Genomic DNA, 144,179 nt, shown 5'->3' with positions numbered 1-144,179 from the left:
TATTTTTCTATCTTTCAAGAATGTTTTACAGTTTTATTATTTTTGCATATTTCTTATTAGCTTGATGCCTAGGTGTTTAGATGTTTATTATTGTATACAGGGTCTTCTCTTTCATTATATCTTCAAATTGCTTATCATTTATATATGAAGGCTAATGATTCCAATGTGCTCATATTACATCATACTATTTTATTGTCGCATGCTTGTACTTTTCCATTGATTCCTTTGGTTTTTCCAGATATACAATTATATTACTAACACAGGGTTTGCCTCCTCCTTTCCAATTCTTAGGAGTCTGAGAATGTTTCAGCCTGTTTAATGGAAGTAATTAACATTCAAATGCAGTGTTAAATAATTGTAGAGGTAGTGGGCGTCCTTATCTTCTTCCTGACTTGAAGGAAATGCCTCCCTGAGCTGTCTGACATTGGACAATCATACGAGAAGCTGGCTTTTACACACACACACACGCACACACACAATTTTATTAGGCTAAAAAGTTTTTCTGTGCTATTTTTTCCATTATATGTTAGACATCTGTATTTGAAAAATTATTTGTAGGAATGTGGCCTAGGATGATATAAAGAAATTTTGTTGCTCCAGAGAAATTTTGTTGCTTATGCCATAACTTGGGGGCACTATTAACAATCGACACTAATTCTATTCTAATTTAGGTTTTAGATTTTCTAGATCTTTCAAATGACTTGAAAAAAAAACTGTGCTCCATATGGGGGCCCATTTAGTTCTAGTCCACTCTTACTTTTAGGGGGTGGCTCTTCATGGTTCTGATCCCAAAGTACAGGGCATGTCCCAGGGCCACCAAGCCTTGTGAAGCCCTGAACCCAGAGCTCTTTCTCTGTAGCCTCAAGAAGTTTTTAAAAGTGTAGCTCAGTATTTCAGTTCCCCCTTCAAGATATACAAATGTTCCCCAGACAAGAGTAGCTCCAATACTACTCACACTCTTGATTTCTGTCTTCTCCCGGATCCCGACCAGTAATTTCTCACTACCTTAATTCTTTGATGATTTTAAAACTGAATTTATATTTTATCTAACTTTATTTTAGTTTTATCTTTAGCAAGAGGGTTGGTTTGAATCATCTCGTCCTCTGTTACCAAAAGTAGCACTCCTAGTTGATGACAACAAATCAAAAATCAATTTTAAAATCAATTAAAGAGAAAAATGAAAGAAAGCAGACTTTTTGAAAATTACATTTTTCAATGTGTGGACGATTTCTAGGTGTCTGAACAATCATTTAGAAACAAGTACTTCTCTAGAAACAGATAACAGCATGAAATTCTTGTGACTAAAAAGTAATAAAACAATACAATTTGTTTCCACAAATATGCCCCCCAAAGTAGCATGACTTCATAGTCATACCTTACATTTTATCCAATTTACATATCATCTAAGCTCTGCTAAGCTTACGCTAAGGCACATGAGATGTTATGAAACATCTGTGCTCAGAAAAATGCTGAACTATTTCTTGATTCTTATCTGTTGCCTAAGCAAATTTTTCCAGGGAAATCACTCTCCTCACATACATAAGCAAAAAAATAAGCAAACAAAAAGAAACAACAACAACAATAAGCATAAGCCACTCCCAGCTCCTTGCTCCTTTACTGCTCCACCAAACACAATGTGACGTGAGATTCTTGACCGGACCACATACTTCAGTGGGCCTCTACCCCAGGTTCCTCGAGCTCATTTCTTTTAGTCACTCAGAAGCATAACTCATTGGTTTAACAACAGTACTTAAGAATTTGAACCAAATACTTTTGTAACAGTTTGAAAAGCAACTATGCAAAAGATTATGAGCCTCTTGGGCAAGTTGGCTAATATATCTGGAATAGGATCTGACATCTGATGAGAATTAGCAATGCTGAAACAGCACTTGAAAGCAGCCATGGTAGGGAACCTCAGGAGGGATGGAGAGTTAGACCCATTTTATGCAAGGCCCAGAGGTGCTATATATTTGGCTTCCAATGTTCAAAATATATATCCACGATTGGGGATCTCTTCTGGGAAAGGAAGAGACTAAGGTGATGCAGAAAGGCCTTCCCTTCTACTGCAAACACACAGAATAGTTGGATGTAAGAGTAGTTGTTTTTAATTGCGGTATTTCGTAAACCAGCTACAAAGACAGCATGGGAGATGACCAGGGGCCAGGAACAAAGAGAGAAATCAAAACTAGAGCAGTGAGAGGGAGCTGAGGCAGCGTGGGGGTATGGAGGGCCACCAAAGACAGGGTCCTGACAAAGGCCCTGGGGCCTGGAGTGTGAAGGTCCAACATGGACAATAGACTTGGCCTCCAAACTGCAGGGGGTGGAGGAACTGGACCCAAGCTCAGGCATGAATCACAAAGCCTCATTTATGAAAGGGGGACTAGAAGTTCTTGTGTACTGGCCCAGGAAGGAGACTAGAAATTTGGTCATTTGTGCATCTTGGGTAGGGGGAAAATATTATCCTTGGGGAATCAAAACCTCGGGGATCTGCCATATATGAGTATGAAAGAATATAAGCCCACAGCACTATCTTATACCGTATGAAAATAAGTTCAAAATCGATTTAAGACTTAAATATAAAAATAAAATTAAAATCCTGCAAGAGAATAATGCAACTATGCGTTCAGAGTAAGGATAGCAGAGACCTTCTTAACCAGGACTGGAAACCCACAAGTTACTTAATAAAGATTGATATATTTAGCTCTGTAATCTTTTAAAATGTTTTATGGCAAAAGATACAATAAACAAAACTAATAAAAAGAGACTCAGAAAAATTTTTGTCACAGATGACAAAAATTCAAATGGCCAACAAACATATGAAAAAACTGGGCAAACTTAGTAATGCTAAAGAAAATGCAAATTAAATTTATAGTGAGTTATTTACTCTACAGCCATCAGACTGGCAACATTTTTAAATTACTCATAATATCTATTTATTGTTGGGATTCAGGGAAAAGGGTAATTTCAGGTATTGGTGAGGGACATGTGAATTATTATAGCTTTTTTGGAAAGTAATCTGGTAATTACTATTATAAATTTAAAAAATATACATTATATCTCACTTCTGATCATCCATCCCTAGGACCAGCAAACTCTGGCTGGGGGACAAATCTAACCCACTACCAGGTTTTACAAATTAAGTTTTATTAGAACACAGCCACTCATTTGTCTGCATATTGTCTATGTCTGCTTCGGGACAAAGGCAGGGGTAAGAGAAGACTGCATGACCCACCGAGCCTAAAATATTTACTCTATGGCCTTTCTCGGGAAAAGTTTGCCAACCCTTGATCCATCCCATGGAAATAAAAGCACAAGTCTATAGCGCTATTTGTACAACAATGCGAATTGGAACACTGCTTATGAGAGCAAGCAAAATGAAAGTCCATTGTTGGAATGTGTTTCAATAAATTATAGTATGTCCACACCTTGGAATAGTAAGCAAGTCTTAAAACCAATGAATTAACATTCTACAGGTAGATTTGGAAGGATTTCCATGAGGTATCTTTGAGTAATATATCAAGAGGCAAGTGTATAATCTTATTTTTTAAAACAAGCAATAGCTATAAATATATGTTATATGTATTTGTATATAAAGGCTTAGTTTAAGATGATATGACCAAGGCAAATACACAGGAGACTATACACTGAGTTACTCACATGAGTTATATAGAGTAGGGGTGAAGGAAGTGGAGGACTAAGGGAAAGAGCCACATAAAAGAGAGAGAAAAAGTTTTTACACACACACACACACACACACGACAAGTTCACATTGATGGATTTATATAAAATATAATTCTGTGTATGCATATAAACAGACAATGAAATGAAAATTTAATTGGAACTCCATTGAAAGGTTAAACCAATTAGATGCGGGTGAAGAGAGAATTAACAAACTGAAAGGGAAGTATAAGGAAATCCAACAAAATGGAGCACACAGATAAAGACTTGAAAAATACGAAGCATCCAGCATTCATCTACTCAGAGGCCAAGGGGAGACTAGAGAGAATGGGGAAGAAATGATTTCAAGGCAATGAATGAGAATTTTCCAGAAATAAGACGGACCTAAGAAGCACCACAACTCCAAGCAACATGACTCAAACACATTGACCCCTAGAAACTTGGTGGTAAAACTGTAAGACAGAAAAGAAACTGGTGTGTGTTGGAGGAAGAGGGCGGATAGCATACAAAGGGATGATCATTTATAGCTTTCTTAATTTCTGCAAAAATACAGGCCAGAAGACAATGGAATCATAACCTCAAAATGCTGAGAAAAATACTTTCAATCTAAAATTCTATACTCAGCTCATGTCATGAGGGAAGGCAAGATAAAGACACATCCAGACCAAGACAGAGTGTGCACCACAAGAAGATCTTTACCAAGGCAATTCCTTTTCTTTCTTTTTTTTCTTTTAAGATTTTCTTTATTTGAGAGGTGAGAGAGAATGTTCGAGCATGCATTCGGTGGGGGGGAGGTTAGAGGGAGAGGGAGATAGAGAATCCCAAGCAGACTCCCCGCTGAGCGAGGAGCCCAATGCAGGGCTCGATCTCATGACCCTGAGATCATGATCTGAGCTGAAACCAAAAGACAGCCGCTTAACCAACTGAGCCACCCAGGCACCTGCCAGTGGAACTGCTGGAGGAGGTAAAGTCTTGGGTGAAAATAAACTAAAGCCAGAAAGAAGAATGGATTGCAAGAAACCAACAGTAAAGAAATCGGTAAATACGTTGACATAAGGAAAGAAACATAAACTCTTAAAAAAGCTATAATAATAACGATGATGAATGAGTGACTAATAACAATTCCTTACTTAAAATCAGGGCGGAACAAATGCTCTCAAGCACAAGGGCATGAAAGATGAGGAGGAGGGAACATTTACCAGCCCCCAGGGTCCTGCCTCGGAGGAGGCAACATTACTGTCCATCTTTAGATTTTGTGGAACACACATCCTTGTTTTTTAAAAAAAGAAAATGTCCACCCACGACAATCAGGTCTTTTAGCTGCTGCCAGTGTAAACCACCAGAAGCTGAGTGAAGCAGGAAAGCGATGGATTGAAAGAACGTCTCGGAGGTAGCTTGGGGGATCGCAAAGGGGCCCCACAGCTACCCTCTGGGCTGACCCAGAGCGAGGGCTCCTTGGGGCAGGGAAGGGGGGCACCTGCTGTGGGGCCCTGAGTTCCCACCCTAATGACCATGCTAGCACAGCAAAACTGCCCGAGCCGAGGGGATGGGGCACTTTTACAGGGTGAGCTCAGCCTCCCAAGGACACAGGCAGTAAGGGACATGCCCCAGGAGATCATCCACAGGGCCACTGCGGGACTTGACAGAATGCACTCTGACACGAAAATCATCTGAATAGGAAGCACAACTTCCTGTCGCGGGAAAGGGGAAACGAAGCCAGTTTAATCCAGACAATGGGAGGTAGGAAAGGGTGTTACTCATTTCCTAGGGCTGCCGTCACAAAGTACCACACACTGAAGGGCTTCATTTAACAAAACAGGAATGCATTCTTTCAAGGTTCTGGAAGCTGGAAGTCCGGAAAGCAAGACGCTGGCAGGCCTGATGCTTCTCTCGGGGGCTCTGAGGGATGCGGCATTCCACGCCTCTCTCCTAGGAGGCTTCTGGAGGTGGGGGGCAGTCCCTGGTGTTCCGCGGCTCCTAGATGCATTACCCTAGCCTCTGCCTCCGCCTTCCCGCAGTGTTGCCTCCGTGCCTTTGTGTCTGTGTGTGCATCCCCTGCCCAGCCCCCCTCCTACAAGGACACCAGTCCTTGAACTGGGGCCCATCTCCTATGACCTCATCTTGGCACGATTACATCTGCAAAGATCTCACTTCCAAAAAAGGTCTCATTTGCAGGCCCCACGCGAACACGAGTTTTGGAGGGACACTATTCGACCCAGTACAGAGCAGGGAGACTGGACAGGGCGCGCTTACAAAAAAAAAAAAAAAAAAAAAGGATAGTAATCACCTGGGGGAAAACCTGTTCAAAATGCAGACTCTTAGCGCCAACCTCCTCGAGATCCTGATTCAGTGGACTGAAATGAGGAAGGATCAAGACTCTGCATTTCACAAGCATCCCTGTGATTCTCCCTGTGGAAAACACTGGTGGTGCAGGACACACAGAGGGGAAGGGCTCTACTAGAGGAAACCAGACCGGCCCCAGGAGCACAGGGTCCAGGCAAGCCTTCATGGAACAGGTGGTTTTGATAGGGGGAATTAAAGGACCAAGAAGGTCTCCCAGGCAGTGATAGGCTTTGGCAGTAGCCCCGAGCACAGGGCTAAGAACCGATGGTTGGGCTAGAAACAAAGGCAAGAGAGGACAGTGGCTTGGGGTTCTTTCCGTGTTTCTTTTTTGGGTCTGAGGAGGACTGCTAAGAGCCCGTTGTTACATGTCATCATTAATGAGTTGAACTAACATGACAACACTCAGGGCAAGACTTGTTATGTGTTTTGTTTTGTATTGTTTTGTGTCTAAATCAAATGAACTTGAGTCTGAGTCTGTTCGCCAGGGCTGGTGAGACATTCGGTATTAGTCATTATTGGCAAACACATCTCCCTCCCTAAGAGCCCAAAGGTCCCTTCACAATCCAGAAAAGTCAGCAAAAGCCTTTATCCTTCAGTCCAACAGGGCTGCCTTCAAGAACGCTCAGCATGGGGCCCCTGTGAGAGCCACACACAGAATCACTATCTGGGCCATGGAAAACCTGGCTGTAGTTTTCGAAACCGGAGCTTAGAGCTCAGATCCCCTATCAGACACCTGCCACCTTCCAGGGATCTGTGAGAACGGGGAGCAAGTTCCTGTTTCCAATCCTTGGGAATCCAACTGCATTCCCCCACAGGTACCTGGGTCACCTTCCCTAAATGTCTTTTCCCTACCAACGCTTTGCAAGTTCTGCTCCCTGGTGGACAAGCCAGATTTAGAACCCTCGAGAGCCCACACTGGCGGTGAGGGGAAGCCAGCACTAGAGGACACAAAGGCCCAGGGTCCTAATGGAGGAGTGGGGAGGAAACGGAAGACAGGAGACACCAGGACTTTCTCAATCTATCCCGCCATCTCTGCTCCCATAAATTAGGGTTTCACCTTGTGTCTGCATTCAAGCACAGATTCATCTCCCTTTGTGCTAAACGACCTCAGGTGATTTGGTTTTGCTTGCTTCGTTTTTGTTTTATTTTGTGAAAACGCAGTTGTGCTTCCTTTCTCTGAGCAACAGGGCAGAAGCCCGGGGTTGGCACTCGCCACGTCCACGGCCAAGCTATCTTACCTCTCTGACCCTCAATTGCTCTTACCTGCGAGGTACTGCTAATATCTTCCCTGACTTCCTCACACCTCACAAAGCTGTGCGGTTCGCGGAAGGCAATATATTAAAAAAGTATGACTGGGGCGCCTGGGTGGCTCAGTGGGTTAAAGCCTCTGCCTTCAGCTCAGGTCATGATCCCAGGGTCCTGGGATCGAGCCCCGCATCGGGCTCTCTGCTCAGCGGGGAGCCTGCTTCCCCCTCTCTCTCTGCCTACTTGTGATCTCTGTCTGTCAAATAAATAAATAAAATCTTCAAAAAAAAAAAATGTATGATGGACATCAAAGATGCCGCTAATAACAGAGCCTCACTATCTCCAACAACATCTCACCCATCCATCACTCATTTTCTGAAACGGTCTCATTTCTGGGACCTGGCACTGGGAAGTGAAGTTCAAATCTGATGCGTGAGCGCTCCTTTTTCTCAGACTTCCAGCCCTAGTCAGTAGGAAGCGGGACTCTAAATACTGTCTCCTCGGCTTTAGATGGAGAGAAAAGATGTGTCTGTGTGGCCAGAAGGGCCCTGGTTTCTATCTGTTGTCTTGGCCCTGTGATGAATAACTTGCCCCCCTCCTCTTTGCTCTCAAAAGTGTTTCAGTTTGATCGATTTATACGCTCACCCCAGCTGCTTTAAGAAATGAGGATTAAGTAAAATACATGTGATCCAAAGCAGGATGCCTGGTAACTACCAGACCCATCAAGGCCCCGTCTAAAGGCACACACACCCCTGACAGGAATACAAAAGAACATTCCCCTAATACTGGAAATCTGTCGCCATCTTGTGGCCAAAAGCTGCTCTTCCAGCGGGATCTTTGGACCTTTTCATGAGGGACGGAGGAGTAACCCACCCAGAATACACACAATTGGGGGCTTGCAAAATAAGTATCTCATGAACAAACATTTCTTTTTTTGCTTGCTGATTAAAGATACCAGTAACTGTTTTCAGAAGATGTGGACGAGGTAGGAAATAGGCCTCTGATTTTAGACTGAGATTCCAACTAAATGATTGACTACACACAGCATGCCGGTTAGAACAGAATTTCCATAGAGGTTCTGCCGTATGTTGGAATACTGACCAATTCAACACAGTGGGGATGATGGTGTTTAATCAAACACAATCCACCAGCGAATGTTTCGTTCTTGGTGGGGCCACTGAAGGGGAGGAAGATGACCAGGTCACACAGAACAGCCCGGAAAGGGGAGGAGGCTGGTGTTCAGAGGAGGTTCCCTGAGAAAGCCACCTGAGAGGAGAAGCCTGGTGAACGACCAGGGGACAAGGGGAGGCGAGGCGGGTGCTCAAGTCAGGACAAAGAGCCAGAGCAAGGGTCCAGGGACAGCAGGAAGGGGCGGGGGTGCTGTGTCACTGAGGGGCAGCCCACAGCGCTATGGAGAGGGAGGGCCCGTGGTGTGAGCTGAGGTGGGTCAATGAGACCTTGGAGCAGGTCACTGGGCGTGTGAAGGACTTTTCACCCCTTTTCTAGGAGCAATGGGAAGCCATTCACAAGTCACAAGTGAGGAAACTACAGGGTCACATTTGAGTTTCAGAAAGATGATGCTGGTGAATATGGGGAAGAAAGAATTGAGAGGGTTGTCATGGATTTAAGACGACCACTATGGCAGTGATCCATGTATTACAACAGTAGGGATTACTCAGCATACACTGGGCCCTGTTTCTTTTTCTTTTTTTTAAAGTAGGCTCCACGCCTCGGCATGGAACTGACATGGGCCTTGAACTCCCAACCACGAGATCAAGACCCAAGCCAAGATGGAGAGTAGGACACTTAAAGGACAGCGCCCCCCCACTGGGTACTGTTCCTAAACACTGAGTGTATTCACTCATTTAATCCTTACAAAAACCCTATGAGCGGAGTACTATTACTACACCCATTTTACAGATGCAAAATGAGGCCCAGAGAAGTCTAATTGCAGAAACACCCCTCCTTGTGACCAATACACAATACAATGCCTACTGGTGGTAATAAGAAAATGAGAAAAACAGGTGGTTTCAGGACTATTTCAGAAGTAAAACCAAAACTGAAGTGCTAAAATACGGGGCGTCAAGGGTACGTAGGGTGGACTTCAGCGACTGTACAGGGACGCTGGAAGAACAGCAGGGTCGGAAGCAGCCGCGGATTTGACCTTGCAGGTGCCAAGCTGGACCAGTTTTAAGACACGCAGGGGAGATACTGAGAAGGCAGCTGGCTCAAGAGGCAAGAACGTGGTCCCAAGGGTGGAAGAGCTGGTAACTGACATGACAAGTGGGACTGCCTGAGGGGACAGCGCAGGGTAAGGAGGAGGGGGCTCCTGCTTGGGGGAGGGGGTGGCCCGAGGCCATCAAACTTGCAGGATAAGCTTGCAAATGAGATGCAGGGGGCAGGGCCAGACAGGCAGTACCGAAACCTGTCAAACCAGGAGAATTTAGCATCCGGAAAGCCCAAAGAATGTTTCAAGGGGTGAGCAAGGGCAGCGGGTGCTCTTGGGAGGTCAGGCCAAGTTCAGGGCTGGAGAATGCCCTTCAGATCTTGCATGTTGGGCGTCCCAGAGGCACCTACTCAGGGAAGGCTGGCCGCCGAGGGGAGGATGGTCCTTTCCTTCTTCCGAGATACAATATGCTTAATGCCCACTTTCAGAGGTGGGAGAGAACGATCCAGCTGACAAAGAGCCTGGATACGGAGGAGAAATAGTTTGCCCTTTGTACGACTCGGGTTTGTACTACATGGACTGTTCCCTTCCACAAGGATTTTTGTCAATACAAACAGCACCGTACTGTACATGCATTTTCTCTTCCTTATGATTAGCTTTTCTTTTCTCTAGATTATAAGAACACAGTATATATCATGAAACATATTTACGAAATATGTTAATCAATGGCTCATGCTACTGATAAGGCTTTCTATCAACAGTAGGCTATTAAGTTTTGGGGGAGTCCAAAGGTCTAAGCAGATCTTCGACTTCCTGACATATTGTTCAAGGGTCAACTAACTTACAAGGTCAATTTGCTGCAAAGGCAGAATAGGATCCAAAGCAGAAGAGGGATTATTCCAGGTAGGCAGTGGGGTTTGTCCTCTAAGGGACCAGGCAGGAAGGAAAGGGTGGGAATAGATACAGGTATGAAAACTCTAGAAGGGCGCCAGGCTCCTGGACTTCTGTTCTCACCAAATGACTTGTTTGATCAAAATGGTTCCCAAACCTGCTTATTTCAGTAGTCTCCAATATTATAATTCTGTGATTAAATACTACAATGAAATATGAGTGTAAAAAAGGTTGCTAGTTCTATGTAAACTTAGTTAAATGTTTTGTGAAAAGTTGATAAAGGCAAGATGCTAAAATCCTACCTAGGGACAAGTGAGGCAACTGTAAAAAATGGGAAAACATAGTAAAAATCTTTGCAAGGTTCTGTTCTTGTTCCAATTTGAAGAGAACGAAACCAGAAATTGCAGGATTCTAAGACTAAACGTTTACAAAGAAACCGAGATTGAAACTCTAATGGATCTCTGTTCAGTGAGAAAACAGCCTTGGTCTTAACTCAGATAGTGTAAGATGAATGTATGTTTTCTGGTCTCCCCATTTCAACAGACTTTTTCAATGGACTGACCAACTCCGAGACCAAGCTGGCTTTAAGAAGGCTTCTATGTTTACAAAGGTGAGTAAGAAGGAAAAAGAGAAGAGAAGGCTAAGTTATGGGTTGCCTACTCTAAGGAATACGCTTAACCAGGTTGGGTTTTTTCTGTTGTTGTTTTTTTAATGTACTCCTTAAAATAATCCTAGATGTTATCATTCCTATTTGGTAGCTCGGGAAACAGGTTGAGTAACTACCCTATGAAGATAACAGCATGTGGGTAGGAATTCAGTTCTCCTGACTTCATCCTATGTTTCAGATAGGCCATTTCCACTGGTCTTACCCGTACCTGGACTCTTCTCCAAACTATGTTCCACCCACTTCCTCCACCAACCACCCACCATGGGTTCATCCTTCTCCTTGACCTCCCATTGTCTATTCACCCACCAAACCCTGTGACCTCAATTCCCGTGGTATTTCTTCCATGTGTCCCCACTACCACCAGCCCTGCACAGACTCACATCATCTTCTGCCTGGACTATTGCAATAGTCTCCTATTGCTACAGTTCGTGGGCAGACGGGAGCAGTATCATTCTATGTCTGTGTAGCAGTGGAACATTCACTCTTCAGTTTGCTTCCAGCACATTACTTTCCTCCAGGTAGGTTCCTGGTTTTCTTCCCAGTCATTCTCACCATCCTAATGGTCTTTCACCAGGCCCTTCAATATTAATACTCTACTCGTTAGGGGCCATCTCTTGGTCTCTTCTCATTCTATCCTCCTCCCCCGTAGATCCCGTTTTTGCCTTCGGCTTCAGTGCATTCACATACTGATGATCGGACTGTATTTTCAACCCTGCCCCTCACCATTTTTACAACTGGTTAGTGTTTCTGTCCACCCAATGGCCCCTAAGCATATCCAACTCAAATATGTATGCCCGTAACTGGACTCTTGTCCCCATCTCCCTCCCTGTGCCAACCACAGACCTGCTTCTTCCACATGCATCCCCGTGTTACCAATCTCAAACTAAACCCAAAGGTTTAAATCATCCTTTACTTATCCCTTGTCCTTCACTTGGCTTCACAATCCAATCTCAGGTCCTGCTGATTCTTCATATTGTCCCCTTTCCCATGGTGGTCACTCTTTCCCACTAACTTTCTATTTTCTTAGACTACAGTTAAGGTATATCCGTCTCCACTGTGCCTCCAAAGCAATCCTCCCTGATCCAGTGAGCATGAGCTTCAGGGTCATGTGTACTCAGTCTGGGCGCCTGCAAGAGCCGTCACTCAATACACGTTAAACAAGTGAATCCACGCTCTCGCTCAACTCCAAGTGTTTCAATGTCTTCCAACACAATGCATGCGCTTCGAAGCCCTTGCCACTGCATACAAGGTCTCTTGTGACTTAGATCTTTCCTACTTCTCCATTTTCAAACCACTATGCCCTAGAACTACTCTCTATTCCAGAAATAACCATCTACCACCGTTCTCCAAACAAAGCATCTTCCCATAACTCTGACTTCGCACATGCTTTACTTCTGTCTGGAATCCTCTTCTCATCCTCTACCTGGAAAACGCCAACTCCTCCAAGACTTCTAGAGAAGCTTCTGCTTTCCTTCCCTCCACGCTCCTCCCCGAGCCAACATTCTCCACAAGCAGCAACATTTTTGTAACTGAAGTACTCACTTGCACATAAACAATCACATACTGGCCTGTAGAGCTGCCAGGGGGGCCAGAATGAAGAGAAAGCCTTCTCACAGCCATCCAAAATCATTCTTTCACTTTCAAGAATTCCTTTCCTCCTTTTAAGGACCATCTAACATTCCAGACCTCAAGATCAGTCTTCCAAGTGTCTGAACTGATCCCCAGTGCATGGTCCTCTTCTCCACCCCAACTCTAGCCATCACGCATTACTGATCATACCGATAGTCCGCATACACCCTAGAATGATCCCTAGTTCAGATTCCTTTTCTAGGACTATATATATTTAATGACTCTGCTCAGATAACTGCTTCACCTCTAAAAGTCTAAGCTCTCCCCCAAACTTCCTTCTATCCATTACACACAAATGTCACACTCATTTTATCTCCAATCTCTACCTCTTCCTATTCACCCATCTATCAGCGTCTTACGGATCAGACTTCTCTTACAGCCCAGCTTCCACAGCCAATTTCCAGCAATCTCTACCGGCCTTGCCCTTTAGATTGCTCTCCAGCAATCTTTAACAGCCTAGGTCTCTACCTTCCAATGCCTGACCCTGGCAAGATCCATACTTCCCTACTCTACATTCTTGGCAACTAAGCACTGCTAGACAAAAATGAAAAACTTGGCTCCTAGCCACTGCAATTAATGATTTCCCACCTCAAACTGGTTTTCAAAGCATTCCTCTATCTTTTCACTTGCCTTTGGTCATTGTCGTCACTTAGTCTTCCGGATGGTTAATACTAACAAAAATGTGAGACAGGACTAAGGTCAACAGAGTATCAAAACAATCTCAAGGATGTTGGTTAAAGTATGAGAAGAAAACCAAAGGCCACACATAGTCAAACCAATTTCGCTCCAATGCTGTATGTCCTTTGGGTTCTAAGTCAATTATTTTCACAGCACCAGGAATACTACTGCTGTCTTAATTCTTATAGATTCTTAGAGTTTGAAAAGTGGTGAAAGATGCACCACTGGTAAAAATGACTGCTTTTCAACTCCCCTCACGCCCCAGGTACCTTTACATACTTACTATAGGTCATCAATGACACATACCAAACTTCTGTTTTCATTTTAATTTATTCTGTGCAGTTTAAAGTGAAAGTTAAAACATCAAACAAACCACAGAAGCGTAGGTATAGTTCTGACCACTTCCGAAACAAAAACAAGTGAATGATCATTTACACACATTGCTTAACTCTGAATTTACATTTTGTTATATAAAGCTACTATTAACGCACACAATTCTAATTCCTTATAAACCTATTTGTCAAGCAGCAGGATGACAACGCATCATAGCACAGCACAGAATGTTTCCAGTGAGAAACCACAGCAGCAGTGTTTGGTGAATGGTTAAGTGCAGAATTAACTTGGGAGTGTAACATGAAACACCGTCGGAACAACTTGGAGTGTAACGTCAAACACCAGTCGTAAGATAGGCAGCACACATTAACAAATGGAAAATGTAACTTTTAGTAAGATAAAATGTCATTCTTTATGCTTTAAAAGCTACAGCGGATACTTTAAAAGCCAACCATACAAGTTGCTTTAATTCCAGACTCCATAACAAAATACTATTCCATTAGTTGCTTGAAAGCCTATAACCTTTTTCAAGTCGACTTCAAATATAAAAGCACTTGAAGTTTACTGGTCAAAAATCTAAAGTTACACTGGCTACATGTTACATTAAAACATACCTCGTAAGAAAGACAGACTTTAAAAAATACTGCACTGTTGCCCTAAAATAATGTCAAAATAGGTTGCTCCTAACAATAAAAATGCACTACTTTCAAATCTTTTGACACATTTTGGTTTAAAATAACATTTTGTGAAACCATTAGTATCCTTCACCCACCTCTCGGCAAATATATTCCCACCTTTCTGCAAAGTAACAGTTTTAAACCTAGTATCATCTAAAGAAATGGGTCAGCACATATAGCTATTCACCAAAACAACATATTTAATGTTTCCACCATGAAAACAACACTACAAAATCCATGGGATGAATTCTATTTTAGCTTAACCTATATATTAAAAACCTCACTGAACAGGGCCACATTAATATTTAGCGGGGTTTTTTTGGCGTTTAAATCAGAGCGATGCAAACCAGTATGCTTGATACAGGCAATTTTTACAAAAGTTTCAGAGGCAGAGATGCGGGAAATTGGTTAAGGACATGAAACAACCCTGCTGGAAGTCCTGGATTTTAGAATTTATCCTCAAAAGATGGCACAGATGATGGCCATCGCCATTTGTGAGCATTCCGACAAGACAAATACTTGTATGTGCTCTTAATGCTCAGCGCCTTTCCAAACTTCAAAATTAACCCCAGGCCAGTCTGTCTCTGAGAAACTGCGAAGGTACCTGGAAAGTCCTGGCTGAGAGCAGTTACAAAAGCACTAAACTAGGAAAAGGAACAAAACGCTATACCACACAGATAATTGTTACTATTCTCAGTGGCCACAGGAACATGTACTATGTTGAGTGTTACTGGGGGGGAGGCAGGGAGTCCAAGAGAACACCACACGTTTAAAACGAAGAAGTTCATTTATAGAATTTTCGTATTGGCACCAGTGATTTCTTCTGACTCTCCGAGAAGTTAAAACATGGTGGGGTGTTAGAGATTAACATGCTTTTGGATGTATTTTCCAAACAAGTTAAACAGGACATTTCCTTAAATTCTACTAAAAAAGATAACTTTGAAACATAAATGTTAATAAATAATACCAACACATACACGCCCCTGTGGATTCGTCTGTAGCATTGTGATGACCCTTGCAGGTTGTATGGGGTTAGAGAAACCATCATTCCTTAATACTGAAATAGTACAGAAGCTCACTTATTTAAGGTTTTTCGACCACTATTATCACCTAAATCCAAGGTATCCCCTATAAAGCAGAATCCACAGCTCCAAGTTTTTAGACTATGAAAGATCTAATTAAATATCCTCCTATACCAAGAAGACTTTAGGCATTAATTTTTCTGGGGAACATTTTAAATTTGATATTCAGGTGGTATGAAGCACTAAAATGCATGCTTGACACTTGGGTCACTGTTCTATAATTCCCTATAATCATAGAATAAGAGAAAAATGCATCCAGTAAGGAAATGACAGAAAGATTATGCCCCACTCTGGGCTGCTGGGGATCTTTCCCCAGCAAATGTTTAAAAGTAAGTGCATGCTCTATAAATTCCCTTTCAGTGTAAGACCAAAGGACTAGTGACAGCAGAGGCGTACCTCAGGAATGCAAGTGGTCTGGTGACCAAACCATCAGCATGGAGTATGAGGTATCATATACCGTCATAACATAGAGGTAATACCCTGTGATGGCTAGTTCTTGAGAAAAAAAAGGGTAAACACATACACAAAAAGGAACTTGGATTCATAAAAGAAATTGGCTTTGCGATCCACTCTTGAGCAGAGTGGTAACACTGAACGGGAAGGGTTGTTGAATCCATCTCGCTCTTCCCTGGTGAACATTCAGTCCAAAGTTTAGTGAAGACAAATATGGGTACCTGGCAAGTTCTTTTCCAGTGAAGTGGGCATTTGCACCCATTCTGTTTTATCCTCGGTACCCAGGACCTCTGAGGTCTCATCACTGAATTGTCTGTGAAGACGTACTTTCTCCACAACACATGCCTTGAGCATGAAGCCCTCCCATACAAAGGGAGAATCAAATCCTGCTCTCCTGAAGTAGAAGACCATTCTTAGGCCAAGTCACTACTCTAAAATCTTGAATATGTTGCAAAACAAAAAACAAAAAAACTATCTCATAGAGGATAACTATTTTAACAGCATTATAAGAGGCAGGATTAAGTGCCCCAATAAATAATTGCTACCTCACAAGGAAAAATAAATTTACAAACTATTTTTTATCTAAGATACCATCAACCGTAAGATGCACCATATGTATCACTAAGAAAAAACACAGGCAATGAAATTGACACAATGCTTTCATAGTGTATAGAATGTTTATATTTATTGAAACGGTTTTTTAGAGTTAAGCAGATTTTTAACACATCAATCTTGTGCATACCGAAAGAAAGTGTGAAGTGAGTGGTTAGGTTATAACGATAACCTCATATTCTGAGTCCAACTCTTCTGAATCACTTCTCAGACCACAACCATCGACGCCTGCATTCTTCCACAGAACAGCACCCCTGGTGTCACCGAGCACACTGGGGAGGCCCCATTTCTTGAATGAGTGCCCCACCCCCATCTTCTGTTTCGTGTCAGCAGAAAGTCTGGAGCAAAATGATGTTTGACGCCTTAAAGATAACCCTGCTCGGCGCATGAACCAATCGCACCAGCCTCTTGTCGCTTTGAACTTGGTTTCGTCTATCCCCAGGGTTCTAGCAATTTCTCCTGCCTTCAATCGCATTGCTTGGCGCGTGACAGGCAATCCTTTTGCACGCATCTCACTGACAAAACATAATACGGCTTCATCCACTTGTGGGTATCTTCCTTTCTTGGGTCCCGTAAAGCATTTTGTTGTTGCTTTACAAGAAAATATGGAATGGCGGTCATTCCTCCAGCGCCGGACGTTTGCTTCACTAATCCCGAACGTACGCCCCGTGGCTCTGTTTCCATGCTTTTCTGCGTACACAATCACTTTTCGTTTCAATGCTGAATCATAGTGCAATCTTTTTGAAGACATCTTTAAATGCCAATTAAACCTGACACATTTGGTACCAACAATACCGTGACGATGCTGGGACAAGCTGTTAGTAAGTTCACGCACGCACAGGCTGGGATAATCACTTCATGACCCTCTCCTGGTTCACAGTAATCATGAGATACATCCCAATTTCGGACAAGGTAAAATGTGAAAGCAAAAACAAAAACACAACATACATTACAGAATCAATAAAATACGGTTTTTCAAGCATGTAATGTTTACCAGATACACACCAGTGCAAGATAATAAGCCGGGAGCCAGAGAGTAAGTATGTAAGTAGAAAGCTAATAAAGCAAAAGATTACCTTTAAGATGAAATCTGCAATGGTCTGATTTGGTTTTAATTCCCTTTATTTTCATATGGCTTACACAGAAATCTTTTTTTCTTTTATAATTGGACTTAAAATCCAAGTAAAAATGTTCTTCCATCTTTTACCAAACCGCACAGCCCGGTCATTAAAGACAGAGGCTCCCCACTGCCTTTCATCCTTCACTGTTACAGGACTAGAGCGAGGGTCAGTGGCCTTCATCAGCGGGTGCCCTTCTCTGTCGCGCAGATCTGATCCTGTGAGAAGATGACGAAGTGTCTTCTTCCGTCTCAGAGCCCGACGGCTCATGATCTCCCTCCTGAGATCCTGTATCTCCCACGAGTTCCCGCAGAAACTTGAATTTCGATAAAAAAAGATGCCATACGAAATACCAACCTAAAAAGAAGACAGAAACATTAAGAAAAATTATTACACACAATATTACCAATGGAGGACATGCCAGTTAATGGTGTATGTGTCAGGGATATATTACAAAACAGTATAGATAGTATCAACATGTATGTGATTGTAAATATATTTTTTACTTTTTTTTTTTTTTAACTATGGACAAGGCACAAGAATAAACTCTGACATTATACAAGAATGGCAAAAACTTTCTGCCTTCATGGAATTTAGAATCCAAGCATGGTCCATCTACATTAAAATTATGATGACATTATGATATCTAGGTCCAAGTGTTTATTATATTAAAATCAAATCTCTGAGAGCACTTTATTGGGGGAAAAAAGAAGATACTTTGCATAACTGAGACAGTTATGTCTCAGTGCTAATACTTACTAAAAGAAAGTCTGATCTGACCGCAATGTGAAACCATTATGTGGCAGGGGTCAAATGCACTTCTCTGAGAAATTGTCAGAATCAAGCTATTCATAAGTTTCTAGAAGTAATACATTTTTCAAGGAAATTAATACATTTTCTTTAATTACATGATGAAAGAATAAAGCCAGAGCACCACTACCTGAAGTTCAAGATTTTTAAAAATACACTATATTTTCAAGTCAAAGTTATTAAAAAGTCTGAACTCTCCTTAAAAATAAAAATTACTGGGGCACCTGGGTGGCTCAGCGGGTTAAGCCTCTGACTTTGGCTCAGGTCATGATCTCAGGGTCCTGGGATTGAGCCCCACATCGGGCTCTCTGCTCAGCGGGGAGCCTGCTTCTCCCTCTCTCTCTACCTGCTGCCTACTTGTGATTCTATCTCTGTTAAATAAATAAAATAAAATCTTTAAAAAAAATTAAAAAATAAAAATTACTGGGGTGCCTGAGTGGCTCAGTGGGTTAAAGCCTCTGCCTTCAGCTCAGGTCGTGATCTCAGGGTCCTGGGATCGAGCCCCACATCGGGCTCTCTGCTCTGTGGGGAGCCTGCTTCCCCTCCTCTGTCTCTCTGCCTGCCTCTCTGCCTACTTGTGATCTCTGTCAAATAAATAAATAAAATCTTTTTTAAATAAATAAAAGAGCAAATTAAAAAAATTAAAAAAAAAATAAAAATTACTGACCATGTTTTGTTTTTTTGCAAGGAGTCTGAAGTTCACTACATTTCAGAAGCACATGAGTAAGGATCAATCAATAAAATGAGTAGACAGGATAAAACCTCTGAACCCATGACTAGTTGCTCTGAAACGTTAAGCGCCTATTAAAGCAAACAAAAGTAACCACTGTGACCAAGTTTTCCACGCTGGTGTTGCCTGCTACTTTCAACTCTCTGGTTTCATAGAAAAGCAATGGACCATAGCATGTTCTGAGGAGAGCATTTTCCGAAGACAAAATCCAAGCAGCTTTTCTACCCCTGTATTACACCAGGTCACCCTGAATGACCACTTAAGGACGTTCTAATTCTACTTGTTTCTTTCTCGCAGTCCCTGAAGAGAAAAAAGAAAAAGATCAACACAAGCTCCTTGGTATTAAAAGACTAAAACTTCAGGGGCTTAATGCGATTTCTCAAGGGTTTGCTTTCCCTGAAGCTTGAGCGCTGAATGCTAACTGAACCACACCATAAGTGAACTTTCGTCAACCATGTGAGTAATGCTTAACTTCATCAAGTAGTATTTTCATAATATTCCAAGTCAGCACGCTCTCTTCTTCACCCACAATTCTTTGTAAAAGTGGGCACAGCGATTTAGCAGAAAGAACTCTGGAAGCGTCAGGAGCCCCAGTTCTGAGAGAAGATCACAAAGCTACGGTGGTAATTAATGAATGGTATGGTCTAGACCATAGTTAATCTTTTTTTTTTTTAAGATTTTATTTATTTATTTGACAGAGAGAGATCACAAGTAGGCAGAGAGGCAGGCAGAGAGACAGGAGGGAAGCAGGCTCCTCACTGAGCAGGGAGCCCGATGCGGGGCTCGATCCCAGGACCCTGAGACCATGACCTGAGCCAAAGGCAGAGGCTTAATCCACTGAGCCACCCAGGCGCCCCGCTATGGTGGTAATTAAATGAGAGGGGACCTACAGGGTTGCAGCGTCTGGCACTGAGTAAGCATTAGTAAGCTGTGCGGGTCCCTGGGCAGTGGGATCTGACATGGCTTCTATTTTGTTAACTATCTTTTCTCTTAATTGAGATACAAGTCACATAGCAGAAAATTTCCTTTTATAGGTTACAATTCAGTGACTTTGAGTATATTCACAAGGCTGTGCAAGCATCATCACGATCAAAGCCCAGAATATTTTCATCAACCCCAAAAGAAATCCCACATTCATCAGCGGTCACTCCCTATTTCCTCGTCCCCCACCCCGGCAACCAGTAATGGAACTGTCTCTAGGGATTTGTCTATTCCGAGCATTTCCCATCACAGCATGTCTTTTGGGTCTGGCTCCATCTGCTTGACCTATACTTTCAAGGTTCATCCTCCATGTCACAGGTAGCACTTCATTCCTTTTTATCACAGAAAAATATCCCATTGCACGGACACATCACATGTGGTTTAACCATTCAGCAGTGAAGGGCCATTGGGGTAGCTTCTCCTTTGGGGCTGGTATAAAAGAAAACAGTTTCTGCTGTTTGGCTGCAATGGCCATTTGTGTACAAGTTTTTGAAGAGACAGATTTTCATTTCTCTTGGGTATATTCCTAGGAGGACAACTGCTGGATCACGTGGTAACTTGATGCTTAACCACTTGAGAAACTGCTAAACTTTTTTTCCAAAGCAGCTGCACCACTCCACATCCCCACATCTGGAGCTGCAGGAGGCTCCAGTTTCCCTCATCCTCACCAACTCTCTTCATTGTCCACCTTTCTGGTGACAGTCATCTGAATGGGTGTAGCACTGACTTTTATTTGCATTTCCCTCGTGACTAAAGATGGTGAGCATCTGTTCACATGCTGATTGTCTACTTATATATCCTCTTTGGAGAATTATCTATCCCAGGGGCGCCTGGGTGATTCAGGTCATGATCTCCGGTTCCTGGGATCGAGGCCCGCATCAGGCTCTCTGCTCAGTGGGGAGCCTGTTTCCCCCTCTCTTTCTGCCTACCTCTCTGCCTACTTGTGATCTGTCAAATAAATAAATAAAATCTTTAAAAAAAAAAAAAAAAAGAAGTATCTATCCCATTCCTTTGCCCATTTTTTATAGCAGGTTGTCTTTTTCTTATTGAGTTGTAAGAGCTCTTTATATATATATATTTTTTTAAGATTTTATCTATTTACTTGACAAACAGAGATCGCAAGTAGGCAGAGAGGCAGGCAGAGGGGGAGGGTGGGAAGCAGGCTCCTGCCGAGCAGAGAGCTCAATGCGGGGCTCGATCCCAGGACCCTGAGACCACGACCTGAGCCGAAGGCAGAGGCTCAACCCACCGAGCCACCCAGGTGCCCCGAGCTCTTTATATATTCTTGATACTAGACCTTTATTACATATATGATTTCCAAATATTTCCTTCCACTCTGGATTGTTTTTTCACTGTCTTGACAATATTATTTGAAGTACAAATGTTTTTTATTATGATGAAGCCTAATTTATCTTTTTTCTTTCTTTCATAAAACCCAACTAGTCAATTTTTTCTTTGGCTGCTTCTACTTTTCGTGTCATATCTAGGGACCCACTGACTAACCCAAGGTCATGAAGATTTACACCTATGTATTCTTCCAACAGTTTTACTTTTAGCTCTTATATTTAGGTCTGATCTATTTTAGCTAATTTTAGCATGAGAAGATTCAAATTCATTCTTCTGCATGCGGATATCAAGTTGTTCCAAAACCTTTTGTTGAAAGACTGCTCTTCTCTCCAATAAACTGTCTTGACACCTTTGTCAAAAATCAAATGACCTGGGCACCTGGGTGGCTCAGTCAGTTAAGCATCTACCTTTGGCTCAGGTCATGATCCTGAAGTCACGGGATGCAGTCCCACAGGGTCTCCCTGTTCAGCAGGGAGTCTGCTTCTCCCTCTGTCCTTTACGCTACTTGTGCTCTCAAATAAATAAAATATTTTAAAAAGTTTTAAAATTGAGAGTTAAAGTCTACCATCTTTGTTTTTTTCAAGACTGTTTTGGCTGTTCTGAGTCCCTTGCATTTTCATATAAATTTTAGAATTATACTGTGGATTTCTGCAAAAAAGGCTGTGAGAATTGATAGGGATTACAACTGAATCTGCAGATTAATGTGGGGACCCTGCACGGGTTGTTTTTTTTTTTTAATACTTCCCTGTACCTACAAGATTTTTCCACAATAGACAAACATGACTTTGATAAATGGAAAAACGAGTCAGAAACTAATAAGTAAGTCAGGAATACTCTATAAACTTACATTGTTTTGAATATGGCTATGCCATTAATTGGCCTAAATTACTAAAGCCAGCTGATTTCAACAAACAGAAATGAAAACCCTTAACTCAGGTGAGTTTTGACTCTCAAAGACGACAGTCTTGACCTCATAAAGAACAAAGACTCCAACTGTGGCTACAAGGTGTGAAATGACCATAAAGAAAAGTAGGGAGGGGCGCCTGGGTGGCTCAGTGGGTTAAAGCCTCTGCCTTTGGCTCAGGTCGTGATCCCAGGGTCCTGGGATTGAGCCCTGCATGGCGTCGGGCTCTCTGCTCGGCAGGGAGCCTGCTTCCCTTCCTCTCTCTCTGCCTGCCCCTCTGCCTACTTGTGATCTCTGTCAAATAAATAAATAAAATCTTTAAAAAAAAAAAGGTAGGGAAGTACTCTTTTGACTAAAGAGAGACTATGGTGAAGGGTTGGCATGACTGGAGTCCCACCATAAAATACTAGCGTGCCCCTGTGCTGACAGTTAAGAGAAAGCAAAGTCTCCTAGCACTGAAATCTACACAATAAGCAACTAATAAGGACACCTGTTGCAGTCCGTTTGGGACGGTACAAAAGCATTCAGCTAGATCACAAACTCACTCTTTCTCAATGTTGATGAAACAAACAAACAAAAAAAAATTTTTTTTAAATCACTGCCAACAACCTGTGCAAGGGATTCAATCCCAAATCCAAATTCGGAATGTGGTTGCCAATGGTATACTTGAGTTCAGAGTAATAGGTCAGTAAGTACTACTACCTCCATCCACACTCACACTGCCTCTCCCTACCCCCACACACAGCGCTAAACTACTCCTTTTCGCACCTCTCCTTTGTATCCCCCAACCTGGGATAAGAAAACTTTAAAGGCATGCTAATCCCTCCCCCCATTCTGATCTATCAGGTATTAGGATATGCAAGGGTTGGGAGTGGAAGGGGAGCATGTGGGCAGTCACATTGCTTCCCACAAAACATCGTGAAGCAGACAATTCCCCTGACTGAGATACAGAGTTCATCTGCTGGGCAGCCAAAAAGAACAAATATTCACCGTGCTTGTTTTTTATGGACTTACTGTAATGACAGGGTGGGAATGCAAAGCTAAAAGACAAATTGTAGTGTTGATAAGAACTGCAGTGGTATTTACCAAACTGAGGGAAGTTCAACAAGTTGTTCTCCAAGTAAAATGACTTAAGTTCTAACCGAGCTATAATTTTTCAGAGACAGATGGCAGAAGGAAGTGGGGGAAGGGAGTTCCCACATCACAGTACCTACATTAGTAAGATCTCATGCTTCTACAAAGAGTATTATTAGTCTGAACAAAAGATGATTCTAAACACTCCAGGCAGTTTGATTAAAAAAAAATTACACATATGCTCAATTATTTTAGAAAAAGAACCATTATTAAAAACCCAATGAGTATATACCCAAGGAAACCATGACAGCGCCAGATAAAGCTGCTAGTAAGGCAGTTACTACGATGATTATACATTTTTTAACTCTGGGACAAGTACTGAAAGGAAATGCTTTGCACTTATCATTTAATGGTCAAATTGTCATTCAGTTTAACGAAACTGTCCATTCACATACTTCTGGTAGCTGCACTGTTCATCTACAGTATTTAAGTTATACTGGTCTTATGATAAAAACAAAGTAGAAAGTCATATACATGGTTCGTAACAGAAACCTTGACTTATCTTCACCAAAGAGAGGGAATTTATTGTTTGCTTACAGGAGAGTAAGCTTTACAGACTACATGGGGTACGACTACAGGCTGCTACAACTAGGAGAAGGCTGTTGTGAACCGATGTCATTCTCACAGCATTATCTGTTTCTCTCTACACACTTGCTTCACTTTCTTCTCCTGCTTCCCCTGCACACAGCTGCTTCTTCCTTGTTCTATGAAAGACTTTTCAGTTCATAACCTCAAAAAAAAAAAAAAAAAAAAACCACCCAAAAACCCCACCCTGGACCTCCATCCCAACTTGGGTCTAGTGTCAGACCCAGGCCCAGCGTCAGGGGGCATCACCTGTGTTAGGGATCTCGAGCATGGCTGCAGGGCTTACGCCAGAGAGCTGGAATGCGATCTTAGAGACTGCAGGGGAGTGGACAGGAGGGCCTACAGAAAGAATCCAGGAAAGCGGTCTCCTCTACTTTTTTTTTTTTTTTAGCAATAGTCCTGGAGGATGGTCCCCACGAATGAGTCACTCAGAAACAAAACATCCCTGAGCTAGGCAGGCAACTCTTCTGTTGGATAAACTCTTCAATCTTCTTGCCTTGATTCCTTCAAAACCACAACACAGTGTAACCTTTAATGAATGTCCACACTGCAAGAGGTCCTCAACCTCCTGAACTAAGAACTACTTCCGGTGGGGGTGAGGTGAGATTAGAGGAGGCTGGGAGTCATAGTCTCCCTTTTAGGGAAAAGAACACAAGTAAATGTAAGGCCAGTTCAAAAGTATTTATTATCCAATGGAATGACCCTAAAGATATGTGATTACCACTTTACAGCGATTTACAACAAAATCACTCCAACTGGCTACTCATCATAGTCTGCTAGAGAGCTTTGAGGAGTACAGCTCTGACTTCCCATGTAACTAGACCAGCTCAATTTGGACTCTGGCCCCGAGTGACCAACTTCTACCAGGTATGTGTATGTATCTTTGTGGGGCAGTGGGATGAAAAGAATAATAATCACTAAAAAAGCTACCTTTTACTGAAAAGATCTTACCCCTGTACCCTGCATGCCTACGGCCGACAAGAACTGTTGGGAAGCAGAGCTCATACAGTTCCTCCCACTGAGACCAGATACAAGGACACCAGAAAGGGCTTACCTGACCTTCCTCTATAGGATGTGTGTCTCATACCTCGTCCTGGGATTTAGTAAGAAAGAAATGGGAAGGAGGAAGTGGGAGAAGTGGGGAGAGAACTGTCCACAATTAGATGTATTTTACAGAATCAGAAATTCACACTGACTGATGAAAGCAGCCCTGCAGTTTTCCACAGTTTAAAAGGCAAGTGAGTGTCTTGCTCCAATTTCACAGTGATAAGCACCGTATGTCAGAAACACGGGCTGGCAACAGAGGGTGTATATTCCGGGATAAGCGAAGGAGCATTCATTTGTGTGTGCCAATAACGAAGCATTAGTTCAAAGGATGAGTTTCATGAAACACACTGTACATTGTTTTTCTCTGCAAGATAAAGGCGCTGGCAGTGGAAGGGTAGTGATAGCAAGATGAACCCGAGAGATGAACCAACACCATCAACACAACCCAAACCCAAGGGACAGCTGTAATTATAGAGCTCTCTGTTTAAAAAGTGCTTTCCTATTCAACAGCTCCTGTAATCCTCCCAACTGCCCTCTGAATTAATGAGACAGGAATCATTATCACCAATTTCTAGATAAGAAAATAAAGGCTCAAAGTGACTCAGCCATTGAAGAAGGCCAGCTAGGCAAGAGAGCAACAAATTTTAAAAGTGTATCTAATTTCTCAGATCTTCACGGTGGAAGTATGGCTAAAAACCCAAAACACTAAGTAGACTGAGAATTTGACTTCACTCCCCAAGATCTTCTCGGGTCAAAAGCCCAGCTACAGTATAATCACAAAGGTCTGTCTTTGGGGCATCATTCCAATGGAGTTACATAATCCCACCTTCACAACGGCACCTAAGTGGTTAACTAATTGCCTCAATACCAATCTCAAGTTGTACAAAGCTCTTTTCCATTTTCAATCCTCTGATTTTTATTTTTCTCTGAAGGCAGCTAAGGCTCTCTTCCAAGATAATCTATCCAAGGCCACAGACAAGGCGAAGTAAAATTAGAGCCATGCTCCTCTTGCCACAATACTCCCTCTACTGTGCGCCCCTTTCATAATGACACACTGGGCAACACTGGATGATGAGCCCCTGGAGATACCATTACTGAATCAACATGCTGAACTGTAACACCTCCACATCCAAAACTCTCTGATCCAACAAACAGGACATTTTTTAAGTTGCCTTCTAAAACCTCTTCTCTATTTTCTTCTCTCTTTGGTGACCACAACACACCCACAGATCAAAATATTACCTCTGTAACAAATGATAACCACATTTTCCCTCCATACTGCCCACCTTTCTTGAACCCCAGATAGGAATCCTCTTGGCTGGCTTGAAGACACCTTTACAAAGATTACATATCCCGCAGCTCCTTCTTCGATTTTCAGATTTCTGTAATAGGTATTACATCCTCTCCCCAACTCTCTGGTGAGAAACAGTTCCTTTTCAGCACACTGCCCCCTCCTCTCCCTTAGTGCTACAGATTCTACCTCAATAAGCCCTCTCCCATCTGTTCCCAATGCCATTTCTCTAGCCTACACCAAATCCTTACTAGCTGTCAACTGGATTATCAGCATAATGGCTGACAGCTCACATGCATGCTGGAGCCACACTGCTTAGCCATGAATCCCAACTCAGCAACTTACCTGCAACTTGAGCCAATTAACCTCCATGTGCCTCAGTTTCCTCCTGCATTAAATGGAGATAATAGTACCCACTCTCAAAGGGTGACACTAAAGAGAATGCATGGCACGTAAGAAACACATATCAAATGTTACCCATTGTCACTGTCTCCTAGGTTCCAGTCCCTTCCTCTCACGGGCTCACTACAGACACAAGGCTACTACCACCGTTACTAAGAATTTTGAGCGTCATTTGTACATAACTTCTATACCTTTCTCCTGCACTCTCTTCAGTATAATGTTGTCTTCAGTGACTGCTTTAGCACTTCGCACTCACTTCCACCCTTCACTGCATTAATAACTAACTGTCTCCCATTCCCCCCAAGACACAAGTTTCTGAAGACAAGGAAATGTATGGTTTATCCATGTCTTCCACTTTGTTCCCTATGTCTTCAACAGTACCTGGCACAGAGGAGACACTTAAATCAACCAACCTCCATGGTCTCAGCCCCCCAACACGCAGACAAAACTACCCATGAACTTAAGGGTATAATGACTTTCACCAATTAACCCATTTCAGAGCCTGAAGATGCCTGCTACATAATATAGTTATAAATGAGAGAACTGCTTTAAGACACTGAGCAGCCTTATCAACCAAGTTGACCTGACACATACAATACATTCTATTCAATAACTACAGAAGAATCATTCTTTTCAAGTGTACATAGAACATTTACCCAAACATACCATTAATCAGTCTCATTAACTTTAAGGGTAAAGCTTCTTATTTTTTTATACAAAATATATTTTCTGACCATAACAAAATTAAACTAGAAATTAATGACAAAATAGTATTGGGGAAAAAATTCAAATATTCAAAGTTTAAACAACATACTCCTAAATAATCCATTCCAAAGAGAAATCACAAGTGCAACTAAAAAATAGCTTGAACGGAATCTTTTTTTTTTTTTTAATTTAAATTCAGGTTAGTCAAAATATAGGGTAGTAGTACTGATTTCAAGAACAGAATTTAGCGATTCATCACTTACATACAACACCTCGTGCTCATCACAACAAATGTCCTCCTTAATGCCCATCACCTACGTAGCCCATTCCCCCATCCAGGACTCCTCTCCCCCACCCCCCAGAAAATTTTTTTTTTTTAAGATCAAAAGCAATACCCGTGACTTCTGGCATAGCCATGGCAGCTAACGCTACCACTAACCCATTGCAATTGCTGCCTCCAGAGCTTGTGGACAAAAGTATAGGATGAAGAATTCACTGTGATGTAAAGTGACAAAGAAATGGTTGGCACTCTTGGGATTTGAGGACTTTGTCAATATGGTACTGGGGGATGTCACTGAGTTTGAAATCACAACAGAAGGAAGAAGGATCACTAAATTAGATCAAATTCTGCTAAATGGAAATAATACAACAATGCTGGTTCCTGGAGAAGGTCCTAAAGTATGAATGGATTTCCTGGACTTACTCTGTTTTGTCCTATAATAACAAAATAGAAAAAAATTTTTTAACCTTTTAATGTTTGGATTCTATAAAGCTAAGTTTCACGTTAAAGGGAAATATTTTGAAGATGCATTTGTAAATGCCCATTTTTGTAAATTAACCACTATTATCTTGGAAAAAGAAGAACAGTTTGTTCTTTGAAGACTAAAATAAAAATGTTTTGGGTTTAAAAACATAAAATAACAAAAGCAATACCCACAAAGAAATTTATTAACTATTAAAAAAAAAAAAGCCTAAAATCAATAGCCTAAGCTTCTACCATGAGAAACTAGAAAAGTACAAATTAAACTCAGAATAAGTAGAATAAAATAAAGAGAAAAGCATAAAGCAATTAAATAGAATATGGACGAATAATAAAGGGGGAAAAACACAAATCAAAGTTAATTCTTCAAAATGATCAGAAAAATGTATACACCTCCAACCAAACTGATCATGTGACAAAAAAAAAAAAAGACACACAAATAAGGAATGAAAGAGAAGACATCACCATAGATCCCACAGATACTAAAAGGATAATGACAATATTAGAAACTTTACTCTTAAAAATTACACAATTCAGATTAGAGTGTTTGAAAAGCACAAACTATGAAAACTCACAAAAGAAACAGATAACTAGAACAGCCCAGTACCCAGCAAAGAAATTCAATTTTTACTTAATACCTTCCCCAAAAGAAAAGTCCTGGCCCAGATTAATTCCACCGAACATTTAAGAAAGAAATCATACAAACTGTGGCAGATACAGCTTAGTAACCTCAATGAATCAAGCCATGTGTACCTCTTGTGTGACCTTTTCCGTGTGTGTGGACAGAACCTGTGATCTACTTCCAACCAAGAGAATACAGCAAGGGTGATGGGGCAGGTTATGTGATAAACGTAAAAGGATTTTGCAGATACAATTAAGGTCTCCATCAGCTGATTCTGAGTTACTGAAAAGAGAAATTATAGTGGGTAGACCCAACTTAATTAAGCATAAATCTTTAAAAGAGAGACTAAGACCTTCCTTGGTATCACAGAGATTGTCCTGTTGACTTAAAGCAAGCCACTGTAAGTGCTACAGTCAGTCACAAGGAACTGAATTCTGTCAGCAGTCCTAAGAGACAGGCTAACACTCTGAATGCACTTGTGAGATGGAGAACAAGGGACCCAGCCTAAGCCATATCCAGACTCTCAACCTGCAGAAACTGAGCTAATAATTATATGTTGTCGTAAGCTGTTAAGTTTGTGGTAATTTGTTATGCAGCAACAGAAAACTAACATCCTAATTCTGAGCAAACTCTTCCAAGAAACAGAAGAGGAACACTTCCCAACTCATTGACTAGGTCTTACACGACCTTTATGACAAAACCAGATAAAGGCATTTAAGAAAGCTACTAATACTCCTTATGAATGTAAATGGGAAAACCTTACATATTTAGTAAATCAAATATTGCAATATAAGTAAAGCATAACCCATCAATATATAAAAAGGGTTTATCTGAGGAATGTTTTAACATTCAAAATTCAATGTAATACACCATACAGACTTAGAGAAAAACGCCATGATCATTTCAATGCAGAAAAAACATGGAAAAGAAATCCAACATCTTCTGCTAATTTTTTAAAAAATTTCAAAGTAAGAAGGAAAGTTTCCTTTTCTGACCTGATAAAGAATATCTACAAACTACAGCTAACATTAAACTGAACAGTGAGAGACTGTTTCTCTACAAAAGATCAAGGAGAAAGATCTGCTCTCACCCATTTCTTTCAATGAGGCAAAAACTAAAAGACATAGACACCGAAAGGAATAGGTAAAACAATCCTCATTAGCAGTTGGTATAAACCTCTGGGTAGAAAATTCTATGGAATTTACAAAAAAATAAAGGTCATAAGTGAAATTTGCAGTTGTGTAGAATATACTGCCAATACACAAAAGTCATCTGTATTTCTATATATTTACAGCAAACACTAAATGAGCACCACGTACAACAGCATCAAAAATATGAATCCTTTGCAGTTAAATTTGACAAAATTAATGCAAGAACTGTATTATATACTGAAATACATAAAATGTTGCTGAGAAAAACTAAAGTCCTAAAAAAAAAAAAAACAAAATAAAAATAAAGAAATACAATATGGCCATGGATTGTAAGATTAACATGTCTATATTCTCCAACTTCAAAAGATCTATTTTAACAAGCTGATTCTAAAGCTCATAAGGAAATGCAAAGGATCTAAAGCAGCAAACATTTTGAAAACAATAACACTGCATAACCTACACAATTGGCATAAAGATACATATATGTCAGTGGAAAAGAATAGTCCAGAAATAAACCCATATAGAGATGATCAAGTGACTTCCAACAACTGCCTTTTCAATAAATGATGCTAAAACACCCTTATGTAAAAAGAACCCTGATCCTTAACCCATACCAAACACAAAAAATTACTTCAAAGAAAGTATCTACAAAACATGTATCTGATAGAAGACTGTACCCAAAATAAATAAGAATTGTTACAACTTGATAATAAAAAGACAATGCAATTTCTTAAGCGGGCAATGAATTTAAACAGACACTTGACAACACGGCTGTTGGCAATGGAAAATAGTTGGCAATTTCTTATAAATTTACCCAAGAGAAATGAGAACATATACCCCCACCAAGACGTGTAAATGAATGCTAACAATAGCAGTAATACTTGTAACAGCCCCAAACTGAATACCCTAACATCCACCAGTTAAGCAAGTGGATTAACAAACTGTGTATACCCATCCAATGGGATATTAACCATCAATTTAAAAAAATGAATCACTGATATATATAACAATACAGATGGATTTCAAGAGCATTATGCTAAATGAAATAACTCAAACACAAAAGACTTGCTGCATGATTCCATTTACATTAAATTCTAGAAGAGGCAAAATTATGGTTATGGAAAGCAGGGCCATTGTTGCAAGGGGCTTGAGCAAGGGGCTTGAGGACCGACTACAGAAGGACATGAGGGAATCTTCTGGAGTGCTCAAGATGTTCTGTATCTTGATTGTGGTGCTGGTCACACCACTGCATATACTTGCTTAAACTTATCAAATTTCCCAAATTTGTACTTTCTCTCCATACTTTTCTGTGATGAACACGTTTTACCATATTCTCTCGTTATCTTTGAAATGTTTAAGATCCATATTGAACTAAGGACAGTTTATATTTCTAAGATTTAATCTTTGAAGAACTATTTTTAATACTATTATTTTTCAAAGACTAAACTATTATTTAATCTTTGAAAAACGATTTTCCACACACCAGTTAATTCCTATTTCTTCACTTGTACCTGAATGTGAGCTACATAAGCAGAAAGAGATCAATCTTCAGTATTCCCAGATTCTATCATCTCCATTTGTCTGCGGGTTGAAATTAAGAGGCTGCTCAAGTCACACAGCTAGTAAGTGGCAGCGCCGGCAGTCTGTAAAGCGGTCTGTAAAGCTAGATCAGCCAGAATCCAGCTCTGGTCACTAACTCCCTGACCCTGTTTGGCACAGCAGGAACCCTACACCAGGCACTCAACAAGGCCTGCAAATCTCAGTCTGTCCACAGTGTGTTAAACCACGTTGAACCAGGGAGCACAGCCAAGCCAACCCCTGGAGGAGGGGAAATCTGCACACCAAGACAACTACTTCTCTCTCATGTAGGCCCACATAGATACTCTCCTGTGATTTAAAGACTTCAATCTCCTATGCTCTGTAGACACAGGGGCAGGCAGAGCAGACAAAAATGTCAGGCATTGTTGGGTCAGGCTACAGTCTGACCAACACCACTCCCAGCCCCTACACAGTTACCTTGTTTCAAACTCTGATCAACCTTAAGACCAACCTACCTGGTTTCCTTGCTTCTAGCCTCCCGCTCCTCACACTGTATGAAGGTGAGCGTACAAAATTCTAAGTTCCTGATTAAAAACTCTTAGTTCCCCGCTGCCTATCAGAAAGCATAAATTCTGCAGGAGATGCGTATAAAATGCTACAATTTATGTGCTTCCTGCCTCCATCTATAACCTCATTTTAGCCAATTCTTCAAGGACCGAAAATTCATTCATTTGAATATTCATGTTCGAAACACCATTCTCACTGAAACATATCTGCCCCTTAGGTTAGAATTCTAGGCAAAAATAAAGCATTGTAAGGGGAAAGGGGGCAGATATATGGGAGGCTTGTGTCTTATGGAGAGGTCAGGGAAGCCTCAAAGACACCTGGAATGGCCGTGACAAAGTTGCCATTTACGGAGATGGAAAAGGCTCCTAGATCAAGAATGTGGCTTTAGATACGTTTATTATATTCATTCTTCAAGAGTGTTTATAACCCCATCTCCAGACCCTCTCCCTCCCCGGAGGTCTGGCAGGTGGAGCTAAAACTTCTCATTCTTTAATCCCGTTTAGTGTTTTTAGTGACTAGCCCCTATCCTCAAACCACCTAGGGGCCCCACCCTGAGCCAGAGCCCGAGCATAAATCCAGGAGTGGTCGGAAGAGGCTTGCTATGAATAACAGAAGATGCTACTATCACTCAGTAAATTCTAAGGGTCTGGGGAACTTTTTGCCAGAGACCAGGGACAAAAACCAAATATCCCACTGAGATGAACTCAGTACTTGATGATTGCTCCTGAAGCCATGGGCAAAGAAAGTTTGTTTCTGTTTAAAAGAAAGGTAATTATATCGGGGCGCCTGGGTGACTCAGTAGGTTAAAGCCTCTGCCTTCGGCTCCGGTCATGATCCTAGGGTCCTGGGATGGAGCCCCGCATCGGGCTCTCTGCTCAGCAGGGAGCCTGCTTCCTCCACTCTCTCTCTCTGCCTGCCTCTCTGCCTACTTGTGATCTGCCTGTCAAATAAATAAAAAAAATCTTAAAAAAAAAACAAAAAACAAAAGAGAAGTAATTATATCATAAAGGCCATATGCAAAAAGTTCACAGCGAATTATCATTCTCAATGGGGAAAAACTGGGAGTTTTCCTCTAAGATCAGGAACACAACAGGGAGGCCCACTTTCACCACTGTTGTTCAACACAGTACTGGAAGTCCTAGCCTCAGCAATTAGACAACAAAATGAAATAAAAGGCATCCGAATCAGCAAAGAAGTCAAACAGATGACAGGATACTCTACCTGGAAAATCCAAAAGACTTCACCCCAAAATTGCTAGAACTCATACAGGAATTCAGCAAAGTGTCAGGATACATAATCAATGCATAGAAATCAGTTGCATTTATATACACAAACGAGAAAGAAGAAAAATTTAAGAGTTGATCCCATTTATAACTGCACCCAAAACCGTAAGATACCAATGAATAAACCTAACCAAAGAGGCAAAGAATCTGTACTCAGAAAACTATAGAACACTCATGAAAGGAACTGAGGAAGACAAAGAAATGGAAAAACATTTCATGCCCATGGATTGGAAGAATATTGTTAAAATATCTATGCGACCTAGAACAATCTACACATTTAAGCAATCCCTATCAAAATACTATCAACTTTTTTCACAGAGCTGGAACAAATAATCCTTAAATTTGTATGGAACCAGAAAGGACCCCAAATAGCCAAAGGAATGTTGAAAAAGAAAAAGCCAGTGGAATAACAATTCTAGACTTCAAGCTATATTACAAAGCTGTCATCATCAAGACAGCAAGGTAAATGGCACAAAAACAGACAAACAGATGAATGGAACAGAATAGAGAACCCAGAAATGGACCCTCAACTCTACGGTCAACTCATCTTCGACAAAGCAGGAAAGAGTATCCAATGGGAAAGACAGTCTCTTCAACAAATGATGTTGGTAAAACTGGACAGCCACATGCAGAAGAGTGAAACTGGACCATTTCTTTACACCATACACAAAAATAGACTCAAAATGGATGAAAGACCCAAATGTGAGAGATAGGAATCTATCAAAATCCTAGAGGAGAACACAGGCAGCAACCTGTGGGACTTTGGACACCAACTTCTTGCTAAACAGATCTCCAAAGCCAAGGGAAACAAAGGCAAAAATGAACTATTAGGACTTAATATAAAAAACATTTGTACAGCAAAGGAAACAGTCAACAAAACCAAAGACAATCAACAGAATGGGAGAAGATATCTGCAAATGTCTTATCAGATAAGGAACTAGTATCCAAAATCTATAAAAAAATTTATTGAACACCCAAAGAACAAATAATCCAATCAAGAAACTGGCAGAAGACATGAACAGACATTTCTCCAAAGACGTCCAAATGGCCAACACACACATGAAAAAGTGCTCAACATCACTCCTAAAACCACAATGAGATACTACCTCACACCAGTCAGAATGGCTAAAATTAACAAGACAGGAAACAAAAAAAGATGTTGGCGAAGATGCAGAGAAAGGAGAGCCCTCCTACGCTGTTGGTGGGAATGCAAGCTATGGAGGTTCCTCAAAAAGTTGAAAATAGAGCTACCCTACGACCCAGCAATTGCACTACAGGTTATTTACCCCAAAGATGCATAGCAGCAATGTCCACAACAGCCAAACTACAGAAAGAGTCCAGAGGCCCATGGACAGATAAATGGGTAAAGAAGATGTGATAGATATATACATACATATACATATATACATACATGTACGTATGCAACGGATTACTACTCAGCAATCAAAAAAATGAAATCTTGCCATTTGCAACAACGTGGATGGAACTAGAGGGTATTATGCTAAGTGAAATAAGTCAATCAGAGAAAGACAACTGTCATATGATCTCACTCATATGCAGAATTTAAGGAACGAAACAGGATCACAGAGGAAGAGAGGAAAAAATAAAATAAGACAAAATCAGAGAGGCAGACAAACCATAAGAGATCTTAATCACAGAAAACAAACTGAGGGTTGCTGGAGGAGGGTGGGGGGACAGGGTAACTGGGTGAGGGACATTAAGGAGGACACATGATGTAATGACACTGGGTACTATACGAGAGCGATGAATCACTGAACTATGCCTCTAAAACTAATAATACACTATACGTTAATTAACTGAATTTAAATAAAAAAATGATGGAAATTCATTAAAAAAAAGGAAGGTAATTACCAGGGAATGAATACACACACCTAACTTGATGAATTTCTCATAAAATACAGTATACCTATATTAGTAAGCTTTTCTTAGATTCTTATAAATTTGTTGCTGGAAGTAACAACTAAATTGTATCCCCTTCCAGGATTTGTGATTTAGTGGTAGAACCAGATTTTCCTTATCTTTGTATCTCAGAACCAAGCTTGTTAAGAGATGCTCAAATATTTGGGGGATGAATGGGTATATGATATACGGCCGGTAACTGGGAATGAATAAGGTAAAACAATGCCCAAGACTTCACGCATAACCTAAACACAAGGAGTTGTTTTAGGTAACGATTCTCAGCTTCTCTGTGAAACAAGAAAAAGGAGTAGAGTCGTGCACTTGAAACTGGAACTCAGAAGCCTAGGTTGTGCTGAAGTTCCCATGTATGTACCTTCCCTACTGGAGTATATAAGGTCCTCAAGAACATGAATTACTCTTGTTAATTTCTGGATACCCATGAGCCCTGCCACAGCATCTGATCATGAGTGCACTGAGTAATATAAAATTTATCCATTTTGAGATAAACTTGGTTTGTACCACACTTAAGACTTATTTGTAATTTGTAATGGGTATTGATTTGTACTGAGGAATCTTTCTTCGTTCTTCCTTCAAATATGAGGACCTACTACATGCCAGGCACTACTCTAAAATCCAAGGACAGAGCAGTGAATTAGCCAAACAGGGTCCCTGTCTTCATGGGGCCCATACTCTAATGGGGGCAAAAACACATAAACAGCTCATTTCAGAAAGGGCTGAGTGCTCAGAAAACCAAGGGTCAGTGAGATAAAGAGTAACCGGATGAGTCGCCCTAGGTGGACAGGGTGGTTGATGTGAAACCCGACTGAAGAAGGACGAGTCACATGAACAGCCAGAGGAAGACTGAGGGCAAAGGGCCTGGGGAGAGTACAAGGTTGGCCTGTTAGTGGAACAATGAGAGTAGTGGGGGGGCATGGAGAAAGCACGAAGGACTGTATCACTCAGATCCTTGTAGCCACAGTAAGGGATCTAGACTGTATTTCAAGGGAAATGGAGCCACTAGAGGATAGGTGTTAAGCAGGTTTTTAAAAGACTGGCAAATGATCTAGCAGACCAAAGGAAACAAGTCTGGATGGCAGGAGAAAAGGATAGCAACTGGAGCCAAAACCCAACCAAGAACTATGGGACAGATCAGGATTTCAGGAAAGCAGAAGGATTGAGAAAGGAAGAAAAAAGGACTGGCTGAAAGTCTATTTACAAAATTGTCATGCAGTCAGCCAAGCTTTAACACCCAAGCTTGTAATACCCGAAAATGAGAGGATTCTCCTCTGATAAGATGGAATAACATGGACATTTCCAGATAGAGGCCAACCTACTGCCAGAATTGACTGAGAATTTATGACCATCTTTCACTCCCTCATCCATAAATATGAATACAGAACAGAGCACTGGCCATTTGTAAAAATCTTCAATCACAAAGAGTCCAAAGCAAACAAACCATAAGAAAATACATGGAAGAAGCAAAGCCAATTGCGCAGGGAGAAGAAAAACACCTTATTAAAAACTACAGTGGACCCTTAAACAACACAGGTTTGAACTGTGTGGGCCCATTTACAGACAGAATTTCTTCAATAAATATAGTATAGTACTATAAACGTATTTTCTCTTCCTTATGACTTTCTTAATAACATTTTCTTTTCCACTTTATTGCAAGAACACATTATATAATAGATATACAAAATTTGTGTTAACTCTGTTCTCAATAAGGCTTCCAGTCAACAGAAGACTATTAGTAGTTAAGTTTTTAAGAAGTCAAAAGTTATCCATAGATTTTTCAACTGTGCAGGGGTGGGTGGGGGGATTGGCATGCCAACCCCCATGTTGTTGAAGGGTCAACTGTATAACTAATATGGTTATAGAGACAACATATTACATAATGCAAAACAGATGCTGGCAAAGCAATCAGAAAACAAGAAAGTTCTGAAATTAAAAACTGGATAAATAAAAAGGTAAGAGAAGCTAAAACCCAAAACATATGCCAGAAGGGAGAGGAGACATAATAGAAAATAGGAGATAAACAGGTAATACTAGAGAAATCAGCCCATGAGGTCCAACCTCCAACTAACGTAAGTTTTTTTTTTTTTTTTTAACTGAAAGGGCCCAGGAAAACAGAAGGAAGAGAAATATACGAAGACATATCAGTATGATATTTCAGAATAACAATGACAGAAAAAACTATCAGAAAGCATCTAGAAAGACAAATCAAGTTACTTATAAGGACACAGAAACAGAAGGCATTAGATTTCTTAAAATCAGGTCCAGGAAGCGAGATATCAGTGAAGTTATCATTTCTAAGTTATGAATGAAAATTATCTACCACTTGAAACGTATTCAAATTATCAATCATGTATAGAGGTAGATTTTTCTAGAAACTTTGACATCAGTAAAAGACATCTGACATCAATGAAAGACATTTTTAGGTAAGCATTAGCTCAAAAAATCTTTCATGCATTCTCCCTCAGAAAGCTAACAGAAAATGTGCTCCTGCAAAACAAGATTATAAACGAGCAAGATGACGAAATGAGATCCAGAAAACAGGGTCTGCAGCAGAGAAAGTGAAGGGCAGGCCGAGAAGGAAGGAGAGCTCTAAGACTGGGCCGGGGAATGGGGCCAGGGGATCAACAAGGGGCACATACAAAAAAGTAATACTATAGGTAAATTAAAAAGGCAACTGTTAACTTCAAGAGAAATGAAGAATCACGTAAGAAAAGTAAGTGTAGTCATGTTACACTATTTGACCAGCAGGGACTATTTACACAGTTAAAATATAAATCTTGGGGCACCTGGGTGGTGCAGTCGTTTAAGTGTCCTACTCTCAAGTTCATGATCTTAGGGTTGTGAGACAGTCTCACAAATGAGCTCCAAATGAGCATGGAGCCTGCTTAAGATTCTCTTTCCCTCTGCCCCTCCCCACCTCTAAAAAAAAAAAAAAGTTAAAATTTAAATCTTGACTCTCCAATGAATAAGTTGTCATTACTTACGGCATGCAGGTAAAGAAGCGGGGACTCCACCGTGGTTAATAAATACTGTCTAAAATTGCAAAATCAAGAACTAGCTGTGAATAAATTTACGAATATGGAAATAAATAGGTGGAGGAAACAGTGGAGTGGAGGGCTGAAGGGAAGTACTTTATGCCTTTGGTACTGTTAACTTTTGAAATTTTCTTGTTAAAAACATTTGAGAAAACCCAGTCTTAATACAAGAGTCCAACTAGTACGGAACATAGGTGAGGTTGGGTGGGGTGAGGTTCTGAGCCAAGGGCCAAGAAAGAATTCTTGGACATCTCTGATGCAAAAAGGTGGTTTTATTAAAACACAGACAGGACCTGAGGGCAGAGGGAGTTGCACTGGGATTGTGTGGAGCAATAGATGATATACTCTGGGTTGGGGGAGGTAAGGAAAAAAAGCAAGTTTTCAAAAGAACTTTCATATGCTAAAAAAGACCTATGAGATACCAGAGTCCTTGCCATTTTCAAGGTGAGCTTGTTTTCCCCTCTAGCAAGGTATTAACGTTAAGATAGCTGGGAGCTTCCTGGAAGAATGTCACACACATCCCATGGGGTGGGGGGGCGGCGTGAATTGCAGGGTGTCAGCTTCTGCTTTGTCTTCAGCTAGCCTTCTGCTCCCTCACCATAAAGAAAAGAGGGGGTCAAAGGACACTAGTTAAGAAACCAATGCAAGCCGAAGATGAGAATGGTAGTGGTGATCACAGACATGGAGAAGAGAACATATTTCACATTTCTTAAAGACATAAAACTGAAGACACTTCCAGATAGAGCTGGTATTTGTAAGGGAAATGGGATGGGACCAAAGGAAAGGGCAAAACCAGACACCCACATCCTTGGGTGCTGGTAACATCTGAGACAGGAAGGGGGCAAAGGGAAAAACAGGTGACAGAAATCAAGAGTTGTGTTTTAGGGGTATTAAGTTTGAGATGCTTTTTATATCTCCAAGCAGGGCTATCAAGAAAAAACAGTTGGTACATGAGCCTGAGGTACAGCAGAAAAGTGAGAGCTGGAGATGTTAAATTGAGTCATTAGTTACAGTTAATATTTAAATCTCTAGGGCTGGATAAGATACCATGGGGAGAGAACAGAAGGAAAGGGAATAGAAATATATATTTGTATTAAAATGTTACAGAAATATAATGGAAAATAACTACATCTCATGGAATAAGGGCAAGTACTAGTCCATACAATTTTTATTTCAGAGACAGAAAGATGATAGCTAGATTGATAGATGTATAAATAGATATATGTAATTTATATACTTAAGAATGCACTGGGAAAAATGTATTTCCTATCAAAGACTGTGGTCCAAAAACATTTAATAAAACATTCTAGTGAGGGGCACCTGAGTGGCTCATTCAGTTAAGCATCCGACCCTAGGTTTTGGCTCAGGTCTTGATCTCAGGGTCATGGGATCAAGCCCCATGTTGGGCTCCGTGCTCGGTGTTGTCTGCTTCTCTCCCTCCCCTCTCGCTTTCTCTCTCTCAAATAAATTTTTTTAAAATAAATAAATTCTAAGGGATGAGAAGCCAGGAAAAGATAAACAATTAAACACTATGGGACTAAGGTTTTATTAGACAGTAATAAATGACCTTTTCAAAAAACAAACGTAGCCCCCTCAAGGTCCTGGAAATCTTGCCTCCAAAATTCCTTAGAGACTTACCTAATCCTAACCCTTCCCAACTTCAAAGTATATAATGGAGCACTCTTCCTGACCCCAGTGCAGCTCTTTCTGCCCAAGAGGTCCTGTCCCCGTGCTTTAATAAAATCACCTTTTTGCACCAAAGACATCTCAAGAATTCTTTTTTAGCTGTTGGCTTCGAACCCTCATGTCTTTCCTACATCAGGAAGGTACTATGAAAACACAGTGTACAAAAGCCACGAGAAATCCTTCATAGAAAGAATGTTAACCTGTACAGATTGAGTATGAGAGGTTAAACACAATTAGGACTAAGTGACCACAGACTTGGTAATATCGAGGCCATTTGTTACTGACCTTGACAAGGGCCACTTCAGTGAATGGTGAAAGTGGAAAGCATTTTAGCATGGACGAGAGGCAAGAAAAGTACACACAACCAATACACACGAGAGAAAAAAAAACCTCCCGAGAAACCTGAAATTTGGAAGTCAGCACTGACAGTGTCAAAGAGCCAGTCAGTTCCACAATAAAGTAGGTAATGAGTTTCTCAGGGCAGGCCTGCATCACAGGTTTCTAATCTCCAACCTGACTGTATTTGGACAGGGCTTTTAGAGAGTTAACTAAGGTTAAAAGAATTCATAAGGGTGAGGCCCTAATCCCATATGACTGGCACTCTTTTTAGAAAAAAGATTAGGGCACAGGCACACAGAAGAAAGACTACATGAGGACACAAGGAGAAGACAGCCATCTTCAAGCCAAGGAGAGGCCTCAGTAGAAATCAACCCTGCTGACACCTTGCTTGATCTTGGACGTCTTGCCTACAGAACTGCGGGGACATACATTTCTGTTGTTTGTATTTTGTTACGGCATCCTCGCAAACTAATACAATGCCCGAGATTCTCCAGTCTCTAGTTGGACCCCTCCCTCCACTCCCCAAGCCTCAGGTGCAACCCAGTCAAAACATGAAACTACTCCATCATTAGCTCTCCCAACAAAACAGTGCTTGAATTACCTTCTTCATAAAGCTATCAGCTCTGGACCACTCCAATCAAAATAAAATGTGTTTTACTTACCACACCTCACCTCTCATTCCACAATATTTTCTGAAACCAAAGGCAAGGCATTTTTAGAAAAATGAGTAAAATCAAAGTTAACTAGCTATTGGGAGCTGAGAGAACAAATAAGATGTTAAGTAGCAACAGGGAATTTGGGTGCCCCCCAAGACAGATTCGGCAAATATTCCATACAAGGTTCTTTATGGTCTAAATGCCACACAGATCCCCACCTCCAAGCAGCTGGCATCCTCCTTCCTCACAGGCAAACAAATCACACAGATCTGGTTTTCCTTACTTCCAGCATCTTACGTATCTACAATTAGCCCCAAATCCTGCCGTCACAAGCAGGAAACCAAGAAAGGCGTTCAATTGTTTTATCATCAGACAAGAAAGTCTGTTAACTCTGGTTCCTTCCTATGGCAAGAAAATTAAAAATACACATACAAGTATGTAAACACAAATATATACAATAAAATGCAACTGTAAATACAAATACATATAAAACGCTTCTGCGTAAGTGCACACATCTTTTCCAAACACAGCTGATACTGAGCAGTTAGTACATTAACCATGAAATGAATAAGCCCTATAGTTTTTACTTTTATTTCTGACAAATTATTGCATCTAAAGCTGAACTAGCCTTCAATACATACTGGAATTATGAAAAATGAAACTCACTGACACTGGGTTCTCAATACTTCCCAAATTTTCACAATCCCCCAGTCACTCTGCTAAGGGACTTGTGCTTATCAGTTACTATATGTAAAGAAGTCAAGAAGATCTAAAATTGTGCTAATATTACCCTGAAAAAGTTTTACATCCTCCCATCCCGAGAAAGAAAGAAAAAACATCACAGCAAACAAAATAGCACCATTATTACCAAACAGACTTAGGTTACCTGACCCTGGAATTTTAATATAGCCGGTGTTTTTTAAATTCTGCCTTGCCTCGACATTTCTGCCTGAAATTCAGTTTGAGCCTGAACTCGAAGTAAACAATTTCCCGGGCGCTTCCAACCCAACTCTGTCCCTACCCCTGATAAAGTGAAGGAAGGGAAACGTCTCATTATCATCAGGGTCAGAACCTCTGAAAAAGGAAAAGGAGTAACCAATCACTTCACCTTCGAATACAGGCCAAGGTTAAAATCTGGGCAGCCAGTGTTCAGAATGGCAATCAGGGGCAGACGCTGCCCGTGAAGCAGTCTCTGGTTTAACCCCGAGTCAGGATGCCCAGCCATGGATCCCGCTCCTTCCCTCTCCGGGATGCCGGCGGGCCTCTCCCGGGGAAGGGACACGTCTCCCCCGGCTCAGTCCTTAGAGCTAGGTGGACAGCAGACGATTTTAAGACACTTGTCCGTCCACGCCATTAAAAACAAAAACAAGAAACAGAACAAGTGAGCACCCGAGTCGCGCTGGCGTGTGTACTAGCGTGTGGAAGTGCCCCGCGGCGGACGCCCCACTCACCGCACACCATCAGCAGCAGCACGATCACCAGCGTGGCCACGAACACCACCAGGGTCAGCCCGATGTTGTGCCACATCTTGGGGGGAGGACGGCGGTCGGCGCCGGGCTGCCGAGCGGCGGGCGCGGGCGGGCCGGTGGCGCGTGCTGGGCTTCAGCGGCGGGCGCCGGGGGCTGCTGGGCGGCTAGGGCGGCGGGCGCCCCCTCGGCAGCGCCCCCAGGGGGCGGGACGGGGGCGGTGCGGGGGTGGAGGGGGCCCTCCTTCGCTCCCCGACCCGCGGAGCGCCCGGCAAGGCGCGACGCAGGACGCCCCTACCCCCTCATCGCTCCGGGGAGCCGGGGACGCGTAGCCCGGAGACCCAGGCGACAGCCGGATGTGCTTCCATGGCGGACGCCGCGCGCCCGTAGACGGGAGAGGGGGCGAGCGCAGGGACGCGCAGCGGCCACACGGCCCTCGTCGCCGTCCGCCCGGGGCGGATGGGGATGGGAGGTGGGAGGCTCCTCAGCTCGCAGAGACAGCGGCTAACGTCTCCGGCGGCGGCCGCCGCAGTTTCTCGACCCCAGTCCCCTCCCCCAGCAGTAGCTCAGCACCGAGCACGCCCACCGCTCTCCGCCTCCGCGGCGCGGGGCCGGCTGGGAGATGAAGTGCAGAGCCCAGTAGAGACTATTGGAGGCTGCCCCGCGGGGACTACAACTCCCACAATGCATCGCCAAGTTGGACGCTTCGCTTCTCCCTCCCTGTGCCTTTGGTTTTTCTGGAGCCACCTCTGTCTACTGACTGCGGTTTGGTGTTCTCGGAACCCGCGTTAATTGGCTGACTGTGCTGCGCTGTGCGAAAGCGCCCTAGTGATTGCAACCATTAACCCACAGATGAAGTCGTTTTGTTCCACGATCCACGGAGCACCAGGAGGGAAGAAAAGGGGAGGCAGCTGCCTGGGAAACTGGTTGTATGTGAACCTAGCCTATTGCTGGGGGTGCATGCTGGATACTTGGGCTTTTGAGGGAATACTCACCTCCGTGCCAAAAAGGCGAGCCAGAGGCACGGAGTCTCCCTTTTCCTCCCGTAACAGATGTTGGTCTGTGTTTTCATGAGTAATATATTTCAGAAATGATCCGCGAGGCACTTAAGTACATCTGCTTAGCCCTTACTTCACCTGAGTTGTAAATTCAATTCAGGGACTTAATTGTTGAAACCAAGCTGCCCATGACCCAGAGCTGAGGATTCTGCCGCACTGGCTTGAACAAATCACTGTGAAACGAGACAATTTAAATACTCTCAAGTACTCTATCTCTACCTGCAATCAAAACTCTTCAATTCCGCCAGATTATATTCCTTCGTTAAAGATGTGCCCCAAGAAGAGAGGATAAATGTGTAGCAAGGTACGGTAATAGCTTTCCCGTTCTCCTACGTCTCCGTTGCTCCCTGAAGTACCTTTCTGTTCTGCAAATTCCTTTCATTTGTTCTCTGTCTCTAAAAACAAGCCAACAAAATCTGAGCAGGAATTTCTTGATTTCACAAATATATCTTGGCCCTAACCCAGCTGCCCCACTGTAAATTGTATTCCCTAAGCAGCAGTATTATGAATAAATACTGCGTATGAAAATACATTAAGGGATAATGACTGCAGAAGATTTAATACAGGGTTCCTATGAAGAGAATGAATCCAGTGCAGTTATGATATATTGATCAAAAAAGTCAATTCTGTTGCATAAATGAAACACATTTTATTAAAGCCCAATTGAATAGTTGAAAATCACACAGCAGCAGGAATAATTTATTTTAAAGCTTTTTATCTTCCCTTCCATTCCCATGTATTGAATATGTAATAGAGGCCCGTGTTCTAAATGCTAGGGATACAGCAGTGAATAAGACAAAGGTGTTTATACTCAAGATGCTTATATTGGAAGATTGGATAAGCATAACTAGGGAAATCTCTAACCGCTCATTCCTGTAAGGAAAACAAGTGGGAGGGGCCCCTGGGTGGCTCAGAGGGTTGGGCCTCTGCCTTCCACTCAGGTCATGATCTCAGGGTCCTGGGATTGAGCCCCACATCAGAGTGTCTGCTTGGCAGGTGGCCTGCTTCCCCCTCTTTCTCTGCCTGCCTACTTGTGATCTCTCTCTCTCTCTGTCAAATAAATAAAGAAAACCTTAAAAAAAAAAAAAACCCAGAAAGAAAGAAGACAAAACAAGCAGGAGAGCATGATTTTAAAAAGGGGGGAGTGTTATTTTATACTGGGGAGATCAGAGAAGGCCTATTTGAGTAAGTGACGTTTAATCTGAGACCTAAAGGGTCCAGCCATGGAAATACCTAGAGAAAGAGTGTACCAGATAACAGGAGAAGCTAGAGCGAAAGGCACAAGGAGCAAACAAACAGCCATTCCTCTAGGCCTTGGTAGTGTTTCTCAACATTTCAGAGCACCTAGGGAGATTTAAAAATTACAAATGGCCAGAGCAAATGACTCAGAATCTCCAGAGGTCAGTCCCAAGCACACACTTTTTTTTAAAAGCTCCCAAGTGGTTCTAATGTGCACCCATGGTTAACCACTGCTCTAAGTCATTGAGTGGTCTCTGGACCAGCAGCATTAGGATCCCCTGGGAACCTGCTGGAAATGCGAGTTCTCAGGACTTACCCAGACCTGTTGAATCCAAAACTCTGGGGTAATCTCAGGGAAGGAAAGAAGGAAGGAAGGGAGAAAAGAAAGAAAAGAAAAGATATGTTGGATTAGGGTAGTAATCAATGGAATAGTGTCAAGTGGAAAGATTTGAGGTATGTTCTGGAAGGAGAACCCTATCAGGATTAGCTGATAGACTAGGTGTGAAAACAGGTGCGGAAAAGAAATAAAAAATGACTCCCAGGTTTGTAGCCTGAGCTTCTGGGGGAATGGCTGTGCCCTATCTTGAAGTGGGAAAGACAATGCAATCATCTCCCTAGAATGCTTCATGACCTTCTCTCTTTACAAAGGATCCTTCGCTGTCCAGGTGAAGAATGTGATGACTGTGGTGAAGTCCCATAACCAAGAATGAAAAGTCTTTTAATTCTCAGAAGTCCAAGGGCTTTTCCACTAAACCCTGCTGCCATATGTCTCGTCATTTGCTATATGAGCACAAATCATGTTTCCAAGGATAAATTCTGTAAGGATTTTCAAGGGTAAGGTCTTGAAATTACTCTCAAGCTATGATTATTTCTTGAGTCTACTTACTGTTCTCATCCCTGTATAAAATGCCCCACCGCCCTTCTTTCTGACCTCAAGCCTACTAATCCTTCAATGTCTGTCCAGTTTCTCTCAGTAAGACCTGCCAGCCTCCTATTCATTTGTCTGTCCAGCTCCTCTAAGCCAGTGGCTCCTGGCCTTACCTGTACACCGGAAGCTTTAAAAGCAGATTCTCAGGTTTCATGCCAGGCATGTGAAAGGTGGGCAGGAGGATATAGAGAGTTTCTAACTGTTTAATACCCTCTAGGTTTTTAGAAGCACTAGTGCAAACTATATTCAGGAATTAATTAGGTACCTATCTTATGATATTCCTTGGATCATTTTGTTATTTTTATTTCATGCATACATATATATCATTTAATATATATATTCACATACACCCATATATATACACATTATATGTGTACACACACACACGTTCTGATTCTTAGAGGACAGCATTTACTCCTCCCCTGCTCTTTCCTTCCATAAGGGAGGAAACTCAATTGGTAATGTCTAGACTCTCTGTGCTCTTTTATTCCCTGTGTCCTTGGTCTGGGGAAGAGTAACTTATCTAATTAGTGCGTTTAGGAAAAATAAAGTGGGTTTGCTGAACTTGTCTCCTCCCACATTCCTCTTGGGTGTGAGCTGCCCTAAGCCTCTTGTCTGTGTAGACTTTCAGCGTAGGGAGGGCCCCACTAGTTCAGCATTGCCTCAACTTAGGGTTTAATTAGCAGGCCTGACTGGCTCTCACATTATTATATGTTCTCTGACCTAGTCTTTATTATTAATAAAGGTGACATTTGGCCTCCATGTGTCTTACTGTTTTGTTTTTTTTTTAATTTCTCAACTGGGCAACATTATTCATGGTTCCCTTTTAGCAATTCCAGATAATTAAGATAATTAAAGGAAGAAGCCTTGCATTCAGCATTTATGTAGTACCACATAGTAGGTACTAGTTGGATATTTAGTGGTCGAAATATTTGATCTCTAAAGCCTGGAAATAGCCCTGAATTTTAGTCATTTGATCTCTAAGTATTATGGGAAGAATTATGCTACATGTACTTACTGGTTACAAGGGAACTAAAAGATGAGATTCCTGCCTTCAAGGAAAACCCAGTCCTAAGGTAAGTTTTTAGCAAATACTACTTTGTACCAGGCACTGTGTTTGCCAGTAGCAATACAAAATAGATCAGATATGCTCTCTTACATAAAAGAACTCAAACTGGCTCAGCCTTTTTCAACATTGACCCTTCTGAGCTCCATAAAATCAGTTGAATAAGTCATGATCAGTACTTTAAAAAGTAGAATAGACAAAAAGATATCACTGTGTATTATAAATACTAGGGGCAAGCGCTTCTCATGAAATTTGTTTTAGTTATCTATCTATATGTGTGTGTGTGTGTGTGAATTACAATGCAAAATATATTCTCTATAGGTTTTAGTTTTACAAAGTTGAAGACCTACTGTCTAGCAGAGGAAGCCAGACATGCATATAAGTGACTATATTGAATATTATTGTAGTGGTAACAGGCATTTTACAGATGAGATCAAGGCTCAAGGAATCTAAAAAGTTGGGAGGAGGTAATGGGTAGAGCTGACATTCAAACCAAGATCAGTCTGATTTAAAAGAAAATTTTATTTCCATTGGACCACAAGACTGATGGTGACATCAGGCTAGTTCTTAGGAAAAGGGGGAGATATGGGAAGAAACATGAGCAAAGTCTTGAAGTCATTATAATATATTTTGTGAGTATATATAAGGGTGGGTCAGGGTCCTTAAGAGTCCATGGACAATATACAATCCCTTTCAGTTCTAATGAACTTGGAGTGGAGGTATAATATGGTGGTTGAGAACTCCTATTCTGTAATTAGACTTTGGATATAAAACCTGACTTGGTTGAATTAGTTCATCTCTCTAAAAGTTTAAACCACTACCACATTTGTAAACATTTATAAAATAGGCATAATAATAGTCGCTTCTTTGGAGAGGTGTTTTGAGAATTTAACGAGATGCTATAAAGAGTTTGCTTAGCATAGTACTCTGCCCTTAGGAGGTCTTCAACAAAAGTTAGGTATTAATTTTAATAACCCAGTGTATTCTAATATAATGGAAGGAACTGGATTACAGAATTGGTTTCATTCAGTTCATTTTTACTTACTTTGGAAAACAGTCTGTTAGAGTTTCACCAGAGAAGTAGAACCACCATGTCCAGTATGGAATAAGGGAATTACTCTAAGAATTAAGGGCAGTTGAGTAAGTGGTGGACCGTCTATGCAGACAGTTGCCTCCATGTCCAGTGTTGATCCTACAGTTGCTAGACTGGCAGATGAGAAGGAAAGTTGGATATGAAAGAGAGCAAAGGGCATCTAGGACCAACGAGCACAAGTGGTACCCAGAAAGACTAACTAGAACCCACGTCTGCCTCCCCTCGTCACCATCGACACCACAAGTGATGGTAGGAGAAGCTGGCACTCCTCATTATGGATCCGCACACGCTCTCAGTCCAGGACAGAAGAGGACATTGCTAGGAGCCGGAGTGTCTGGGTGTCCAGGGGCTGCCATGACAAAGTACCACAAACTGGGGGACTCAAAGCCTGGGAAATGTATTCTCTCACAGTTCTGGAGGCTGGAAGTCTGAAGCCAAGGTGCCGGCAGGGCCACAGTCCCTCCGAAGGCTCTAGGGAAGAATCCTTCCTCGCTTCCGGGGGTGGCTGGCCAGCCTGGGCTTTCCCCAGCTTGTAGCTACATCACTGGAATCTCTGCCCATCTTTCAGTGAGGCTTTCTTCCTACGTGTCTGTCTCTCCTGTGTCTTCAGGTGGCTTTCCTATAAGGACACTAGTTATTGAATATAGAGCGTCATCTAGAAGGGCTTCATCTGAATATACATTTGAATATACAATATGATTATCATCTGAATATACAAAATGATTACATTTGCAAAGACCCTATTTCCCAATAAGGTCACATTCTGAGATTCCAGGTGGACTTGAATTTGAGGAGGGGGAGGGGACGACACCATTCAGCTCAGCAGCCCAGGAACTGGGGTTGGATGTTTCTCCATGACAACACGTGGGGTAACAGCAGGTCAGACCCAGTGTGCCTGGCACCTCCCGCCAGCCATTAAAACAGTTTTTAAAAATTGGCAGCTGCTTCATTTCTGCCTCCCAAATAGCATCCAAAATGTCTCTGTTGGCCAACAGTGATCCAGAAACATACCGGAAAGGAAATTCTGGGGAATCCCAGCTTAGCTAAACTGACATAGTACAAAGTCACAACTCAGTAAGTCATTGAGGACTTTTTTTTTTTGAACAGGGAAATAATGGAAATGTTTTAAATACATTTATCTGGGACACCCGGGTGGCCCAGTCAGTTTAGTGTCTGCCTTTGGCTCAGGTCATGATCCCAGGGTCTTGGGATCAAGTTCAGGAATCAGGCTCCCAACTCAGCCGCGAGCCTGCTGCTCCCCCTACTTGTGCAAAATCTCTCTCTCTGACAAATAAAGAAATAAAATCTTAAAAAAAAAAAAAAAAAAAAAAAACAACTGATCTGGGGGTGCCTGGGCGGTTTAGTCGGTTAAGCGTTTGACTCTTGGTTGCGGGTCAGGTCATGATCTCTTGTCAGCTCCACACTCGGTTAAGAACTGGGTTTGAAGATTCTCTCCCTCCACCCCTTCCCCCACTTGTTCTCTTGCGTGTGCTCTCTCTCCCTATCTCAAATAAATAAATCTTATAAAAAAACAAACAAACAAAAAACCTTGATCTGGCAGCAGAGTGGAGGAGAGATTGGGGGTGAAGAGGATTGAAGATGTTAAGAGATCATGGGCATAACCTAGGTGTCGCTAAACAGTTTTTGATCGTGCTTTTGGTAATGGTATATGAGAGAAACAGGGCCAACGCTCTGGCAGAATACAACTTAAAAATCCGCATTGAGAAAAACTCTAAATGTCAAAAAAAAAAAAAAAAAACAACTGATAAGATAATGAAGAACGACCAGTCCAAGATCGGAGAAGAGACAGACTTGGAAATCCAGAATCGAGCACTAGCATTTAAGGGCTCCTTTACCCAGAGGGGCCTCTAGACAGGGCCTCTGGAGAGAATGACAGGTCCTGAAGAGAGTGCTGAGTGGTTGGGGCCACCACTCTGGGTGGGTGACGCTGGAGTCCCCGGCTCAGGGTGCTGGAAGCTTATCAGGCCCATGGAGCTGAGACACCAGAAAGTCACACCACAGGAGTAAGGGGGGGGAACCAAAAATAAACAGGCAGCCAGTCTGGGTCAGCTTTGCCTGACCTGGCTGACCCAGAAAAGTTCAAATCCTGAAATGGGATTAGGGAAATCCCCAAGGCCTGGCAGAAACAAATGAAGAAACTCAACATTCTTGGACTCGAATTATTTTTACAAATCACTTTTCAAACACAGCTTCCAGGGCGTACTCAAGCGATTTTCCCCCTTTTATGTCTTACCTTTTTGTTGTTGTTGTTTTTTAAGATTTTATTTATTTGACACAGAGAGACAGCAAGAGAGGGAACACAAGCAGGGGGAGAGGAAGAGGGAGAAGCAGGCTTCCCACCGAGCAGGGAGCCCGACGTGGAGTTCAATCCCAGGACACTGGGATCATGACCTGAGCCAAAGGCAGATGCTTAACCACTGAGCCACTCAGGCACCCCCCATTCTTAGTTAAAAAAAAAAAAAAAGCTCTTCTTTAATACATGTGTATTTGCTTCCAAAGAGAGACGAAATAAAATATGTAAGTGTTAAACAGTTTATGTCTAACGGCTAGAAAACATTTTAGTATTACTGTTTCATTTTCTAGGACCACCGTAACACAGTACCACAAACTGGGTAGCTTAAGATGTTAGAACTGCCTTTTCTCATAGTTCTGGAAGTCAGAAGTCCCAAATCAATGCATTGGCTGGGCCATGCCCCCTCCGAAGCCTCTAGAGGAGAATCCTTCCTTGCTTCTTCCAGCCCTGGGCACACATTAGCTTGAGGCAGCATAGATCTAATCTCTGCCAACTCATCACATGGCTGTTTTCCCTCTGTGCCTCTGCCTTCTCTTGTAAGGACTTGTCATTAATTTAACCGATGTTTATCTTCAACAACCTTTTTTTCCAAATAAAATCACTATGAGGGACTAGAGGTGAGGATTTCAAATGATGTATTTGTGGGACACAAATCACCCCCATTAAAGATCACCAAACAGTCCTCATTGCTACAAAAAATCTTTTGAAAACAGTTAATGCTTTGAGACTCAACAGCTCCATGATATAAGTTTACTGTATCTTATAATTAATTTCAAGTTTGCCATAATTGTAAAAGATGCCTCAAAAAAGATCCAAATGAAAGCAGAGCATTTCGGCCTGACTTTTTGAATTGTGATCCACATTTGTCAGTCCCATCCACTTGGCATACAAAGATTTTCATAAATATTCAGTTAGCATATTTCCATCTTTCCTGTGTTCGTTGTTCTTGAACCTTCATTGGAAGATGTTGCATTTTTATCATTTTTACAAGTAAGTAAAAAACCCATGAGGACTCTTTGCTTGGAAAATTTTAAGTGAAAAAATTCTGGTTTCAATTCTGTGTGTGACACAACTGTGTAGTTTTTGACAATTAAGCCATATAATGGTGGATGTGTTTTCAAAATGTCGTCTCCGTAGCGTGCATTTCTTTTAAAAGTAACTACTTTCTCCTTTATTAAGATACCCTCTTTATCTTGAGGTAATAGATTAAATGTGGTTATTTTTCCAAACCGTCAGCTACGTATTATGTTATAGAAAGCTAGTTTATCATTTTATTGCAGAAAAGACCAGCAAACTTGGTATAGTTGGCTTCTGGGATGGGCACCGATCTACCACCCCTGCTCACCCACCTCTCAGTGTCACACACTGTGGCTCCAGCTGTAGAGCTGGCGTGGCCACATCCAAGGACTGATCCACACAGGAACACAAAGATCTGGCCATCTGAGCACAAGTCAAGACAGCTCCAGAGCTCCCATGAGGTCAGCCGCAGGGTCACTGGCCTGCAGTGACTTCTCCCTCTGATGACTCCTGCCACTTTCTTTTCCTACCTTCTACTCTGGTTGAAACCAAGGGCACAGCCTTCATAATCATCCTACAGGCTGTGTCTCAAGGTTTCCTTCCCAGGAACCCAACCTGGACATCATCATTTAAAAGGAAAAAAAAAAAAATTGCATAATACTTCATGAAGGAAAAAACCAGAAAACTCCTGTGTGGTACAAAAGATTTGCTGGCCATTTTGGTGATGACATATTATTTTAAAGTCTTGCTTTTTACAAAAATTAAGCCTGTAGAAAACCACTCCTAGCAAGGAAACAGCAGTGCATAGAGATACACTGAGAGTGGGTCCCCTGATACACCCTCAGGATACTGGCTGTTACTCTATTTGTATTAGTTACTATTAGTATTAGTTGTTACTCTAGTATGTATATAGCATAAGGACAAGTGAGGCCCTCGAGGTCAATCCTTACAGTAAATACTACCTCTTTTTTGAAAATATTTACTTATTTGAGAGAGACAGAAAGAGAGAGAGAGTGAATCAGGGAGGGGCAAAGGGAGAAAGAGAGAGAAACTCAAGCAGACTCATTGCTCACTGTGGAGACTGATGTGGGGCTCAGTCTTATGACTGTGAGATCATGACCTGAGCTGAAACCAAGAATTGGGCACCCAGCCAACTGCGCCACCCAGGCACCATGCTTACTCTCTTTTTAAGATAAAAATATGTACCTTCTTGTATTTTCTTGTTATGTTGTCAGTGTATTGTTTCCCATCCTACTCATCTGAGCAAAAAGCCACAATAACTGAACGTAGGGCATAGCAAAGGCTGGGCAGAAGGGGCCCAACACTAGGGAGACAGGATCCATGAGTTGTCTATGCTCCTGAGGACACAGAAAGAGCCACTAGTAACTTCCAGATTGTTAGCCCAAGGGACTGAATGGAAGTCAGCATCCTGAACAGAAATCTCTGACTTGGGGAACAAGGGGAACATTTGCCATGCCGGCTTTGGAGCATGATGGTGGGACCTCTGGATAAAGATGTTCAGCCAGAAGATCTCCAGGGGTGTCTGGAGGTTGTTCATGAGAGTAGTCGGGCCTTGTTGAAAGCTAGAGGAGGCATGAAAGTCTGAGAAGAGAAGAAAAGGGGGCAGGGGAAGGAATCTTGAGAAAAAAAGAGAAAAGTTTTTTTTTGGGGGGGGGGGATTAGACCCAGCAGTGGCATTAAAGATATGGTGGAAAGACCTTAGATCCTGGGGCACCTGGGTGGCTCAGTGGGTTGGGGCCACTGCCTTCGGCTCAGGTCATGATCCCAGCGTCCTGGAATCGAGCCCTGCATCGGGCTCTCTGCTCAGCAAGGAGCCTGCTTCCTCTCTTCTCTCTCTGCCTGCCTCTCTCCCTACTTGTGATCTGTCTGTCAAATAAATAAATAAAATCTTTAAAAAAAAAAAAAAAAGACCTTAGGTCCTATAGGGCTTCCAAGCACGTTATCCCCAAATAGGCCACTTTGGCATATTGATATTTTGAATTAAAGGCACATGAAAAAAAGCATATACAGGGGAGGCACTCAGATCTTCCTTTTTCTTTATGAAAGCAGAAGAGAAAATTCCCATGTGAAAGAATGTCCTCCCTGTGCCATGAGGAAGGAAGCCATTCCTATCACCAGAGAAGAGAGTTGAGGTCAAGAGAAATCTGAACAAACAAACATGGTTCAACAAAGCCTGATCTTCTAGACACTTCTCCACTACCAACTCCCTGGCCCCAAACCCTTTGTCTTGTCACGTTTTTACAACTGACTGCTCTTCGTCCACACTGTAAGTTTGGACTCTAACTGCTTCTTGGGGTCTTCCTTTTTCTCACAAAGGCCCCCATGTACATGTAAAATTACTAAACAAGATTTGTAGGCTTTCCTCCTGTTAAACTGTTTTATGTCAGTTTAGTCCTTAGGCCTATCTGGAGACCCTAAGAGAGCAGAGGAGAAATTTCACCTCACCTACAAGCCTCCAGGTGACCTCAAGAAAGCTGCAGAGGTGTGACTGTGGGCTAATGAAGTCCAAGGCCAGGGCATGGGGAGGGCATGGGGGAGGAAAGGAGAGGATGGGTTCAAGAGATACCACTAAGAAGGGCGAACTGTGTGGGTAAGAGGAGTGAGGAACCCAAGAAAGGGAAAGAATTCAAATTTCCCTCTAGACATTACTTGGAAAAATATCTTCATTTCAGATACACTGTCCCCTACTCTTATCCTGACCTGCTGGAAATCCATGGAAGTGTGGTTGAATTTTTAGAAGTGGGTGAAGTTATAGTTAGGCACTGAACACACCCCAGCTTCTCTATGGCAACTAACACAGCTAACCATAGGAACAGATTTTTATCTATGCAGATAGAAGCAACTGTCACAAGAAAGAACGTGCCTCCGGCTGATGCTCATTTCCTTCCTTGGTCTAATCATGACAAATAGAATATTTGGCTTTATAGATTACCAGATTAAAACATTATATGGTGGGAGTCTGGGTGGCTCAGTGGGTTAAGCATCTGGCTTTGGCTCAGGTGATGATCCCAGGATTCTGGGATCGGGTCCCGCATCGGGGTCCCTGCTCTAATTCATCTCCCTATTCATTCCCACCTCCTCTCCCTTTCTCTACTTTCGACCTCTCTCAACCCGAGCAAAACATTAATCTTGCCCTTTCTGCTCTTAGGATTATGCGTCTAAATGTATTTTTGCGTATATGTATATCCCTCTTGGTGTGCATCTACAGTAGATTTAATAAAAATTTATTAAGGGGTCTAATGAAATGGATAATGAAGTTTCACTTTAAAAGGCATTTATCAGGGCGCCTCGGTGGCTCAGTGGGTTAAGCCTCTGCCTTCGGCTCAGGTCATGATCTCAGGGTCCTGGGACTGAGCCCCACATTGGGCTCTCTGCTCAGCGGGGAGCCTGCTTCCCCCTCTCTCTTTGCCTGCCTCTCTGCCTACTTGTGATCTCTCTCTCTCTCTCTGTCAAATAAATAAATAAAATATTTTTTTTTAAAGGCATTTATCAAGTTTAGCTGAATGATCCAATAAATAGGGGGAAGAAATCCAAAGATGAGGAGGATATCATTCCTATCATTTTTTTAGTTTCGTGGAGAGAGAAGTGTGAAATGTCTTGTGTAGAAACGCAGATCCTATGTTACGGAAGTAGAAGGAGAATTCCTTCTGAGGAACTCAGAGAAAAGTTCCCCCAAAGAGGTGGCTTTTCCCTGGTCTTTTAAGAATGATTGGCATTTCGGGGCGCCTGGGTGGCTCAGTCCGTAGAGCAGGTGGCTCTTGATCATGAGTTGGAGCCCGAAGTTGGGTGTAGAGATTACTTAAATAAACTTTTAAAAATTATTGGCCCGTCTATAGGTGGAGAAAGGAGAGGGGGAAAGAAGAATGTGTATTTCAAATGAGCATAGGGGGTCTTCTCGGGGAACAATAAATAAATAGAATCCATTGAAAGGTGTGATTGGAAAAACAGACAGTGCCTAGCATGGAGAACTCTCATGTCAGGCACCAGGTTCAATTCTAGAGTCTAAGGGAGATGACTCTTATTATACTCAGCGTTATTACCCAACAGGAATAATTTCATTTTGCAACACAGAGCTGATGGTGTCCTGCTGATAGCATCTACCCTACCCACCCCCAACCCCCATTCACCAGCCCCCAGCATTCTTAAGTCCAAGAGCAAAACTCCCTCCCATGACCCACAAGCCCTTGCTCTGACCCTGCCTCCCGTCCCTCGGCTCTCTCCCTTAATCTCTTTACTGGAACCTTATTGTCTTTCACTCCTACAACCAGTCAGGCTCCCTCTGAACACACCTGTTGCTTGCCGTTCCTGGAATGTTCTTCCACCTCCTGCCCACCCCGCCCTTGCCTGCGCATTGGCTTCTGTTCATCTCAGCTCAGTCACGGCTCTGTGACTCAGCGCATGTCCATTGGCTCTCCACGCTGCATAGTCACAGGGAACAATATCCTTTGAAATCACATGTGGCAGTCCGTAATTAAACACTCATCGATCTCTTCATTTGTTGGAAAGTCAGCTCCGCAGTAAGATTGCAAACTCTCAGAGGACAGATTTAACATCCCTTTCGCTGCAAATGGAACTCCTGTCCTTAGCGCTGTGCCTGTCCCCTAGTCTGTTGAGTGACTAACTGGGAATGGCATAATTTGTAGTGGGATTTGGCAAATAACCCAGAAGACATTATGGAGGGATTGGAAGCTCTTAAGCCCTATGTGAGCATGGGAGGCAAAGGGTGTTGCCGGGGAGACAGTATGGTATCACAAATGTCTAATTTTCACGGGGTGTACTTTTACATTGCGAATGTGTAAATTACACTCACGTTGATGACTGCATGTGGGTCTGCATTTCCTTTGCTCCACGATTTGCAGAAGACACCATTGATAGGTGGATAGTTTGTCAGAAGGGCAATTGTTTAAAGGAGAAACTTCTTTTAGTAGAGTGTAAATAATATATTCTCCAGAGCTTATGTTTGAAAAGCACAAGTCAGAAAGATCACAGAGGCAGGAATCACCATACCGATCAGAGGCGCACATAATTTCTTCAGCAGAGGGTGCTAAAATGTAACTTTGGCGCAGGGAAGCTTGCTTAGCAAAGGTTTGTTTAGTTGAGTAATACACTTGCCTGTTCTAACTCTCAAGGATAGCAAATATATCTGAAAAGCGCTAGTCTTGTAGAATATGGGCATAAGGGGTCTTAAGAACCAAAGTCTAAAAGTTTTCTCAATATCAAATATGAGGTTAATTTCTGCTGTGTTGTCTTGTCGCTCCATAACATTTTTAATGTTCCAGGGAAAAAAACTTATTATAGCTGCCATATTATATATGTTATATAACATATAACACAATATATATTATATGTGTGTCATACCTTATGCAAGTTACCAGAAGATTGGACAGTGAGCCTTTTTGGAAAGCTTGGCAAAATTCTCTTCAGTCCCTCAAATTTGTAGAGGGTGTTCTTTTTTTTTTTTTTTTTAATTTATTCATTTGACAGACAGAGATCACAAGTAAGGAGAGAGGCAGGCAGAGAGAGAGGAAGGGAAGCAGGCTCCCCGCTGAGCAGAGAGCCCCATGTGGGGCTCAATCCCAGGACCCTGAGATCATGACCTGAGCTGAAGGCAGAGGCTTTAACCCACTGAGCCACCCAGGAGCCCCAGTAGAGGGTGTTCTATCACACTCATCCACCCAAAAACTTTTTGAAGGTTATCCTGCAGGTTATCTGGAGGCTCATTCGTTTAATCCTCAGAAGCCTTTAAGAAACCCTATGTATCAGTCAAACAAGGCTGGCATAACGCTGGCACAACGATCCCGGGGTCAGAGACTTAGCACAGGTTTATTGCTAGCTCATGTTTGTGTCCATTGCGGTGTTGTCCTGGGGCTCCGCACAGTGTTGTCATTATAAGGGGAATCTGGTTGACAGAGTAGCCACGACCTTGAAAGTCACCAGCCACCGTAGCAGAGGGAAAGAAAACCTTGGGTGGTCATGCATTGGCTCTCAAAGCTTGTCTGGAGGTGGCATCCGTTATTTTTGCTCCCATTTTCTTTTTTGAAAGATTTTATTTATTTATGTGACCGAGAGAGAGCACACACACAACCAGGGAAGTGGCAAGCCGAGGGAGAGGGAGAAGCAGCTCCCCGCGGAGCAGGGAGTCCACCTGGGGTGCTAGATTCCAGAACCCTGGGATCATGACCTGAGCCGAAGGCAGATGCTTAACCTACTGAGCCACCCAGGGGCCCCATTTGCTCACATTTTCTTAACTAAAGCAAATCACATGCCATGTCATCTAATGTAGAGTTTCGGAAGTAGGATACATGCATAGGGGAGGAAAACCAGAAATTTGGATAGATAGCCTTAGTCACTACTACCTGCTACAAACGTTGTAATAATAAAAGTCACTGGAAATAATTTAGCAACAATGACTTTGAAGTTCTTTGATCTTCCAAGTACAGGATGGTAGGCAGTGTTGTTACTTTCCTCATTAATTGCAGGAACTGCTAGCACGGATAATTAAACTACTTTGCTTTTGGCTTTTAAATTCATCGCCCCATATGCTTTGGAGGGCAAGAGTGGATAGTAGATTTACTTCTCTACTTAGGGTTTGCTTTGATTAATATTAAAACCTATCTGTCTTTTCTGAGAACACAATCGCCACTGTAGCTGGGAGGAGATGGGAAGGGGGAACAACCAGTCTGGGGAAAAAGGGTCCAGCAGTTAGAGGCTAACCTTTTGCAGCCGATGGTGACAAAATAGAACGGAAAACTTGCTGCTCAGCTGTCCCTTCTCACTTAACCTTCTAAAGCCAGAGAAACAGGTTTCTCTAATAAAGATGTAAAATGAAGTAGCCCTTTCAAGAGCTGGAAAAAGGAGTTCTGTTTCCTAATGTAACAGACCTGAAGGAATTTCTGCCAGATCTGTCAGGAAGCAGAGGGTTTGACTGCCTCCCGCAGTGACAGCCGTCACTGCTCACCAGGAACAATCCAGGGTTGTAATCAGGTTGTAATCAGAGAGGCACAAAGCTAGTTATCCAGGGAACCCAGGCTCTCCTGCCAAGGTGGAGCTGGCAAGTTGCCTGACCTCAGCAAAAGCTGAAGGGTGCTTTAGGTCAAAAGCAGGCTGATAAGATAAACGGCAGCCCAGGCCACGAGGATCACAGCCACTCGTAATCCTGGGCTTTTTAAAACGGACCAGCAGGGACGCCTGGGTGGCTCAGCTGGTTAAGAGTCTGCTTTTTTTTTTTTTAATTTTTATTTATTTTTTAAATTTCTTTTCAGTGTTCCAGAATTCGTTGTTTATGCACCACACCCAGTGCTCCATGCAATACGTGCCCTCCTTAATACCCACCACCAGGCTCACCCAACCACCCACCCCCCCCGCCCCGCCCCTCCAAAACCCTCAGATTGTTTCTCAGAATCCACAGTCTCTGAGGGTTCATCTCCCCCTCCAATTACCCCCAACTCCCTTCTCCTCTCCATCTCCCCATGTGTCTGTGTTATTCCTTATGCTCCACAAATAAGCGAAACCATATGATAATTGACTCTCTCTGCTTGACTTATTTCACTTCTGCTCGGGTCCTGGGGTCCTGGGGTCCTGGGATGGAGCCCTGCAGTCAGGCTCCCTGCTGAGCTGGGAGTCTGCTTCTCCCTCTCCCTTTGCCCATCCCCCTGCTCCTGCGCATGCTCACTTTCTCTCTTATATGTGCACACTCTCGCGCAAATAAACAAAATTAAAAAAAAAAAGAGGGGGGATGAGCAAAGAGTTGATTAGCAGTTGACATGGATGATGGAAAGGGGGTGGAAGCAGGTGAGGGGTTAGCTCCCACCCACCTATGGTACAAGGTGCTGAGTTGCCGAGAAAGCTGCAAGCTGTTTTATACATGTCCCCAAAATCAACAGGGGGAAACAAAGGCCCCAAGAAAACGTCATTAGAATGCAGTATTATACTTTAAAGATTTCATTTATTTATTTGACAGACTGAGATCACAAGCAGGCAGAGAGGCAGAGAGAGAGGAAGGGACGCAGGCTCCCCGCCCAGCAGAGAGCCCGATGCGGGGCTCGATCCCAGCACGCCGGGATCACGACCTGAGCCGAAGGCAGAGGCTTTAACCCACTGAGCCACCCAGGCGCCCCAAGAATGCAGTATTATACTTTAATATTCACCATCTTTTCTCTCCAGCCACCTAAACTTTGTTGGCTAATATCCTTCTACTCATTCAGGGGCACTGAAGCTCCTATGTTCTCCAAAAGCTTTTTCGAATCTCCCAAATTAGAATTCTTTTCCCCTCTCTGTTCTGCATCACTTCTCACCAGCAGCTACGGGGTAACCCGCACTGTGGCCCACTTTTCATCGCAGCTGCTTGTGTCTGCCTCCTTTGTCCCCGCCTCCGGATTCTGAGCGTCTACAAGGCAGTGATCAAACAGGGTTTACCCGCTGATTCTGCCCAGCTCCTACCCAGTTCTGTGAACGCAGAAGGTACTCAATACAGGCCTGCTGCTTTAGATAGACCACATGGACCTCTTACGATGGCATTTCGTTTCTGTCTATAGCCTAAGAAATATTTTGAACATCCATGAAAGTGCCACGATCAGAATTAGAATTATGTGTTATTGGGCCTCAGCTGTTTCTTATTAACTGTGCGTTCCCAGGCAAATTATTTCATTGCTTGATCTCTCTGGGTTCTGTTTACAACATGGGGATGTGATGTTGGTACTTAACTTGTTGGCTTAGTATAAGGATTAAATGAAATAATATATGCGAAGCACTTGCCACGTGCCTGGTTCATAACAAGGCCTCAAAAGGCAGCATTAGGATCATATACAGTACCACAAGCGCTCGTGGCCCCAAGCACAGAAGCCATGAAAGTCAAAAAGTACACTGTTGGGGGGAATGCAAGCTGGTGCAGCCACTCTGAGAAACAGTATGGAGGGTCCTCAAAAAGTTGGAAATAGAGCTACCCTATGACCCAGCAATTACACTAATGGGTATTTACCCCAAAGATACAAATGTAGTGATCTGAAGGGGCACGTGCCCCCGAATGTTTATAGCAGCAATGTCCACAATAGCCAAACTATGGAAAGAGCCTAGATGTCCATCGACAGAAGAATGGATAAAGAAGATGTGGTATGAATCTACAGAGGAATATTATGCAGCTATCAAAAATGAAAACTTGCCATTTGCAACAACACAGGGAGGGAACTAGAGGGTATTATGCTAAGTGAAATAAGTCAATCAGAGAAAGGCAATTATCATATGATCTCCCTGATATGAGGAATTTGAGAAACAAGGCAGAAGATCATAGGGGAAGGAAGGAAAAAAATGAAACAAGAGGAACCCAGAGAGGAAGACGAACCATAAGAGACTTTTAAGCATAGGAAACAAAATGGGGGTTGCTGGAGGGGAAGGAGGTGGGGGAATGGGGTGGATTGGGTGATAGACATCGGGGAGGGTGTGTGTTGTGGTGAGCACTAGGTGTTGTTTAAGACTGATGAATCACAGACCTGAACACCTGAAACAAATATTACCCTGGGTGTGGAGTCTGCTTCAGATTCTCTCTCCCTCCCCTCTGACCCTCCCCTTGGTGTGCTCTTTTTCAAAAAAAAAAAAAAAAAAGCTAGGATGGGATTAGGGGAAGTCGGTGAGGGTTCAGATAAAATTTAATTGGTTATTGGTTGATAATTATTGAAAGTGGGAACTGGGTACTTGCTGCCCATTCATTTGAAATTTTGGAGTTTTCCACAAATATTCAGCAACTCCTTCCCATGGGTCAGTTTTCCTCTGGGAAGCAGTGTCTGGGGAGAAAATTCTCTGAGTCTGTGAGGTGGTGAAGGAAGGAGCACCAGGCAGTGGGAGGAGGATTCACTTGACCTCAGATAAATATTGGTCAGTTTTTATTCCATTTGAAGTACAATGCCTGCATTTTTTTATTCCATTTTTATTCCATTTTTTTGTTCCATTTGAACTACAGTGTCTGCATCTTTCATATCCTTAACAAAGATGACTTCAGGGGCGCCTGGGTGGCTCAGTGGTTTAAACCCTCTGCCTTCGGCTCAGGTCATGATCTCAGGGTCCTGGGATCGAGCCCCGCATCGGGCTCTCTGCTCGGCGGTGAGCCTGCTTCCTCCTCTCTCCCTCTCTGCCTGCCTCTCTGCCTACTTGTGGTCTCTGTCTGTCAAATAAATAAATAAAATCTTTTAAAAAAAATGACTTCATAGCAGGTGTTTTGTATGTCTTTCTGGAAGTCATTGTTCTCTTCATCACGGTGTCTACCAGTTACAGCTGGACGAAGACATTTCTGCCGTTCCATAGAACAAATGCAAGGAAGAGAGGCATGTGTGTTTCTATGCTGCTTCTTCTTTGGGTTGATGAGTAGCTTTCTCCTGAAATCTTCCTGGCAAGGGAGCCAGAGGAAGTCAAAAAAAGCACTGAAAACTCCTAGGTAGTCACATTAATTAACACATTTTCACAACCAGTTTTGTTTTTGACTAAGGCTGAATGGGCAGGCTTCTGATTTCATCTCACAAGGGAGTCTCCTCTCACCGAAGCCTTCTGTGTGCATAACCAGCTAAATGCCAGAGAGCAGGGACTTTATTTCTTTCTTTCTTTTTTAAAAGAATATTTTATTTATTTATTTGAGAGAGAGAAAGCGCATGAGAAAGGGAGAGAAAGAGAGAGCACAAGCCTGGGGAGGCGGAGAGGGAGAGCGAGAAGCAGACTTCTTGTAGAGCAGGGAGCCCGATGTGGGGCTCCATCCCAGGACCCTGGGATCATGACCTGAGCCAAAGGCAGAGGCTTCAAAGACTGAGCCACCCAGGTACCCAGGGACTCTGTTTCAGTGAAGGAGAAAGCTTAGTCCCTTCTCTCTTCTGCTACAGTATAAAGTTTGAATGGAGGGAAAAAATGCAAGTTTTCATTTTTTAAAGATTTTATTTATTTGTCAGAAAGAGAGAGGGAGCACAAAAGCAAGGAGAGCTGCAGGCAGAGGGAGAAGCATGCTCCCTTCTGAGCAAGAAGCCTGATGCGGGACTTGATCCCAGGACTCTGGGATCATGACCTGAACCGAAGGCAGACACTTAACCGACTGAGGCACCCAGGTGAACCTAGATTCACATTTTGAAATGCTTCCACAAATTTAAAAGAATTTAAAAGAACCACATGAAGTATATTTTCTAGCTGTAGCAGAAATAAACTATAAATCTATAACAAAGAGATAATCTGGAAAACCCCCAAATCTTTGGAAAAGAAAGATTACTAAATAGTACATGAGTAAAAGAGGAAATCACAGGGGAAGCAGAAAATATTTTGAATTGGGTAAAAATGAAGTCACAACATATCAAAATGTATGGGGGATATAGCTAAAGCAATGCTTAGAGGAAGTTATGCTATATATGCTAATATCAGAAAAGAAGAAAACTGTAAGTCAATAATCTAAGTTTCTACCTTAAGAAAGTGGGAAAGAAAAGTAAAAAGTAAAAAAAAAAGTAAATTAGTAAAAAAGTAAAAAGTAAATTAAATCAAAGCAAGAGAAGGAGGGAAATAATAAGGAAAGAACAGAAATCAATGAAATGGAAAACAGAAAAAACAATAAACAAAATAGTGAAGCCAAAAGCTGATCTTTGCCTGGTGGGTTTTTTTTTTTTCCTTTTTTCCTTTTTCATTTATTTATTTGTTGATATTATTTTTTATTTAAATTCAATTAATTAACAAGAGTGTATTATTAGTTTCAGAGGTAGAGTTCAGTGATGCATCAGTTGCATATAATACCCAGTGCTCATTACATCATGTGCCCTCCTTAATGCCCAACCCCCAGTTAGTCCATCCCCCACTCCTGCCCCTCCAGCAACTCTGTTTGTTTCCTATGATTAAGAGTCTCTTATGGTTTGTCTCCCTCTCTGATCTCATCATTTTATTTTTTCCTCTCTTCCCCTATGATCTTCTGCCTTGTTTCTTAAATTCCACATAGGAGTGAGATCGTATGATAATTGTCTTTCTCTGATTGACTTATTTCACTTAGCATAGTACCCTCTAGTTCCAACCACATTGTTGCAAATGGCAAAATTTCTTTGTTTTTTTTTTTTTTTTGATGGCTGAGTCATGTTCATATATATATATATATATATCATCTTCTTTATCCATTCATCTGTCAAAGGATATGTGGGCTCTTTCTATAGTTTGACTGTTGTGGGCATTGCTGCTATAAACATTCCGGTGCACGTGCCCCTTCTGATCACTACATTTTTATCTTTGGGTAAAAACCCAGTAGTGCAACTGTTTGGTTGTAGGCTAGCTCTATTTTTAACTTTTTGGGGAACCTCCATACTGTTTTCCAGGGTAGCTGCACCAGCTTGCATTCCCACCAACAGCATAAGAGGACTCACCCTTCTCCACATCCTTGCCAACATTTGTTGTTTCCTGACTTTTAAGTTTTCAAAAGATGGTTCTTTGACGAGATCAATAAAGCTGATAAACCTCTAGCCAGAATGACCATGAATATAAGACAGAATTCAAATTACCAATATTAGGAATGAAAGAGGGAACATCACTGCTGATCCTGCCAACACCTAAGGGACAAGAAGGGAGTATGATCATGTACAACATTATGCTTATAGACTTGACAATTTAGATAAAATGGATGAATTCTTTGAGAGACACAAATTACCAAAGCTCCCTCAAGAAGAAACAAATGACTGAATGGTCCTAGATCTTAAGGAAATTGAATTCATATTTGAAATTTTTCTTTCTTTTTTTTTCTTTAAGATTTTTTTTTTTTAAATTATTCATGAGAGAGAGAGCACACAAGCAGGGGGAGAGGCAGCGGGAGAGGGAGAAACAGACTCCTTGCTGAGCTGGGATCCTGATGTGGGGCTCCATCCCAAGACTCAAATATCATGACCTGAGCCAAAGGCAGACACTTAACCACCTGAACCACCCAGGTGCCCCTGAAATTTTTCTAAGAAAGAAAACTTTGGGCTCAGATGGGTTCAATGCTATATACTACAAAACTTTTTTTTTTTTTTAAAGATTTTATTCATTTACCTGACAGAGATCACAAGTAGGCAGAGAGGCAGGCAGGGGGGGGGGGGGGAAGCAGGCTCCTCACTGAGCAGAGAGCCAGATGTGGGGCTCGATCCCAGGACCCTGAGATCATGACCTGGACCGAAGGCAGAGGCTTAACCCACTGAGCCACCCAGGCGCCCCTATACTACAGAACATTTTAAAGAAGAAATAGTACCAGCTCTACACAAAATCATCTAGGAAATAGAAAAGGAGGGAGCACCTCCAACTTATTTAATCAAGCCATCTTCATTCTTTTTTTTTTTTTTTTTAAAGATTTTACTTATTTATTTGTCAGAGAGAGAGAGAGAGTGCGCACAAGCAGGGGGAGCAGGAGAGGAAGAAGCAGGCTCCCTGCCGAGCAGGGAGCCGGATGGGGGTCTCAATCCCAGGACCCTGGGATCATGACTTGAGCCAAAGGCAGATGCTTAACCAACTGAGCCACCTAGGCACCCAAGCCACTTTCGTTCTGATACCAAAACCAGATAAAGACATTAGAAGAAAACAACAAAATAATAAATCTTAAGAACACAGATGAAAAAAAAATCCTCAACAAAATATTAGAAAATGGAATCTAGCAATATATAAGACCTGGGTGGCTCAGGTCATGATCCTGGAGTCCTGGGATCAGCCCTGCATCAGGTTCCCTGCTCAGAGGGAAGCCTGCTTTTCCCTCTCCCACTCCCCCTGTTTGTGCTCCCTCTCCCATTGTCACTCTCTCTCTCTGAGAAATAAATAAAATCTTAAAAAAGAGAGAGAGAGAGAGAGAGACACCATGGGGCACCTGGGTTGCTCAGATGGTTGAGTGTCTGCCTTCCACTCAGGTCGTGATCCCGGGGTCCTCAGATCATGCCCCGTGTCAAGCTCCCCCCTTAAAGGGGTGTCTGCTTCTCCCTTTCCCTCTGCCTCTCTCTCTGCTCAGCCTCTCTCTCCGTATCTCTCTGTATCACATGAATAAAAACCAACTGAGAATTATCCAGGAAATGAAAGGTTAATTCAACATTCAAAAATTAGTCAATAAAATTTACCATATTAGCAGATTTAAAGAAGAAAAAAAAAGTATGATCTCAATAAACATGGCAAAAAATTTTACCAAATTCAATATCCATTTGTAATAATATTGCAAATGTAATGTTACAAATTGTGATATTATTACAAATGGATATTGAATTTGGTAAAATTCTCAACCAGATAAAGAACATCTACAAAAAACCCCCAAAACCATCATCATAATTAGTACTGAAAGCCTGTAGGCTTTATGCCTCATACCAGGAACAAGTAACGAATGTCTGCTGTCATACTCTTATTCAACATTGTATTGGAGGTCCTAGTCTGTATAATGAACTGAAAAAAGGAAATAAAAGGAATATAAATGGGAAAGGAAGAAATACAACTGTCTCTATTCACAGATGACATGATCGCATATGTAGAAAATCTCAAAGAATCTACAAAATAGCTTCTAGAACTAATAACTTAAGCAAGGTTACAAGATACAGTGTTAATCTACGAAAATCAGTAGTAATTCCCTGTACAAGCAACAAACAATCACAAATTGAAAGTTTAAGAAATCATTTACAATAGCACCAGTAAACATTAAACACTTAGTATAAATCTGATGAAATATATGCCGGCTGTGCTTAAAACTACAAGACAGTGATGAAAGAAGTCAAAGAAGATCTAAACAAATGAAAAGAAATACTAATTCATGATTGAAAAACTTATTATTAAGGTGTCAGTTCTCAAATTGATCTACAAATGTAACACAATCCCAATCAAAATTTCCGTAAGAATTTTGGTGTAAAATTAATAAGCTGATTCTAAAATTTTATCTGGGAAAGCAAAGGAGCTGAAATAGCCAAAACTATTTTGAGAAAGAGAATGGAAAACTTTCAAAACTTGATTTCAACACTTACCCTAAAGAAATGGTAATCAAGACAGTCTGGTATTGGTGAAAAGGTAGGCACACAGATCAATAGAACAAGACAGGAAGTCCAGAAATTTACCCACACCTGTATGGTCAATTGATTTCTGACAAAAGAGCAAAAGGCAACTCAAAAGAATAAAGGATGATCCTTTCAACAAATGGTACTGGAATAATTGGGTGTCCATATACCAAAAAGGAGGGAAGGAAGGAGCAGGATGGGAGGGAGGACAGAGGGAAGGAGGGAGATAAAGAAAGATAAAGAAATGAACTTTGACTTATCTCTTGCACCAAATACAAAAACTTACTAAAAATAAACCACATAAACCTAAATGTAAAACATAACATTAGAAAATGCCTAGAAGAAAATAAGGGGGAAGATGTTTGTGGCCCTGGGAAGGCAAATATTTTTTATATACAACATTAAAAGCACAGTTCATAAAAGAATGAACACTTGGACTTCATCAAAATTAAGAATTTTTTCTCTTTGAAAGGCATTGATGAAAAAAGAAAAAAAAAAGCCATAAGCTAGAAAAAGATACTGTACTATACATATATGATAAAGGATTTATATCCAGAATATATAAAGAACTCTCAAAACTCGTTAATAACAAAAGAAGCAAAGCAATAAAAACCGAACAAGAGATTTGAAGAGACTCTTTACCAAAGGAGGCATGAGGGTAGCAAATAGATGAAAAATACTCAGAAAAACCTGTTGAATGGGTAGACGAAGGAATGGGCGAATGAGGCCTGGCTTTCCTGAATGCATTTGCTGCTTGATTAACTCTTCTTTTTTTTTTTTTTTAAGATTTTATTTCATTTATTTATTTTAGAAAATGAGAGCGAGTTGGGGGAGGGGCAGAGGGAGAGGAAGAGAGAAAGAATCCCAAGCAGACTCTGTGCTGAGCAAGGAGCCAGGACATGGGGCTCAATCCCACGACCCTGAGATCATGACCTGAGCCGAGACCAAGGGTCGGTCGCCCAACTGACTGAGCCACTCAGGCACCCCTTGATTAACTGTTTAAAATTCTCTCTCTTTTTTGTTTTTAAGATTTTATTCATTTATTTGATAGAGAGAGAGAGATCACAAGAAGGCAGAGAGGCAGGCACAGAGAGAGGGGGAAGCAGACTCTCTGCTGAGCAGAGAGCCCAGTGTGGGGCTTGATCCCAGAACCCTGAGATCACGACCTGGACCGAAGGCAGAGGCTTAAGCCACTGAGCCACCCAGGCGCCCCTAGAATTCATTTTGATGATTATTCTAGTAATCAGAACAAGTGAAGATTATTCTAGTACAAACACACATACTAAAGCCAGTTAAAAATAAGTTGTAAGTATCTTTATCTCTGGACCCTTCTAGTAAAAATAATTTTTTAAAAGTTAGCTACATTAAGGTAATTTGGGCCTTGTCTTCAGCTTTCTAAAGATCTGGCTTAATGCAGGAGTGGATGTAGATTATTCCAATAAGACTACAGAAATGATAAATTTCCATTAGAAAATTTCTCTCAATTACACTTTTGATAGATACTCAGGATCAGTGAGTCAAGATGACACTACTAGAGAAATAAAGTGTCGATGTGTCCCAGAAGACCACCCCACCACCACAGCTTGGCTGTAATAGGAATTTCTGCTTTATTTCAAAGCTAATAGTTTGTTTCTTCGGGACTCCTCATTTGCAGAAAGTAGACAAGAATTAAAAGCTGTTATTACCTTCTCTCCACGAAGACTTCATTAGATGTCCTTCAGAGGTCTCTGAGAATATGTACTTCTCCCTTGGTCTCTAGTATTTCACATTTTACATTTTGACTTGAACTCTATCTTCTGGAAGAATAAAGAATCTTAACTTAGTCCCATTAAAACATGTGGGTTTTTTTTTTCTATTTGTTTTTTCATTTTCCTCAAGTAAAGGCTACTGACCTATTAACTCAGCCAGTTCCAAAGGATATCAGTTTGTTTTAAACTATTTGTTTAAGGAATTCAAAAGGTGGTCAGGCCTTTCTGTTTATTCCTATGCTCTGATAGGTATGAGAGCATATGATAGGTATGATAGATATGAGAGAGCATTCTAACATCCCAAGAGATAGTCTGTTTCCTGAATACAGCTTAGTCTGGATGATAAAATTATGTATACTCAGTGGCAGAAGTCCATTTAACAAGGTCCAAAGCCATGCAGGACTTGCTAGAGTTTGGAGGTGAGGGTGAGGGTTAGGGGAGCAGGACGAGTCCTCTGCATGGTAAAAGAGGCCATCTTCCACATACAGGGTCCTTAATGACTACTCTGTATCAAAGTTAATAATATAGAGACTTTGGTTCCCTAGAGATGATAGAAATTGATGCACCAGGAATTCTAGCTACGGGCATATTGTCTTTTAAAGCTGTAGAGCTTAATGCAAAAGGGCAGATGAGTACAAATTCAATTGAACCCTTTGTTGTGCTTCATTCAGTTTCCCTATGGGGAGGATGACCAGCACAGGTACACATGAACTAATGTATGTATCTTTTTAAAGACCAAAAATAGAGAGAAATGCAAAGGGCTACACATTTGCTAGCCAGTCTTATCTCACGCTCTAATGTATACAAGTTTCCTGGAGATGAATTCCTAGTTCACTGAATTGCGGCTATTATGAGAACTCAACAGGCCCAGCGGGCACTAGTTCAGGTAGGGTTTCTTCACCATTTGTACAGTGTTCGGGTCTCCCATCAGATATGGGGAAATAATGCTAGAACCTATAAACCCCAACTCTTAATGGCAGCTGTCATTCTTAATACATGATAGCTAGAACTGCATCTCCCATTTTTTAAAAGATTTTATTTATTTATTTACTTTTGAAAGAGTTTATTTAATTGACAGAGATCACAAGTAGGTAGAGAGACATGCGGGGGCCCGGGGGTGGAAGAGCAGGCTCCCTGCTGAGCAGAGAGTCCGATGGGGGGCTTGATCCCAGGACCCAGATCATGACCTGGGCCAAAGGCAGAGGCTTAACCCACTGAACCACCTAGGCACCCCAAAGATTTTATTTACTTGAGAGAGAGCATGAGCAAGGGGAAGGGCAGAGGAACAAGCAGACTCCCCGCTAAGCAGGGAGCCCCAACATGGAGCTCCATCCCAGGACTCCGGGATCATAACCTGAGCCGAAGGTAGACACTTAACTGACTGAGCCACCCAGGTGCCCCTTCCTTTTTTTTTTTTTTTTTTTGTAAACATTGTGGTGTTGGCATGGTGCAGGCCATGACAAAGTAAAGACCACATTTTTTTCAGGATATTGCTAGTATCAGTGATATCATTTGCTAAGGAGCTACAATTCCATTAGCCAATAATAATAATATATTTTTCAAAGGCCTTTGGATCCAATGAGATTCTCATTAGAATGTCACAGAAACTGTAGGTGGTGTGCGGTAACACAAAAAGGGGGAGAGGTAGGTCTGTATTAAATATTACCTGAATGCTTACTATGTGACCGAAGCTAAAAAGACAGTCGAAATGACAAATTCTGATCTAAGCTCAAGTAGTTGTAGAACTAAGGTAATTACAAATTACCTTTAACAGAAGTAGTTACAATACTGACCAAGTACACTCAAGATTATTGTTAAGGGAAGCCTATGTGACTCGGTTGGTTAAGCATCAGATTTTTCATTTTGGCTCAGGTCATGATTTCAAGGTTGTGAGACTGAGCCCCACATCAGGCTCCATGCTGGGTGTGGAGCCTGCTTCTGATTCTCTCTCTCCCTCTAACCGTCCCCCCTCTAAAAAAGGTTATTGTCATATGTACTTTACTATCCAACTAGTTTAATGATAGAACCAAATAAGATTCCAAAAAGATTCTTCATAACTCATTCTTCTGAGTTCTGACCTCTTCCCTTGGAAAGGATCAATCACATTAAAGCCTTCTGTTAATTTTTTTCCTTTTCAGAGCTTGGATAAATAAAGAAATCTGTGAAAGTCACTCTAGTTAAGATAGAACTCGGCATATTTAGATAAGCTAGTTGGGCAACAACAGTTAAGGTGTCTTTGTTGACACTGGCAGCTAGCCTGGGTATTTCCAAATGCGATTTATTTTTTAACTTATCTTCACATTTAAATTTTGAACTGAGTTTTGACATCCATAAGGAACCAGCTCTTCATTTTAAAGTTCTCATTTGTCTTTCTCATATGAACAGCACCATAGGTAGCCAAAGAACACATATGGGCAAATTTTTGGAAGTATTTTAGTGAGTAAATGAAGAAGGAATGACAGAGCCAGAATGTCACAATTTTGCAATCCCTAATGAATCAGTGGATGTAGGCTCTGAGCATCACCTGATGCCTAAGCATCACAGAAAGACTGACAATTGGATGGCAGGTGCCTCCTGATGGAAACACATAATCACCTCTGAAGTATTCCTGCCCCAGGTTTCTAACCTGAGTCTGATCAAGCCTCTAGAGCTAGTTACAGTTATCAGTTTACAAAAGCACAGAGGTCAGAAGCACATGAGAAACTGTTCCCTGGGAGTGTAGTCCACAAAATCCAGACTGCAGGAAATGCTACAGCACAAGTTGCAAGAAAATCGAAAGAGATGGAGGGGGAAAGTGGAGATGAAAGAGACACAAGAGCTGTAGCAACCCATGGCTATGTTAAAAGAAGACAAATTTTGGAAATTTATATACTTGATGTCCATAGTTAATGCCGTTAATAAGTTATGGCTAACGTTTAAGAAATTACAATGGTTTTGTCACTTTGTGTGTTTTCTTGTTTGTTTGTTTAACTAGGCTCCATGCCCAACTCTTGACCCTGAGATTAAGACCTGAGCTGAGATCGAAAGTAAGATGCTTAATGGACTGAGACACCACAAGGGCACTTGTGTATTTTTTAAAAGATTTCTTCTTTAGTGATACATACTGACATACTCACTGACAAATTATTACATCTGGGATTTGCTTCACAGTAACAGAAGGAAAAAAAAAAAAGAGACCAAAATAATAGAACAGGGAAAAGTAGGTAGGGGTATAGATGAAACAAGATTAGTCATGGGTAGATAATCTCTAAAAAAGGTGATGGATGCGTTGGAGTTCATTAATATGTATACCTTTTTAGATGTTTGGAATTTTCCATAATTAAAAAAATTCAAATTGCTGTGAAGTTCATACTTCATCTGCTCTTCCAAACCACAGAAAGCAAGTTTCTCTGCCAAGTTTATTAGGATTCTTAAAGATAGGATTATTCAAAACAGCATGGTGTTATAGAAAGAATCCAACAGGTTTCAGATGGCATTTTGGCTTCCCCATTTTCCAACTGTCCGACCATGTGACCCTGGGTACACCATTTCCCTTCTCTGGGCCTGAGGTTCCTCATCTGTACTGTTGTAAGCCACATAGCATTTATGTTATATTATGTTTATGTTAGGTTTATGTTAGATACCCAATAGTTACCTGCAAATATCACATTTGAGCTAAAAGAATGATGAGCTTATAAACTGAGGCTGCCTTCTATAACTTCTGGGTTAATCTTAGGATCCCTTTGGTCTGCTTCCCAGATGTAGAAGAAGTTGCTCAGGTTGCATTGGTTGAAGTCTGGGTCAAGAAAGAAGCTCTTCAAGCATCTGAACCTCATTTAGGTTCTTCTACTCTATTCTTTCTAGAAAGCCCATTCATTAATACACAGATGGAATAAAATGTTAACTATTTCAGGGTACAGGTCTTTCACCTCCTTCATTAAGTTTAACCTAGGTATTTTATTCTTATTGGTGCAGTTGTAAATGGGATTGTGTTGAATGAACAAAGTGAATGAATGAATGGAACTGGCATCAAATTGTCTATTTGGTATCAGCCTGTCAGCATTAAGTAGAATATCACTTTCTGATTTCCACAGGTATTAGATCAAAAGCAGTATCAATAATTAGTGGTTTCGCTGCGGGCATTTTTCTAGTGCTTTATTCATATTAATTTAATCCTAATAACCATATATAATGCATCATTTTTATCCCCATTTTATAGACCAAGAAACTGAAGCACCGAGAATTAGGTAACTAAGCCAGCCAGTATCACATAGCCAGTACATGGCAGGGCTGACTCCTGAGCCCATTGATGGTAAGATTTTAAGACACTTAGTTAACAAATTCCTACCCGTTCATGGTCTAAAGCTACCCACTCCTTATAAGCAAATAATGTAACTGACTTTTAACACTCTAACGACAGGAAACTCTAAATACTAGGAGATTATGTGACAACAGTTAGCCCTGACACCGATGGCTAGTCACTCTGCTACTTCACAAAACTGCAAATACACCCGCAGTCTTTTAGGTGTGGAATGCTAGGTGTATGCGGCAGGGATCTCCGTGTACATGCAGATGTGGTGTACTGACTCTCAACAAACACGTTTACCTTTGCTTGCATTTCAGTGTACTACGTCGGCCACATAAAAAAGCAAACATTCCCAGCGCTAAAGAGGGTGAAAGGTCATGCAACACGCACAAGTCTACCTTTCCTAACATCTTTCACCTGGGTTAAAAAATTAAAAGCCCAGCATCTAAGATTCCATACTACCTCTTCACGCTTAAGCGTTCAGCTAACCATTGGTGGTATTAACTAAAAAGTCCCTGGAATGAGACCTCTGCAGGCACCGTCCTGTGAAACAAGCAGTTGCCTGCTCAGACTGATCCGCTCCCGACTTGAAGCCAAAAAGAGCCCGACTGGTCCCCTGATCTAAGACACCCACACCCCGCAAACCCGCCGGAGCACAAGCCATTCCCTTTGCCGTGTGCTTGAAAACCGCGGAGCCCAACTAAGAGGAGGAGCAGGGCCCTGGCCCGCTACAGCCGCGGGTCCTCGCAGCTCCCGCAGCCGCAGCCGATTCGGCGGGGGTGGGCAGCGGGCAGTGGCCGGCGGAGCGGTCTGCGCGGAGGCTCTGCGAACGTTGGGCGCCGGCACGCGACGGGCATCGGCTGCGCCTGCAAATCGCCACCCGGCCGGCAGGGGGCGCCGCGGACGGAGCCGGGCGTCCGGGAGGGGGCGCGCGAGGCCGCCGGGGGCCCGGCTTCGCCCGCCCCCGCCCCTCCCCCGCCGCCCTCCTCGCGCCGCGGCGGGCGAGCCCCCGGCGAGGGGAGGGGGTGGGGAGCGGCGGGCGCCCGAAACGGCCCTGGAGCTCGAAGCGCCGCGCGGGAGCGGCGCGAGCCCGAGGGGGCGGGGAGGCGGGCGGGCGTGCGCGCGCCGGGCGTGGGTGTGGGCGTGGGTAAGTAGAGCGGGCGCGGCGGGAGCGCGGGGCAGAGGGACGCTGGCTACCCTGGACAGCGCATCTTCGCCCGCCGGGGTCGCCGCGCCTCAGCGGATCATGGTGAGTGGGCGCCGCGCGCCGCCGCCGCCGCCTTTCTCCTTTCTCTCCTCGACCAACGCACTGGGCGGGAAGGGGCCGGGCGGACGGCGGCAGCGCGGGAGCTGCGGGTTCGACTGCTGGAACCCGTGGCGCTCGGTGGGCCTGGGGAGGGGGCGGTGAACGTTTGGGCGGGGGGCGGGCGCGCGGGCCGGGGCCGCGGGCTCGGGATCTTTGTCTGGGGGTCGCGGTCCCGCCCCGGCACCTCGAGGCGCCCGCTCGCGTCCAGCCTCCTGTTGCAAGCGCGCAGCCGGCCGGGCGCCCGGGATGCCCGACGAAACCGACCCCCGTTCCCGCGGCGGCCATTCCCGCTCGCCTCCCGCACCGTGCTTTCCTCCCCGGCCCGACCCCCGGCGGGGGGACGGCGTTTCCCTCGTGTGGTCCCGGCCCTGCCTCCGGAAATTCTGGGGGTGTTGTCTCTAACGGTTGAATCCATGCCTCCTCTCGTCCCCGCGCCGTGCCTGCAATCCCGGGGGTGTGTCTGCGTGCTTGCCCCGGCCTCCCTGGCTTTGCATCGTGGAATCGGGGAGGTTCCCATTTGTTTACGGAGATTGGGGGAGGTGGGCGGTCTGGTGTGTTCTTTGCGACGACGACTCTCCCAGTTTCCCGGGCCAGTACTCGGCTCTGAATTCACACCGCTTTTTGTTGCCCACGGGGCTCTGTCCTGGAGAGAGAGGGGTGCGTGTGTGTCCGTGGGTATCCCATGAACTGCCTGAGAGTTTTGGCAGAAGAACCTGGTTCTGTGACTACAAAAAGAGAAAGTGATATGGTTTCCATATGGTTCCTTCTCCACTATGAGGCTTGTTAAAGTATGCTAATCTCCTTTCTTTTTCCCACTCCAGCTGACACTGATCAGGCCCGGATTTTGCTCTCTCTCTCTCCACCCTCGCAGGCTCACACCATCTACCTGATTATAAGTGAAGTGAAGCCTTCTCCGCCTTCTCTGGCCACCCTGTCTAAAATTTCAGCCTTTCCTACCCCACCCACCACATTTCCTATCACCCTTCTTGCTTCATTTTTTTCCTTTATAGCATTATTTAACAGTCTCTTTTGTTTATCTTGTTTACTGAACGTGTTCCTCACTAGAATGTAAATATCAGCACAGAGGTTTTTTTCATTTTGTTCACTGCTAATATTTCTAGTACCTATAACAGTGCCTGGCACATAATATGTGCTTGATAAAGAGAAAATTAACCCCCAAACCCAGCGTACTAATGCTGATGTACAAATGGGAAGCAGCAGGGCAACTACAAGGATTACCTATCCCGTTGACAGTCCATAAGGATGAGAAGCTCAGGGAAGTTTGAGAAGAGGGATGCTCCTGGAAATGAGGGACTCTGGCCACTCTCAATGAGAAGAGTAGAGCTAGCCATCTCTTAATGCCTGGGTCTACCACTTCATTTCCTTGACATCTTTGCACTTGGATGGATAAAGCAGTTTTAGAGCTAACTGGATCCTTGGGGGCCTGAACCTTTGTTACAGATTATTATGAATTGTAATGAGTAAGAAACGTCCAAGGATATCACCATAATTGGAATGGAAGAGTCATGGGAATTAATCTCAGCCAAAATAAAGGGCTTGCTCTTGTTAACTCTACCCTGTACTGTTGTGATACTGCCCTTTCAGAAAAGCATTTTTCAGAAACTTTGGGTTTTCCGAGGAGGTATTTTTGTGCCTATGTCCACATAAAAGTCCTGTCACTTTAAAAAATGCTGGCAGTGGGAAGGTTTCTGGGGGTTAAATTCCAAAATAAGCTACTGGGTCCCTACAGAGAGATACTGCTTTGAATCCATGTCCACCGTGAATGTAGTTTCTCTCGATGTCTGCTAATTAGTCTTATTCCAAAGCTTATATTTTTTCCTTCAAATTCCCTTTTGCTTTCCCCTTTCTATAGTGTAGATGTTTAGCAATCCTTTGTTTTAAGCCTGGGGACATGTGTTTTTATAATCTGAGCCAAACTGCCTAGTAAAATTTACATGGGCAAGTTCCTGAAAATGATGTAATTTAGCTGTTACTCTTCATGTTTAGCAGTTCTGTGATAACCGCTGTCATGGCCAGATAGGTAGTAAAGATGAAAGACGGAAAGGAAGGAATGATACATTTGTCTTTAAAATTAAATCCAACCACCAAACATAAATGAAAAATAGCTCATTCTTTTGGTCCCAATTTATATTTGTAGGAGATTTTATGTTATTCCAGTCAAAATATCAAGCCATTTTTTCCCTGTCTGTTCCTCAAGGAATATATTTTTCAAGGAATATAAATCCTCTTTCAAAGCTATCCAGTTGGGTAAGCTTAATTCTTGTTCTTTCAACAAAAAGTTGCAACTTCATCCAGCTCCCTTAAAAATACTTTTTTCAAAATTGGCGTGTAACTGATCCCTTCAAAACATTTTAATCACAGTTTGGGAGGTTCAGGTGCTTTCATAGTCTGAAAGTGGGTTTTTAAAATTTAAGTAGCTCCGTATCATCAATTTGTTATATTCAGAAAACAGGGTCCTACTGTTGAGGGTTGTGCCCAGAATCCTCTCCCTTGGACAGTCTACCATCTAACCTGACCTTTTTGGATATTTAGGAGTAGATGTTGATAAGGGACAAGAGGTTACACCAGTAAGCTCTTATTTAAGCTCAACATGGTAAAAATATGCCAACATGAGTAGCTCAGCAAAATTCTGAAGTTACAAATTTATACATTTGTATTGTAATCGAATTAGGACATCTCTGGTATGTCTCTGACTCTTGACAGTGAACCATTCTAATAAATTGTTAGTTTAAATATAGCCATTTAAAATCTAACAATTGAACAGTTGCAGAGTATAAATTGTTCTGGAATTGATGATGTGGCAGTTTAGACCTTGAGATCTGGAGTGAGTCATGGATTTGAATCCCAATACCAAGATTTAACTTTGTGACCTTGGGCAGGTTAACTTCTTTAGTACTTAGTTTTTTTTTCTATAAAAGAAGACAATGATACCATTTCATAAAGCTGTTGGAAGGAACAAAGAAGATAATGCACTAACTGTGGGCAGTATAGTTCTTCGAGCATTCAGTGAATATTATCTTTTATAATGACGTGCGTTCTTTTTTCCAAATCAGGCTGTTTTCAGTTGAAAAAAATCTCAATAATGTCTGTGATTTACTCATGGATCTCATCCCCTTATGTGATCCTGAAATGTATCTAGTATTGCTCTGTATCAACACCGTCCAGTAGGAATATGCAAACTGTATATGTAATTTTAAATTTTCTAATAGTGGCATTAAGAAGTAAAAAGACAGGTGAAATTAATTTTAATAATAGATTTTAGTTAACCCAATTCATGCAAATATTATTTCAACATGTAAGCACTGTAAAAAAAAATTAGTACACATTTTTCCCCCATATGAAATCAACATCTTGTTATGTGTTTTATACTGACAGCACATTCGGTTCAGGTGAGTCACAATTTCAGGAGCTCAGTAGCCACCTGTGGGACAAAACAGGCCCAGATGACACATGTTCCAAATTTACCTTCTGTGTGCTGGGCCCTTCCCTCTAGTGAGAACCTCACTGCCACCTTAAACCTAGTGTTACCAAAAGTCAGCTACTCAGCTTTCAGACTGTCCTTTTGGCTGCTAGTAATTCCACCAGCTCTCAAGTCTACTGTGTCTGAAATCGGATTCTTACTTGCCTTTTTCTTTTATATTGTTCATTGTATATCTTCTCACATTTTGAGACTCTCTTTACATCTTCTCTCTTCTCCAGCCCCTTCTCCACTATTGTCTTTCTTACAATATCCTCCTTTGTGGCGTCTTAGTTTTTAACCTTTGTACTTGAAGCTCGTTATTTTTTCAAGGCCAGAGTCCTCATTGTCCTGTAGTCGCTTAAAGCTAGGGGCGCTCTGGTCCTGACATGTTTCCAAGGTCTCCTTCTTGCCTCCTCCCTGTGTGGCGCTTCCCTTCCTTCCTGCAACCCCCTCACCTCCCCTTGCCCCTGGAGAGAGGTCGCTCTCTGCCTCCCTGTCGTGGGGCTCCACATTCTCGCCATTCTCTCATAGCTCTTTCGTATGTTCATTTATAAATGCTTTCTATTTTATACCTTATTCTTGTGTTTCACACCTTTATCAAATATCCAAAGAAACAGAATTCCTTTAACTGAAAATCTGATATTGCAACGACCCACCCAAGGAAAGAAGCACAGATAAAGGAAGGGGAAAAATAAACCATGAGAAGGAAAAATGAAAGTATTCTTTGAGCTTTAACTATCTTTCAAGAAGTATCAATGGACCTGATTAATAATAATAATAGCAACGACAACCACAACTGTGGTAACACCTTACTCAGGGCTTGATAGGAAACAGAACAGCTTTCCTCTAGCCTGGTGAACAGAGGCAGGAAACAACAGCAAGGTGTTGGACCAAGAGTCAAGATACCTAGTTTCTTTCTAGTCCTAGCTTTTTTTTTTTTTACTGACTAGCTCTATTGCCTTAATCCCATCACTCTGAGACACTATTTACTCATCTGCAAAATGGGGTATTCTCCTTTCACAGGGTTATTTTGGCAGAATCAGTGGAGCCTTTACACTGGCTCTTCTCTCTGGCTGCCTGGCTAGATCTTTCTGCCAGAGAGTTGTATGGCTGTCTTCTTCTTTTTTTTTTTTTTTTTTAAGATTTTTATTTATTTATTTGACAGACAGAGATCACAAGTAGGCAGAGAGGCAGGCAGAGAGAGAGGAAGGGAAACAGGCTTCCCGCTGAGCAGAGAGCCCGATGCGGGGCTCGATCCCAGGACCCTGGGATCATGACCTGAGCTGAAGGCAGAGGCTTTAACCCACTGAGCCACCCAGGTGTCCCTGTATGGCTGTCTTCTTAATACGTTTTTTTTTTTCTTCTTTCGTAAGTGTTAAGAGAAAACGATCTTAGGATCAAAAAAAATTTGGGAAGCAGTAGTCAAGACAGGTTTCTTCTTTTCTTTTTCTTTCTTTTTTTTAAATGTTAGTTTCAGGAGTACAACAAACACAGTGATCCAATAAAATCTATACCTTATGCTATGCTCATTAGAAGTATAGCTATCATCTGTCCCCAGACAGTGCTATTACAATACGATACGAAACCCACTGTATTCCCAGGCTGTACCTTTCATCCCTGTGACTGCTTCATTCCTGAACTGGAGTCCCGCATCTCCTATTCCTCTTCATTCATTTTGTTTGTCCTCCAATCCCTCCTCCCCCTGGCAGTCACCAGTTCTCTGTATTTGAGTCTGTTTCTGCTTTTCTTTCTTCATCTGCTTTTTTTTTCTTTTTCTTTTTTTTTTTTTTTTAGGTTCCACGTATACATGAAATCCTGTAGTGTTTGTCTTTCTCTGTCAGACTTATTTAGCATCGTACTCTCTAGGTCTTTCCATGTTGTCATAAATGACAGGATCTCATTTTTTTTTTTACTAATATTCTATTGTGAGATATATATACAAATATATCACACATCTTACTTATCCATCATCTATCGATGGACACCTATTACTTCCATATCTTGGCTATTGGGAATAATGCTGCAATAAACATAGCGGTGCATATATCTTTTCTAATTAGTGTTTTCATTTCTTTTGGGTAAATACCCAGTAGTGGAGTTGCTGGGTCATATGGTGGCTCTATTTTTAATTTTTTGAGGCACCTCCTTACTGTTTTCCACAGTGGCTGCACCATTTTACGTTCCCACCAATGGTGCACGAGGGTTCCCTCTTCTCCACATCCTCGCCGACACCTGTTACTTTTCTTCTTTTGGATACTAGCCATTTTGGCAGGTGTAAGGTGGACTCTCAGTGTGGTTTTGATTTGTATTTCCCTGATGCTGAGCGATGTTGAGCAGATTTTCATGTGTCTATTGGCCAAAGATGTCTTAGTTGGAAACATTTCTATTCAGGTCCTGTACCCATTTTTTAATTGGATATTATTTGGGGTTTTTGGTGTTGAATTGTGTAAGTTACTTATATGTTTCAGAAATTAACCCTTCATCAGAGATATCATGTGCAAATACGTTCTTCCCCTCAGCAGATTGCCTTTTTGTTTTGTTGTTTCCTTCATTGTCCAGAAGCTTTTTATTTTGATGTAGTCCCTGTAGTGTATTTTTGCCTTTGTTTCCCTTGCCTGACGAGACAGATCTAGGAAACTGTTAATAAGGCTGATGTCCAAGAAATTTCTGCTTGTGTTTTCTTCTAGGATTTTTATGGTTTGGGGTCTTACATTTTAGGCCTTTAATCCATCTTGAGTTTCTTTTTGTGTATGGTGTGAGAAAGTTGGGCACCTTCCTTCTTTTGCATGTAGCTGTCCCGTTTTCCTAGCACCATTAACTGAAAAGACTGTCGTATCTTCATTGTATATTCTTGCCTCCTGTGTCATAGTTTGAATAACGTACATAAGCATCAGTTCATTTCTGGGCTCTCTATCCTGTTCCACTGATCTATGTGTCTGTTTTTGTGCCAGTACCATGCTGTTTCGATTTCTGTAGTTTTGTAGTGTATTTTGAAATCAGATTGTGATGCCTCCAGCTTTGTTTTTCTTTCTCAAGATTGCTTTGGCTGTGCAGGGTCTTCTGTGGTTCCATACCAATGTTAGGATGGTTTATTTTGAGATGTGTGAAAAGTGCTGTTGTATGTTGATCGTGATTGCACTGGATCTGTATATTGCTTTGGGTAGTATGGACATTTTAACAGTATTATTCCTCCAATCCATGAGCATGATGTATCTTTTCATTTGTTTATGGTGTCTTTAATTTCTTTTATCCGTGTTGTATAGTGTTCAGAGTCTAGGTCTTTCACTTCCTTGGTAAAGTTTATTCCTAGGTATTGGTGTAGTTACAACTGTCATTGTTTTCTTAATTTCTGTTTCTGCTTTGTTATTAGTATATAGAAATGCCCCAGATTTCTGTATATTCATTTTATATCTTGCAACCGTACTGAATGCTTTTATTCTAACAGTGATTTGGTGAAGTCTTTAGGGTTATCTGTAGTATCCTGTTACATCTGCAAATAGTGAGTTTTCTTTTTTCCCCTCCCCATTTTGATACCGTTTCTTTCTTTCATTGTGTGCTTGCTATGACTAGGACTTACAGTGCAGTGTTAAATCAAAGTGGTGAGAGTGGACATCCTTATCTTGTTCCCCATCTTAGAGGAAAAGCTTTCAGTTTTTCACCATGATGTTCATTCTGGTTTGTCATGTGTGGCCTTTATTATGTTGAGGTATGTTCCCTCTAAGCATACTTTGTTGAGCATTTTTCGTCACAAATGGATATTAAATTTTGTCAGATGCTTTTTTGCATCTATTGGTGTGATCATATGATTATTATCCTTTGTTTTGTTAATGTGGTGTATCACATTGACTGATATGTACATAGTGACCATTCTTGCTCCCCAGAATAAATCCCACTTGATCGTGGTGACACTTTTAATGTGTTGTTGGAATTGGTTTGCTAATATTTTATTGAGGATTTTTGCATCTGTGTTCATCAGGTATATTGGCCTATAGTTTCCTTTGTTTGTAGTTTGTGGTTTTGGTGTCAGAGTAATGTTGACCTCATAGAATGTATCTGGACATTTCCTTCCTCTTCTGTTTTTTGAAATAGTTTGAGAATTGATGTTAATTCTTGAAATGTGTCGTAGAATTCACCTGTGAATCCATCTGGTCCTGGGCTTTTATTTGTTGGAAGTTTTTTGATTACTGATTGAATTTTGTTGTTAGTTTCGTCTGGTTAGATTTTCTATTTCTTCTTGACTGACTTTTGGAGGATGGTACATTTCTAAGAATTTATCCATTTCTTCTAGGTTGTCCAGTTTGTTGACATATAATTTTTCTTAGTAACTTTTATATTCTTTTATATTTCTGTGGTGTTCGTTGTCACTTATCTTTCATTTCTGATGTTACTTATTTGGATCCTCTCTTTTTTTTCTTAATGAGTTTGGCTAAAGCTTTATCAATTTTGTTATCTTTTTGAAGAACTCGTTCTTGGTTTGTTTGTTTTTTTTTAATCTCTATTTCATATATTTCTGCTCCAGTCTTTATTATTTCCTTCTTCTGTTGATTTTTCTGCTTGGATGATCTACCCATTGTTGTAAGTGGGTGTTAAAGTTGCCTGCTGTTACTATATTACTGTCAATTTCTCCCTTCATATTTTTCAATATTTACTTTATGTATTCAAGTGCTCCATTGTTGGGTGTGTAGATATTCACAATTACTATATCCTCTTGTTATATTGATCCCTTTATCATTTCGTAATGCCATTTTTTTGTTCCAGTCTTTGTTTTATTTTTTAATTTTTATTTTTTTAAAGATTTTATTGATTTGAGAGAGCACACACATGCACACACACAGGGGGAGTGGGAGGGAGAAGTAGACTCCACACTGAGCAGGGAGCCCCAATGTGGGGCTCAGTCCCAGGACCCTGAGATCATGACCTGAGCTGAAGGCAGAGGCTTAACCAGCTGAGCCACCCAGGAGCTCCCCAGTCTTTGTTTTAAGGTCTGTTTTGTCTGATACAAGTATTGCTAGTTTGGCTTTTATTTTATTTTTGTCTCCCTTTGCATGAAATATTTTTTTCTGTCCCTTCACTTTCAATCTGTATGTGTCTTTAGATCTGAAGTGGGTCTCTTGTAGGTGGCGTATGTGCTATGTGACTTTTATTTTTAATTCAGTCATCCTGTATCTTTTGATCATTTAGTATTTATTTATTTATTTAACGTATAATGCATTATTTGTTTGGGGGGTACAGGTCTGTGATTCATCAGTCTTACACAATTCACAGCTTTCACCATAGCATATAACCTTCCCAGTGTGATTGAGCATTTTGACAATTTACATTTAAATTAATTATTGATAGGTATGTACTCACTGCAATTTTGTTAATTGTTTTCTAGGTTTGGTTTCTTTTTTTTTTTTTTTTTCCCCTTTGTAATTCTTCTCTGTTCCTTTTTTTCTTGTTCCCTTTCCTTATGGTTGATGACTTTCTTTTATGTTTGGCTTTCTTAATGTACTTATTATAGGTTTTTTTTTTTTGTGGTTTCCATGAGGTTCATACATAACATCTTAAATATTTAACAGTCTGTGTTAAGTTGATGGTCATTTACATTCACACACATTCTTAAAAAAAAAAAAATTTTTACTCCCCCCATCACATTTTGTATATTTGTTACTATAATTTATGTGTTTTTATTCTGAGGTCCCTTTAATCTTTATGATATAATTGGTTTTGCTACTTCTGTTCTGTAACATGCATAGTAGCTCTGTGATTGTTCTATCTTTACTGTGTGTTTGCTTTTACTCATGAAATTTTGTCTTCTCATAATTTTTCTAATTTTGAATATTTCATAATTTTCCTTCCAATTATGACTTTCTCTTTTTCACTTAATGAAGTCCCTTTAACATTTCCTATAGGGCCAGTTTAGTGGTGATGAACTCCTTTAACTTTTGTCTGTCTGGGGAAACGCTCTCCTTCTATTCTGAATGGTAATCTTGCTGCTGGGTAGATACGTTGTTGTTGTTTTTCCCTTTCAGGACTTTGAATATATTACGCCACTCCCTTCTGGCCTGCAAAGCTTCTGCTGAAGAATTAGCAGAAGGCCTTTTCCCTTCTTTTGTAATTAGTTGCTCCTCTCTTGCTGCTTTTAAGATTCTCTGTTTGTCTGTAATCGTTAACATTTTAGTTATTACGTATCATGATGTGGACTTCCTTGGTTCATCTTGTTCAGAGCTCTCTGTGCTTCTTAACCTAGGGGTCTGTTTCCTTCTCTAGGTTCGGGAAGTGTTCAGCTATTATTTCTTCAAATATAACTTCTGCCCCTTTCTTCTCCCTCTGGGACCCATATAGTACAATGTTCCTTGCCTTGTTGTTGTCCAAGAGATCCCTTAACCTGTCCTCCTTTCTCTTATTCTTTTTGCTTTTGGCTGTTCAGCTTGGGTGCTTTCCGTTATGCTCTCTTCCAGACTGCTGATCTGTTCTTCTGCATCTTCTAATCTATTGTTTTCTGCTAGTGTATTTTTCCTTTCAGTTACTGCTTTGTAGTTTCTTAACTACACCTAACTTAACAACTCTATTTAAAACTAAGACCTGCCCTGACATATTCACATATGCCTGGTCCCCTTAAACTGCTATATTTTTCATAGCACTTGGATTTGCTCATTTATGTAGCACTTGGTACCTTTTAATTATTATGTGATTTTTGTTTGTCCTTTCATGACATGTCCTTTCATGTCCCCTTTTGTTTGCAAGCTTCACGAGGACAGATTTTTGTTTGCCTTACTCGGGAAAGTATCTCAAGCATCTAGGCTAATGCCTAACCTATAGCAAATTCTAAACAGCTATTTGTTGATAAAACAAAGGCCAGTTTTGCTGGTTCCCAGTGCAGTGTTCTTTTCTCATCAATCCCATTTACCAACCATAAAGGATTAATTTGGAAATGCACATCTGCTTTGCAAACATATCCACAGCACAGTTCTTTTAAAGACCAGTATTTCTTAAGGCATTTATAATTATTTATCACAATTGAGTTTGGCATGTTTCAGTAACGTAGCTGTTTCATCCATGCACATATGCTTGTGTAACCTTTCAGTAAATGATGATGTATATGTATTCTTACAAGTTATATTTATATTTCCATAGTCATATTTGTGGAAGAGGTCAGGTTATTTCATTTCTAAGTAGTGAAACCTATAATTTTATTATGTTATTGAAATTAGTGAGTGCATATACATTTCCATAATTATATTTGTTTTTCATAATATAATTTGTAGATGGGGCCAGATTATGTTCTTATTTTTACATAGTGAAGTCTATAATAATATTAAATTCTCACTGAGATTAAAAATGAGTATTTTTTATAAGATTTTATTTATTTATTTGACAGAGAGAGAGATCACAAGTAGGCAGAGAGGCAGGCAGAGAGAGAGGGGGAAGCAGGCTCCCTGCTGAGCAGAGAGCTCGATGCGGGGCTCGATCCCAGGACCCTGAGACCAAGACCTGAGCCAAAGGTAGAGGCTTAACCACTGAGTCACCCAGGTGCCCCTAAAAATGAATCTTAATAGTAATACAAACAAAGCTATGATTTGTGAATTTACTGAATAATTATTTTGATTATTACATATGCATTGTCTTTTTTGGCTTTTCATTATCACTTAAATACACTACAAGTGTAATAATGTTATTTTGTATTAATCAGTTAATGTGTGTAAAAGTGCACTGGAAAACACATCTTTTTTGAAACCTTACAAAAACTTGAGAGAGGCAAGTCCTACACTAATATACCTACTGTACAGGTGAGAAAATTGAGTTTCAAAGAATAAATGATTTATCTAAGGTCACATACTAGAGGTAGCGAAACCAGGTATAAATCTTCTGATCCAAAAACATGTGGGTTTATCCATGAATCAGTGTAAATGTACTCTTCTCATATAAATGTGATGAAAGCTATAGTACTCTTCTCCATTATCCTAGATGAGAATGGACAATCAGAATGACTTCCCCATGTAGTTTCTTCTCTACAAATTATAAGAATAGATGGTTGAATAGATAGGTAAATATATATTTATATACATAATATCTGTATTTACATATTATATAGATTGTATTCTCCTATATAAACTAATAAATAAAATCTAAAGATGCATTTCAAATATATGGAAAATGGAGCAAGCAAGGAAAAATATGGGTTTTTTTATGCGTTTTTTTTGAGAGGGAGACTCTAAAGCAGGCTCCACACCCATCTAGTAGACAATTAAATAATAAATATGCAATATATGCAATTAAGTAAAGCAGTCACTGTTTTTCAATTGAGTAACTGTAGTATTAAGACATTGATCAGAGGAGCACCTTCGTTAAGCATCTGATTATTGGTTTTGGCTCAGGTCATGACCTCAGGGTTGTGAGACTGAGCCTTGCTTGGGGCTCTGTGCTTATGAGCAGTCCGAGAGTCTCTCCCTTTCCTTCTGCCCTCCCCCACTCAAATAAATGAATGAATAAATAAATCTTTTTAAAAAAATACATTGATGAGAGAGACCAGTGGTAGATTTGCACATAAACTTTTGTTTCATAATGACAGTTTGTCATTTGAGTTTACTTGTAATACTTAAAGATTTAAGTTACTGATTTTTTCATATTGCTAAACAGAATTTGGTTAATAGAATCTTTGAGTTTAACAGACATTATGACTAGTTGGGGACCCTTGTTTTGGCAGGGTCAAAAGTTTATCAACTGTTACACTGAGGTTAGATTAGTTAGAGTTAATTAGTTAGAGCCAGATTAAAAATTAACTCAAGCCTTTAAGAAGAAAACAGAAGGTGTCCATAATGCAAAAATAAAATTAGGACATTTTCAAAAATAAAATTAGGACATTTTCAGTTTTCCAGAAAAATTAGTTCTGATCACCTTATTTTCTTTGCCTCTGAGAGGTCTGTGCAGTGTTCTCTGACACGGTAGGAAGAAAGAGGGAGCTTATGCTTTACATTTTCTGCTCTCATTGCAGAGGCTTTCCTTAAATTGTTACAGGGAAGATTCATCCTCTTGGGCCAGCAGCTTCCTTGGTTTTTGGAAGTGCATACTGTGGGAGTGTGTTAATGTCAGTGATGCCGTTATGCTTAAACAGGGTGCTTTGGCTTATCAGAACGATACTCAGTTCTGATAACCTGATTGCCCTTAGATTGCCTTTAGATGCTGTTTCACATCCCTTTCTCCATAGGTTAGAGAATTGTTACTCCTTGGTGGTATTCAAGGTAAGCATTACGCCCTTTCCCTTGGTCTTTTCTGTACTCGGACTCTTAAAAAGAAATGGCATGTATCACAACTGACTTTGAGATTTAACTGCCTGAAGTCTGTTTCAGACTCACTAGTACAAAGCAGCCATACCAGTTGAGTGAGTACTCCTTCATCGTCAGGTTGTCAACATTTGAAAAAGTGATTTCTTGAACTACACACTCCTGGGTTCAATTTTCTGCTCCATTTATCTCCCCTCGAAGATGTGTAACTTCTTGCTTTATCTTTTTTTTTTTTTTTTAAGATTTTATTTATTTATCTGACAGAGAGAGATCACAAGTAGACAGAGAGGCAGGCAGAGACAGAGGGGGGAAGCAGGCTCCCTCCTGAGCAGAGAACTCGATGCGGGGCTCGATTCCAGGATCCTGGGATCATGACCTGAGCCGAAGGCTTTAACCCACTGAGCCACTCAGGCACTCCTTTATCTTTAAAACAATAACACCTGGTGAAGATTGGGTCACATAAGATAACCTGTATATAAGTTCCTCATAATAGACAATCTGGCTGATGGTGAACACTCAAAACTGGTGGCTGTCACCCAGAGAAACTTAATTCTATTCATCTTTATAAACCTAACAGTTTTTCTATGTCTGGAAGAGAGATTTTTTGTTTGTTTGTTTAACTTGATTAATGTACATTTACTTACATTTTTAAAATCTCCATGTTCCCGTGACTGGTTTTTAGTTTAACATTCAGGGCTTTTTCTGGAGAGACTGAAAAAGTAATAAAGATTTCATTCTCTGCTATTTAGTTCCTTTTCTTCAGGCTGCATGAGTTCTGTTAATTAGCAAAAAATGAAAAGCCAAGCTACGTGCTAGTTTCAAAACCGGTTTTCCTGCTGAATAGTTCTCACCTTTAGATGCATGCATGTTAGGAAACTGAATGTATTTTGAAAATTGTTTCAAGGATTTGAATCATAATTTTAGAAAATCCTTAGAGCTCCCCATAATCAGATTAAACCTTAGCTATTTGCCCAACTGCCTACATCAAATTGCCTGTGTCTTGAGCTTCTTAATACTGCTTAATCTAATGCCTTAACCCTTAACAATTTACCCTACAAAAAAACACATCTTCCACTCTCTGACTTTCCCACTGGATCGTCATTATTTCATTATTAAAACCTTAAATAGAGCAGTTAACGGATTCATATATTGTATTTGAAATCATGAGGAAAGAGAACGCATGTTATGTACATAGTTTGTTTTCCTACTTTCTTCCTGTCGGTTTGGAAGTAGTGAAAATTGATTACAAACGTTTAAGTGTGGGGGTAAAAACGAAATAAGTGGACAATATCGGTCTTACTTTGCATGACCTAGGAAGAGACAATGTTAGAAAAGACTAAGATTAGGTGGGAAAAGTGGGAGACGCGTCAGATGTGTTGAGGGCAGCGAGAGACCAGCCCGGCTGGTATGCAGCTGTTGCATGGAGGACTGGTCCCAGCAAGGCTAGAGGACTGCTTTGGACCAAACGGAATGAAGTCTCTGGGTTTCTGGTTCAAAGTCCGTGATGCCCTCCAGCATAAACGTCGTTCCTATCTGGTAGACTTATTGTGTCTTGTATGGCTTGATTCCCTATCAGTTCATTTTCAAGTAAAGTAGAACAATTGCAGCTTCATTTTGTGAACCCCTTTGGAGGAACTTGGGGTCAGCATCCCCAGTGGTGATAATCGGCATGTTCTGTGCTTGTACACTTTCCAATTTGCAGAACATTTTCACAGCATCCTCTCAGTTGATGTCATTGAGTAAGTTGCTTTTGTATTGTCTTTACTTAGTATTTGCCCCCTCACCCCACGTACTGCAGCAAAAGCTCTGTAAGGGCACAAACTTTGTCTTATTTACCCCTGTACTTTCAGCGCTAGGGTTGTGCCTGCTCGTAACAGACACTCAAAGAATGCTTGTCGGATCCCTGGACAGCGTGGAGAGTAGCTGTCCCTTGGCTGAGGAAACTGAGACTCAAACTGTTTTATCTGGAGTCCTACAGCTAGTAAATGGCGGACTGGGGATTCAAGCCCTTTTTATACCTGTGTCTTTTGCTTTCTACCCTGTTGCTTATTTCATTATACCAGTTGCCTTTCCCGATACTCATTGTGTTTTCAGCATGACTTGCAAAAACACAGACCACAAAAAGTGACAGGTTTGACCTTATCCAAATTAAAAATTGAGACTGTAAAAGACACCGCAGTCAGAGATTTTAAAAAACCAAGCAATGGGGGCACCTGGGTGGCTTATTTGGTTGAGTGTCTGACTCTTGATTTCAGCTCAGGTCATGACCTCAGGGCGGTGAGATCTAACTACACGTGGGGCTCTGTCAGCACGGAGTCTGCTTGAGATTCTCCCTCTGCCCTTCCCCTCCTACTACTCATGCTTATGGTAAATAAATAAATAAATAAAATCTTTTTAAAAAATCAAGTAGCAGACTAGGAGAAGGCATTTGCAGTCTATATTAACAATATAGATTGTTATATATACAAATGACTTTTATAAATCAATAAACAGAAGACAAGCAATTCTTAGAAGCACACATTAGAGTTATTAAATGGTAGCTCACTGGAGAGGAAACCTGCACAGCCAGGAAACTTTTAAAGACACACCCCACTGCAGTAGTAATAAGGAAATGCCAATTAAAACCATGCCGCAACCCTGAACCTGGCAAAATTTTAAAAGATGGACAGTAGCGAGTCCTGAAAGTTCATAAGAGCAATATGGTAGTTTTTACTAAAACCCGTATTCATCAAACAACATAGCAATTCCACAACTAGACCTATTTTCAGAGAAAGTCTCAGTTGTGGAAACAAGGAGATTTATATAAAGCAGCATTGTTTGTAATAGAAAAACTGGAAACAACCTCTGATTCCATCATAAGGAAATCGATAAATAACAATACAGAATATTCCCATGATGGAATATTACACAGCAGCTACAGTGAATGAACTAGATCTGCATGTGTCCTCATGAAGAGGTTGAGCTGCAGAAAGAGAAGTGATATATAACATATATAGCTTTACAATGTGTAAAACGGTACTGTTTTTGTTTGTGAATATCTGTACATAAATGCATAGAAATACAAGGACTGAAATCAAATTGATTACAATAGTTCTATCTGAGGAGGAAATGAGGGCCAGAAGATGATGGAGATTTGCAAAGGGAATGATGACTTCATCGGTTAGTTCCCAGTACCTAGTAGGTACATTTGATAAATATTTATTGAATTGAAAAGATGTGAAACAAATATGACACAATTTCAACACATGTGATACATTTATTTCATTACTCTCTACATTTTTTCCCAAGTTAAAAGTCAGCTTGGACTTGGCACCTGCACCATATTCTCAGGTCAGAGATCTGTTGAGTACAGCACAGTGGGACAGATGAGTCACAAGGCAGGAGGGCCTTTGGTTTTCTTAAACCCTAGTCCTTTCCTCTTGGCCGACTGAATCAACCTCAGGCCTTACAAAGTCAGACTCTAGCATCCATGCAGTTTTAGAGAACGAAAGGACTTCCTGTATAAGGGCATGTGTGTCATTGTCAGTGCCCATTAAAGGAATAAGGATATTTTCCCATGTGCAAAAAGAGCGAAGAGCCGAATACTGACAACTAAGTTGAATTCTTACCATGTCCCAGGTTCTAAGAACATTAACTGTCGTCACTCATCCCCACAGCAGCCCTGTGAGGGGGCAGTGCCAATTAATTCTTTTCTTCATATTCCAATTAATAAGTAGAAAAGAAAGGAAAAGAAAAAACCCATGACCCTTATTACTATTGGAGGCAACTTACTCTTCTGAGGGAGATACTTTGGACGGAAGTTATCCAGTCACCAGTCAGCCCATTTGTCTACACCTGCTTCTAGCTGATGATAATATCTAGGAAAGAACCTAGATGTCCATCAACAGATGAATGGATGAAGATGATGTGAGATATATATATGTGTGTGTGTGTGTGTGTGTGTGTGTGTAATAGTATGCAGCCATCAAAAAACAAAAATCTTGCCATTTGCAACGACATGGATGGAACTAGAGGGTATTACGCTAAGCAAAATAAGTCCCTCAGAGAAAGACAATTATCATATGATCTCACTGATTTGAGGAATTTGAGAGGAGGGCGGGTCGGGGTCATGGGGGGAAGGGAGGGGGGGAAAATGAAACAAGATGGGACAGGGGAGGGAGACAAACCATAAGAGACTCTCAATCTCAGGAAACAAACTGAGGGTTGCTGGGGGGTGGGGGTGTGGGGATAGGGTAGCTGGGTGATGGACATTGGGGAGGGTATGTGCTGTGGTGAGAGCCGTGAGTTGTGTAAGACTGTGGATTCACATACCTGTACCCCGAAGCAAATAATACATTGTATGTTAATTAAAAAAGTGGTCAGACTGAAGAGTCAATAAATAGTTGAATCAGTAGCTTATCAGGGCAGCCATGACAGCACCTATTTTAATCTATCATGGAGTTAAAATGCTACATTCAGTCTAAAGCAAAACCAAATCCTCAAAGAGGGAAAAGACATTCTATAACTAAAGCAATTTATACATTGTTATAAAGAAACTTTATGGTCCTCATTTGGTGGATGGAAGAGAAAAGAAAGCCATGTGTCTGTAGATTCTCCCCACCCCTCCGAAGAAGTCCAAATTAGGTCCATAAGGGGAAATGGTGTGGGAGGGAAAGTTTTTTTTCTAGGTACAAGCAAAAGGAAGTGGTTATATTGGTAGAAATAGGGCTTTCAGAGTGTGAGAGGTAATAGTTCTGCCACATTCTGAAAATGTTCACTTCTCTGAGATGCTGACAAACGAGAATAAATCCAAAGGAGAATGCTGAAGACTGTGAGGGTCTAGAGCTCGTGTCCTATATATGGACATGTGTCTAATACCTAATGTATTCAACTGATGCTTGAGGAAGGAGGGAAAGATCAGAGGACACAGTAGGGAAGAGATGGAGGGAAGGAAAGGAGGATGGGAGACATTGGGCCCACTGAGGCTGTAACCTTAGTTAGGAAAGGTGAGACATGGTGTGAAATGCCTATTGTCGATGTCTGAAGGGCTCTCAGGTGGAAGAGAAAACACCAGCTGTGTCTGATTTCAGAGGAAAGTAGGATTGATGGATAATAAAGAGTTTTAGCTCAAAATAAGGGTTTTCCAAAAAACATAACATTTTAAAAACAGAACGTGCTACTTTGCAGAGTGGTGAGAAGACTTTCTCTGGAGTATTTTGCAGTAAGGTGGGTGAATTTCTATCAGAATTACTGCAGAAAGTGATTATTTCTGGCTTCGGGTGCAAAGTTGAGTTAGATGTCTGTGATTCTCTGATACTGTGAGAGCCAGCAAGCTGCTCGTTGATTCATCTGAGGTTTAAAATATCATTCTGTATTTTTCCTTTCTATGTTTCTATTCATCAGAAGAAGTCTGGACTATGTAGGGCTGATTCTATGGCTTTATAGTGCTCTGTGATGGGAAAGGAGCTAATATTACTGTAGTATTTTAAAAGTTATTGTTCACAAAGCAAGTGTAAGTTTAAGAAATGGAGAAGAAATGACATAAAATTTTCAGATATTTTAGAAAGTTATTTTACCTAACGTTGTTAGATCTCCATGTAAGGAAGGACAGTTGCTCTTCAGAAGGATCGTTACCCTGCTGGATATAATACGAGTGTTTCATGCAGCTTTGTTAAAGTTCCTACGAAGAAACCAGGCTACAGTTTATAAACTGGCAGGAAATCTGGTATTTCTTCAATTTTTGTATGGGGGATACATACAAAGCTAGAGGCTCTTTTGTAGGAGTTAAGAGTGTGGCCACAGGTCAAATTTCATATTGTTAACTACGGATTGGGTTGGAATTACACATGGATAACAGGACAGAGGTATACTTATTGTACTGATTCTAAAATGAGGTAGGACACCTTGAAACATATCAGTGTTCCATGAATACTTGTCATAAAATCTCTGTTTCTAGGTAAATGCGCTCAACAGCAGCTGATTCAGTCATCAGAAGAAGGGAGGGTGGTTTTTTCCCTCCTGTATTATGTAAATGAGGTTCTAGATGACAGAACTTATTGGTGCCAGAGTCAAGATGAGAACCTGGGTTTCTTAATTCATATTCCAGTGCTTTCTGTCTCATTATAACAATTACTGGCTTTGTAGTGAAGCAGTTATGTTTACTAAGTGGCTAAATGTGTGGGCAGTTCCCTGTAAGAGATCCTGTGGAATTGGGAAAGCTCGTGTTTGTTAAATAGGATTTTTAATTAATATATATAACACTGATTTTTTTATCCTGCATTCCGGACACTGCTGAGTGCATGCAAGCTCTCCTTACAGGTTTGGCAGGAATAGGTTTTATTCTAAAAGATTTAAGTTAAAGTAACCATCGCTGTCATGACGTTAAATAGCTTTCTCTGTGAATACATTCAAGTGACTCCTGTGTTAGAGAATTCTAGAGACTGAAGGAGTAGTAAGGTAGAGTGAACAGTTGGGTGACAATCAGACTGCGCACTTCCGAGGGAAGAGCTGGAGGAAGAGCAAGTCAGTGTTGTAAGGTTTTCCTTGAAGCTGGAAGGAAACACTGTAAGATGGGTTTTTTTGTTTTGTTTTGTTTTTTTCCTTCTAATTGTTCCCGGCTGCTGTCTTCGGAAGTCTCTTGGACTTAAGACTGCTATGGACTTGAAGAAAGTACTGATAAACAGCTTCTATTTCCCACGGTTCCTAGTATGTCTAGTGAAACAAAGGAGGCTCTCTATTTAAGAATCAGGTCCTTGGTGGTTGTCCCAGATATCTGCATCATAACTCTTCATTCCCAAGTCCAGGATTAGTATAGGAGTTGGCTGTTCTTCCTGTTACAGCCAAGAAGGATCACCAAGGATTTCCTACCACATGCCACCCCACTATGTGGGTAGCCCAGCACAGCATTACCTAACCTTTATGCCTAGCTTGCCGCTGGCTGCTGGAGTCACTACATTTTCAGTCCTAGGGCTGTTTTAAAGCTATGCAAATGAGTCCGTTTGACTTTCTCCTTTTAAATAACAAAAACTTCATAATCCAACATCTTTAACTTTTCTAATATGTCTAAAGGCAACATACTTGTTTTCACAGTCAGGCTAGAAAAGTTTCCTTAAGTCTTTATTTCTCTGGCAACTAATTCTGGCTGTTATTTGAGAAAACGCTGGAAGCGATAATCAGCCAAATCACCAGGGGAGGTGGAAGCCAGGCTCTCATAACTACCGCTCAGTTGCTACTTCCGCTGTATCTTCCTGAAAACATGCCTGCATCCAGGGTCTTCTCGAAGGTCTGTTTCTCACCCGCTCCTTCTGCTGCCCAGGGTCACTGTCCAGTAGTGTCACTGACTTTACCCTTTCCTTTTTAGGGTTGGGAGGGAAAACACTATTGCTGTAGTAGTCAACATCTCTAAAAAGCTGTATTTAACAAGAAAACAAGCTTTGAGTGCTGAAAAGCTAAAACTAGGTGAAGACTTCTGCCAAGAAAATATTTTTAAACTCTAAGGTCATGAAGTTAACTGTATTGTGTGTGTGTGTGTGTGTTTATTTTATGGAAGTCAAAGGGATAAATTGACATGCTGACTTTTTAAAGAAAACCTGGTAATAGTCTCTTATTTATATGCCTTGAAATGGTTGTGCTTCTAACTCAATTCTAATTTTTATGATGCATCTGTAATCATTTCAAATAGGCATTTATTCACTTTAAAATGTTTCTTCTACCCTAGTAAAAGTTACACTGAAGATAAACATTCAAAAGAAGGCCTTGCTTGCTTACACGCAGTTGAACTAAAAAAAAAATGTGTAATGAATGAACTGACTCAAGGAAGCCAGCTTACCAAGCAGAAATTATCCTGTTAATTTAGAAGGTGGCATTGGGTCTTACCTGATTTCAGTCCTACCTGTGCAGATTACTTCCAAAACTATGCATCCGTTCTGCATACTTCAGACATATATGAAGCTAAAATACTTTATCATTTATTTCCTTATGTGTTTTATATTTCCAGTAGTGGCTTCTTCAGAATTGTTATATGGGCCCAGAATGGGATGGCCATCTGGTTGTATGGAGGATAGGGACTTGGTGGGGGAAGCTTGAAGCTTTCTAATTTGCTCTTTGAAGAAGATGAGAAAACATGACAAAATGCTTTCTGTTCTCCATTGAATAAAAGTGATTTATCAGTAAGAAAAAGGGTAGTAATGTTTTATAAAAGTGCTCATTTAGCAGGGTTCAAACAATAGCTCAAGAAGAGCCCAGAGAGAAGATTTTGTCATGCAATGCTAATAGAAAAGAATGGCAGCCAGACACTTACATTTCCTTAATTTTACTTTGACAAAATACCTTGGCAAAGGCAGTGGGCTGAGTCGCATGTGGTATATAATTGTGATCATTTTGTCTTCTGCCTCTTATCTATAAAATAGATAACATTTATCACCTCTTCATCCACCCCCATCCACCTCCCCATAGAAATATCTGTCTTCATCTATTAGCTCAGTGTTTTGGGAGACCAAGCTGGGTTGGTGATTGAATGTTGATGAATTACTTAAGGTGAACTAAGGCAATATCCCAGAAGATGCTCAAAATAACATGAGATTTACATATACAAAATTAGTTTGTAAAACTTTCTGACCATCAATAAAGGTTAAGTGGCCATCAACAAAGGCCTTTTTTTTTTTTCCCTCCCACACAGCTCAAGCTGCATTTTGCCTTTCAGTGATTTATTTTCTTCTTAGAGCCTGCCAACTATGCTCAATTTGATCTTCCATTATCTGGATTAAAATGCTAAGGGAAGGGTGTGCTTTTCCTTCACCTCTTAGAAAAGACTTCACTTAATGAAGTGTGGCTCTGACTGTCACTTTATGATAATATACTACCAAACAGCCAAGTGTGTGATAAAGGATTTCATTCAGCAGAGAAAGAATCTAGATTGCTCAATAAGTCCCCTTATTGGATGGGTTTATATACTTTGAAAGAAAGATATAGAACCGTCCATATGACTAACATTCTGTCTCTTGCTCAGTATTAGCAATAAAAGAACACATCTTTTTACTTTACCATAAATCTACTGTAAACTATAGATATTTTGAGAATATATAGAAATAAATAGAATGCACAGAAATAGGTATGATTATTGCTTAAAAAATCAGAAATATAGGGGCACCTGGGTAGCTCAGTGGGTTGGGCCTCTCCCTTCGGCTCGGGTCATGGTCTCGGGGTCCTGGGATCGAGCCCCACATTGGGCTCTCTGCACAGCGGGAAGCCTTCTTCCCCCTCTCTCTCTGCCTGCCTCTCTGCCTGCTCGTGATCTCTCTCTGTCGAATAAATAAAAACGAAAAGAAAAAATTAGAAATATAACCTGGCTCATTTTTTCTCAAGAAATCATTAAAAACTTTCCTTGTTTTCATTCAAAAGGAAACCACTTACACATGCAGAATAACCAACCTGCTTCCCCTCTGGTCAGCACTTGATAACCAAGGCACATACAAACAGAATCTCCTTTCATTGCTGTTGTTAATCGTGAAAGAGCTTTATTCTTCCCCATGTCCCCAAATTCAGAAACTGGTACAGTTCCAAGGTGTCCTGAATACAACTATCTGGCTTTGGATTAAATTTCCAAGGAGTTTTGTATTCACTCACTACTTCCTGTGGAAGTAGAAGTTGTAATAATCATTATGAGGATCTTGAAGTGTAACCTTAGCATCGTTACTAGCTTTTTTTCGTTCCTTACGTATTCGGTATTGAATCTGTGAATGACTTTATTCTGTAGTTGTGAAATTGACACACTCTGTTTTCCTGTACAGCAGATTCCCTTTTATTCCCTCTACACTGGCAGTTATTTAATATCTTTTAATGGGCCCAGAATGTCATGAAAGAAGTATGGTCTTGGATTTTATTTCCATACTCTTGGAGAGAAGGCCATAATTTGCAAAGTAACTGGAAATAAACTAATATTACTGTATCACTATTAAGAAAATATATTTGCCTAGTAGAATTTCAGTCTTCTTAAACTTGGTAGGTATCTACGGGACTGGTGAATTAATTCACAGATCATCTAAGCATTGTGAATATATTTTTAAGGTGTTTCAAATCTATTTTTGAGAGTTAACAAATCAGATATATTTATCTCCTGTCTTTGTTAACCAGGGAATGTTCTATGTGCCAGAGATACACATCTGAGCACTGGCTCACAGTAATTTGTGTATATGCTTTTCACGTCTCACCAGTCTTTTCACCAGCACCTGACAAATTTCCTGTAGTATCCTCTATCTTTGACATACACCCATACCCAGACAGTTTTTTCAGGAGTTCTGTATAATTCATGTCCATGAGTAATTCTGGTCCATTATTTCAGGGTATCTGTGGGGATACCTCTCTTGTCTTGCTCAGATCTCCTTTTTTGGGGGGGAAGGCCAGGGCCACCATACCCACCAGACATCTGCTGTTACATTGAGAGAATGCTGACAGCTGACTGGCAGAGATCAGTGGTGCCTACGATAGGTATCCCAGACTCTGCTGGGTGTCACCACTGATGCAAAGGAGTCCTGCAGGTACCAGATTCCATGCAGTATTCCGCGGAAAAGTTGAGAATGCGCGTCTCTTGTTTTCTGTTCTGTGCGGGAGAGATGGCGAATCACTCCTTTCCTGCAACCCCAATATCTTATGTAGCTTTAAAAATTTTTTTTAAATAAAAACTTTCCGGATTTTATGCCAAAAAGGATGCAACTTTTAGTTGGATGTGAAGAAATGGAGATTAAAATGCCTAGTATATGTGTCTCGACTACCTTAGTGTGGTCTGCTGGTCAGGTGGACTTTACTTCCTCTGAGCTTTCTACTGTGTTTGTACTGTATTAAAATATCAATAATGAGAATAAACACTTGTAATGATAAAAATAATAAGGTTGTCACTAGACTAGGCTTGCTTTGGGGCTTTGCTTCTTATGTAATTTTAACCCACTAAGGAAAAAATCCTATTTTACTGTTAACAAAATTGTAATTGGACCAGTACTCTGAGGAGAGTACTGCTGCAAACCCATTGAGGGAAGTCCTATGTGAGCTTATTTGTTCTGATTGAAGGAAAATCCTTTTAGTAGGGAGTAGGTCATTCTTCAGCCAGACCCCTTTTCCTATGGTGTGTTTGTGGACAAAGCAGAGTGGAGTAACTTAAGAGTTGGAGGGTCCTCTTGGACCCTTCTCTAGGCATCTCTAAGCCTTATAGAGAAATATTAGTGGTGACGCTGCTGATGTTATTGATCTTTTGAAGATAGTTGAGTTTTGGTAGCTTAACGTGTTTTGTTTTGTTTTGTTTTTTTAAAGATTATATTTTTGTTTCTTTGTCAGAGACAGAGAGAGAGGGCACACGCGAGCACAAGCAGGGGGAGCTGCAGGCAGAGGGAGAAGCAGGCTTCCTGCCGAGCAGGGAGCCCAATGTGGGGCTCCATCCCAGGACCCCAGGATCATGACCTGAGCCGAAGGTGGACGCTTAACTGACGAAGCCACCCAGGCGCCCCAGCTTAACATGTTTTATACAAGATTCAAGATTTAACCAAACACGGCCAATTACTGTAGAGAGTCGGGCTGATGACTTTTTTTTTCCAGCTTTGAGATGTAATTGACGTATGACGTTATGTAAGTTTAAGGTGTACAATATGATGATTTGATGCTCTTCTCTATTGCGAAATGGTTACCACTATAGCATTAGCTAATGCCTTTATCCTATCTCAGAATCTTTACTCTGACGAAAACATTTCAGATCTACTCTCAACAACTTCCAGGTATTTGATACGGTATTATTAACTATATTCCCAGTGCTGTGTATTAGAAGCCAAGAATTTGTTAGTTTGTACCGTTTGGCCAGTATCTGCCCATTTTCTGTACCTTCCAGTTCCTGGTGACTACTACTCTGCTATGTCTATGATTTAGTTTTTTTAAGATTCCACATGAATTCCCTTTCTCTGACTTACTTCCCTTAGCACGATGCCCTCAAGGTTCATCTGAGTTGGAAGGATTTTTGCCTTTCTTATAGCTGAATATTATTCCATTGCATATTTATACCACATCGTTTTTATCCATTCATCTGCTGACACTTAGATTGTTTCCATGTATTGACTTTCATGAATAGTGCTGCAGTGAACATCGGGACACAGATATTTCCGACATCTTGTTTTCATTTCATTGGGTATATATCCCGAAGTGGGATTGCTGGATCCTGGTAGTTCGATTTTTAATTTTTAGAGGGACCTCTGTACTGTTTTTCATAATGGCTGCCTCAATTTCCATTTCCACCAACAGCACACAGGGGTTTCCTTTCTCCATATCCTGGCTGACATTTGGGAGCTCCCTTTGAGGAGAGCCATTCTAACAGGTGTGTGGTTAGGTCTCAATAGAGTTCTGCAGTTCTCTGATGACTAGTCCTGTTGAGCACATTTTCATGTGCGTTTTGGCCATCTGTAGGTCTTCTGTGAAAAAATATTCATTTCCTCTCTCCATTTTTTTAGTCAGGTGGTTTTTGTGCTGAGTTGTTTGAGTTATTTATGTATTTTTGGGTATTAACTCTTTACCAGAGCTACAATTTGCAAATGTTTTCCCCCTTTCTGTACTTTGGCTTTTCATTTTGTTACTGTTTCTTCTATTTTGCAGAAGTTTTTCAGTTTGATATAGTTCCACTTACTTATTTTTGCTTTTCTTGCTTGTGCTTTGGTGTCATCCAAAAAATGTTACCAAGAGCAATGTCAAGGAGCTTTTTGCTTGTGTCTTTTAGGAGTTTTTATGGTTTCAGGTCTTAGGTTTAAATCTTTTTTTTTTTTTATTTATTTTTAGGCTCTTGTTTCTGTTCCATTGGACTATGTGTCTGTTTCTATTCTGGTACCATACTATTTTGATTACTATGGCTGTGTAGTAAAGTTCCTAGTATGGTTCAAGATGTTTGATGCCTCCAGGTTTGGTCTTCTTTCTCAGGATTGATTTGGCTATTTGGGGTCTTTGTGGTTCCATAAAAATTTTAGGATTTTCTTCCTATTTCTGTGACAAATACCATAGAAATTTTGATAGGGATTGCATTGAATCTGTAGATGACTTTGGAGAGTATGGACATTTTAACAATATTAATTCTTCTGACCCATGACTGTGGGGTATCTATTTGCATCTTCTTCAGTTTCTTTCATCAAAATCTTAATAGTTTTCAGTGTACAGATATTTCACTTTTTTGATTAAAATTTTTCTTAAGTATTATTTTTGATGCCATTGTGAATGGGATTATTTTCTTTATTTCTTTTTCAGTTGCTTTTTTGGTAGTGTGTAGAAATGTAATTCTGTTGATTTTTGTAACCTGCAACTTCACTGAATTTATTGATTAGCTCTAAATATTTATATATATGTGTATACATATATATTTTTTTTAACAAGATCTTTAGGATCTTCTATATGTAAAGTCATATCCTCTACAGACAAAGATTTCTTCCTTTCTGTTTGGATGCCTTTTCTTTTTCTTGCCTGATTGCTTTGGCTAGGATCCAATACTATATGCAATAAGAGTGGTTAGATTGGGTGCCCTTGTCTTGTTTCTGATTTTAGAGGAAAACCTTTCAGCCTTTCACCATTGAATATAATGTTGGCAGTGGGCTTGTCGTAAGTGGCCTTTATTGTGTTGAGATGTGTTTCTTCTATATCCAATTCATTGAGCTCTTTTATCTTAAATGGATGTTGTATTTTTGTCAGAGGCTTTCTCTGCATCTGTTGAGATACGATTTTTATCTTTTATTCTGTTGATGTGATGTACTGCATTTACTGATTTGTCTGTATTGAACCATCCTTGCAACCTGGGGATAAATCCCACTTGATTGTGTATGATTCTTATAATGTGCTGTTGAATTCAGTTTGCTAATTTTTTTTGAAAAATTTGCATCTACATTATCATCAGGGATGTTGGTCTATAATCTTTTCTTGTAGTTTTTTATCTGGCTTTGGTATCAGTATAATGCTGGTCTTGTAAAATGAATTTGGGAATGCCCTGTCTTCGTTTTTTGAAAAAGTTTGAGAAATTGGCATTAATTGTTCTCTAAATTTCTGGTAGAATTCATCAGTGATACTATCTGGTCCTAGGCTTTTCTGTGTCTGAGGGATTTTGATCACTGAGTCAGTGTCCTTACTCCTGTTAGTTTGTTCAGATATCTATTTCTTCATGGCTTAGTCTTCATAGGTTGTATTTCTAGGAATTCATCCATTTTTCCTAAGTTAACCAGTTTGTTGGTGTATAATTTTTCATAGTAGTCTGTCATGGTTTTGTGTCTGTGGTATCAGTTGTGATGTCTTCTCTTTCAGTTATGATTTTAAGTTCTCCCTTTTTTCCTGAGTTAGTCTAGGCAAAGGTTTGTCAATTTTGCCTATCTATTGGGGGAAAAAAAAAACAAAAAAAACTTTGGGATGATTACTGTAATCACTAGTCTTTTTGTATCAATACAAAATAATAAAATACGTATTTGAAACCTGAGGTTACCTATCATGTACTTGGTCAAGAATTTCACATGGGGTTATATTTTTTAAATTGTTTTACATCATGATATCATCTATTTCATCTCATTTTTTATTTCATATGAATAGGAAGAGACAAATCTACTCAAAAGTATGATTAGGTTTTTTTGAGGAAATTCTACAACTTTCTTTGATAGTCATCCCATTAACAATATTTCTTTCTAGTTGTAATATTTTTAATTACACAGTTAATATATTGTTAATGATTTCTTATTAAAAACTAAGACATTAGACACATACAGAGTAAAGGGTGTCTCCCTTTCCCTTCACCTGCTCCCTGCCCCATGTTATTCTCTTCCCCCCAGAGATAATTGCTATTAATTTAATATGGTTCCTTCCAAAATTTTCCTTATATATATGTCTATGTGTGTATGTACATATACATGCATAGACAAATAAATTGAGGTTTGTTAAACTGTTTATTTAAACCAAATCCAATAATGTGAAGTTCGTATTGCCCTTTACATTAGATGAGCTCAAGCCATGATTTTTTTTTCTTACACAGTTGTTCTGTAAGGCAGTCTTCAAGGCCTGTTTTTTTTTCTTTTTCTTTTAGCCAGTTCAAACACTCCTGACAAAATAGCATAGACTGGGTAGCTAAACAAGAGAAATTTATTTTCTCACAGTTCTGGAGCCTAAAGTCAGAGTTCTGATGCCAGCATGGTCAGCTTCTGGTGAAGGTGCTCTTCCTGGCTTGGAGAAAGCCACGTCCTCATTGTGCCTTAACATGGCTGAGAGAGAAGGCAAACTGGTGCCTCTTCAGATAAGGGCACAAATCCATCATAAGGGCTCCATCCTCAAGATCTCATCTAAATCTGTTTCCCAAAACCCTCTTCCAAATATGATCACACTGGTCATATGAATTTGGGGGGGGGGGGAGACATAAACTTCCCTAAACCCTCCTCTCCAAATATGATCCATATATGAATTGGAGGGGAACGTAAACATTTGATCCATAACACTCGGACTTGTGCAACTTTGTTTTATTAGTATTTTAAATAAAGTTGCCAAAACTTTAAGATACACTAAACCTAAAAAGAAAAAATATATGTATTTAGGAATTTGGAAAACTGTTTTTTGAAATTCCAATATAATTAATGTAAAGTGTTATATTATTTTCAAGTGTACAATATGAGTCAACAATTCCATACATCACCCAGTGCTCATCATGATCAAGTGTACTCTTTCATTGCCATCACCTATTCCACCCACCCCCCACCCACTCCCTACTCTGGTAATCATTCAGTTTGTTCTCTATAGTTAAGAGCCTGTTTTTTGGTTTCTCTTTTCTTCTTTGTTTTCTTTCTTAAATTCCACATTTAAGTGAAATGTGGTATTTGTCTTTCTCTGACTGCCTTATTTCACGTAGCATTATACCCTCTGGATCCATCCATGTTTTTGCAAATTGCAAGATTTCATTTCTTTTTATGGCTGAATAATATTCCAGTGTGTGTGTGTGTGTGTGTGTGTGTGTGTATTACGTCTTCTTTATCCATTCATCTATTTATGGACATTAGGTGTCTTTTTGAGTTAGTGTTTTATTTTCTTTGGGTAAATACCCAGTTCCAGAATTACTAGATCATATGATAATTCTATTTTTAATATCTTGAGGAACCTCCATACTGTTCTCCACAGTGGCTGCACTAGTTTGCATTCTCACCAGCAGTGCCCGACGGTTCCTTTTTCTCGACATCCTCACTAATGCTTATTGTTTCTAGTGCTTTTGATTTTAGCCTTTCTGATAGGTGATACCTCATTGTGGTTTTAATTTGTATTTTCCTAGTGATGATTGATTTTGAGCATTTTTACATGGGTTTGTTAGTAATCTATATGTCCTCTTTGGAAAGTGTTCATGTCTTCTGCCCATTTTTCAATCAGATTTCTGTGTGTGTGTGTGTGTGTGTGTGTGTGTGTGGAGTTGTATAAGTTCTTCATGTATTTTGGATACTAACCTCTAGTTAAATATATCATTTGCAAATATCTTCTGCCATTCAATAGATTGTCTTTTTGTTTTATTTATTGTCCTTTACTATGCAAAAGCTTTTTATATTTGTGTATTCCCAGTAGTTTATTTTTACCTTTGTTTTCCTTGCCTTAGGAGACCTATCTAGAAAAAGATTGCTATGGCTCATGTCAGAGAAATTACTGCCAGTGCTCTCTTCTATGATTTGTATGGTTTCAGGTTTCACATTTAGGAGGGTTTTTTAAAAGATTTTATTTATTTATTTGACAGAGAGAGATCACAAGTAGGCAGAGAGGCAGGCAGAGAGAGAGAGGGAAGCAAGCTCCCCGCTGAGCAGAGAGACCAACGTGGGGCTATTCCCAGGACCCTGAGATCATGACCTGAGCCAAAGGCAGAGGCTTAACCCACTGAGCTACCCAGACACCCCCATATTTAGGTTTTTAATCCATTTTGAGTTTATTGCTGTCCATGGCATAAGAAACTGGTCTACTTTCATTCTATTGCATGTAGCTGTCCAGTTTTCCCACCACAATTTGTTGAAGAGTTTTCTTTCCCATTGCATATTCTTGCCTCTTTTGTCATGAATTAACTGGCCATATAATTGTAGGCTTATTTCTGGACTCTCTATTCTGTTCCATTGATCTATTATGCCTCTCACTGTGTTAGGACCATGCTTCTTCAAGATTGCTTTGGCTCTTTGGAGTCTTATGTGGTTCCATGCAAAATTTAGGATTATTTGTTCTAGTTCTGTGAAAAGTACTATTGGTATTTTGATAGAGATTCTTTATAACTATAGATTAGATAGTATGGATATTTTAACAGTATTTGTTCTTCCAATCCATGAGCATGGAATAGCTTTCTATTTATTTGAATCATCTTCAGTTTCTCTTATGATTGTTCTCTAGTTTTCAGAGTACAGGTCTTTTATCTCCTTGGTTAAGTTTATTTCTAGGTATTTTTATTATTATTAGTGAAATTGTAAATGAGATTATTTTCTTAATTTCTCTCTCTGCTAATTTATTATTAGTGTGTAGAAATGCAACAAATTTCTTCCATATATTGATTTTGTATCTTGCAACTATACTGAATTCACTTATCAGTTCTAAGAGTTATTTGGTGGGTCTTTAGGATTTTCTATATCGAGTATATGACATCTGCAAATAGTGAATGTTTTACTTCTTTACTGATTTGGATACCTTTTATTTCTTTTCTTCTCTGATTGCTGTCGCTAGGATTTCCAGTACTATGTTGAATAAAAGTGGTGAGAGTGGACACCCTTGCCTTGCTCTTGATCTAGGAGAAAAATTTTCAGTTTTTCACCATTGAGTATGATGCTAGGTGAGGGTTTTTCACATATGGCCTTTGCTATGTTGAGATATGTTCCCTCTAAACCTATTTTGTTTATGGCATTTATCCTTTCTTTTGTTGATGCAATATATCCTATTTGATTTATGAATATTGAACCACCCTGGCAACCCAGGAACAAATCCCACTTGATTGTGGTAAATGGGTTTTTTTCTAATGTGTTATTGGAATCAGTTTGCTAATATTTTGTTGAAGATTTTTCCATCTGTGTTCACCAGAGATATTGGCCTGTAATTCTTTTTTTATTAGCATTTTTATCTGGTTTTAGCATAAGGGTAATGCTGGCCTCATAGAATGAATTTGGAGGCTTTCCTTCCTCTTCTGTTTTTGGAATAGCTTGGAAAGAATAGGTACTAACTATTTAAATATCGGACAGAATTAACCTATGAAGTCATACGGTCCTGGACTCTTTGTTTGTGGGGATTTTTTTTTAATACCAGCAATGAAATTGAAGTAGCAATTTGTTCAAATTTTCTACTTCTTCCTGTTGAGTTTTGAGAGGTGATATGTTCTAGGGATTTATCTGTTTCTTCTAGTTTGTCCAATTTGTTGGTATACACATTTTCAGAATATTCTCTAATAATCCTTGTATTTCTGTGGTGTCAGTTATTATTTCTCCTTACTTATTTCTGATTTTATTTGAGCCCTCCATCCCAACGCTTTTTCTTTTTCCTGATGAGCCTGGCTAAAAGGTTATCAATTTTGTTATTCTCTTCAGAGAACCAGCTTCTGGTTTCATTAATGTGTTCTATTGCTTTTTGTTTGTATCTATTTTATTTCTGCTCTAATCTTTATTATTTTCTTCCTTTTACTGGTTTGGAGTTTTGTACTCTTTATAGCTTTTTTAGGTGGAAAGCTAGGTTGCTTATTTGACATTCTTCTTTCCCCTTAAGGTGAGCCTATATTGCTCTCAAGTTCCCTCTTAGAACAGCTTTTGCTTCATCCCAAAGATTTTGGACTATTGTGGTTTGCCTTGTAACTCTTTTCTCTTGCTCCTTTTAAAATTCTCTCTTGGGGCACCTGGGTGGCTCAGCTGGTTAAGCGTCTGCCTTTGGCTCAGGATGTGACCTCAGGTCCTAGGATCAAGCCCTGCATCAGGCTACCTGCTCAGTGGGGAATCTGCTTCTCCCTTTCCCTCTGTTTCTCCCTCCTGCTCATGCTCGCCCCTTCTCTCTCTCTCAAATAAATCTTTAAAAAAATTAAAATTTTCTATCACCCTCTTGCACTATTGTTGGAAATGCAAACTGGTGCAACCACTGTGGAAAACAGAATGTCGGTGCCTCAGTAAGTTAAAATGGAACCACTCTGTGAGGGGCACCTGGGTGGCTCCGTTGGTTAAGCATCCAACTCTTGATTTTGGCTCAGGTCGTGATCTTAGGGTTGTGGGTTCAAGCCCAGTGTCAGACTCTGCACTGAGGATGGAGCCTGCTTAGGATTCTCTCTCTCCCTCTTCCCACCCCTCCCCACCCCCCAACACATGTGTATTCTCTAGGAAAAAAAAAAAAATTAAAAGGACAACCCTATGATCCAGCAATTGCACTACTGTGTATTTGCCCAAAGAATACAAAAACACTAATTTAAAGGTATACATACATCCCTAAGCATATAGCAGTATTATTTACAATAGCCAAATTATGGAAACATCCCAAATGTCCATCGATAGATGGATGAATAAAGAAGTTGTGATATGTATACATACAATGGAATATGATTCAACCATAAAAAGATGAATTCTTTCCATCCGCAACAACATGAATGGAGTTGGAATATATAATGCTAAGGGAAATAAGTCAGAGAAAGAAAAATACCATATGATTTCACTCATATGTGAAATTTAAGAAACAAGCAAGCAAAAGGAAAAAAAAGAGACAAACCAGAAAATGGATTCTTAACTATAGAGAACAAACTAATGGTCACCAGAGAGGAGGTGGGTGGGGGATGGGTGAAATAGGTGATAGGGTTTAAGGAATGCACTTGTGATAAGCACCCGGTGCTTAAAAAAAAAAAAGAACAAATAACTTTAAAAAACCTTAAAATAAAAAATACAGATATTTTAAGGTGTTCTGTGGCCCCAAATATAAAGCTATATCATTTTACCCTTGCAAAAATTTAACTTCCCATTAAAAATAATAAATATTCTCTATCAGTACTTTTTGCCATTTTAATTACTAATGTGTCTTGGTGTGGATATAGTTGGGTTGATTTTGTTGGGGGAGGGGAGGTCTCTGTGCCTCCTGGACCAGAATGTTTTTTTCCTTCCCCATATTTGCGAACTTTTCAGCTATTTCCTCAAATAGATTTTCTGGCCCTTTTTCTCTCTCTTGTCCTTCTGGGGTCCCCATAATGTGAATGTTGTTATGCTTGATGGTGTTGCTGAGTTCCCTTCGTGTATTCTCGTTTATTCTTTCTGTTTTCTTGTTCAGCTTGATTGCTTTCCATCACTCTCTCTTCTGGTTGCTGATCCATTGTTTTGGTTCCTCTGCTGTTTATTCCATCTAGTGTATTTTTAATTTCATTTATTGAGTTCTTTATCATGTTTTTTTTTATGTTTTCTCTCTTTGTTGAGGGTCTCACTGAGATCCTCCGCTCTTTTCTCAAGTCCGGGGAGTATATTTATGACCAATGTTTTAGATGCTCTATTAGGCATATTATTTAATCTCTGTTTGGTTTATTAGCTCCTTTGATGTGATTTTGTCCTGTCCTTCCATATGGGACATATCCCTCTGTCTCCTCATTTTGTCTAATTCCTTGTATCTGTTTCTACTGTTAGGAAAGTCAGCTATGTCTCCTGTGCTGGAACATAGTGGTCTTCTGAAGAAGAGGTCCTGTAGGGCCCTGCAGGGCAGTGTCCCATGTATCAGAACCACCCCTGTCAGGGATGTCTCCTGTTGTGGCTGAGCCTCATTTGCCTTCAGTGCAGTCATCTGCAATGGTTCTCTTTGCCCGCCATGGGCAGGGTTTAGTCCCTGTGTTAGTGGGCTGCTCTGGGGCCACACTGGGCTTGAGTCGAGTCAGACCAGGCACAGGCCTAGGATGCAGCAGCACCAAACTGCAGGGGGCTCTCCCTGTGTTGTCCCCTGAGAAGCTTCTGTATGTGGCCAGGGCCTGCAGTCAGATGTCTGCCCCCAGCCCTTCGCTGGGGCTGCAGTAGGACAGGTGTGTGTGGTTACCTTCCCTTGACCCCAGTGCAGGAGTCACTTTGGAGTGCTGCTGGCCCCTGGTGGGGCTGCTTCACATGCCAGGTTTGTGGTACCTCTTTGGATGGGTTCTGGCCTAGGCATTTTGAAGGGGGCAGGTCCACAGGAGCAGGAGTGGGTGGGGGAGGGAAATGGCACCTGCCAGCTCATTTGTTCTTGGAGAAGTATCCTAAATATCCCTGCCTGTCCAGCACACGCTCTGAGACGAGTATAGAAATCTCCCTCCCATATATCCCAGGGGGTTTTCAAACTGCTGCTTCTACACTGTATTTCTGCGGGCTGTTTGTTGTGCTGTCTTTTTAAGGTAAACTTAGTTTCCTCTCACCCTCTTGTTCTCCCAGAGCCAGCCTGCTGAGTTAGAATTTCCAGGTGTTAAGCCCCACTGATTGTAAGAACTCATGAAGTTAAGTCTCTCTGGTTTTCAAAGCCAAATGTTAGGGAGCTTTGTCTACCCAGTGTGGGTCTCCTGTGTCTGGGGTGCCTGGTGTGGGATCTGCTCCTCTCCCCTCCCCAAACCTGCGGTGTCCCTCCCTCCCAGGGACTATCTCATGGGTCAGTTTTGCTCCCAACTGCGTTCTTGCCCTTCCTACCCTTTTTGATGTGGCCTCTTCTCTACATTTAGCTGCGGATAGTCTGTTGTGCCAGTCTTTGGGTCATTTTCTGGGTTATTTACATGGAGGTGGGTGTTTATCTACTTGTATCCATGGGGTGAGGTGAGCTTTGGGTCCTTGTATTCCACCATTTTCCCTGGAAGTCCAGAATTTGAGTAATCTTAACAAAGCACAAAGTTGGGGCTGAAATGAAGAGGATAAATTCAAAAAGAACAAAAGCTTAAAATCCCATTTAAGTTTTGAAAAAAAATGAGTTGTGTAAGTATAGAATGGATAAGGTTTGAATTTGACAGCAATATACATGAAAAGCACCTGGTGATGTTTGTTGACAAGTACTGACTGATGCAGTGTGTGAATGCAATCTCACAGTACCTTAATAGAAACATAATCTTATCAGAAGAGGCCACCAGTCCTTCTGTGCTCTTCCCTAAGTAGACACTTTCAGAATACCATATTCTGACACAGCAAGTATAAGGAAAAATACAACTGAACCAGTGATTTCATTTCTGTTTGGAATACCGTGGATACTGTCTGAGTGAGTTTGCAGAGTTAATTACTAAATACCGATGAGGTGAGTGGTGATATAATTAGTATATGGTAAGTTTGAATTTCATACAGTAGTATATGTAATAACATACATAGTAGATTTGCAAAAATAAACAAGAACTTGGTATTTTTATAATAAAAGCACATAAGTAGTTAATACCTTTGTTATATTCCACACAAATTTCAAGAGACCATCGTCTAAATCCTTGCTAAATCAAAGTGTGGTTTGTGGACCAGCAGCATTAAGCTCACCCAGCAGTTTAGTAGAAATGCAGACTTGTGGGCCCCATTCCACACCAAGTTAATGAAAACTTGTATTTTAGCAAGATCCTCAGGTAATTTGTATGATAATTAAAGTTTAAGAGCATGAAAAATTCTGAACCCTCAGGTGTGTTCAATGAGAGCTTTAAAAAGCTATAAAGATATCTCTAAATTTCTTTTATATTATCTATAGCACAATGCCATTCCTTGGATACAGTAAGAAGAAATGAAGGACAGTGCAGTAGTGATGACTTGTGATTATTTCATTGTCCTTCTAGGCAGTTCCGTCATTCTTACATTTTCACAGTTTGTTCTTCTTTTTTTTCTTTTTTTTTGCACAAATTTAAATGCTTGAGTAATAATGAGATAATTTCTGGGATGAATAAATAATAAGATGTTTTAAAATACAGAAAATATAAAAACACTAAGATCGCACAATGTACCTTAAATTTATGAGTCCACTGGACTCATGTTAAATGCAAAATAGAATGAGTTTTATTTTATTTTAAAAATACACAATATTTTCTTTGTTTTTTGGAAGAAAGAATCATCTGAAAAAGAAACTCAAAAACTTGGGTCCAGTACACCCTGATGACGTATCAGGTGTTAAGAGGGTTAAGGATGTGGGTGCCTGGGTGGCTCAGTTGGTTAAGCGGCTGCCTTCAGCTCAGGTCATGATCCCAGAGTCCTGGGATCGAGTCCTGCATCAGGCTCTCTGCTCAGCAGGGAGCCTGCCCCCCCACCCCACTGCTCTGCCTACTTGTGCTCTCTGTTTCTCTGTCAAATAAATAAATAAAATCTTACCAAGGATCTTTCACAATGCACTGAAAACCAGGTCGCACATATGAAAATCTAGGTAGGAATGCAAAGTAATATGAAATAGAAGTATTGAGTGAATCCTGTAAAGGTTTAAAACAATGAGAAGAATTTCGTTAATTCATTCACTGAGTATTACGCAATCCCGTTGTTCTTAGAATTGGCGATAAAGTAGGCTGTTGGAGACCTATTGGAGGAGCCTGACAATAAACTAGCCAGTGACAGTTTGTATAGTATGTGCTATCCAGGACAGAGCAGGTGAGGAGAAAGGTTCTGCTGCAGAGATCTGGACACCACAGGGCAGAGGCTTCCCTCCCTGCTTTGTATTCTGAGAGATGGATCCGGGAAGCCCCTGAAGGGTTGCGATTGGAGTGAGAGAAGATAAAGATCCCTGTGCGAGGAAACCAAACACAGACAGGAAAACTGCAGAGACCTATTCTGTTCTAAATAAACCTTTCATCTCCTTACTTGAGGGAAACTGTCCTGCAGCCTCAGGGATCCCCAGGATGCAGAGAAAATCAACCCCTCCTTTCTCGGTCCGCTTCTTGTTCTGAGATGTCCTGCAGCGCAGGAAACCGAAGTGGGAGCCCTACGAAGAACCCTTCCTCTTCCACCCAGCTCTGAAACCTCTCACTCGGAGGGTGTAGAAGACACTGATTGTTACTGAACTTGGTTTGCGTTTCACACAGCAGTGCCAGTCTTGAGCTCACAGTCTCAATTTCCACATCTGTAAACTGGGAGAAACACCCAACTTGCAGGACTTTTGTGAAAATCCTAGATAATATATGTCCCATGCCTGGCACACGAGTGTTTAGTAAACAGATGCTGTGTTTTGTTTTGTTTTTTAAATTAATGTAGTGTATTATTTGTTTCAGGGGTACAGGTCTGTGAATCATCAGTCTTACACAATTCACAGCGCTCAGCATAGCACATACCCTCCCCAATGTCCATGACCCAGCCACCCTGTCCCTCCTCCAGACCCCCGAGCAACCCTCAGTTTTTTTCCTGAGATTAAGAGTGTTTTATGGTTTGTCTCCCTCCCTGCTTATCCTTCCTCATCACTATGGTTAATTTATAGTTCTCTTCAGATGTGGTAACCAAATATGTTCAATTTCAATGTTCAAATATGCTTCAGTACCTCACTTAGATGGTTTCAGTCTTGTGAAAATTACTCTATAAGAGAAACAGTAACAATTCAGTTCCTCTAAATGAGTGAGAATTCTAGGGAGTTCTCACCCATTTCGTGTCCTTGGCCGCTCCCTCCAGAACACTGTGCTGGGAGATAGATGGTGAGCGGGTTCACGTATCAGTGTGAAATACAAATAAATATACATTCTGGGAAGTCAGCTGCATGAAGGTCAGGGAATTTCATATGTCCACTTCTAGCCATTCTCTAAACTTTCTAGTTTCATTCACAAATGTAAACACTTTCCCATTCTTCAGACACACGACAGACTGGCTGGGAGCCATCCCTCAGGGGCCGCCAAATGAAGCGTCAACATTAGACAGCCATCCCAAGCCTGGGAGCAGCACAGAGGCCTCGCTGTGTAACAGTACTCTGGTTTGTGTCCCTTGTCTCTGGAAGGAGATGTCATGTCCCTGTCTCTCAGTTCTGTACAGCTCCGCCTTGACCCTGAGGGTCCCAGGAAGGTTTCAGAGTTGTGTCTGGTTAGTCTGAGAAGGATCCATTCCTGAGCTGGTTGGATCCCATTTCCCGATCTGCCGTTATGGAATGCTTCAGACTTCATTTTCTCTGAAAAAAAAAAAAATTTTTTTTTAAAGGCAAGGATTTAGATATTGTGTCTTCTTACAAACTCAGCAGTCTGTCTCAAGACCTTAATAACCTTTGCTCATTTACAAAGAAGTGAGGAAGGAGTTGGTGGTGGGAAATAATTATTCTGATCAAATAAGTGTCTTTAAAATGTTCTACAAAACAGTGTCAACAAGAGGACAAACATCAAGATCTTGAATCACCACAGTAGACAATGTCATGCCCATGATTGATAAATGCTAAAACCCACAAAATGCCTAAAACATAAAAGAAGGGACGTGAAGAAGGAAGAGTGAGTGAAGGCAGGGGGGAGGGAAGAGAGGAGGAAGAGGAAGGAAAGGGAGGAAGAAACTGAGCTCCAGCTGACACAGCTCAGCGAGGTGGGAGTCCCACTCAACACTGTGCGGGCAAAAAAGTAGGTATGCTTTTCATGGCTCTCCTGTTTCCAGGTACTCTCAGAAAAAGGTAGCTGAGGCAGGAGTGCCTGGCCAGCCTGTCCCCCAGCATGGTGAGGTGCATGGCACAGAGCTGGGAGACCATCTCCGCTTTGTGTAGGGAGTCAGCCTTACACAAAGGCTGTGGGTTTGCCTCCGATGGGTCACCACTGCCTCCAGGTGGTGGTCTTCCTAGTGGCCGTAGAACAAGGAGCAGGGGCAGGATGTCACCTGAGGATTATACAGCCCTGCGCCTCTGGTAGGGAGGAGCAGGGTGTGAGGGGTGAGGATGGCGGGTATGGTGCATATCATGAAGTGGGTGGAGGCCACCTTGCTATGGGTTCTGACTCATCCATTAGAAAGATCTGTTTCTGGTGCTCTTGATCCTTTCCTGTAAATCCTTTCCATATGGAATCATATCCCTTTGGCACAAAGAACATCTTCAGCATACATTGTAGTGCAGTTCTGCTGGCTACGGATTCTCTTACTTAGGCATCATACGACAATATCCTTATTTCACCTTCATTTTTGAAGGATATACTGTTCTACCTTGCAGTCCCTAAGCAACCACTGATTTGCTTTCTGTCACATATCTAAGTTTATGTTTCCTAGAATTTCATGTAAATGGAAACACATGGTATGTTCTCTCTCTTTCTCTGTCTAGCTTCTTCATAATTTTGAGAGCCATCCGTGTTGTGTGTGCATCAGTCGCTCTTTTACTCTGTTGAGTAGTCTTTCGTTGTATAGACACACACAATTTATCCATTCACCTATTGATGGACATTTGGGAGGTTTCTATTTTTTAGCTATTAAAAATAAAGCTGCCATGAATATTTTTGTACAAGTCTTTGCAAGCATATATGCTTTATTTTTTCTTGGGTAAATATACCTAGAAGTAGTATGCTGGATCATATGGTAGGTGAATGTTGATGTTTTTACCAAACTACTAAACCATTTTTCAACATGGTTGTACCATTTTACATTCTTAGCAGCTGTGGTAAGCAAGTAGGGATACACAAAATAAAGCTTACTTCCAACCTTTTCATCCTTCAGCCTTTGTTATACACAGCCATAAATTAAATTTAAAGTCATGGAACATTCCACTGGGTAGTTACCCAAAGAAAACAAAACACCTGCTCAAAAAGATATATGCACCCCACTGCTTCTTGCACCACTATTAACAATGGCCAAGATACGGAAGCAACCCAAGTGCATCAATATATGAATGTAAATATACCTATAGTGGAATACTATTCAGCCATAAAAAATGAGATCTTGCCATTTGTGACAACATGGATGGACCTAGAGGGTATTATGCTACATGAAAGAAGTCTGATGGACAAAGACAAATACCACATGGCTTCACTTAGATGTGGAATCTAAAAAACAGTACAAAAGCAGAAACAGACCCACAGAGAACAAACTGATGGTTGCCAGAGGGAAGGTGGGTGAGGGGATGGGCAAAACGGATGAAGGGGATTAGGAAATACAGGCTTCCAGTTATGGAATGAAGAAGTAATGGGCCCGAAAGATAGCACACAGGGAATAGAGTCAGTGGTACTGTAATAGCACTGTATGGGAACAGATGGTAACTACACTTGTGGTGAGCATTGCATAGCCTCTAGAGTTGTCAGATCACTGTGTTGTATGCCTGAAACCAACGTAGCATTGCGTGTCACCTATACTTCAATAAAGATAAAGTCCCAGCACATGGACTTTACTATGTGGGCAAGGGGAAATCCCTGAAGTTGTTTTAGAAGTGGGGTTAGAGAACTGTTTGGCAGAGAATTACTTGGCCTGGGGAACTTGGAACAGAGTCTGGAGGGGAAGCCGATGCCATGGATGGGTGTCTTTGTTGGCTCATGGGGTTTCCTGCGTAGAGGGGCATGACCCCGGGATGGCTAGCATGGGGCCCTCTGAAGTAATGGTGTTCAAGATGGCATTCCTCTTGCTGAGGTGTAAGGGCAGTACTGTTGCCTTCTTCTAATCTGTCCAAATAACCATCTTTAAAAACGCACCTTAAATCCTTACTCCTTCAGGGTCCTCTGTCATCATGGCAGTTCTGTGTATCTCCTCCTTCTCAGGTGTTTGCTGTTTGCCTTTCTCTGTATGTGTAACTTTCACATTTTGTCTATAAGCTTCTGAGTCCTTTTTGTCCTCCTTTGGCAAAGTGTTAGTACATAATGGTTGTTCAAAATGTTGGCTGAGTGAGCGAAGTGTACTGCATGTAGTTAGTAGTTTGTTGATTTTTCTTAGCTCCTGGGTTATGGTGCTCCTCCTAGGAAATCACCCAACATGCTTTTACCATAGCACCTGGTGTGGCAATGAATTCATTACTGAGCTGCTCTCTCCCATGCTGTGCCAAGTGTTCATCCTTCGTTGGCTAACACTACCCAATTTCTACTTAACACTTAATGTTTTACTAATCCGGGATAAATTTTCATTTGTTCTTCTGATCTCCTCTCATTATCTCATCGTCTTTTTAGATTGTATCCTTACTAAGCTGTATTAAATAACCCAGAAATAAAGAGTTTATTTTTATTCAAGTTTCTGATTTTCCCAATATTGGCTTTATTTCCACCTGTCATGAGGGTCCGTAGAGACCCTGGTTGTAAACATTCCCCAGGTGAGTCCTGTCTCAATCTATTTGTACGTGCTGATTCTTCTTCCTGAAATGATCTTCCTTCTTCATCTAGAAGGTGTCCTAGAGTCTTTCAGATCTCAGCAGCAATACCATCTCTTCCTGGGAGGCTTCTCTTTTTGAAAGAACTGTATTAAATTTGCTCCCTCTATGTTCTTCATTTCAGGGGTACAACATAATAATTCAATATATACATAATAATTCAGTATATATATGAAATGATCACCACAATAAGTATGATTAACATATATAGTTATACTTTTTTATTCATTTTACATAGAAGTTTGTACCCATCTTGCCCACCCTCATATCACTGCCTCTGGTAACCACCAAACTCTTCTTTGTACCTATGAACTTGGGGTTTTGGTTTTTGTACTTTTAGATTCCACATTTAAGTGTGGTCAGAAGATATCTGTCTTTCTCTCTTATTTCATTTAGCATAATGCCCTTGAGGTCTATCCATGTTGTCACAAATGGCAAGATTTCCTTCCTTTTTATGGCCAAATATTTTTTTCCTCTCTGTTCTTACAGCACGTCCCTGACGTTTCTCTCATATTGAAGACATTAATATTGTAATTATTGATTTGCTTATCAGTATCCTGTGTCAAGATGAGTACCGAGTCTTATTTGACTTTGTATTTCAGCTCCTGAGATTGTGCTAGCACATAGTAATGGTCAGGTAATTGGTTAATGAATCACACATTAAGGACCGAAAGATTGGCGTGTTCCTTCTATTTTATTTATTAAAGTACAATTTAGATAGTGTTATGTTAATGTATAATATATTGATTCAATTCGATAATTACTCAGTGCTAATCATGATCAATGTAGACACCATCTGTCACCGTACATTATTACAATATTATTGACTATTCTCTATGCTGTACTTTTCATCCCTGTGACTTATTTCTTTTATAACTTATTTCTTTTATAACTTATTTTATATTCTTTTATAAGTTTGTACCTCTTAATCCTATGTATTTTGCCCATCCCCTACCTGTTTCCCTGCTGGCAACCACCAATTTTTTCTCTGTATTTTAGAGTCCATTTTTTTTAAGTTTGTGTTTTAGACTCCACATGTTAGTGACATCATATGGTATTTGTCTTTCTCTGTCAGACTGCTTTCACTTAGCATTATACCCTCTAGGTCCATCCATGTTGTCGCAGATGGCAAGATCTCTCTTTATGGCTACGTGATAATCCATTGTATATATACACCACATCTTCTTGATCCACTCATGTGTTGATGAACAGCTGGGCAGCTTCCATAACTTGGCTATTGTAAATAATGGTGCAATAAACATAGGGGTGCATGTATCTTTTCAAATTAGTGTTTTTGTTTTCTTTGGGTAATGTCAAGTAATGGGATTACTGGATCATATGGTATTTCAGTTTTAACTTTGGGGGGAACCTCCATACTGTTTTTCACGGTCGTTGCACCAATTTAATTTCCCGTACTGTGTGAGGGTTCCTTTTTTTCCACATCCTTACTAACACTTGTTATTTCTTGTCTTTTTGATACCAGCTGTCTGACAAGTGTGAGGTGATATCCCCTTATGTTTTCACTTGGTTACTCCTGACAGTTAGTGAGGTCAAGCACCTTTTCATGTGTCTTTTGGCCATCCGTATATCTTTGGAATAATGTCTGTTCACATCCTCTGCCCATTTTTAAATTGGAGTATTTGTTTTTGGCTGGGGAGTTAGGTCTTTATATATTTTGGATACTAACTCCTCACTAGATATATCATTTGAAAATATCTTCTCCCATTCAGTAGATTGTCTTTTTGTTTTGTTGATGGTTTCTTTTGCTCTGCAAAATCTTATTTTATATAGCCCCAGTTTATTTTTGCTTTGTTTCTCTTGCCTAAGGAGACAGATCCATGAATATATTGCTAAGGGCAGTGCCCAAGAGATTACTGCCTATGTTTTCTTCTAGGAGTTTTATGATTTCAGGTCTCACATTTAGGTCTTTAATCCATTTGAGTTTAGTTTTGTGTATGGTGTAAGAATGTGGTCCACTTTTACCCTTTTGCATATAGCTGTCCATATTTCCCAGCAATATTTATTGAAAAGACTGTCTTTTCCCATTGTACATTCTTGCCTCTTTTGTCATAGACTAATTGGCCATATAGGTTTGGGTTTATTTCTGGGCTCTATTCTGTTCCATTGATCTCTGTGTCTGTTTTCATACCAGTACCATACTGTTTTGATTAAAGTTGCTTTGTAGTATAGCTTGAAATTTGGAATTTTGATACCTCTAGCTTTGTTCTTAAAATTTCTTCAGCTTTTGTGGTTCCATACAAATTTCAGTATTTTTCTATTTCTGTGAAAAATACTATAGGTGTTTTGATAGTGATTGCACTGAATCTATAGATTGCTCTGGGTAGTATAGACATTTTAACAACATTAATTCTCCTAATCCAAGTGTATCTTTCCATTTGTTTGTGTCATCAGTGTCTTACCAACTTTCATCAGTTGTCTTTTAGTTTTCAGAGTATAGGTTCTTTCACCTCCTTGTTTAAATTTATTTCTAGATATTTTATTCTCCTGGGTGCAACTATAAATGGGATTTTTTTTTTTTTAGATTTCTGTTTCTGCTACTTCATTATTAGTATATAGAAATGGAACAGATTTCTGTTAATTTTGTATCTTGCAACTTTACTAATTTTCCATTTTAATGGATTTTGTGGAGTCATTAGGATTTTCTACCTGCAAATAGCGACAGTTTTGCTTCTTTTTTACCAATCTGGATGCCTTTTGCTTCTTTTTCTCACCTGATTCCTGCAGCTACAACTTCATAATACCATGCTGAATAAATGTGGTGAGAGTATACATCTTTGTCTTATTCCTGATCTTAGAGGAAACGCTTTCAGCTTTTCACTGTCAAGGATGATGTTAGCTCCTTGTGGGTTTTTCATATATAGCCTTTATTATGTTAAGGTATGGCCCTCTGAACCTACTTTGTTGAGAGTTTTCTTCATGAATGGGTGTTGTATTTTGTCTAATGCTTTTATGGTGCCTATTGAGATGATCACATGGTTTTTTAAATTTTTCCTCTTGTTAATGTGATATACCAGTTGATTTGCAAATATTGAACCACCCTCGTATCTCTGGAATAAACCCCACTTGATTGTAGTGAATTACCTTTTTAATGTGTTGCTGGAATTGGTTGCTAATATTTTGCTGAGGATTTTTGGGTCTATGTTCATCAGAGATACTGGCCTCTAGGGTTTTGCTGCTGTTGTTGTGTTTTGTTTTTGTAGTGTCCTCTGGTTTTGTTATCAGGGTAATGGTGTGGAATGCCCTTTGTTACTCATTTTTTTCCACTCTGCTCTCTCTCCATATCTTCCCCTCTCTTTTATTTCTGGTCTTCCACTGTGACTAAATTTCTGCAACCTCATAGTACCAATACAAGCTCTGTAACCCTTAGTTAAGAGTTTTCTTAGACCTCCAGGTGTAAGAAAATGGATTTTGGACAATAGCAAACAGACTGAAAAAGCTTAAACATGTGTGGGTGGATGTGGCAATGAAAGGAAGGTTTCATTGGTGTTTGTTAGGAGGGTGGGTTCATCAGTGAGGTTAACATTCTTTGCTCAAGAGTGAGAGGCCTCAGGACAGATCTGCTCTTTTCTAATGGCAACACAATTTTTACTCTGTCACACTGACATGTGAGGTAGGTGACCATTCTCAAATCTAGAGGTCTCCCAAGATGTCCTTCATGGAAATCAAAACACTAGAAACTTCCAAGCTTGATTGAGCCCAGATACTTTTTATAGAGCTACAACGAAATAATAAAGGTCCTAATACATGGCCAGCAGGCATAGGTGCCAACAGATGTCAGCCACTAATCCTCATCCACTCTCCCAAGCTTCCTAAAGTTCCCAAAGATCTAAGTTTCCTGGAAATTTTCTCAGGATCAAAGTCACAAATAAAAAATAGGTCTAAATGATAGGTGCCAATCACCAAAAGTACAGATCTTCTCAGATGCCAGTAAGTTAATTCTCCTCTTTGGCACTTAGACTTTCTTTGAGAATGAGATGCTTTGACTACACTCCCACTGTTGATTATACAGAATGTTCTATATGAACGTCCTGAGGGCTGTCACGCTCAACTCATCCATCTACTGGCCCCAGAATCCTCTTCAAACATCCCTTTGCTAGGAACACTGGGGAGTGCTTTGCCTTTTCTTCCCTTTGCTTGAGGTGGTGCTCTAGACCATTGAGCAGGGGTAGGGAACACCTTAGCAGGTATTTTGAGCAGTGTAATAGCACACCAGCATGAACAGGAGCTAAACCAAGAGCCTGTGGCCAATTTAGCAACCATAAGATTCTTAACAGAAATTCTCCTGTCTCAACCTAAATCCAGTTAAAGTGACAGTAATAATCTGATGTACCCTAGTGACACTGTTTAATACGGTATTAAATAAATATTCATGTAATAGAAAAGGTTTTAAAAACAAAATATGAAGGTTATGAAAAAAATAGCTGTACTGCTTAATTTCCTTACTTGAAAAATAAGTCCCCTTTAAAGCTTTAGATTCAACTTTGTAAAATACAACTCAGCTGAATTTTCATTTAACAATTACATTATATCCTGTAGGTACAGACCCTCCATGTTGTTTGCACACAACCTCTGTTAATAGTAACAATAGAGGTTGCTTAGGGGAAAGCTTGTGCCTCTAAGCATTTTAGAGGGAAGTGAAATTAAGGTCAATAACCCTTCAATGTTTAAATTTCCAAGCCTGTTTTCCAGGACTCCTGTTGCCTAAGGAAAGGAAAAAGGAATTGTTTCCCTCCAAATCCACACAAGCTCATGAATGGAGAGGCTGTGTTTAACTCGTCCATTTTACTTAAGTTTTTGCATCCGAGAGTCCCTGAAGCTAGGACTGGGAGATTCTGGCAGCTGTTCTGTTGGTAGTGGTCTGTTTTGAGAGTCTCCCCCCCACCCGCCCCCCCAAAAAACCCCACTTTAATCATTTTTTTTCCTTTTCAGGAGCATCTAAAGGCCTTTGATGATGAAGTCAATGCTTTTTTGGACAATATGTTTGGACCTCGAGGTGAGTAAGCTACTCGAGAACTTCACGTGGAGGAAGGTTTTGTCACTTCTGGTGTCTTTTAAACAGGATAGTGCTCAACATGTAGATATTTAACTTCCCTCACCTTTGATACCCTTCTCCCAGGACATCCAGAAAGCCTCAGTTCTCCTCAGTCTTTCTGGGGTGAAAGTCCTGGGAGCCGCAAGCAAGGGCGGACTGCAGTGCAGTTGTGGCTGTCCTTGTGCCCTCCACGACTTCCACTCCTTTGTCCGCCACCCACTCACCGCGCACCTTCCGCACATGCGCAGTGAGCAGTAGTCTGTGCGCTTGCGTGTCTCCTCTTTGCGCTCACTCCGCCCTGGCTGTGGCTGCCGCGCCTGCGCGCCTGCGCTTTTGCAAGTCCCGGTCACCGCCGCCTCACCGTGGAGCACCGTCTCCTCTAGCGCCACGGACATTTTAGTCACACTGCACAGCTTGCAGATGAATGAGCCCGGCTGGTTCACACTGTGGGAAATCTGTGGTTCTGTGGTTCTCTAAGTTATTTCCCCGGCCCTGCTGGGTAGCGGTGGAGGGAAATGGCATTTTCCTGTCTCTCAAAAATCTAAACAGAACCATGTAGAGATTGCTTAGGCCACTTCAGTCTCTGTGTAGGCTTTAGGAGCTTTCCTAAATGAATGACTGTTTGTATAGTTTTATTATAATGATGCTGTGCAATTGTTCAGAGCTTTAAAAAAAAAAAGATTTTAAGTAATCCCTACATCCAGCGTGGGGCCCGAGATCAAGAGTCACCTGCTCCTCTAACCAAGGCAGCCCTGGCGCCTTTGTATGGAGCTTTGAAAAAACTTCTCACACGATCCCCCCCCCCCATTTTATCTTTGTGACAACCCTGTGGGGGTAGGCAGGGCAGGGTATCTGTATCTCAGAAGCTTGACTGTGTTCTCTGCCTCGCAGTTCTCGTGGGTGGGAAGGGGAACGGTTCAGGCAGAGGGCACGGAGCTCTCACTTGGGCATGCGGGGTTTCTTGGAGACTGTGGCTTTCTGTATTTGGCACTGCCCCTAGAGAGTGGAACAGTCTCTCTGACCCGAGTTCACACTGCGCTTTGTGTTTACGAACATCAGGGCGATCAGGAATTATGTGGATGGGGGTCCCGAAAGGATAGGTTTGCAGTCGTGTACTCAGCTCTGAGCATTTTTATGGGAGGTTCTTTTGTTGTGAGGGGATTGTAAGATGGACAGCTGACAACTGGATCAGGTGACCTCCACAATGACCGGGAGGCTAGCATCTGGGCCATCAAGAATCCATTTTCCCCTTCCTAAAAGTGGCACAAGCTTAAGGTGACTGGCAGGCCACCTTGTAGACTTCTGGGTGTCCCCTCATCTTTTCCGTACTTATTCCATATTCCCATCAAGGGCTATTGTTCGGGGCAAACACCTGACCCAGATGCAGAGCTAACCCTCACGTCCGAAAGATAATCAATCTTATAAATATTTGTTCCTATCTTTTGGTTGGGACAGTTATTGTCTTCCTTGACAAATGTGACAAACATTTACAAGACAATGACAAAAGAAAACTTCAGGTGCTTTATTAGTTTTGTAATATGTGCTTGACTCATTGTGCCAGTTGATCTATATTTAATAACTTGGAACTAAGTAGATGCGTGAGTGAGACAGAGTAGAAGGCCTGGGTCCTGTCTCACAGAGCATATACAATGGGGGGAAGGTCAAACGACCCCATCTGAAACAAGTGGAATACAAGGAAATAAACCATGTAATCCTCGTTTTCTAGGGCCTCAGTAACAAAGCCCCGCAAGCTGCATGGCTTAAAGCAACAGTAATTATTCTGTCACAGTTCTGGAGGCTACAAGTGTGAAATCAAGGTGTTGGCAGGGCCGTGCTCCCTCCGAGGCTCTAGAGAACGGTCTGTTCCCTGCCTTTCTCCCAGCTTCTGGTCTTGTCAGTAATCTTTGGCATTGCTTGGCTTGGAGATGCATCTCCTCAGTCTCTGCCTTCCTCTTCACACGGCTTCTCCTCCCTGTGTCCCTGTGTCCTAATCTCCCCTCGTTATATAGGACACCAGTCACTGGGCTAGAGCCCCCTGATCTAGTATGACATCATCTTAACTTGGTCATACCTGTAAAGACCTTATTTCCAAATAAGGTCACACTCACGCAGGTCTCAGGAGTTAGGACTAGAACCTATCTATTGAGGGATACAGTTCAATCCACAACACTGTAACAGGAGGGGGGGTAGCAGTTTAGGGCAAGTATTTAAGCTTTTTACTCTCTGTGCCTCAGTTTTTCTCAGACCTTAACTGGGGATAATATTATCTCCTATATGGTGGATATGGCTGTTACTTTGACTGTGGTGATGGCATCATAAGTGTTTGCTTAAATCCAAACACATCAAATTGTAAAGTTAAATATGTGCAGGTATATCAACTATACCTCAATAAGACTGTTAGAAATGTCACCTGTATCATTAGATTGTTTTGAGATTTAAATACATGAATGCATATAAAAAGGCTTAGTGCTCATAAATGTTAGTTGTAATAACAGTTACAGCCATAATATCTTAATTCTAAAATGAGAATTGTTATGCAGATGAGGAACTGCAGTGATGAAAGAGTGCTAGGAAACAGTTCCCTTCAAAAGGCAGGACCTTTATCTGGTTTTGAGAGGCTGCGTAGGATTTAGATACTGAGGCGGACATTAGGAAGTGGCAGGCACATAGCACAAACCTTTACGACCGGTGCTTGCCTAAAGCTAGTTGTATGACAGGTAATCTCTGTTAGTCACATGGGCACTGAAATGAACCCCTTTCCTACCTTATTATCTCTGCCACAATTGGAGTGGTTTAAAGAACAGGTGATAGGACGGTGATGGCTTGAGAAGGCATTTTCCTCAGTACTGTCTGTCGGGTGGGGTGGAGTAAGGGAAGCTGGGGTGTGCGGGGTAGGTAGAATGGAGCAGAAAGAGGGGCAGAGATGGGGGAAAAACAGAGACAGGCAGAAAGGGCATGATCTGCTAGAAAATTCTGCTCCTTCCACCTCCATTTGCAGAGATTAAAAATAGTACGCTATTTTTTTTTTTTAATTTATTTGTCAGGGAGAGAGACTGAGAGCACAAGCAGGAGTCTGGCAGGCAGAAGGAGAAACAAGCTCCCCACTGACCAAGGAGCCCAGTGTGGGACTCGATCCCAGGACCATGGGATCGTGACCAGAGCCAAAGGCTGCTGTTTAACCGGCTGAGCCACCCAGATGTCCCACAGCTTGCTATTTTTTATAATTGTGGACCAGTTTATTTTCTTTATGTAAACAACAAAAAAGAGCAGAATAGAGAACTAAAATCACTTTGTGTCTATAGTTCTTTTCAAATGTTACTAATTATATTATAGAACTATTCCGTGTATTTTGTTTAGATTTTTACGTTTTCACTCTCCAGAGTAAGGAACACTTGGTGTGTCTTGGTCCTCACCTCCTGGCTGTTTATACTTCTAGTCCACAGTCAGGTTTAGGTGCTTGGTTGTATTCTCTGCCCACTTGTCTGCATCATCAGCTCCGAGTCTTTGCCTCCTCGAGCTTCCCCTGCTTGCGGGTGCAGTCCCACCGCTCTGGCTCGGCTGAACTCTGAGCTCTGCCTGGCTTTCCGCACAGTGGTCCTTGGCAAGCTCCGCGGAATGTAGGTTTTATGTAGTGTTATATACTATTGCTATCCCTTCTCTCCTGCCTACTCCGGACTTCCCCAGAGGAGACAGCAGCAGGTCTTGTGGGCTAGACATCAGACGGGAATTCAGATCCCAACTCTGCTGCCCACTACTGTATGGTCTTGGCAAGTTACTGTGGCTTTCTGAGCTGGTTTTTGCCCACAAATGGCATAGTAGTACTTCCTATTTATTGAGTTAGAGTGAATAAACATTGTAACTCTTCCAAAGAAGATGCTAGAACTACTACCTCCCACCTTAATTACTTGTCCCTATCACTTCGTGTTCTCTTTGCTCCATGAAACCTTCCTTACCTACTCTAGCCCCCATGGGGTGGTTCTTCTGAACCGTAACCTAAATCCAGCTTAGTCATTGCCACGTTCGTACTGTTCCTTGTTGGATTGACTGTGTACAAATAAACGTGACAGTAGATCTTTAAAGTTCTCATCAAAGAAAAACATTTTTGTAACTAAGGTGATGGATGTTAACTAGACTTTGCTGTGGTCATCGTTTTGCAGTGTATTTGCAAATGTTGAATCCTGTTGTACTCCTGAAACTCTTTAAGTTGTATATCAGGCAAACCCCCATAAAAAAAACAAAAGACCAACCGCCCCCCCTGCAAAATGTTTTCAATATATGTGGTAAAATTTTATAACTAAACAGAAGTGCTACTCTTAAGAATTCTCACTGTTTTTTTTCAGATTCTCGAGTCCGAGGATGGTTCATGTTGGACTCTTACCTTCCCACCTTTTTTCTTACCGTCCTGTATCTGCTTTCCATATGGCTGGGTAACAAATACATGAAGACCAGACCTGCTCTTTCCCTCAAGGGTATCCTCACCTTGTACAATCTGGGAATCACACTTCTCTCCGTATACATGCTGGCAGAGGTGAGTGATCCTAGCGGAGCCGGCGGCCACTGAGGCAGCGCCCCGGCAAGCTGTCTGCACTCGCTCTCAGTACCGTTCTTTAAGGTCTCCAGAACTGTTTCCGCGGTTGCTTATATTCCTTCTGGAAGTTTTGGAAATCTTTGTATCCAACTTGAATTTTTCTCATCCCAACTTAGGCCCCTTTCTTTAGTCCTTAGTCTTCCATTGTAATTTAAAATCACAATTTAGATCTGAATGGGTCTTTAAAGCTCAGATGTTCAGATTTTCTCCTTTTACACATTTATACTGAGGCTTGGAAAAGGTACATGGTTTGCCTGAGACCAGATCGCTATTGAATGACTGACAAAGTAGTTTCTAAGTCAACTTACATATCAAATGCAGTTGGTTTGAAATACAAATACATAGTCCCTCCAAGACCGCTGCCCGCATCTTCGGGTCCCTGTGTCAGCCACAGCAGCGGGGCTGTTTCTCAGGACTGACGGCGGAGGCCGGCTGCCATTCCAGCCCAGCTCCAGCTGCCCCCATTACATCACACATCGCCCATTCCTTTGCAGCGTGCCAAACCCGAGTAATTCTACAAGAAAACAAGTAACAATTGTCCTGCCTGTAAACCAAAGGCTGTTTCAGATCCCTGCGAAGGAGAATCAAAAACTGCCAAATAGACCCGCTCCAGCGAGCAGCCTCGGGGGACACCAGCAAACCTGAGGGAACAGCCAGGTTAAAGCCATTCGTGTTCAGGTATAAATGTCTGATTATGGCACGAGTGTAGTTGCCTTCCTGGTCCTCGAATTCTAAAAGAACATAAACCCTTGCCTGACATCGAGAGCCTCCACAGAGTTTAACCTGTGCCTTGTTCGGGTTTGTGCTGTTCTGAGAACGGTTCGTAACCGTCACTTTCCACGCCAGCACCCCGTGACTAGAGACCGGCGATGGAATCCAGGGTCAGGAAAGCCACTCTCCAGTCCTGTCTCATTGCTTCTCCTGATCTACCTCACTCTGAAAGGGGAATTCTTAGTGAGCTTTTCAAGTAGGTAAGTTTCCCCTCACTGGATGAGCTCACAAGATTGGTTTCTCTGGGAAGAACCAAAGGGAAAGATAGTCTTTCCTGGATTGTTTTCAGAAGCAGCCCCTGTGGCAGAAGAACAGCCTGAAAGTCTGATGACACCAGAAGCTCTAACACTTGCTGGACCCGTAGGTCACTCACTCCCTGTAATTCGAGAGCAATTACTTAGGCTTTGACCCTTAGACAACTTACCCTTAAGATGGAGATCCCGTGCTTATCCTCGGGAACTCAAGAGGGGGCTATAAGGATTTACCAGTTCTGCTTGGCCAGCGTTTGGTGAGCACCTGTTCCCTACTGTGACTTGTACTGATAAGCCAAGGAGATAGGAAGATGGGTTACGTGCGATTTCTGGACTTGAAAACCTCAAAGAATAGTACGCAGTAAAAAAAAAAAAAAAAAAAAAAAGTGCACAGTAGGAGTTAGTAAATATGAAAATGCTGTATAAATATTAAAGCGCGTAGCATTCACCATTAAAGGAACAGGACAATACATTAGTGTTCAAGCAAATAAATGGTTTCTGCTCCTTTTTAGGCGGAGACATCTGCCCTGAGCCCATTCCCCGCTATGAATTTTATCTACTGCTTATCCGCTGTTGCTCTGCGCACACTTCTGTACCTCGTGATTCAAAATCGCTACTGTTGATTGCCCCCTAGTCTCCTCTGATTGTAGACTCTTCTCGGGCAAGCGTAAGGTCTTGGACACTTTTGGGTTATATTTAATAGCTGCTAGTTGAGTAATAGGTTGATTTAACCTTGCTAACTTGTTAGGCCCAGTTCAGAGGTTTGCGTAGGCCAGGACTGTACTGCTAAAATTATTAACATTCTTTAAAGAAATACGTGCGGAGTTCCCACACTGTGTCAGAGTCTATTCTAGATTCTACAGCACAGCCTTTCCCTTGTGCAGCAGTGAGTGCTGGGCCCCTGGCAGGGCAGGAAGACCTCTCTGAGCAAATGGTACTTGAGCAGACACTGAATGATGAAAATGGAGCATATGAAGATTTGGGGAGAGTGTGTTTATGCAGAAGGAGCAGCAAACATAAAGGCCTTGAGGCAGGAACAAACTCGGGGTGTTCAAAGACCATGAAGATGTAGCTAGAACACTCTGGACAGAGGAGGGAACAATCCACAATGTGGAGAGATGGCAGATTCATAGAGGGTCTTGGAAACCAAGTTTGCCTTTTATTCTGAATATAATGGCAAGCCACTGGAGGATTTTTTTTTTTCTCTCTCTCTCCTTTTTTTTAAATAGAGCCTCCAGCAGAGAGGGGCAGAGGGAGAGAATCTCAAGCAGATTTTCTGTTCAGTGTGGAGCCTGACAGCTGGCCTCCATCCCACCACCCTGATGAGGTCATGACCTGAGCTGAAATCAAGAGTCAGTCACTTAACTGACTGAGCCACCCAGGAGCCCCAACTGCTTAATTCTATTTAAATTTTAGATTGTCGGGGCACCTGGGTGGCTCAGTGGGTTAAAGCCTCTGCCTTCGGCCCAGGTCATGATCCCGGGGTTCTGGGATCGAGCCCCACGTCGAGCTCTCTGCTTGGCGGGGAGCCTGCTCCCCCCCTCTCTCTGTCTACCTCTGCCTACTTGTGATCTCTCTCTCCCTCTGTGAAATAGATTAAAAAAAAAAAAAAAAAACTATTAAATTTTAGATTGTCAGGTAGTTTCAGATAATCTAAATGTTTTGTTTTTTTTTTTAGTAGTTCAGCTGTTTCTAATGTTGTTTTAACATCCCCTTTCTCCGTGCTCTGTATGTATTTCAACAGAGCTGTACCTTGACACATCTCTGATGAGCAGCCACAAATAGTAGGCCTTTGGGTACCTTATGTGACATGTTAACTGGACTTCGTGTGATCATTTCACAATATACACCATTACTGAATATTCAAAGGCCTTGTCAGACTCGTCAGATGTATAGGTTTCTTTTCATATCCAGAGATATTTTTCATTCAGCAATTACAGATGATTACCCGCTTCATATTACTGAAGTTGGAAAGGTTAAACATTCTCTCAGAAATTAAGAAAAAGTTTTCCCCTAAATAAAATTTGGTGAAGGGGAAAGTAACTTATATACATGCTTTATATTCTAGAATTTTAAGTTTTTGCAGTAATAGCGGGAAAGAAAAGACAGAATTTCTTTGGCAGAATTTTCCACAAAGAACTTTAAAAGTTCATTTTCTCATGTATACTTACTGAGTGCCTTCTATGCTAGGCATTGGGCAAGGAACAGTGGATTCAAAGATGGGCAAAAAAGGCACAGACCTTCATAGAGCCTTTTGTTTTTTCAACATGATGAGGGATATAGATATTAATCAGTTATAATCACACAAATGACTGATTACCAAGGAGCATAAATACAATAAAGAAAAATTACTTAAAAACCTTTGAGCCCTGGTTTTCACATCTGTAAAATGGTAATAAGTACGTACTTCATAAAATTATGGAGATGATCAATTAAGATAAGTATAAGCCAATACAAAGTATTAAATAATATCAATATTAAATAATTATTAAAAAGTACTGGGTGGCTCCATTGGTTGGGTGTCAGATTCTTGATTTTGGCTCAGGTCATAATTTCAGTCATGAGATCAAGTCCCATGTCAGGCTCTGTGCTCAGCAGAGAGCCTGCTTCAGATTCTCTCTGTCCCTTCCCCCACTCTCTCTCTCTTCCTCTCAAACAAGTAAATAAATCTTTGAAAAAATTTTTAGTGTTTCCTCAGATGTTTACATGTAATTCTACATTTCACCTGTAGAAATATGGGAGTCGATATTATTACTCAAATGGTAGCCAAATTCTGTTCCTTTGGGTCACTGTAAAGGTTAGAAGTAAATTATACCAAATCAGGAATACAACCATGGGTTTCTGTTCAACAGCAAAAAGGAAATCCTTTGATCACATGTGTTTGAGGACAGGATTGAGAAACTCAAGTGCTGGGGAGTTCCTACTCAGACCTTGCATAGACACCAGTCAGGAACATGAATAGAAAATTCAGTTCCCTTCCAAATTTTAGCATTAATTTTTCCTCCTTTGTTTCTTTGGCAGCTTATTCTCTCCAGTTGGGAAGGAGGCTACAACTTACAGTGTCAAGATCTTGCCAGTGCCGGGGAAGCTGATGTCCGGGTGAGTCCTGAGAAGCTAATTGACCATTTGCAGGCATCTCTCCTTGATAAGAAGAGGAGGTTTTCTCCTTCCAGATATGAGGATGGGGCTGGGATTACATAAGAAAAAGGAGTCCTCCTAATAGAAACACTTGGTAACAAAAATGTTTTCCAAATGTCCCAGTTAACTATGGGGGACTAACTGAATAAATCAGGGCACATCCTGAAATGGACCCTTTGCAAAACAGGAGGAGGAAGATCTCTATACTGTTAATTTCCGAGACATTCTCTAAATAACAAAACAAAAACAACTTGCAGACTGTGTTTATAGTATAGTACAAGAAGTGATACGAATGCGTGTGTGTGTGTGTGTTTTTGAAAAGAAACAGAAGAAACCAAAACCTAACAAAGTGTTCTTTTGGGAGAAGGAATTAGGCAGAGGGGGATAGGAATGGAAGCTAGACGTCCCTGAGTGTACCTTGTGTCATACTTGATTTGGGAACCATTACATGTTTTACATAATATGAAACAAAATTAAGTTTGAAAAGAAAGCAAGGCAGCCTTCCTCCTAGAACTTGGAAACTAAAATAAATGAATATAGCCATATATGAAGCTGGTAACATAACCACCTACAGAATTATTTCAAGTGACTTAAAAACATAGAGTGTTTTGACTGAAATTCCTGAGGGGGATATATCTTAACAGTACACTTTTTTGGGGGGGGGGGTTTCTATTAATGAAAATATTGGTATTGCTTTTTGGAGACTGTTATAGGTACACTGTAGAATAAAGTAAGTACATAATGTTAATATCATTACAATTACAATTTGAAACATAGTTCAACTTTTTTATTAGTATCTCTTTTCTAACATTAATCAGATTCAAATTGGAAATGTCAGAATTAATTTTATTCTAAAAACAAATGTGTTTTTTAGCTCTTATCTCCAGAAAAGGCCTAGTTAGTCTCTGACAACCCAGTGCAATGAGCATGAATACCCAGATTGTGCTTTCTAAATATAATTTTCCACCAGAAGGGATTAGGGTTCTTAGAGAATTGGCCAATTCCCGGTTTGGGGTGGGAAAAGTGTATAAGCAGAATCCAGGACATCTTGTGATAGAAAGTAAGCAAGCTGTCCAGGACTACTCGGGTCATTACAAAAAGATCTAGGAGCCACCTTGAAGGGGACTCCCAGTGCTCAGGATGGGACAATTCAAGAAGATTACTGACTGAAATGGATTGAGATACATTTATTTAAAAACCATGAGTTTAAAATGATACTAAAAACACATTGTTGCTGTCTGAAGGTTGCTAGAACACCAGCTCCTTCTAGGGGAAAAAAGTTAAAGGGAAAGAAACATTTATCTTTGCTTTTCATATGTGAATTTCCAAATAGAGGAAGAGCTCTTTTCTATACAAGAGGGAAAATACCTAACGAGAGAATAAGAAAATCGTCCTTTTGCAAGTCTTAGTGAAACAGTGGATGTGTTCAGTGGTCATCCATAAGTGATAAAACTTTTGGGTGAAAAGTGAATGGAGAAACTTCATAATGGGGCACCTGGCTTAATGGTCTGCCTTTGGCTCAGTTCTTGATCTCGGGGTCCTGGGATAGAGCACCATGTCCTGTTCACCGGGGAGCCTTCTTGTCCCTCTGCCACTCCCCTGCCCGCATTCGCTTATAATAATGCTACACCCCCGTAAAAATGTTTAGAAATAGAACCGATTCAACAAATTGGAATCATACTGAAAACGCTGAAGCTTAGTGATAGATACACAGGTTCTTTATACTTAACTCTCCTTGAATTTGTGGGTGTTTGATAATTTCCATAACAAAAAACCATGCTTATTAGATAGAAGTCTTTTAAAGTCTTTAAGATGTACATTTTTAAACTCTTTTTAAAAAAATCTTCAAAGCTATAATACAAAATAGGGAATATAGATTTCTTGGCACCCATTTTATTTCTAATTTATTTCTATCACTGACCATTACGTTTTTGGGTTACCATACAATTCTCTAAGGGTTGTTGTTTTACATTTCTGTTTGGCTTAATGTCTGTGAAGTTTAACTATACCCTCAAACATGAGGGTGGAAGCCACCACACCTTATTATGTTCTCGGGAAGCAGATATTCTCGCTTCAAAGTTCCTGTTCTACACACTCCCTATGTTTTAATGTTAGCGCGAAAACCCCAGCACCTTTCAAGTATTCGCCCTGTACCTGAGACTGTGTAAGGGGCTCAGGAGGGAAGGGGAGGGGGAATCCAGACCCACCACTTCAGTGAGGAGGAAGAACATTTTGATTTTAGGTTTTTATTTGAATTCCAGTTAGTTAACATACAGGGTAATATTAGTTTCAGGTGCACAGTGCAGTGGGTCAACCCTTCATACGCCATCTTGATTTTAAATCTGAGGAGAAGACATGAAAGATGTAGTTCGTGTGTACAGACGGCTCCAGGCCCCTGAAACAGTTAAGAGATGAAAACATACATAGGTTAGAGGAAGAGAGGGGAGAAAATGAAAACCCAGTGTTGAGGAACAGTAGTGATCTGTTGAGTGCCAAGCATGGAGCAGAGATGGGCGGGTTCCTGCCCTGTGTGGTGGGCCGGCTGTGCCTAATCCTCCTTACTGAGGGCAGAGGCAGAACCTAAGTGGGGAGTGCAAATGAAGGAGCAGCTGATGAGGCCTGAGAAAAGCAAGCAGAGGGTTAGGTAGAGTTCCAGAGGAAAGGAGCATGGATGTGGGGAGGAGGGTGCGAGGAAGCCCAGTTAGAGGAAGCAGAGCACCTGGACAGCATAGGGTGGTGTGCTCGGAGAGGGGTGCTGGAAATAGCAGCCAGGGCAAACCAGGGAAGGAGCCTGTGCTCTGCAGGTGCCCAGGACTCCCTCGATCAGATCTGCGTGTTGGAGGAGGCCTGACTCGTTTTCACTAGAGTGGGGTGGATTGCTGGGAATAAGGAGAAGCTAGAGGTAGAGATGCTGGGAAGGTGCTTGTGTGATGGAGAGAGAAATGCACACTAGTGAAACCCAGTGTCCCCCAGGTTGCCGAGAGGTAAGTAGGGCAGCAGGATGGGCATTTTCATTGCTCACCTTTTCTCTTTCCTGTTTCCACATCCTTACAGGTAGCCAAGGTGTTATGGTGGTACTACTTCTCCAAATCAGTAGAGTTCCTGGACACAATTTTCTTTGTCTTGCGGAAAAAAACCAGCCAGATTACTTTTCTTCATGTATACCATCATGCCTCCATGTTTAACATCTGGTGGTGTGTTTTGAACTGGATACCTTGTGGGCAAAGTAAGTGCTTTCACTGATTTTTCAAGTCTCTGTAGTTGGTCTTCTAAGACCTCTGTAAGTGTCTTGAATATTGCACATGGATCAGGAGAGAGAAAAGGGAGGCCACGGGGGCGGGGGCTGCGCTGTTACACAGAAAAGCACCTGTTTGCCAGTGGCCGTTTAGCTATCTGGTCTTTGATTCTGGCAAAAATCTGAGTATTACTTTAAATTTTAAAAACATCTTTTTTCCGTGCACCAAAGGTCTGCGGGCCAGGAGCAAGTGCCCCAGCTGGAGCAATTGTACTCCAACCCTGGGGGCTCAAGGACACCTGCAGAATTAACTCTGGCACCTTCCACAGTCCCCACCTGGCGGTGCTACACATTGGGGTCACTTCATCTCCTAGGGCTCTCTTCCCACTCTGAAGAATTAAGGTCACATCTCTCTGTGGCTTTCAGTATTTTTTTTTTTTTAACTGAGAACTACAATACACATTATATCCCAGCCTCTTTACATGTATATACTTTGTATGAAACAAGAACTTCAGAAACTATTTCCCCTAGTTCTGGGGGATGCACTTTTGGGTTCTGTTGTTGTGGTTAATTCTGTTGCACTTTTTAATAAAGCTTATGACTGCTCACTACAGCAATTTCCCGGTTCACTAATGGGTCCATTGTGACCTGCAAAAGAGACAGCAGTACTTTCTGATTGTCTTATATCCCCAAATCTAAAATTGTTCTATGAAAACTCAGAACAGGTAAAACCTTAAGTCAAAATGATTTTGGGGTCTTAAAGATGTATTCCAAACATTCTTGACATTTTAAAAAGTATCAGTGACCATGAAGACATACATTAAAACCAGAGTGTAAAGGAAATTGCTGGGGGTGCGGGAATCAGAGGTGAGTTTTTTATACCTCCCCTAGACCGAATCTAGTGTATTCAGTTTTGTTAGACTTATGGTGTAATCAATATCAAAGAATTATCAAGGGTAAGTATTTTTTGTGTTTATCACCTGTCTCATTACAATCACTAAGCATCTGAATGACAGTCTCACATAATCTGTTTAAAGACATCAGATTCCTGTTAAGATGCTACATGTGACAATTTCTCATGAACCTAAAATATTACAAAATTATAAGCAGCAAGTAGTCCATTTCCATGCATTCATGGTAATGAAAACTCAGGTGAGTAAAGAAATCCCACTGGCATGCTAGCTGGTTCTCTGAAACTCTGTTTTCATGTAAATCCGAGCCCCGTACAAAGTTATTGCAGCCAGCGTTTGTGAAGGACTTAGTGGATGTGAGTGTTTTCATTTCTTATTCATTGATTTGCATTTATCTCACCAGACCTCTGATCTGGAGTTGGAAAACCAGGCTGGAGAATTTTAATTGGTTAACCGGCATAGGTGCAGAACTTTTCAGTTTATACAGTATTATTCAGTCAATCACATCCTGCCCCTTTTCCAGATGACAAAATTTATAAGGTAAAACAGATACATCCAAGGGAACCCGGCTTCTAGGGGGTCCTCTAGCTCTACAGCCCCTCCAAGTGCAGGACTCAGCTCCATCTGGGTCCCACAGTGTCATGTAAGTAGTATTCACTTTGCCGGGCACGTTGTAAGCACTGTGCATAGATGTGTGGATTTAATCCTCACGACTGTGAGTACCCTGCTCTCCAGCAAAGAACCCGTCTCTGACATCTGACCTCTTGCAGCTAAATTCTTTTGCTTCCTGGTTGAGCCAAAATAGAACTTAGGTTTTTCCTTTGGTTTCCTGAAACACCAGTCACCACCCCCAACCCCCCACCCCCGTTGATGGCAGCTATAGGGACTTCACGAAGGAAGGGGCAGGGAGGGCACAGCATAGATCCTAAAACTGGATTTTAGATATTCCTTGTCCTAGAAGTCCATGAGATGGCCCAGCCCCTGGGAAATCTCACTCACTGATCCCTCTTCTGTCCCAGCCTTCGCGCCTGCAGGACCTTACCCCTCGCTTTCCCCCAGCATCGCCTGCTTCCTAGGTCCCTTTCAGGTTGAATCATAAATATAAACAGCAACATACCCTCCTGGATGCTTCAGGGCTTTGTTCAGCCTTGCACCCGCAGCCTCTTCCCGCAACCAGAATGGTTCATCACAGGTTTAGCGAAAGTGGAGGCATTTCTCTTTCAAAGGAACTCTGCCACCAGGTTTAAGCAAACGTTTCGTTTTCTCCCCGATTTCTGGACAGTAATGACGGTGTAAGAGACAGTAAAACCTTTGCAGATCAGGAATTACCTGTTTGGTTGACGTTCTGGCTGAAAAACCATCCCGGTTTTGTCCTATCTCGGCGACTTTTGCTGAATCCTGCTGGACTAACAGCACAGAAACGAAGGTGAACTTATCAGTGTGAAATTCTGGTAGATGATGGTACCGGAGTTGTTACTCATCTTCCCTGATGACACACAGGAATAACCAATCTCGTTCGATGAAAATGAACGGTAACTTTTCCACTGTACTGCTACAGGCTTCTTCGGACCCACCCTGAACAGTTTCATCCACATCCTCATGTACTCCTACTACGGCCTTTCCGTGTTCCCGTCCATGCACAGGTATCTCTGGTGGAAGAAATACCTCACACAGGCTCAGCTGGTATGTTACCCTCCTTTCTGCTCTTCTCCATGGGAAGCATCTAAGTATTCTCAGGGACGGAGGAAAGGAATCTGTTATCCTCAACAGAGGCTCTTCTGGGCGAGGAGGCTGCCCATTTTTCTCTAATCTTTTAACCATTAAACCTGGTGTTTTAAAATGTCCTCTGTGGATACAATTAGCTCATGCCTTGCTTTGAAACGTAGATGCCTTAACCCAGACATTAATTTTAACTGATTCCTTTTTATCTAAAGAATTCAACTGCTACTTTTCCATGACAAAACTAGTGGGCAATTGTATCTGCCTCCTAGTGTCGTTCAGGTGCAATGTCTGGATGGGATGGGGGGTTGCTTCAACATCTTATTTTTGCAAATCTTAGTACTAGAAGTCAAGTTCTCAACATATACCATTGCAAAATGGATTTTCTATGGCTTGCCCGGTTGCCTCACCTGCCACCTCTCCCCCCCCACCCCCACCAGGTGCAGTTCGTGCTCACCATCACGCACACCATGAGCGCAGTGGTGAAGCCCTGCGGCTTCCCTCTGGGCTGTCTCATCTTCCAGTCTTCCTACATGCTGACGTTAGTCATCCTCTTCTTAAATTTTTACGTGCAGGTAAGTGACCTGTAAGTCTTCAGCGGCAAAACATAGTAGACTGGGCTTTTGCCTTACATAAAAGCAATTAAATAACAGAGCACAGACTTGTGTGGAACAGAGGTACCCAAAGGAAACGGAGAAACCCGCATTCCTAATTCCATGCCCCGCATCCTTCCCTTGAAGGATAACCCCTGTTCCAGCCTGGTGGGCATTTTATTAGAATTCAGTCAGGTCACACGTTTGATTGGTTTGCACCAAGCTACCGAAGTCTTCTAAGTGAACGCAGGAAATCTGTTTGAATGGAGAAAAACAGAAGCTAAATGAGTTTAGTATTAAAAAATTGTTTCTATATCAGCACTGTGATATTATAAACTGCTATTTGGGAAATATTCTTTTGAGGCCAGCCATGATGGAAAGGTCACATTGGCTTTTTCCTCGTGGTCATTTTCTTTTTAATCAATAATTTAAATGGAACAGAGCTTCAAAACACAATTTCAAAGCAACTCTGTTAAGACAAAAAACTGATGAAAGCCGTAGCAGGGCACAGGCCTCAGGTGGCCGTGGATTTTAAATTACTCTCCTGTGTGTGTTTTGGGGCCGGGGGGGGGGGGGGGACGGGGGAGTGGGCAGAGAAAGTAAGCTCCATGAAAAAGAAATGAGAACACACATTTATACTCAAAACAGCACTTTCGAAATTATAATCAAGGATATTTCTTCAGACAACAAGTGCTTTCCTTTTTAGTTTGCGTTTGCTGAAAGTTAACCCACAGAGGCTTCGAACAGAGCCCAGCAGTAGGAGCCTGAGCCTCTGACAGGTTTTTAGGCCCCTGGGTTTCTGAAGTTGGACGGGCTAGGCTTTGTCTTCTATAAGAGATCCAAGTGTCCTTTGAGAATCTCTAAAGAAATAACCACTGATGGAACCAAACAAAAACAGACACAGACCGTTCCAGGAAAGCTCAGGGAGTCCACGTGGTGCTTGGTGTCGAGGAGGAGCCTGTGACCCAGCAGGGTGCGTGATGGGCACCCAGGACGTCATCCGTACTTGTTGTTCAAATGGAGTCTTACTCCTTTAGAATTTATAATTTGAGTCTTGACCCTTGTTAATACCATTGCTTTAAAAAAAAAAAGGCAAAAATAAGATGAAATCAGGTATTTTGTCAGAATTAGGAAGGATATGCCAAAACTCAAATCAAGCCAGAATCCAAAGTACTAGTACTTTTAAAATAATAGCACTTTTTCAGCTTGAATTGGAAAGTGTCTCAGTTTTAGGAACTACAAGGAAGCAGCTAATGCAGAATAATTTGGGCGCTCATCCCATAATACGTGAATCCTAACCAACATGGATAAGGTGAAAGAAATAACCTTTCATGGAAATTCAGATTTGTCTTGGTTTTTACCCTTTTATTTTTAACCATTAGCTTAAAAATTGTCCTATTATAAAAATTCTTATTTGTCCATGATATTATCATAATAATATCATGAGCTGTTTTAGATTATACACCGGGTCAGAGACAAAGTCTTATTCAAGAATCCTTTTTCCTTTTCCTTCCTTGAAATCTACACATCCAACAGACATACCAGAAAAAACCAGTGAAGAAAAATACGGAAGAGCCACCTGCTGGGAAGGAAGTGAAGAATGGTTTTTCCAAAGCCTACTTCACTGCCACTAATGGGGTCATCAACAAGAAAGCACAGTAAAGGTCAAGTGACAGACAAAGCATATATAATAGCCTAACAGATTCGCTTGTTTTAAAGCAAAGACTGAATTGAAAGTTATATATGTTTTAGCATAAACTAATTTCTTTTGAGTTTATAAATCATTTGTACCTGGAATGTATTAATATATTGCTATTAGGTTAATCTGTTAACTGAATGCTTCCGTCAGCACACCGCGTCACCTCAGACCTGGTGCAGCTTCTCTGTCCTCCTCCCCACAAACTGAACCCCTCACCAGAAACTGTCTCTGTAACGCCTTACACACACACAAAGCCAGGAAACATGGAGCCTTGTTTTCTGAAGCCAGTCTTCAAATAAAACGTTTTATTTAGATTAAAATGTTGAAAACAAAATGTCAATTACCTTCTAACTACAGGGTCTTCATCTATATTAAGCAATAATCACTTAGTCCTTATTAAGCAATAAAGTCATCAGTCCATTCGTCCCAACCCCAGAAAATATTAAAATGGATTATACACGGAAAACCTAGCAACACTTTGAAGGTAGTGTAGGAATTTGACAGACTCTAAGTCTCAACTTAGTGATATGGTAATGAAATTTCTATTATATGTTGACAATTCCTTTTTTAAGGAGGAAAAAACCTTCTGCCAAATCTTCCTAGCTCAGGGGCTTTGGATAGGAGTCGTTCCTCTGTTTTATTTTGGTTTCCGTGACTATTCATATATCCCTGTCTACCTCCTATGTTAAATTCCCCCAGGTTATGTTGTGAACAGACACCCTGCTCAGCTCTGAAAGCAGGATCCAAATCTGGCTGCCTGTTTCCTTTCTTATCAAGGAATCTTCCCTTTTCCCTAGAAGGAGAAGGCACTGGAATATTTATAAATCAGAGCCTTTGGGGCAAAACAGATGTTGAGTTGGCCCGCTACTTCTTGAGATCCTGCTTGTGGATGATACCCCCAGACACTGCTGTCACTCTTTGTAGGTTAACTTTTTGAAAATGGGAAGAGGAGGATGGTGCAAAGATTCCAGCGCTTAGCCGGGGGCTGGTAATGAACCTCAGCGAAAAGTGCCAATTCGACGAACTCCGCACATCTCTCCCGGCCCAGGTAACAGGCTTTCCCCCTAGAACAAGCACAAAGGCAGAGGAGAGCAGCAGTAATATTTTTTTTTCTAAGTATTAAACCTTTACTGTTCACTTGCACCAAGAAAGGAAACAGTTTTTGAAGATGCGAGGAAGATTTATACCCGGAAGACTCGCCACGTTGGACGTTTTCTTTTTCCTTCTCTTTAAAACAACTCGTAGTTCATAACGTTGAGGTCAGATGCGCAAGCGCCAGAAAGGCGCGCTTGCCGCTGCCTGGGCCCGTCCGGTCTGGCCGGGAGTGCCTTTCTGTCCTTCTTGCGCCTTCGATTTCCAGTGTTAAAATAGTTTTCCCTGTTTAAAAAAAGGATGCGGACTCTGGTACGACACTGAACACAGCCCCCGATCGTGTTTACTCCCTCCGGGCTCCTGTCCGCTCCCCTCCCAGGACTGCTTTGGGGAAGGTGACGGGCCGTGGCTGGTGGGCGGGGTAGTTGCGCTGTGCATGTCTGTACGTGCAACGTGCGGGCCCCTGGTCCGTTTTTATCCAACACGCATTTCTGACGCCCACTTACTCTATTTACTTTCCTAAAAAGTTGTTGAAAACTGATGTTTCTAGGCTGCTTCATCTCCACCTCCTTCCATCGCATCCTAACAGTATTGCTCTGAGTTTCGTTCTCTCCCGGAAACTCGTTTCAAAAGAAGGGCTAGCCTCTGGCTCCTCCTCTGCAACAAAACACAGGTTGGACTAAGCCCCTCAGAGGAACTGGACTCTACTTCAGTTTTAGGTCCCAAGTGAGAGCTAAAAATCTGTTCTCAAAGTCCATCCCGGGGGGAAAGTGAGACCCAGGGAGAAGCCGGACCTCACCGGGCATTCATTGTTTGCAGCTGGTTCTCCAGTGTCAGGGAGGCACTTCCGTCTCCCCGCTCTGCGTTTACCTGCCGCTTTGCGGCTTCCCTGGACTTGGTACTGGCCGAGAAAGGAGAGAAGCCATCCTTCAGCAGAGTGACCGAGCCCACCAGCCCTAAGTAGAAGGCAAGGGGAAACCTCTCAAAGAGAAAAACTGGGGTAGTTTGCACTTCCCAGCTCCACCTAGAGGCTTTAGGAACCTGCTTCCCATTAGGTCTTTAATTCTAATCAAATACTTCTAGCCTTAAACCATTCAAGGGCTGATACAAATACACAGAGCTATGAAACCTTAGCCACAAAACTGGATCAGGTAACTATTGTAACCTGTCATTAAGTGTTGAAACTTCGAAAAGCAAAATGTCTACACTTAATGTGACTTTCTTAAAGCAGTTTAAAAACAACAGCCTATATATACTGTAAGAAAAATGAAAACTTTGTTCCCGAATTTCCTTTTACTCTTAATAAGAATGAAAATATATAATACTATAAGCACATGTTAAAAATTCTAATTTTTTTAAACAGAATGTTAAATGGAAATGAAGTGACATTTTCAGCCCATCACCATGATATATTGAAGCATTTAGGCATATTGAGAAAGAAGGTCCTCCCTAACCCCATTAGAGAAGTATTCCTTTTTATTTGTAAAACAAAAATGATACTTACTATGATGGGCAGAACAACACTTTGTAGGTAAGAGACCATTCTGATTCTTCCATATCATTTTATGATGTTTCTGGGGACTTCCTTATTTAGAAAATGAGGATGTCACTTTTTGGTTTTCCTTTGAAAATACTTGAGAACATAATATCATGATTGGGGTGGACAGGGAGGCAGGAGAAGCCATTTTTCTTTGTAGATAGATAAGCATTCTGTATGATGGTTGTATAATAAATTGATTTTTACACTAAAGCAAAGCATGTTGAGATTGTTCTTATTTGGTTCAAAGACATTAAAATGTGTGCCTGCGTGGTACTCCAAATGACTTATTACTCAGGAATTTTTTTTAATAAAGGGATATTTTAGCAATTAATTTCAAATGTTTAATTCTTCATTTCAATAGGCAATGCATGGCCTTTTATGTAACATTATGACCTTTACATAGTATTCATCTACCACGTTAAACGATTTCAGAAAAAGGTTATTACAAGAAAAATTTTAGACCAGTTAGATGAGCAAAGGATATAATGGTCATAATGAACAGATTTGCTCTACAGAATAACCCAAGGAAGAGCCCTGGCCTGGCTGAGCAGACCGCGTTAGGCAGAAACCACATCGGATGCTCAGAGCCGCAGCCTTCCCGCCAGGATCGCCCAGACAGGCGGAGGGGAGGCTGCTGCAGCTCAGGACTGGCAGCTGAGCTGAGACTAGACCACAACAAAGCCCCACAGAGACGGAGGTCAAGGTCATCCAGCAGGATCACAGATTGGGGCGGTTCTGAACGGTGACATTAGAACAAGCCAAGTCCAAAAGATGTGCTCAAAGTCCACTTAGGAAATTGCTTACATTCCTGGATAGTAACAGGGATGGGGCAGGAGGGGGAAAGGGAAGGGGAGGTGGCACAAAAGGCAGAATTTCAATTTAGCTAAGTGAATGGGGCCCAGAGCTTTCAGGCATGGGGATGAGCGGACATTCTGAAGAGTCTCCTCCTAACCCACCGGGATTTCATTTTAAACAGTGGAATCAATTCATGCTTAAAAAGAGGGGCGCCTGGGTGGCTCAGTGGGTTAAAGCCTCTGCCTTAGGCCCAGGTCATGATCTCAGGGTCCTGGGATCGAGCCCTGCATTAGGCGCTCTGCTCAGCGGGGAGCCTGCTTCCTTCCCCGCCACCCTGCCTGCCTCTCTGCCTACTTGTGATCTCTGTCAAATAAATAAAATCTTACAAAAAAAAAAAAAAAAATCCTTCTGTCTCTACAGCAAGGCCAAATAATTTGTTGCAAAGTCAAAGAGCTGCTTGCACATGGTAAGCATTCACCCAAATACGTTTCCTAGTTTCTTTATGTAAAGTGTGTGTTTTTATTACAGGGGGCTTTTTTCAAAATCAGTTACATTCACATATTTAAGGAAGAGTTCTAGTCCAAGGCACACAAAGAAATAAGCGCTCTCATGAGGCTACAGACTCCTAAAATATCCCCTGACTTTTCAAACATGGGAGAGAGTAAAAGCTATCGATTTGTAGGTCCTTTTTCTGTTTTAAGAAACTGGTGGGCGGGGGACACTGGAATAACAGCACGAAGGCAAGCAGCTGGGCTGTTAGGAGCCACTCACTGGGAGTGAAGGCGTCTTCTGAGGTCAGGTCATGGTTGGCAGCCTGGGGGGAGACCAAGCTCGCTCCAAGCTCCTGGCACCTACCTACCTTTGCCGTTGGCGTGCACCGCAGCATGGAGCCTGGGGAGGAGACCTGCGTTCTCACATTTGCCAGCCACAGTTAGGACTCACCCATCTGCCACCAGCCAATATACCCAGCTGGCTCCGAAGGCATTTGGGTCTGTGACTCCTGAGCACTGAACAACAAAAGGAAAAATTTTGCAGTTTTGCCTGGGTTGGTGTCCTATGCTAAGAGGGAAATGAACTTCATATTCCTTAGTAGCTAATATTAGAAGTTGCAAATTTCTCAAAGATTTGAGCAGTCTACCTGAGCTAGCCCATGTAGAACTAGGTGTTGTGTTTGTTTTTTTTTTAAAGATTTTGAGAGAGAGCATGCATGAACAGGAGTGAGAGCAGGGGAGAGGAAGAAGCAGACTCCCTGCCAAGCAGGGAGCCTGTCATCATGACCTGAGCCCACGGCAGATGCTGGGCTTACCCGATTAAGTCACCCAGGCCCCCCTAGCCTTCATAAAAGCTAGTTTATTTCTATGGGAGTTGGATAAACTCCAGAAATAGTAATGTTCACTTAAATATTTCTCAAATCTACCCTCCCTGGTGCTGTGTATGATGCTAGAGATACAGAAGTGACCCAGTAACATATCTGCCCTTAGAGTTGAGAGTCTGGTAAAATAGACAGAAAAATGTTTAGTTATAAAATAATGGAAGTATTAAAAATAGCTTACTGGGGCGCCTGGTTGGCTCAGTCCTCAAGCGTCTGCCTTCAGCTCAGGTCATGATCCCAGGGTCCTGTGATAGAGCCCCACATCTGGCTCCCTGCTCAGCAGGGAGCCGGCTTCTTCCTCTCCCACTCCCCCTGCTTGTGCTCCCTCTCTCTGTCCCTGTCAAATAAAACCTTTAATAATATATAATAAAAATAGGGGCGCCTGGGTGGCTCAGTGGGTTAAAGTCTCTGCCTTTGGCTCAGGTCATGATCCCAGGGTCCTGGGATCGAGCCCCGCATCGGGCTCTCTGCTCGGCAGGAAGCCTACTTCCTCCTCTCTCTCTGCCTGCCTCTCTGCCTACTTGTAATCTCTATCAAATAAATAAATAAAATCTTTAAAAATATATATATATAATAAAAATAAAAATATCTTACCGAGAAAACTTAGAAAACTAAAGGAGGCAATACCTGAGTTTAGTTTCGACGGATGAGAACTTCTCCGTATAGATGAGGGGTCTTTGTTCAAGAAAATTCCAGAGGTTAAACACTTAGGATTCCAAGGGAGTCCCCATTCCCTCAGCAATCATTTGAGTATTTCCTATGTGTCAGGCATTGCCCAGGGTTTGGAATAGAATGTAAAGAGAACAGACAAGTTCTCTGCTGTTAAGGAGCTCGTGTCTACTAGTAGACAACTCTTAGAGGGAAAACAGGCAGTTACCACAGTCCATAAGACGTCTGTTTATGCTGTTAAACGAGTCCGGGCTCACAGACTCCTATCACATACATGGGGACGCTGACTACAAAGGCTGAGCCCCTAGTCCTGAGTTCGTGACACCAGGATTGAGAAAAGCGGCAAAAACCACTGAAACATCGCTAAGTGTGAATTATTCTTTTGAAACATATGTTAAGATCCTGTGGGAACAAAAGGACTATTGCCCTGTGGACTAGGGCCCAGGATTCAGCAGCGGAACCACGAAGGGAATACAGACACATGTCCGTGAAGGGTTCGTCCCAGAGTTTCGACCCTATACAGCTATGGCAGTGATTAAGCGGGCTCTGTCTGGTAGTAGGGCTCAAAGTCCACGGTTGGCCGGGTGGGGGGGTGGTCAGGAAGGAAGGATGGAGAGAAAACGGGGAGATCAAGAGTGAGCTGGGGGGGACACTGGGTGGCTCAGGGGGTTAAGCCTCTGCCTTCAGCTCAGTTCACGATCCCAGGCTCCTGGGATCGAGCCCCGCATCGGGCTCCCTGCTCAGTGAGGGGCCTCTTCTTCTCTCTCCCCGTCTGCCTGCCACTGCCCCTGCTTGTGCACTCTCTGTCAAATAAATAAATAAAACCTTAAAAAAAATTGAGCTGGAACCCCCAGCGTAAGTTGGAGCCCACAAAAGAATCTATAGATTCAACGTAATCTCTATCAAAATACCAATGGCATGTTTCACAGAACTAGAACGAATACTAAAATCGTATGGAACCAAAGATGACCCTGCGTGACAAGAGCGATACTGATAAAGAACAGAGCTGCAAGTATCACAATTCCAGATTTCAAGACACACTACAAAGCTGTAGCGGTCAAAACAGTGTGGTCCCGGCACACAGACACAGAGATCAGAATAGACCAGAACAGAGACCCCAGAATAAGCCCCCATTTGTATGATTCATTAATCTATGACAAGGGAGACAAGACTATACAATGGTGAAAAGACTGTCTTTTCAATAAATGGTGCTGGGAAAACAGGACAGCTACATGCCAAAGAATGAAACTGGACCACTTCCTAACACCATAGGAAAAAAAATGAACTCCAAATGGGTTAAAGACCTAAATGTGAGACTCCAAACCATAAAAATCCTAGAAGAGAACACAGATAGTAATTTCTCTGACATCAAAGATAGCAACATTTTAATAGATACGTGTCCTACGGCAAGGGAAACAAAAGCAAAAATAAACTACCGGGACAACAAAAAGTTTTTGCACAGCAAAAAGAACCACCAACAAAACAAAAAGACAATGAATTGAGCAGGAGAAGATATTTGCAAGTGATGTATCTAATAAAGGGTTAATATTTAAAATATACAAACATACAAGGAACTCATATGACTCAACATCAAAAAAACTCCACAACAATCCATTGGAGAGGGTATGTGCTATGGGGAGAAAAAGAAATTGGGGGAAAAAAAGAGGACTTGAACAGAAACTTTTCTAAAGAAGTAGTACAGATGGTGGACAGACACATGAGGAGACCCTCAACATCACTCATCATCAGGGAAATGTAAAACAAAATCACACCGAGACATCACCTCACACCTATTAGATTGGCTAAAATCAAGATGATGAGAAGCAGGTGTCGGTGCGGATGTGGAGGAAAGGGAACGCTCGTGCACTGTTGTGGGAATGCAAACTCGTACAGCCACTGCGGAAGACAGCATGGAGACTCCTCAAAAACTTAAAAATGGAGATACCATATGATCCAATATTTCCCCTGTTGGGGGTTATTTATCCAGTGGAAATGAAAACACTAATTTGAAAAGATACACGCACCCCTGTGTTTATTGCAACATTATTTACAATAGCCAAGATGCGGGAGCAAGGTAAGTGTCCTTCGATAGACGAATGGATAAGGAAGACGTGCTACCCCCCCACACACACACACAGTACAGAGGCCAGGAGATAATCCACAGGGAAGAGGGGTACGGATCACAGTAAATACTGGGAAGATCCAATGTGGAGGACAGAAGGTTACAGTGCAGGAGAATGTTGGAAACCACAAATGAGGTCA

The 144,179-nt window shown here is 41.4% G+C and overlaps 2 protein-coding genes and 1 pseudogene across 3 annotated transcripts; 2 read left to right on the top strand and 1 right to left on the bottom strand.

Moving 5' to 3' along the window:
- Positions 1-16,504: 16,504 nt before the first annotated feature.
- On the bottom strand, positions 16,505-43,111 carry SMIM13 (small integral membrane protein 13). Its single transcript, XM_080805493.1, has 2 exons — positions 42,534-43,111; positions 16,505-17,930 (listed from the first exon to the last, which is right to left on the bottom strand). Exons 1-2 carry the CDS (start codon positions 42,607-42,609, stop codon positions 17,743-17,745), a joined length of 264 nt encoding a protein of 87 aa, XP_080661619.1. The 5' UTR covers positions 42,610-43,111; the 3' UTR covers positions 16,505-17,742.
- LOC308345192 (U6 snRNA-associated Sm-like protein LSm5) lies at positions 27,925-28,193 on the top strand (annotated as a pseudogene). The gene has a single exon. The product of its transcript is annotated as a U6 snRNA-associated Sm-like protein LSm5 (transcript).
- Positions 43,112-73,385: 30,274 nt separating the features above from the next.
- Positions 73,386-136,765, top strand: ELOVL2 (ELOVL fatty acid elongase 2). The gene is made up of 8 exons (XM_080806543.1): positions 73,386-73,547; positions 119,442-119,505; positions 123,885-124,072; positions 128,176-128,253; positions 131,347-131,518; positions 133,997-134,121; positions 134,598-134,732; positions 136,287-136,765. Exons 1-8 carry the CDS (start codon positions 73,545-73,547, stop codon positions 136,410-136,412), a joined length of 891 nt encoding a protein of 296 aa, XP_080662669.1. The 5' UTR covers positions 73,386-73,544; the 3' UTR covers positions 136,413-136,765.
- The last annotated feature ends 7,414 nt before the right edge of the window (positions 136,766-144,179 follow it).

Source organism: Martes martes, assembly GCF_963455335.1.
Source record: "Martes martes genome assembly, chromosome: 6".
Lineage (NCBI taxonomy): Eukaryota > Metazoa > Chordata > Mammalia > Carnivora > Mustelidae > Martes > Martes martes.
The sequence above is the reverse complement of the archived record's forward strand: the minus strand, read 5'-3'. Positions and strand labels throughout refer to the sequence as shown.

Excerpts from the sequence above, each read along its gene's own strand:
- ELOVL2 (XM_080806543.1), top strand. Across the intron at positions 128,254-131,346 it reads CCGGGGAAGCTGATGTCCGG|GTAGCCAAGGTGTTATGGTG; the intron begins GTGAGTCCTGAG and ends ACATCCTTACAG. Across the intron at positions 134,733-136,286 it reads TCTTAAATTTTTACGTGCAG|ACATACCAGAAAAAACCAGT; the intron begins GTAAGTGACCTG and ends CACATCCAACAG.
- SMIM13 (XM_080805493.1), bottom strand. The coding sequence starts at position 42,609 with ATGTGGCACAACATCGGGCTGACCCTGGTGGTGTTCGTGGCCACGCTG. Across the intron at positions 17,931-42,533 it reads GCTGCTGCTGATGGTGTGCG|GTTGGTATTTCGTATGGCAT; the intron begins GTGAGTGGGGCG and ends TCTTCTTTTTAG.